Source organism: Saccostrea echinata, unplaced genomic scaffold (assembly GCF_033153115.1).
Source record: "Saccostrea echinata isolate AGI-Se365-2 ecotype Australia unplaced genomic scaffold, CSIRO_AGI_Sech_v1 ptg000041l, whole genome shotgun sequence".
Classification (NCBI taxonomy): domain Eukaryota; kingdom Metazoa; phylum Mollusca; class Bivalvia; order Ostreida; family Ostreidae; genus Saccostrea; species Saccostrea echinata.
In genome coordinates this window covers 3,039,289-3,158,462 of record NW_026889790.1, presented here as the reverse complement: position 1 = coordinate 3,158,462, position 119,174 = coordinate 3,039,289, and the positions used below count along the sequence as shown (strand labels likewise).

Sequence of the window (119,174 nt, the reverse complement as noted above, 5' to 3'; positions counted from 1 at the left end):
CGCCACGCGGGCGACGTCTATGGAATTGAGTGTGCTCTATATGCGGTATTTAAATTGGGAAAATAAAGGGTTAATAAGAGAATGCCGGGGATGCTTTTGAAATAAATTGGGGCCATCAACATCGTTTATCAACATTTCAGTTCGCCTGACCACTCCATCCTTTCAATAAGGATTATAATTTTTGAAAAAATATACCATCCAACTAATAGTCCCACTTTAAGTACTCCATTCCGTAGACAATGAGAAGAATAAAGGATTAGAAAACGGCACCGCATTTCTTTATGGTTGCAACGCTTACATATTTAGTAACTCTAAAGCCTAAAATGTGCCAGTATGAATGTGATGCCTTGACAAAGGCGTAGTCATGGACTTCGATCATACAACTGATGTCTCATATAATTCACTTTTACGTTACATTAATTAGCAATGAGTTCTTCATCACAATCACTCTAAATTACTCGGTTCCCTTGAAATTTTTCAATGAACTACTCGAAAAAGATACAGCATGTCAATATTTGGATTCTTCAACTGCAGAATACAAGCTAGCGTACATGATTAGGGATGTTGCCCAGCACAGGCTCTTTAAGCCATCACTTGTGTCGAAAGATGATAATTAAACCTGTCGGTTCCTTCAACTTAAATTTGCAAACGAAGGAATAGATGCTAGGAACATTAGTAACATTCTTAATTATAAAAAAAAAGTCCAGTCATGTATTCTGCCATATTTCAAGTTGAAGTATACACCCTGCATTTTCTACAGATATTCTTAAACTCGATTCCAAATTTTTCAGTTATAAACAAAGCTTACAGATATTGTACTTCTAAAACAAAGACCTGTTAAGTATTCTTGCTCTTCCTCTTTTTTCAACTATAGTCCCGCTGGACATGTCTTTACTGGTGATTTAAATATAGTTGAAAAATTGCTGCCCTAAAAGCAATCATTTTATAAGATCCTAAACACAAAGAGACCTAATCTTTCGAATGGCGAAAGAACCTCATTTCTATTATGAATTTGGTCGCGGATTATGTTAGACGATGGAAGAACTGAAAACTTTGTCAGAATGGATAAAGTTTTTTAGAAATATGTTAAAGAATCGTTTTAAAAAGTCAAAAGGCAATATGCAAGCCATCTATCCTTCTGTTTTCACTAAATAGGTAGAGACAAAAGTAGTAGAAAGACATGAAAAGTATTTTAGGGTTCCAGCAGACAAGGGTTGTAAAAATATCGTCTTTATTTGTAAGGCTCATTATTACAACGGTATTTGAGAAGAATTTGGTTTTAATTCTACGTCTGGAAATCCAACTTGATAGTATACTAACAGTTCACCATCTAAAGATGATATTCTTCAAAGTTGCATTTCAGTCTTTAAAAATTTTAAATTCCAGTCAACAAAAGTGGGTTTGATATATCTTACTTACGCTGGAATCCTAAACTTCATTAAAATCCCTACAAAGATACATTGCCGGATCCAGCAACTGCTCTATCAAACCCCTATCTTTACTCCTCACAAAACTATTTACTGCTGTAAAGAAGAAACTTCAGACTTACGGTGTGCCACAGCATATTCGAGAAGTGGTGTAAATCAAATGTGTGTTCTCAAAAAATCTGGAAAATTTAAAATCAAATTCTTTTTCAAAAGTCAGTAACATTAAAACGTACGGCTTTTCTACACTTTATACAATCATTCCTCACGATAAATTAAAAACTAGGATTTTTGATATCTTGGACAAATGACTGCTTCTTTGATAAAAATAGAACGGAAAGTTTCATATCTTGTAATTGCTCATCTACAAAATTACTTTGTTAAAAATTAATGATTATACACATAAGTACTCTAAGGTTGATATTAAAAGGATGCTGGAGTTCATTGAAATTCTTTGCATTAAGTCCATGGCGCTTTTTCAAATTTCACACAAAATCGGTCAGTTTCTTGAATGTATGGCAAGAATATGCTGATAGAAAAACATTCATCTTCATAACCTGTTCCCAATTTTTACGTACACCTTTCAATATACCCGTTTAAAGTGTAAATATAGGATCCCCCATGATTTGTGGTTGGATATGCTTTTTATCCAACGAGTTGTGTGTTTTATATCCCCTAGACGAGGCTCGGGATAAAAAAAAAACCCACACAACTCGTTGGATAAAAATCATATCGGACCACAGATCATGGGATATTCTTTTTATCACATGATTTATACATCACTATCAATGTTTTACACTGTTTTTATGTATGAATCCACATCATTTTACTTCATCACTTTCACGCAAAACCCATTGTGACGTCACAGCAGTGGGATATGATGAAAATATCCAGTGAATGATATCCACGGGAGAAAGGGGTAAACATGGGATAAATGTATTATATTCCACATTCAGCAATCAAGAAAGACTTGATATATATGCATGTAGGTCTTGTTTTTTTAACACGTCTATACGATGAACACAAGTGCGGTAGATCTGTGCATGTAAAGGATATCGATGAAAATCGGACGGCTAAGCAAACTTTTGTTTTAAAATTCTTTTGAAGCAGGTGACGTCTCTAAAGAGTGAAAAATTCTCGAATGGGACGTTCCTCCGATCAATCAATTTTTGAAATTCTTTGAATTTTTCCATGGTGCTTTTAATAAAGTTCACATTAAATAGATCATTATTGAAGTACTTTTGATTTTATATGTAATTACTCTTTATTATTTGGACGAATTTAAAAATGATGACCTGCAAATTGAAATTCTTTGAGAAAATTCAGCTTGCCATAACATTTTTTTTCAATTATAACATCATATTGTACATTCATTGTAGTTAAAATTACGGAAGTTACAATAAAATTGACAAATGCATAAAAAGTTTCAGAATTTTTATTTTAGAACTTCATTTTAAAAATGAAAATATGACTACATGCTTAAAGACTTTCAAATCTAAACCAAAACAGAATATGTTTTCTCATAAAAAAAAAAATACTAGATTTTAAAGTGATCCTATTTTACCTTATTTTGTTACACTCCTGACATCTGGTATGGGTTTTTTTTTAATCAAACATTATTTAAAAAATTTTAACACACAATATCTCATTCTAATTTTGTAAAGCAGTTCGTCGTTGATATTTTTTATCATTGACGGACATTTCTTATATCTTCTTGGCTTCAAGATAACATTTCCTTTATATATATATATATATATATATATATATATATATATATATATATATATATATATATATATATATATATATATATATCCTTTTTTTAAATATATGTTTGATGTTGAAAACTATTCTGTGAATCAACTTACCCGGTAAAATGTCTAAAAATGTCTGTGATTTGTTGATATACATGATGATTTCGACTACAAATTGTATCGAACATTTTCTATAATTTGGATTTTTTACTGACTGTAGACGACAAAGGCCAACTAACAACAAAATTGTATGACAAACGAGATGACCTCAGCTTTTTAATCGTCAACTTCCCTTATATATATATATATATATATATATATATATATATATATATATATATATATATATATATATATATATATATAGTAGTAATATTCCGCTATCACCTGCATATGGTGTTTATCTCCCAAATTATTCGTTACTTAAGAGCATGCTGTGAGTACGATCAGTTTTTAAACCGAAGCAGGCTACTAACACAAAAGTTGACGTTACAGGGATTTGAACAACCTCGTTTAAAGTCATAACCGGGTCATATTTTGGCTGAGTTGTTTCCTACCACTTGTTAGACCTTTGTTTTTATATAACTTTGACTACGGAATGTTCTGTCTACTTGATCAATACATAAGGCTCACGGCAGGTGTGGCCGGTCAACAGGGGATGCTTAGTTCTCCTAGACACCTGACCCCACCTTTGGAATCTCCAGGGATCTATGTGTGTGCCCTGTTCACAGATTTGTATTGTTTGAAGTATTTATGAGATCGATCACTGTTCGTTATATTCACAATTTTTCAAATGTGATCACTGATAATTTTAACATTTTTGTTGCACTCCTGACCAACAGCATGTGAGACTTTAAAGTAGAATTGTGAAGCATAAATTACATAAGAACATGGTTCCATTGTTTCAGTAAAGCCATGATGCAAATATCTGAATTTAATTTCAATTTTTTTAGTGTTTTTAAAATTTCTCAAAAATTGAAAGAAAAGATCAAAACACGTATGTATTGATGAATTGAAAAGGGGACATACAGGTAAACTTCGTAATCTCGACATCGACGGGACCATCGGAAAATGTCGAGATATCCGAGGTGTCGAGATATCAGAGTTGAGACTTGACGTCCAAGATTTCATTGCATAGCAAAACAGACAAGCTTATTATATGTACATGACTTTAATATAGACTGTAGCTCAACATATTTCAGAATTCCCTCTATTTTTATTAAAAATCTAGAAGTTATTTTAAAAATCTTGTTTATAAAACGTGTTCCTTATCGAAATATTTCTAAATTCACAAAGTTTCAGCACAAAGTTACAGCATTGAGCTGCATTCGAGTGTAACTTGCCTTTTCGTCAGAACAGGATACGAAATGCGCTCTATAAACTTCGAACCGTATAAAGTCGACATCCGATATATGGTAAAAAAAAAAAAAATAAATGCGGATTATTTTTTTCTTATTTCATTCAGAAAGAATATACAATAAAATTATTTTTTTTAGAGAGATTTGTGTATCTTAACTAACGTAGTGATGTTACGGATGCACGAATTACGACTGATTCTGTCAATCGTGTCGTTAATTGGATTGTTTCCTGTTGAATACATTTTAACTACAAAATATCATTAAAACTTTTTTTTTAATTCCTTAGTATGAATTTTTCAGTGTGTTTTTGTTATTCATTGTACTTTAGTTATCTTTTTCAAATTTAAAAGTTATGTTACGTTTCGATATACATTTACGCAGAATCGTGTAGATTTAGCAATGATATTACCCAAGCTCAATTAACTTCTCAAAGACGCCGAAGGGGCTTGGGATTCACCTACAAACACAGTCTATAAAATTAATTAAGCAGCTTGCAGTCAAAACATGGGTGTGAAAGGTGTGAAACTTTGACGAAGTCGAGATACCCTGAGTTGTCCGTGCGTGACGAGCGACCCTGTCTGACAAACAGTTAGGTTCAGTAGAGCAGAAAATTGCCGATGTCGACATATGCCAGGTAAATTTTGCTCTTGGGACTGTGAATATACGTCGAGATAACCCGGGTTGTCGACATTACCGAGGTCGACATATCAGAGTTTTTGCAAATCATTTATATAGTAAATACTGCCGGGACCGCGGAAGGATGTCGACATATCCCAGGTTGTCGACATATCCGATGTCGAGATACCGAAGTTTACCTGTATTTCTATAATAAAACTGTAATTATTTTAGTACTAAATTTTTCAAATAGATGTTTATTGATCAAATAATACTTAATAGTATGAATAGGAGTCTGTTCATCATTGAACTTGAATCTTTATAAAAATGTGTTGCACTACTGATCATGGAAATATGGATCTGAAACACAGACAGATCCTGTAAATGATAGATTTATCTGATAAAAATGTTCTTTGTGTCTTTATTTTCCAAAAAGGAAAGAAAAACATAATATACTGATTAAACAATTTCCAGGTTGGAGAGCAAAACATCAAATGTTGCATTCCTGACATAAATGGGTATCCACAAATATTTGACTCTTGTTTATGCTGCTTGTGATTTAGATAACATTTTAAGTCTTTAAATGGTCTATATGTTGTTGTTATACATTTTTAAAATTCATTTTTTTTACTTAATTGGCATACAGATTTTTAATTTCAATATATTTTGGTATCATTACATTTCAGGAAACTCTATCTCCAATAAATTTTAAACTATTATAATTTATTTAACAGATCTTCAAAAAATATGGAATTTTCAAAATGTAGCAAAAAGGTATTGCACACCTGACATTTTTAGCATAATTTTTGTGCATAACTTTTTTGTATCTTAAGATATCAATGAGATATTTGACAGGCATTTAGCCAGTATAAAAAGACACATGCAGAGCAATAGAAATTTATTCACATAGCCTGAAATTTTAGTGCAGGTTGATAATTATGTCTGGTCATTTTTTTAATTCACCCAATTGCGAACAAAAAAATTGGAAGCCATCGGGAAAAGATTTTTTTTTAAATATCTTGATCTCTCGGAAGATTTGCTTTTATTTGTCCTTTGAACATCGAGTTTTCTAGAGTCAACTTTATAATAATTAGTTACCGTTTAAGATCTTCCGTCGATATATGTACGTCTTGATAGAAGCATCGATCTTTACAAAACACGTTTTTTTAAAAAAAAATTCCGACATCTGCACCAAACACGTGATAACCGAGATTCCCTTGGTCATAAATTACATTAATGAACAGAGCCAAGACGTTATGCTTTATGGTCGTAAAAGCATCTTCCTGAAACAAAGACTCGCATTACGAATTTTTTTCCCTGGAGGAAAAAAATCATTACCGGTTTATTAATCAGGTCTGGATGATTTCTATATTTGGATGCCAAGGACAATATCCGTAAATTGCTATAAATACACAGAGTAAACAAGGTGCTATCCTTCTGACCAATCAGATAACGGGATTTAGATAAACCCATGAGAAAATATATAAAACACGTAGTTTTAATTTAACTTTTATACACTATTAGGAGTCGTAGACTATATATAACAATTCTACTGTGGACAAACAGAAAAGCTAAGACTGTTCACGGTAGCTCAGTCGGTAGAGCGCTCGCTCCGTGATCGGGAGGTCGTGAGTTCGAATCTCGGCCGCGACTGACCTAAGTCGATAAAAAAAAAGGGTAGCAACTGTTCCTTCGCCATGCGCTCGGCACTTTGAAGTGAAAGTTGCGGGTCCTTCGGATGAGACCTTAAAAACCGAGGCCCCGTGTCATGGCAGAAGATCCCTCACTACTCAATGGCCCTGAGTGCCGAGTAAAGGTCAAATTTCGAAGCCCTTCACCGGTATATGGTGACGTCTCTATATGAGTGAAAAATTCTCGAATGGGACGTAAAACAAGGCAGATTTTTAGTTTGTAGAACCTGGCATGGAGATGTATTAGTATTGGGGATATGGCAATAACAAAATTTTATTTTCTGTGTATAACAAAATTGTCCAGTTTCTTCTATGCGCGGTAAAAAACATTCACTTTCATTCCATGTTTCCCAATGTTTCGATATGCCCGTCTAAAGTATAAATTTATATATTATATGCCTTAGTCCGCACTCATAAAATCTGTTGATACAACGAACACGCGTGCAATAGATATGTACATAAAAACTTCACGATATCAATGAAATTTGGACCGCTAAGGGAAAAGCTTTATTAATAAACATAGAGCATTTTCTGGTATACATAATTGGCAATATTTTAACGGTGTGATGTTCCTCTATAGACGATAGCACTTTATTACATGCATTAATGTGTTTTATGTGTGTGTGTGTGTGTGTGTGTGTTTTCAGAGAAAAGAAGTCCAGATATATGGGGAATACCATATTCTTCCAAACGGTTCATATCTTACTTCTATAGACTGTCAAAATATCATTTTGAGGAAAAAGCAAGAGCACGTGTTCTCTTTTTGTTCCTTCGAAGGTCTGTTTGGGTATGTGTGAAAATGCTCTTTTCTGATAGGTCATGAAAATATTTTTGACTTCCATATATGGAAATCGTCCATACCTCTTTAAATGTTGAAAAAGTAGCTAACGATTATTTTTTATTATCATGAAATCTTGGAACTGTCAATAAAGGAAAATGAAATTTTATGATTATTTCTCTGATCTATTTAACTCTGAACAAATATCCTGGTCACTTCAGATTTTGATGAAGAGAACTGTGGAAAAAAGCATTTTATGATTGTAAAATAAACTCGTAACTTCAAAAGGAAGGGAACTCCTCGACTCCTTTTTTTAAAATCAGTTTTGATAGTTAGATGGCCTTGAAGCATTAATGTTTGTAAATAATTTGATTTTTGGATTGTATATACCGGTACATGTACTTTGACTGAGACTTAGCAGAGAGGGCGAAAGGCTATAACCTCCGTGAGTTCTAAATAATTCCCCCATCAGTTCAATAGTAGAAATAACTGAATTTTTTATAAATAAAAAGAATCAATTATAATTGAAAATCATTTAAGAATTAACATTATTCTAACTACAGACATATTTAAACTATCCCCCAGGGACAGTTAACATTTCTTTTATATAAACATACCTACGGTATGCAAATAACATTGGCTATCAATCAATTAATGAAACCTCCATGAGTTCTAAATATTTCCCCCTTCAGTTCGATAGTATGACTGATGTGTCATCTATGCCATTCCGTTTGAAGTTAAGTGTTTATTTTATCATCATAAAATGCTTTTCCACAGTTCTCTTCATTAAAACCTGAAGTGGCCAGGAGATAAATTCTTGTTAAAATGGCAACTGTGAAATTCAGGTGAGAAGGTATTAAACAGGGAACCCTTCAAATCTTTTTAGGGCACGATTTGATTGTTGAATGGATATGCTGCTACACTGTTTGTAAACAACTTGATGCTTCAATTGTATCTACTTTGACTGAGACTTAGCAGAGAGGGCGAAAGGCGGCAATGGAAATCAACCAATCAGGGAGCCGATAATTGATAAATAAAAGTGGTTAATCCAGTGACTGCAATTAATGGCACGTTAAGATGACCGAGATTGATAGTGTAGCAGACTCCCCGAACAACAGTTTAATAGAACTAGTGACCAAATCAAAGTGGAAAACTTCACCAAAATATAAGTTCTTCAGAAAGAGGAATCTAATGGGAAAACAAGTGTTTTCTGAGAATCATAAAAGGGAACAAAATGTTAAGGACAATGAAGTCAAAGGACATGTTACTGGGGATAACCCGGGAACGGAGCAAAGTAAAGTGTGTTTGATGAGCGAAAGCCCTTATAAAATCTGTAAGGTAAGGAATCACCTTAAATGATTCGTAAGGTAAGAATATCATAATTATTTTATAACACCTGGAAGGCAAGAAAAAACCACAATCACCTGAATAGAGAGTCTGCAAAGTAGGAAAATCAGAGAAACCTTAATGAACTTTAGGTAAGAAACCTACAAAATCATAGAATCTCTATAGTAAGAAAAACTAAGAATCTGTATTTTAAAAATAATACCAGAATTAATCTTTAGAATTTGTAAAATAAGAAAACTAGGCTCATTTTATAGAATTAGCATGTTCTATCTATGGGATAAGAGAAGCAGAACTACCTAGTAGAATTTGTAAGGTAAGAAACCAGAAACGTGCACCCTGAGGGATCTGTAAAGAAGACCAGATCAATGTAAAATAAGATAATCAGCTCTTGGAATCTGTAGGGGAAGAAGAAATTGTTAAATATAAAGCTAAATTCACTTTTAAAATATGGAAAGAAAATCGGGATAAACTTATAGAATCAATTAAAAAATCAGAATCACCTGAAAAGAGACCGTAATCTGAATTTGTATCATGAAATAAAAACAAACTTTTTTTAAATTAGTATTAGAAAATAATCAAGTAACTGAAATTATCTAGATATAATCAAATATATAGTGCAGATATGGAATTCATCAAGAAATTTAGTTAAATGAAAGCTTAAGATTGTAACTATATCATATGAAAACAGTTTCAATGTAAATTATCGGAGTGAGGACCCTTCAAGAAAGTACTGTTACATATTTTGAATGAATGTGACAGGCATTATTTATATCCTTTTCTGAGGAAAAAATCGGACGCTATCTTTTGAACAAAAATCCAATATCGGCATAGCTGTCAAAGTTTTATCAAGAAGTGTACATTAAGCCTTACTCTTAAAGGTGACAAGCTCTATGAAACAATGTAAAATATCCCAGTGATACGGAATAAGAACCAGAATTCTGAGCTTTCTTGTATAAACATAAGCAAAAGAATTCACTGTTAACAGGTTTGTGTTTTAACTCAAATTCAGAACAGATACAGCGAATCTACAGGTATCTTTCATACTCATTAGAAGCAGGTTCGGAAACTGCACAAAAGTAAGCAATTTTTACAAAGAACCCTTTGAATTAAATACAAGTATGTCTTTGTATAAGTTTACTTATCTGCATAAAAATGAGTATAGAATGTGTTCATAAATAATTTAAATATTTATAATTATGTTGGTGGAGAATAAAGAAAATTGCGATCACCTCTCTTTCATATCCTTAATACGGATCAATTTATAGTATGTAATTAATTATTTAATCATTATATATGATTTAAATTGTTTTAATATGACCTAATGAAATCAAGGTAGGGTCGATTAACTCTGTAAGTATGTTTGAAAACATAGTTTTCCTATCTGTACTTCATGCATATTTACACATTCCATCACTCATTCAATTACAGTTGCTTCGAGAGAAAGACTTTTTCTGTTAAAAAATTGTCCTAAATGTTGACAACCTGCCCACGAACGGAACCCTTTTAATTCCGAGTGCACAATTTTCAAAGATCTGATGCGTGTCATTTGATTTAAATGTAAATCCTGTTAGGATCATATTGAGTATGTCCCAGGTTAAGAGGCGGAGATATTCTCTACCCCGACTTCTCCGTCGTGGAAGAACGGAGGAAACCCGAGGGGAAGTGGGAATAAACTTATTAAATCCTGTGTACAATGGTGACGCAACAAACTCTGAACCAAATATCCAAAATAACGAAGATTTCGAACAGGTTAGAAAACTTTACATATATATACTGAGAATGAACACGTTTGATACGATGATATAGGTAAAGAAATGTGGTTGTTACTGAGTATATATAAGAAATAATTAACTCCGTGTAAACCAGCGAGTGACCTCCTTTTTGCATGAACGATTTGATAATCTTAAGCATACGTTTATATGTGTATATATTAGTGCTTTAGCAATTTAAAGGTAAGTAATTGTCAATAACCGATACAGGTATTCGGTCAGAACAATTCATAAATTGACGAATTCAATTAAACTCGTTACAGAATTATACATTCTTATTTAATATTGGTCATCTGAAATAAATCAATTACATAACTTTGAAATCTAATTTCGTTATAATTAGTTGCGTTTCCCATTACAGAACCCGTGTTAATAGATAGAATATTGTAGACTTCCGCCAGCTCCAAACAATGCATGTCCTGAATTTTATTCCTCGTTTTGAACACATTTTTACCACTATCATGTCCTACCCAGAATTGTTATCAGTGTCCCGAACCATTAAATAACAAGGACGAATCAGTTGCGGAGGTTTATGACCAAAACAAAGCAAGTCAGGTGCTTTGTAAACATCACAAACCGTCAGCGTCCATAGAACCGATAGAGGTGCATTATGTGTTCAAACATTGGTCCATTAATACACAATTAAATATAAAAAAGAAGAAAAATATCAGTAAGATTTCAAAGGAAACATTTTTAGTAAAAGAAACATTTTTCACGACCTCAATTATTTTAGACCATCAAGTTAGCCGTGGTTTGTTCCTGTGAGATAAAATTGTTTAAAAACGATTTTTTTGAAAAGACATTGTCTTTCTTATGCTGAATTCTAATCTATTGGAAGGATGTCACAATGGTAAATGAATTTTCTAAATTTCAAGATTTTCTTAAGTATTTTGAAACAACACAATATCCACTGACTTCAGTTTTTACTATATTAACTTTTAAATTGTACATGATTAAAATTAAAAGTTATGGATCTGAACATGTATAGTATATCTGATGAATTGATTAGCGTTGAAAGCTAAATTGAACATGAAAAGTCGCTGGCCCATCCATTTTCCACGTTAAAGGATATAATTTGGAAGGTAATATTATTTGAAGTGATTTTTAACACAGTTATACTTAAACTAGTTTTGAAAATAAAAATCACTGAGTGGATCTATATAACAATTAATAAACATGAATTGCTGAGAAAAATCGGCTTTTCTTTCTATCAGGATCTCGATAATATTGTTATAAATACATTTCATAAGGATAATGTCTCTTGTCTCCAAACTATGATTGACAATTTTCTACAAAATACCGTTGTGCAAAATTCTTGTCCCTGTGGAGATGTCAGTAATATTCAAATTATTTTTACAGATAGCACGTTCGGGAAACCTAACCGACCTACAAAAATTTCTTGATGACGATCTATCCCGAATCAATGTCCAGGACGTCCGTGGATGGTCGGCGGTCCACCATGCCGCCTCTCAGGGGTTCACAGACATTATCAGCTGCATTGCTTCTCGTGGGGGAGGTATGTAGACTCAGTGTAAAATTAATATTACCTGTAATTGTCCCATGCAAGAAATTAAAAAAAAATCAAATTTATCTTGATTTGTGAAATACTTCAGACATCAACCTGCAGGACGCTGAGGGCAACACACCGTTACATATCGCCGTTGAGAAGGAGCAAACAAAGGCAGTGGAGACTTTGATCAAGCTTGGAGCAAACACATCCTTACTAAACGACGCCAAAATGGCACCCGTCCATCTCGCTGTAGATCTGGGACTTTTAGAACCCCTGCAAGTAAGCTCAGATTTATCAAATTTACGTGGTATATTTCGACACCAACTGAAATGTTCTAAATTTTTGTATTATTATTCACCATTTTTCACATATTTAAATATTGATATTTATTTAGACAATTCTAATTTTGGACAAGAAGAGTGCTGTCATGCCGGGTGAAACTGGCGCTACACCGCTCCATTACTCTGCTTATAAAGACAGACACGAGTGTGCTAAACTTCTGGTATGGTATCACGCCATTGCCCTCTTACATCATAAATGTACATGCTCATGCAAATCTAACTGGAAAGTTTAACAATTTGTTTTTATAACAAAAAGCATTTCCATTAAAACACTTTTTTGAAAGATGTATAATTAACAATGGAAATTAAAAAAAATGAAGGGTGATCAGAAGGTTCTGAAACTGTCTATAAAACAATTAAATAATGCACAAGCCTTATCAATTAAACTTTTCATGTTTTATAATTTAACATAAATGCATTTGTTAGCATTTTTTCTGCAATTTGATGCTTTTATCACAATATCAAAGATTGATCAAAATTTGGTGAGCGAAACTGGCGCAATGTCAAAACTTGAAAAAAGATTTATTTGCTATGAAAAAATGCTGAAAAAAATGTTTTAATCCATATCCAGATAGAAAAAAAATTCTGGTGATCTTAGATCCACATGACAAAGCTTTCTTGCAAAGAAACGTAAAGAAAAATTAAACATCTGAAGAAAATTTCAAACGACTTGTTTAAAAATTCTATTTTCGTACAAAGCACTATACGTTGTTATAATCAATTTGAATTTTAAATCAGATTTAAAAGAAGCTAAAATGTATGGATGATTATGTAAGGCATCAGATGCTTTCAAAGTTCAAGAAGAATAAATAGAAGGAAGGAATATTGATAGGTTTTTCCTGACAAGTGGGTCAATTTTGCTAATAAATGCAGGATCTAAATCATCGTTGGGACTTTGTTCCAGCTAATTCGTCCATTGTACCTAATTTTTTTTCTGTCAAGTTTAAAAAAATAATTCATCTTACTAAATTTTTGAACAAATGTTGTTAATTTCTAAAACTTGCATGAGAAAAATATTTGAAAACATCACACATAGGAACTCAGTTTCAGACCTTTCTGATCACCCGTCATAAATCTGTGTTGGCCTTTTGTTTAGCAGTAACTCTTCAAGATCCACGGTTAATTTGATTCGTATCTATTGAGGTAGTCTTATTCTCATTGAACTCCTTTCTAAACAATTAAGAAAGATTATAATGATTTACCAGTTTTGTATCAATCACTGTATCAACCTTTCAGTAATATGTAAATACAATTAACATACGTACGTGTTATAGCTAGAGCACGGAGCCAAACCTTGTAAGAGTTGTGACGATGGGTTCTACCCTATACACGCCGCGGCGACAAGGGCAGCAGACAAAACCCTGGAAGTGCTCATCAAGCATGGTAAAACGGGAATTATATTAGGCTTCCCTCAAACAGTTTATATGCAGTTAATTTCCGTAGAGAAAAGCAAGAATGTCTCTCAATGGCCAGACATACAATGCTTGGTTGTCTGGATAAAAGTTTGAGGAAATAAAAACTATAATTGTTCACACACATTTTGATTATGCTTTGCAACTTAAAAAACTCAATCAAAACAAGTCATTGATGATTATATATATTTAAAATAGAAACAGTTAATTAAGTTTGAGAACGGTCTTCTTGATTTAATTCTGCATCACATTGTATATTTAGTTGAGAGACTTGGCTACTCCCGTGAAGTGGTTCTTTCCTTTACTGATAAATACAACAACACCCCGCTCCATTCCGCCGTCAGCAGTGGAGACCCAGAGGTATGACGTCATAGCAGGTTATTCTCCCATTATAAAGACAATGGTCATATACCTTTATTCTTTCTAATCCTTTGTTTTCATTAATAGGCTGTGACTGTTTGTCTCAATGCTGGAGCTGGTCTGGATGTACAACAGGTAAGGTACACTCATCATTAAATTGTACAAACTGTACAAACTGATACAGTTGGGTAATCATGTATGAAATCTGAACGACTTTTTTGTTTTCAGGAAGACAAGTCCACTGCTCTACACTTTGCCTGCGCTCAGGGCGGACTCAACATCATCCAGATCATGCGCAAGTTACAGCCTGAAAAATTCATGATTGCCAGCAAAATGACAGACATATTACAAATGACACCTCTTCACAGGGCGGCGCTGTTCAATCACGTGGCAGTCGTCAAGTTTCTAATTGAAGAAGTAGAGTCCATTTTATTTATCAAATATGGTCTGCTTTGATAATGAAGAAGACACCCATTGCTCGTTATAAAAATATTTGTGTTTATTTTTTAAATTGAAAGGGTGTTGAGGTTAATGCCCGAGATTGCCTGGATAGAACACCACTTTTGCTAGCGGCATCTAAGGGAGCATGGAAGACAGTGCAACTTTTGCTGGAAAATGGCGCCAATATCTCTCTCAAAGACAATAAAAATAGAAACTTCTTTCACCTTGCCATCAAATATGGCGGTAAACTTAACCAATTCGGTGTTGAGAGTATGAAAGTACGTCAAGTGAATACACACTTTCCTTTTTTCTTTGGCTTGACATCCTAGATGCTTTTCTTGTGAATTTTTATTCAGTCAAGAAATATCCTAATGGTATTTTTGATGAAATGTTTATTGTGAAATATAAGATTATGCATATCTTTGAATGTGTCTTTCCAGCATTTTAAAAACTTGTTGAATGAGAAGGATGATTACGGCTGTACACCATTACACTATGCTTCAAAAGAGGGATACCTTGTAGCCTTGGATGACCTGATTGAACTTGGAGCAATTGTCAACCCTAAGAATAAGGATAAGCAATCTCCTCTCCACTTTGCAGCAAGGTAGGACTACTCAAGTGAACTCATTTGAAAATATCCATGTAGAATCTTCCAAAAATGACAATTGATTTATATATGTGTAGGTATGGTCGTTACAACACTTGCAGACGATTACTGGACAGTAAGCTAGGACCAAACATCATAAATGAATCAGACTGTGACGGCTTTACGGCGCTTCATCTAGCGGCACTCAATGGCCATGTCAAAATTATCAATCTCCTGATGCAGAAAGGAGCATGTGTCACAAGGTATTTAACAAAGATTACGCATAAGTCACAATTTGAGCAGCAAATCACAAAATCTACAAAATTCCAAAGTACATTCTGAGTTATTTTGAAACTTGCTGATTTCTGTCTTCATAAAAAAAGCCGCACACCTGTACAAACTTTAATATATATTGGCACCTTCTCCTAAATGCCCGTAATACCGTAACGGGGTAAGAATTGAACGTTGGAGGATTTCATATCTTTTTGATGTATGACAAACGGATGACTTCAGCATTTCCATCTGTATATGGTGTTTATGTTTCCCAACTGACTCGACACGCAAGAGGATGCTCTGAATATAAACAATTTTGAAACGGGGACAAGCTACTGACAAATAAGTTGATGTTTAAAGGATTTCAACAACCCACTTTCAAGTCAGCGTTTTGCAAATTCTACGATCGTTATGATGACCTTATTTGTAAATACAACCTATCATTGGGTCGTATTTTTTTGTTGACATGTTTAATACTATTTAGTGGGTCATTGCTTTTATGTTAAATTTTACTACGGAGTACTCCGTATACTTCATAATTATTTAAGGCGGGTGTGACCGGTCAACAGGGGATGTTTACTCCTCCTAGGCATCTAATTACTACAGAGGACTCACGGTGGGTGTGACCGGTCAACAGGGGATGTTTACTCCTCCGTGACACCTGTTCCCACCTCTACAGTTCCCAGGGGCCCGTGTTTGCCCTGTTCTCGATTTGTTTTGTTCATTAGATTTATACGATAGTTCATTTGTTCGTTATCTTCGCATTTTTTCATTATTAACTTAATATTTTGATGAATTAATCAGCTAAGTTTTAAAACAGTAAGTCAGATTTACTGCGAATTAGCGAAAGATATGTAATTGCTGTATTATCACCCTTAAACTGTTCACATACACTATGCTAAAGTATTCCGATTTATTGCAGAAAATTTTGTTTTTACCATATTTGATATAGATTGTAAAATATATAGTCTCTTCAGTTTTCACCTTATTTCATTTCGGGGTGAGAAGATATTTACCTCGTACTTGAAAAGTAATTAAGATACAATCACTTTAAAATGGAATCGTATTCCAAACACTTGAGACTGTGCTAAATCCCAAGTTACAATATCAGTCGCAATAATTCATGTAGGGTTACCAATGATCAATGAAAGATCAGTGTTTGTTAAGAGTGAAAATCAAGTGTCCTTGCGTTTTATTGGGTTGTGAATTTTAATCTAGACAGCATAGAACAAGTGCTTAAAAGAAGTCATACATAACCATAAACGTGTTGATATCGTCATGAATTTCCGTTTGACATTTGTACAAATATTTGATTATTAGGTCAGATTATAACATAAGGATTGTGGGTCAAATTATATCAATAGCACAGTTTGAACGCGTGAGCACAATTTACAGTCCTGCAGCTGAAGGGAGAATAAGAAACCTTTTCCCCCCAAATAAGAACCTATTTTTAAAGACGTGTTATATCTCTGATAAGAACATGTCAAAGACAGTCTTAATTTCGGTTTCTGTATATGTCATAAATCACAAGCTAGAAACTGTATGATATTTAATCGATCATATGTTTCTGAAATTGGAACGGTTATGAGAGCAACTACTCAGTATTTAAAGCAAGTATATTTAGACATTATATTAAGTATTTTACCCTTAAATTGTTCTCAGTTTTAATAGGTCTTTTTAAGATAAGATTTACGCTTAACATATACTAAGTATTCATATCCATCATTATAAAACTTAATTTATTTACAGCAATTATTGAAAAGATAAATCCATTTAGTACAAGGACGTAAACAAAATTAAAATAATTAAAAACCTCCTACCAAGACTATTGGTATAATCGTATTTACATACTATAATTTTAAAACAGAAAAATAAATCTTCATTAAAAAGTCTTTAATGGTTTAACAGTACTCTCGTACCAATCCAGCATAGGCAAAAGGTTAGTTTATCCATATTACCCCCATTTGTTTATATGGGAAAATAGTACTACTGAAATATGAAGATAACGAACAGTAATCAAGCTCAAAAGTCCACTGGAATAATATATATTTGGAGCAGAGCAAACACGGACCCCCTAAAAATATCAGAGATGGGATCAGGTGCCATGGAGGAGTGAGCATCCCCTGTCGACCGTCATACCTGCCGTGTGCTCCTTGTCATGATCGGGCAGACGGAAAAATCCGTAGACAATTCAGTGTGAAAATAATGGCCTAACAAGTTGTATGAAAAACGTCAGTCAACATTTAAACGCTAGATTGTATTTGCTAACAGTGTCATTGTATCGACCATAGAATTTATGAAATGTTGAGTTTAAATGGGACCGTTGATATTCTTGTATCATCAACTTATTTGACAATAGCTTACTTTGTTTTAGAAATTGTTGTACGTAGGGTACGCTCTTGCTCATCGAATCAAGTGGAAGACATAAACTCCATAAGTAGTTATATTATGGTTTGTTGCTAAATAAATAAGGGCAGTTGACGATAGAAAAGTTGAAATCATTTCGTGTATCATTAAGTTTTGTTTTTAGTTTGCATTAATGTGTTCTAGTAAAATATCGAAACATGAAACAGATGTGTCAGACTCTGTGGTGTATTTTTCTTCGAGTTCAAAGGGATATATCGATTCAAAGTAGGGAGGAAGTATTTTGCTACCTATCTATCCTATTTTTATTCTTTCAGAGCACACGATGACAACTCTCCAATCCACATGGCAGCCATTAACGGGTATACCAAGTGCATCCGGGCTCTTCTTAGTGTCCATGCCAACATACTCGATGTCAAAAACAAAAATGGGGTACAAGAATTTGTTCTGTTTTGGAGGGTCTGTTTTATTTTTAAGAAAAGATAAACTGGTGACTCTTTCTAAACTGATCATCCTTCAATAAAACGTACAATAGCAAGAAATACGAAATATGTTATACAATCGCTGGACATTTTATGCAGATAATTTTGGTACTTAATTAAAAACAGCTGTTTTTCTTCTTGTAGGACACGGCTTTACATCTTGCCTCACGTTCTGGACAATCAAAGGTGGTCGATCTTCTTTTGACACTTGGCGCAAAAATTAGTTTGAATGGAGAGGAGAAGAGTTTTATGGACATTGCAATTGAGAATAGACATGCATTTGTGGCAAAGGCAGCGATTAAACACGCTAGGTCAGAATTTTCGGGGAATATATTTTATCATTTCGTTGCCTGTACAGTTTATACTCTTTAGAAAGATATTAAAAAAAAATAATTCTTGAAGTAAATAGATCAATACTACCAATTTGTTTCATTTCTCTTTGTATTGTTATAATTAGATGGAGCGAAGTACTACACACGTGTTCCAAAACCTTTGGTTGCCCAATGCACGGTCTGATTAAACACCTACCTGATGTGTGTATGGTAAGAGCGAAACGTTTTCTAAATATACCTTAAAAAGATAATTGATGTTATGAAAATAAAAATAATGTAAATTATTCGTTTTTTTAATTTCAATAGACGGTTCTGGATCGCTGCGTCACAAGTGGTGGTGGAGATTGTCATAAGAAAGATTATTACGTAAGCGTTAACGCATTGTGATGTCGTCACTTTTCTGTGAACGAAATCATTTCCCTTCTATGTCATTTTTGAAGGACTCTTTTTTTTAGATTGAGTACAACTTTGAATACCTACAGTGTCCGGTGCGATATGTCAGAGAAGTGACAAAGAATGGCGGCGATATACAGCCAATGTTTGCTCTAAATGTGAGTACCGAATCAAATGGCCGCTGCTGAGACTTTTTTCTTCATATTTTTAATGCAAAACATACGAAGAAGACATTTTCTTTTCCCGTTTCTGATTTCAGATGATGGTTCGCCACGGTAGAGTAGAATGCCTGTCTCACAAATTATGTCGAACATACCTCACCATGAAATGGCAAATACCCCATTCTTTTGCTCAAAATAAATGCTTCTTGATATGCCGATCATTTCATTTCATAAGTGAGACTGAAATAAAGTTAAAATTTTTGAAAGCTTAACATCTGATACTTAGTGTTTTTGTATACTTTCAGGCGAGCTTACGGTATGTGGGTACACTCGATCAACCTGATTCTATATGTAGCATACCTTGCTATGCTGACATTACTTGCCACAAAAGATTTCACGTCACACGCACCCATCGCCAATCTAAGCCACAATGTAACACAGCATACAGAAACCAAACCAAATGAAGTAAAATGCCATTTATTCAATATTTAATATTTTTCAATATCTACATTATATAAAGTAGGATAAAGACATACTTGACAGCTCTCTTGTTTCTTTTCCACAGATCAGCACCATGTATCGGCTTGTGACGGGAGTTTTGTTTATATTCACAATCCTCAACATTATAAAGGAAATAGTGCAGATGGCACAGCAGGTGATTAATACGATATGTATTATTTCTATTTGCTCCTGATTTGATAGACGGGGAGAAAAAATATTAACAGTTAGTTTTGTGTGTGATTGATTCGTAAATTCATTGTTTACAATAAGTATAGTTGTATGGGCCATGGAGAAAAATTGCAAGAAAAAAAATTCCTCAAATTTCAAATCCAACATGTACGAAACCCCTAAAGCCTCTTTGTCTCTCACAAACTTATGTGTGTCTGTTACAGCGTATTCGGTACTTCGTAGACGCCAACAATCTCCTTGAGTGGGTGTTGTATGTCTCCACAGCCGTTTTTATCGCCCCTGTTTTGTTCAATATTTCAAACTCTCTCAACATGGAGGCGGGAGCTATAGCTGTATTCCTGGCCTGGTTCAATTGTCTTCTCTTTCTTCGACGGTACGTTAGCAACAAGATGTCAGCTATCGGTGATATTGTTAAGTATTTGCCTTATTAATAGGAAAGTTTCTAAGATTACTAGTATGTTTTTTATGTATTCTTTATTCAAATATGTTTTGATAATTATAAGAATATTAACATTTCCAATGATGTATCAATAATTACAAATCAAATCCGTGGTTATAGCTTCAACTATATCTCATGTGACCTCTAAATGTCATTTAGTATTCATTACGTCAGAGTAGGCGGGAATAATATATGAATCAGAGGGAGTGATATATACCTCAGTGTGAGAATGAAATATATGGAGATAACGAACAGTATTCAAGCTCAAAAGTCCATTAAACAATACAAAATAGGAGCAGAGCAAACACGGACCTCCAAAACATCAGAGGTGGGATCAGATTGCCATGGAGGAGTGAGCATCCCCTGCCGACCGTCATACCCGCCGTGTGCTCCTTGTCATGATCGGGAAGTTACGGAAAAATCCGTCGACAATTCAGTGTGTAAATAATGGTCTAACAATTAGTATGAAAAACGTCAGTCAGCATAGAATGTGATAAAAAAAAAAAGAGTGTTTAATCATAGTTCCTGTGAAATGTGCCTACCTGTATATGTATGAGGCCTAAACTTCTTTCCTGCACTATTAATAATTGATGTAAATAACATTTGCCATTTGAATTTACATGTAGGTTTGATATATTTGGTATTTACGTGGTGATGTTCCTAGAGATTCTGGCTACCCTGTTGCAGGCTGTGTGCGTCTTCTCTATCCTTCTTGTCGCCTTTGGATTGGCATTCTCCATTCTTCTAAAGCATGAGGTAAGACCTCATGGAATACACACAGCAAAATTGAATTGTTCATGAATTTCAGTTATTTATCATGATTTTCTAACTTAAATATGGATGATGTATTGTATATTATAGTAGGTTCAACTTTGTACTGCAATGTTGTTTTCTCTATATAATCCGATTCATTCGCATCCAATGACGATGCATGGGTGCACGAAGATTTCATGGCTTTCAATGGTCTTGCTGCATCGTTTCTAAATCCTTCATACTTTTTTACACAGGAGAGCAGGGCCTACTCCACTCCTCTCATGTCGATTGTCCGGGCCTCAATGATGATGCTGGAGTTGGATTACATGTCATCGTTTAATGAGCCTTATTTTGATGATAATTCCTCCACCCTACCTTATTCCACTCTCACCATCATCTTCCTTCTTGTCTTTGTCCTTCTGATGCCAATCTTGCTCGTCAACCTTTTGGTAAGCTCACTGTTGTTATTGATTTTGCCCAGCCAATACCAAAGGCTGTTGACATTCGTTCGTCAGCACGTTGGTGGATCCATCTTGTAATCAGTAAAGCATGATCACTAGACAGGTTATGTTTCCATGTGAACTTTGTACATCATCTTATCCTCTATTGTAGATTGGTTTAGCTGTCGGTGACATTGAAGCCGTTCTGAGAACTGCAACTCTGAAACGACTGGCCATGCAGGTTAAACACGTTTATTTTTTAAGTTTGTACGATTTCCTGATAGTTCCTAATACATTTATTACTTGATTTCAGATATAATCCTTTATTTTGATTTATGAGGTTGCTTATTAATGTGTTGTATCTAAATATATGTAGGTTGAGCTTCACACAGAACTGGAGCGCCGTCTACCGGCCAGACTTCTAGAGAAGGTAGACAAAATGAAGTACAAAGAATATCCCAATAAGTGTGGGAAAATGGTCAAGGTAATATGCTTAATTCTGGTTTGATAATGTTATTATTTTTTCTCCGCCTGAAAGGAAATTTATCAGAGTTTTATCTGTAGGTTTTCAAAAACATGATGGAAGCAGAGGCAGCAAGTCCATCGATGTGTGGCGGCGAGGAACCTGGCTTTCTTAAAACAGAGCTCTTTAAGCAAAAAAATAGGTTGGAGATTCAAAATTATATTTTTAACTTTTTTTGAAATTTATTTCAACTCAGTTTTACATCCTCCTACCAATCAAAAACTTATCTATATTTGTATTATTTAAGCATTTGAACCGGTTTTATACTTAGGTTGAAAGAGATATCTATGAACATGGAGCGTAATTATGACATGCTGAAACTGATTGTTCAGAAAATGGAGATCGAGACAGAAGCAGATAACCATGATGAAGGGGTTCATACGTCACAAAGTCTTGACATCATCAATCCTGCGTCATCCAAATGGAACTCTGACGTCCTCAAAAAGAATCTCGTGCGTCAAAACGCCATCATCTCAAAGTGGAAAGGAAAATCAGAACATTCGGTCATTCAAGGCAGTTTTGATTGCTGATGACTAAAATTCCATTCCTTTTCAATCGTGTGAAAAAAAAACTCACGAGATGCGCTCGTAAAGTCCGCCAGGAGTAAATATAAGGCTAGCCCAAAAATACCTATTCTCTCCAAGTCTTTGTGATGTACAACAATGTGTTGCTGACTTTGGTGTTGTCATATTATTTTATTTTATGAACACGTGACTTGAAAGTTTAACAAAATATAGCAAGTTGAATTTCTGGATACTCTCCTAATCAGTCTCTGTGATTGCCAGATAAATAAAAGTATAAATCGCTAAATGATGCTTAGTTTGTAACAAAACATAGGCAGTGTGTAAAGCATAACCCATTAAGAATAAAGCAAAAAAAGACTTGCTGGAAGAAGACGATATCTTCGTGTCCTTCCTTTTAATACACATTGTAATTAAGTGTAGGAGTAAATGACGGTTGCGATGAAACATAGGTTGTCTAGTCTTAACATCTGCTGTCTGATAATGTTAACAATTACATTCGGCTTGAGCATCACTGAAGAGACATAATTTGTCAAAATGCGCATCTGGTGCATCAAAATTGGTACCGTATATGATATACATTATGTCCCCTGGGTCGAGGCCTCTGCTGATGGACTGTTAGTCCCCGAGGGTCTCTACAGCCCAGTAACCTAGTACTTCGGTACTAGCTTGAAAATACGGATATATATTCAATTTCGGTGGTAATATTTAGGAATTTTTTTTTTAAAATCAATGATTTTCTCCCTCAAGCATAACTCTGATCCTTCAACGTATTTGGCTCCAATCTTTGGCACCTTTTTCAGCTCTTCCAAGTCTTTTTTATTTAAATATTTTAGATTTCCAAAGTTTCGGCTCGAACATCACTGAAGAGACATAATTTGTCGAAATGCCTATCTGGTTCATCAAAAGTGGTACTGTATATGATTAACATTAATGGTAACCTAACAACCAAGCTTTATGATAAACGTGATGACTTCAGATTTTCAATCTTCAACTTCCCTTATTTATGTAGCAATATACCCTTATCACCTGCACATGGGGTTTATGTCTCTCAGTTGATTCGATACACAAGAGCATGCTCTACGTATGAACAATGTCTAAAACGAGGCAAGCTATTTACAAACAAGTTGACGGAACAAGGATATCAAAAGTCTCGTTTGAAGTCATCTTTTTGCAAGTTTTTCGGTCGATACAATGACCTTGTCAGCACATACAACCTATCATTGAGTCAAATGCTGACTGACGTTTTTCATACTAATTGTTAGGCCATTATTTATACACTGAACTGTCTACGGATTTTTCCGGTTTCTGTTTCCCGATCATGATAAGGAGCACACGGCGGGTGTGACCGGTCGGCAGGTGATGCTTACTCCTGCATGGCACCTGATTCCACCTCTAATTTTCGAGGTCCGTGTTTGCTCTGCTACAAATTTGTATCGTTTCATTGGACTTTTGAGATTAAATACTGTTCATTATCTTCATATTATATATACAGGTAAATCAAATTTAGATACAAAAAAATTCTGTTTCAAACTTTATTTTATATTAAAAAAAGAAATTGTTAAGAAGTTTGTCATCATACCTCATACAAATAAACACCTTATTCTTTCACGATCAGTCTATGTACTTTTTAAATGAACGTCGGTAGACCTCAGTATAATAAAGTTAATTTCATAATTTATTGGTGAAACCATAAGTAACTAGGTGCTGGAAAATAGAACTGTCATCATCATTTTATTTCGTCAGAAATGTTTGGATGGACGCAGATTCGGGTTAATCAAATTGTTATGCAATCATCAGGTGCTTGTGATAACCGGTATTAATCTAATCTAAATAAAACGATGAATGTTTAGTTTTATTTGTCCTCCAGTAAGTGATATTGGAAAACTTGAAACAAACCCTGATCCAGAATTCTGTTCAGAGACAGTCGCGCGGGAATCCTTCCATTAACATCGATGCTTGGTGAAATATTAGACGCCTTTGATTGGAATTATGAGAAAAATTTAGGATTATTAACTTTTCAATAGATGCAATCAAGGCACGCAACTGAATTTGAAAACAAATAATGATTTATTTGATGTAAATTTTATTAATCCCCCAAAAAACTGTTCCGCCATTAATTACGGTTTCCTGATCTTTTAGGAACTAGGAAATTGTATAAGCTGTTCGGTGGGGGATTTGGGTGAGCTATAAACAGTCTTTAAATGATGATTGACTGATCATAGCAGTTTTGATTAATTTCCCCTAAATGGCCGAGTTTTTGCAACGATTGACGATGTATAAAACAATAAATTTCATAAATTCTGCGTCTAATTTCAGTACAGTATAATTGTTTAATTATGAAGGTTACACAATTATTACAATTTAAACCTATTTAATTCCGTTGATAATGGAAAATGGTTGTTTGGCAGAAGAGCGAAATAAGACTGATATAATTTCCTTTATTAAACTCGAGTGTCCCAAAAATGCATGTGGCGCCTGCTATATAACATCATTAAAGATAAGAGTTGTCAGATACATGATTTTATTTACTAGAATTCAAAAGAGATTTCTGTCTTTTGAAATACAATCCATTTTGGTATACCGACCCGATAAATATTGTATTTTCATAGAACATGTATTTAAAGATTTCAGTTGATATGGTGACTATACATCATACAGTTTCAAAGTACAGCGTCTTTTATATATATACGCGGCTAGGATAAGGCTGTCCGAAGAATGTCACAGTGTACCAGCCGCAGTAACTTCTCTGAACCACCTAGATATGACGTCATAATGGCATATGACGTCAAGTCACTGCAAATTTGAGCAGACATGACGGGGAAAGTGTCATAACTTTTACATTCCTTTCACATCAAATGTAGAATTTTTTACGTTGATGTTTAATTCACTTGTCTGGATGGTTGTGTTGAGGCTGTTATGATGGTGAATATTTGCAGTATAATATCGTTATTCCTTTTTCTTGTCTAACATGTACGTATTCAAACAATTACAAAAAAGAATGTGAAATGCTCCCCCTTACACGACCGTAGACAGAGTTAGAATTTATAAATCTTATATATATTAGACTGGCACAAGTGAATAATTAAAGATATTCTGTGTGAATCTACTAGAGAAATATGTCCTCTAACTGAATTTTGCTGGGGGATTGTATGTAATTTATCCCATTTTGTATAAATTGCGATGAAGAGTGGAAAATGACCCCTTGTATGTGGGCAAGTTGAATTTCTCGTGAAATATTTTCTTAGAGAAATAAAATTCAGACTTGCCCCCAGCACTTTATATATACCCAAGAATACGTTTAATTGATTTATGTAACAAGCCGTTCACAATAAATTTGTTTTTCAGTTGTGCCGATGCGATTTTTGTGCAACATTTAAGAAATATTATAAGTCCGTCAACACAGTCATGTGACATCACAGAAATGCTTTTTTATAATACCTTATTCAACTCTCTTTACAACTTAATTGTGTATGTATACTTAGATTACAAATTGAAATCAAAACATAGCTCAAAATAAAATAGTATATATCTAATGCATATTAAGCCTTCAGACAGCCTTAACATAGCTGCGTATATATATATATATATAAATATATATATATATATATATATATATATATATATATATATATATATATATATATATATATATATATATATATATATATATATATATATATCTGCTAGTTTTTGAAACTACCCCTCAAAATTCGTTCGGAGTATTTTTTTTTAAAAGTAGGTCACTGATCAAGGTCAAGTGGACTATGACAGTTGTATTTTTCATAATATCTTATGCCAAATAGTGCACATGTTAAATAGCAGAATGTAATTTAAAAAGTAGGGTAGGTCAAAGGTCAAGTTCAAGGGACATAAGATAGGTAACCTTGGTATTTTACAAAACCATAGTACCAAGCGATATATGTGCCAAATATCAAATCCATAGCTTTTTACAATTCTCAAAGTATAAGGCGTAACAAACGGATAGACGGACGGAAAGCTAAACACACAGACAAACAAACGCCTGAGAAAGTGGCCCCTTGGTGTCGCTCTGAAGACGACACAAAAATTACTGAGTCCAACAAAGAAAGGTTAAATTATGGAATTGACTTTTAAGGATCTCTTAAAATGGAAATACAACAATATTCAGAAATGTATGAGAACATATTTTTTTCACCTATCGAAAATAAATCAAATATATTTTTAAAAAAAAACCCTTTTCTTTAGACAAATAAACATTAACTTAAAAATACAGGAAAAAGGGTAAACATGACGCCCAAGGTCGGCAGTAGTTGATCGGGGAGAAGTGCCACTGCTGAGCGAATAATTACCATTAAAAACAAGCCAAACATGTAATGTGTAATATTTGTTTGTATGTTGTTTAACGTCCCTCTCGAGAATTTTTCACTCATATGGAGAGGCCACCACTTGGCGGTGGAGAGCTGCAAATTTTATCCTATGCTCGGCACTTACGACCATTGAGCAGTGAGGGATCTTTATCGTGCCAGCACCTACTGCGACACGGGACCTCGTTTTATACGGTCTCATCCGAAGGACAGGTCTCCACGTCCCACAGTGGGATTTGAACCCGCAACGTAAGGATCAACTCCTTACTTCGCGACTCTAGAGCAGACGCTCTAACCACTGCGCCACGCAGGCGACTGTAATGTGTAATATATGTTTTAAAATGCATGTTTACCAGTAACATGTATGAGGTACATAAGTTTTTAAACAATTAAAAATATTTATTTACTCTCGAATTGAAACGTCGCACTTTGGTTTAACCGTGACACGTGACTGCCAGTTACATTTCTATGTCCAGTAGGTGAGAATTAAAATCTGGCAATGTGGCCGACGTCGTTTAATATACATTGTTGCATATTCATTTCATTATTAGAACTCATGTATTACTGAAGTTCAGTATTTATTTTTTTTTTAATTAGAGTAGTAGCCCTTTTGGAAATGAAATATGAATATAATGAATAACTATCATTCTAAAAAGTCCATTTAAACAATACAAATTGTGGACAGAGACAACACGGACCTCTGACAACAGAGATGGGATCATGTACCATGGAGAAGTAAGCATCCCCTCTCAACAGGTCACACCAGCCGTGTGCTCCGTGTCATGTTCGGATGAACGAAAAATCCGTAGACAATTCATTAAAAATAATGGCCTAAAAATTTGCAAAAAGACGTCAGTCAACACTCGCTTAACAAAACAAATATGTCAGACATTATGTGGTGTCTTTCATTCCGAGTTCGTTGGGATATATCGAATCAACGAAGGAATGAAACTAAATATTGTTAATTGATAAAACGTCATAAATATTCTAAATATCGAAGGCCAATCAAGAGACATCTTTTCATGTAGAAGTTTTGAATAAATTCTGCTTCATATGAATAAAAAACAGGTCAGCTAAGAACGGGGTACAATTAGACCCATGGGAATTCAAACAGATTGTCGGAAGACATGGTCTCATAAAACTACATGTATAGATATTGTCAATGAGAAACTCAAACATCTTTTTAACTCTTTGGAGTACTTGGGTGTAGAATCAGAATGTTCTGTAACAAAATACGTTTGTAGATGACCAGTGACATGGTGTGCATATTTACGAGTTCCATTTTCATTGAAGAAGCAGTTTTCTATCATGTCAAAAAAGTCTGGTCTTTAATTTATCTTTGGAGAATATTTGTAAAAATGACGAAAAGTTGTACATTTTGATGATATTTATTTTGGAAAAAAATTGTGATTTCAGATTTTCTTAAAGTTTCTTGGGGTTTATAAGTATCCACTCTGATGAACACCACTTCTTGAGTATGTTGTTGTACACTGTTCCTTAAGTATTTCCTTCATTAATGTTCATATTTTAGTGAGGAGTAAAGAAAGGGGCTTGATAGAAAGAATATTTTCTAAAACCAAGATGTATCTTTGCAAGGATTTTTATGAAGTTTTGGAATCCAGTATAGTAATTCAATTTGTTTGTTTGTGATATCAGAAATATTTAAAACTGACAAATGATTTAAAAGATATGACGTCAGATTTGTTGTGTCTGCATCACAAGTGATAGTGTCGTGATTCGCTCAAACGAGTGAGAAAAACATTTAAAATTAAACAGTAGCTAAGCATTAAAAGAAAACAAAGATGCCTCAAAGATTTTTCAAAATTACTTGACAGTAAAAAGTGAGATTGTTAATATTGAAGAGTTTGATTGTATAAATAGGACGAGACTCGATAATCAATATTAATGGACACTAAAATTAACATATTAAAATATGTTGAATTCAGTTATTTTGATCAACAGGGGGCCCGGCTTCCCCTTTCTTGAGAAAAGTATAGCTTTTGCTGAAGATTCTATATCATTTTTCTTGCAGTATGGTGGAGGTACACCACGTTATTGCATTAAAAATATTGCCATCCATTCAATTGTTTTGGTGGCTAACCCCCATAGCCGTTGCTACGGGTCTATCTTGTATTCATGTCTCTCACACTATGATTCTCGAGAAAATAAATCACTTACTATGTTTATTACTGGTGTCTACAAAAATATGTCGGGTTGATAACTCTCATAGACGGTTCGGCTTCGCCGTGTCATCTATGAGAATGATCAACCCGAAGTCTACTACCCCAACCTCCTCCCCCTTTGTGACCAAAAATATTCACAGGAATAAATTACTTTTTTGTTCTGGAAAATTGCATAAAATATAAATAAAGTTTAGCTAAAAATAAGTCGAGAGTCTGTTCCATTTAACTCCTAAAACATGACAACATTATTTGGGGTACATGAATTTTCTATGAAAATTACTATAGAAAATGGTCATAATTCTTGTTATCAAAACATACGTCGAATTTTTGTAATGATTTTTATGGCTGTATTTTCCTTATCATATTTAACATTTATGCACTAAATAAAATTATCAATACATACTAAATCTAAATGAGAAAAAAATTTAAATATTTTTGTTCTTTTCTAAACTCTGCATTCACAAATTAAATTAAAAATACTTACAATTCCAATTTTTTAAAAAAGAAAAAAAGTATGAAATTAAATTCAGAACATTCATTTCAAATTTATTTTATCTGTGAGAATTAATGAATAATTATTCTATTGAATTGTATAAAAAAAAATTAAATCAGATTACGTTTTCATGAAAAACAAAAAATTTCTTTTGATTACCTCAGCAAAAAATTTGATGGATTTACAGAGTTATGCCCCCTTTCTATAGTTATTCTCATTGGTAATTAAATCATGCGAAAAAATGTTTAGAATAAATTTTCTTAGATTTTTTTCCTGCATTTATTTTGTATATCTTAGATTTCATTTTTCTCAATTTGCTCCATTCGTAGAAAAGTATGTTGAACTTATGTCAGGTTGCATATGTTGAGCATATATTTCATAGGTAATAAAAACAAATGAAATTTTTTTTTTCAAAAGCTATTGACCCAAAGACATTACAAATATGTACAAGTGTTCACCAGCTCAAAAAGAAATGACAATGATTTTCGATATGGAGCTCTCCTCTCACCTCCAGACTTCTTTAAAAAAGAGAAAATCATTTAGATAAAGGAAGGAATTCATCTTTATTAAGAAAGAAGTAATCTGTATCTAATTAAAATAATTTTTGTTGCAATTAGTTTGACGTTGGGCCAATATTTTTGCGAAATCGAAATGTTAACTTCAAACGAGAATGTTGATATCCTTGTTTCATCAACTTATTTGTCTATAGCTTGCCTCGTTTTAGAAATTGTTCGTACGTAGAGCATGCTCTTGAATATCGAATCAACTGTGAGACATAAACTCCATGTGCAGGTGATAAGGGTATATTGCTATATAAATGAGGGAAGTTGACGATAGAAAAGTTGAAGTCATCATGTTTATTATAAAGTTTTGATGTTAGGCTACTATTAATGTCTTTTTCTATTAAAATATCCAAATATGAAACACATATGTCAAATAAATGTTTACTGTAAAATAAGGGGGGGGGGGGGGTAAACATATGTTAAACACTTGACGAATGTATGTTTGACGCATACATTAAGCATATTGATAAAAGATTTGTCTATAGCATAAATCGGGCACATTTACTCAATCATACATTCATACATGCAATGTTACCTGTTAATACTTCGTACCAATAAGTTTTAAAAAGATATAAATAAATTTTAAGACCTGACTAATTTGAACTAGACAAGTTGCCAATTTCAACTGTATTGAACTTTTGAATTTATTACTGTTATCGCTGTGATTAAAATGCATGTTTACTAGTTAGGTATATAATGAAGATATGTTCATAAATGTGTTAAAAATATATGTCTCATATGATAATATTTTCGCATATCTAACACAAGTGGACTTGTGATGAAATTTATTAAAAGATAAATTACGAAATAGAAATGTATAAGTTTGTATATCCAAAAAAAAAATCAAGTAAAGGCACATAAAACTAAGACGATTTGAAATGCTCACACACGGACACACACACAAAGGTTTTGCTAACTCGGAAAAGTCCAGAGTAAAACTGTATTTTTCCTGATGACGGAATTTCCAGTACATCTAATATTCACATCCGGGATTGTCCACGGCGATTCTAAAACTGGCTTTCTCTCACACAACATTCGGCATTTACTCAAACTTTAATTTACACATTTACGCAATTTACACATGCGAGTCGAGCGGACACTCTTTGAGGTAGAGGAATGACACTAATTCGTTGAATAAATATTGAGGGACAATTTTCTTTTTACTGTCTAAACATGATTCGGTAAATAAATAATTTGAAGCATATGTCAAAAAGTATGTAATTAAAATAATTCTTTTGTATAATCAAATTGTGTAACATTGTAAATTAATTTTGTAAAATTTACTATGTGACATATCTTCAACAAATGAAACCTGATAAATTGACTTTCAAAGGTCTGTCGAATGTATGAATCATACAGTGAGGAAATTGATAAAAGTATGTGATTAAATAGGGCATATGTTAACATATTTAGCTTATTTCATATGTAAACATAAATATGTTTTACAATGTTACTTGTGTAAACAAGTTCGCTTGAACTTTGTAATAAGATGTGCATTAATTCCCAATACTTGACCGATTTGTGTTAGACAGGTCGTCATTATCATCATCTGTACCGAACACGTGAATTAACTGCCAATATCATTGTGCTTATGAAACACATTATTATATACATTTAACCACCGGAAGTTATGCTTCAGGGTCAGCTTCTTAAAGTAATGTTTTAATTAGCAGAAGTGTGAATTAAGCTTAGATCTAATCAAAATGCGATTAGGATAGAGACTGTGAACTATGTGAAAGATATCTCTGTAGAATTCATGTCTTTCAGTGCATTTAGACAGGGGAGTTCGAGAATAATTGAAAATAAAATGTTTTATTTTATGTCATAGATTATTTTAAATAGATAATTTAAACACTTCAAGCTCTAAAATATTTTTTTTAAAAGCTGTTGACCCAAAGACATTACAAATATATAGAAGTGTTCATCAACTCAACAAGAAATGACAATCATTTTCTATTTTGAACTCTCCTCTCACCTCCAGACTTCTTAACAAAAGAAGAAATTATTTTTATAAAAGAAGGAAGCCATCTTTATTAAGAAAAAAGTAATCTGTATTTGGGAGTAGGTCATCATTGTCAATATAATTATATGTTTTAAATTTGAAGATATATAACATTAGGATGTACTGGAATACCCATTGATTTTTGAAAGCATTATGTTACTTCATCCATCGAAAATATTCAACATTACAATAAAAGCGGGCAAATTGTACATAATGTTTAACACGGGTTAAAATGTATTTTTACTAGTAAGGTATATGATGCACATATATGTTAATAAATAAATATGTGATAAATATATGTCTAGTATATGAATGTTTTGATATACATATGCGCTCAACACATGAAACCTTACATAAGTTCAACATACCTTTCGACGTATGGAGCAAACTGGAAAAAAGTTCATGTGATTAAGATAAATTGAACATATGTATAATGTATTTTACTACTTTTACATGCATTTTTGTATTGTTTAATGGACTTTTGAGCTTGAATACTGTTCGTTATCTCCATACATTTTATTCAAACAAATATTGCAAAAGTTATCTGTTCCATTAAGTACAAATGAGTTCTTTTTGTTAAAAATGGATATAAACAAATTCTAATTCTTCAACTATTAGTGCTAGAAAGGTCGTCAATATCAGCAACTGTAATAAACTCGTGAATTAAATGTTAATGAATGTGGTTATTAATTACATTAATTGATTTATCTTATCATAAGAAGCTATAATTTCGGTCATAAAACTCTCTGGATCCATCTTCCTAACGGTATGATGTATTTCTGTGCTACTTATTTTGTTCTCATGGGTAAAAAATGATTTTCGGTCAATGTTTTAATAACCAAAAAGGTAAACAGAGTTGTTATCATGGTATCTATACTAATCAATGTGCCATTAGGATGCGAGCGATAGGTTAAGTGAAGACTTTTAATATTTAAAATTATCGCTACTACAAATAATTAGTGACTCCAAAAAAAAACCCCAGCATATCTGTCAGTTGCCTTAATGTCTTAATTACTTTAGTGTTCCTTCTGAAGAAGGAAAATTTATTAATAAAATAGAAAATAATATCAAGCAGAATTTATTCAAAAACTTATTTATGAAAAGAAGAAAACATTTGCTGTGGCCTTCAACTCCACAATTAATAATGCGACATCGATATTTAGAAATATCGATGTCGCATTTTGTCCACAATTAATAACGCGACATCGATATTTAGAAATATCGATGTCGCATTATTAATTAACAATAGTTATTTCCATTCATATGTCAATTCGGTATATTCCAGTGAACTTGAAATAAAAGATACCATATTTGTTTCAGAGTCTAACACATCTGTTTCATATTTGGAAATTTTACTAGAAAAAGACGTTAATGGTAACTTAATAACAAAACTTTATGATAAATTAACGTGATGACTTCAACTTTTCCATCGTCAACTTCCCTTATCTATGTAGCAATATACCCTGATCACATGCATATGGAGTTTATGTCTCCTAGTTGATTCAATACGCAAGATCGTGCTCTACGTCCGAACAATTTCTAAAACGGGTCAAACTGTTGATTACTGTTCGTTATCTCCATATTTCATTTATAAAAGGAAAGAGGAAAAAGGGTATTTTCGCTAAGAAAGAGGACATTTTAGAAAGAAGGAGATAATCTTTATGAAGAAGGAAATTATTTTTAGTTTTTAGAAGAGTCATCTCTTTTAAGAGAAAGTAATCTTTGATAAAAAGGAGTCATTCTTATTTAAGATGAGATCAAATTACGAAAGGCAGAAGTCCTCATCATTAAGATGGCAGGCGTCTTTATTAAGAAGATATCTATCTTTATAATTGAAGAAGTAATTCTAATGAGAAGATCATCTTTATTTTAGAGAAAATCATCTTTAGTAAGAAACAGACCATCTTTATCTAGGAGGAGATCATCCACATAAGGCAGGGGTCATTATTATAATTTAAAAAGAGGTCATCTTTATTCAGAAAAAGGATATATTCTTATGAGGAAATCATCTGTGAACTTGAAATAAAAGACACCACAGAGGCTGACACAGCTTTTTCATACTTGGAAATTTTACTCAAAAAAGAAGTTAATGGTAACCTAACGTCTGACGGAAGATATTAATTCCGAGCCAACTCGTTGGTTGGTTCCTTAAACTTTATTTTGCCAGAAAAGGTATAGACGCTGTGTACATAAGACTAGTAACATTCTTAATCATAAAAAAAGTTCTGTCTTGCTTTCCACCGTATTTTAAATTCTTCACCCTGCATTTCCTACAGATATTCCCCAAACTGTTGCTTCCAAACTTTTCAATTATAAACAAACCTTACAGTGTCTAGATACTGAACATCTTAAACAACTGTAGTCCCGCTGGGCATATCATTACTGGTTATGTAAATATAGTTAAAAATGACGATCTGAAAGCAATCATTTTAAAAGTCCTAAATACAGATTCCGATCTTTCAAATGACAACAAAACTTCATTCCTATTATGAATTCCGTCGAGAATTATGCCAGACTATGGGCAAAATATGAAAGGGAAGACCTGAACACTTTGTCAGAATGGATTAATGAAATATTAAGATAATGGACAGTAATGAAGTTCAACTAGACTATGGGCAAAATATGAAAGGAAAGACCTGAACACTTTGTCAGAATGGATTAATGAAATATGGAGATAACGAACAGTAATCAAGTTCAAAAGTCCATAGAAACAATACAAATTTGGAACAGAGCAAACACGGACCTATCAAAAACATCAGAGGTGGGATCACGTACCATGCAGGAGTAAGCATCCCCTGTCGACCGGTCACATCCGCTTTGTGCTCCTTGTCATGATCGGGCAAACTGAAAAATCCGTAGACAATTCAGTGTGAAAATAAAGGCCTTACAATTTGTATGAAAAGCATTAGTCAAGATTCGAGTGAACGATAGATTGTATTTATTAATAAGGTCATATTATCAACCAAAGAATTTGCGAAATGTTGACTTTAAACGGGACTGTGGATATCCTGGCTGTCGCCCGCGGGGCACAGTGGTTAGAGTGTTTGCTCTTTGGCCAGGAGTAAGAAATTATGTCCTTACGTCGCGGGTTTTAAATTTACTGCGGGACATTGAGACCACTCCCTCGGATGAGACCGTATAAACAGAGGTTCCCGTGTCGCAGTAGGTGCTGGCAGGAAAAAGATCCCTCACTGCTCAAAGGCCGTAAGTGTCGAGTACAGATCTAGATTTGCAGCACTTCCCCTCCCCCAACTCAAGTGGTGGTGTCTCAATAGGAGTAAAACATATCAAAGTGAGAAACGATATCTTTATATCATCAACTTATTTGTAAAAAGCTTTCTCGTTTTAGAAGTGTTTTAGAAATATATTAGAGAATCAAGTTTGAAAGTTAAAAGGCAAAATGTGAACCTCCTATCCTTCCATTGTTAATAAAACTGAAGTTGTTAAAGAATGAGAAAGATTACATGAACAATACGTTATGGTTCTAGCTGACAAGGCTTGTAACAATATCGTCTTTGTTTGTAAGGCTCATTATAATAACTGTATTTTAGAAGATTATGATTTTAATTTTACATCTGGAAATTCACCTTCACTCACATTTCACTTTCTAAGGATGAAATTCTTTAAAAACCACATTTCAATCTCCATTACTTTAAACAACCTTACCTATATTGGATTCCTAAACTTCATAAAAATCCTTGCAAAAAAAGACACATTGCAGAGTGTGGCATATGCTCTACAATGCCTCTATCTTTGCTCATCACAAAAATATTAACTGCTGTGAAGGAGCAATTTCAGACTACAGTTCTACAGAACATTCAAGAAGTGGTGAAAATCAATTGTGGATTCTCAAAAACTCTGAAAAACTTTTAGAAAATCTAAAATCACAAAATTTTCAAAAGTCAGTACCATCAACACATGACTTTTCTTTGAACTTGAAAAAAAAAGACATCACAGAGTCTGCCACATCTGTTTCAAATATTTGGATGTTTTAGACGATAAGGGACAACTGACAATTAAATTGTTTGACAAACGAGATTTCAATTTTTCCATCGTCAGCTTTCCTTATTATGTAGTAGTTACTCGTATATAATTTTTTTGGCTATGTACACATACCCGATGGGCGTGATCTAATGATACGAGGATGCGTAGCTCCCGAGTTGTCATTATGAACACGCCCATCGGGTATCTGAACATGATCAACAATATTACTAGTATATGGGCTAAGTGACTTGTACCATAGTTTGATAAAATTGTTCATATCTAAATCTATTACATGTAGTACGAATTTTAACTGACGTGTGTTACTGAAAAATGTGCTTGTGTTGATTTAATTTTTTTTTTTTTTTGGTATCTTATAAAAAATGTCAAAATCAAATGACTCTAACTTTTTAAAACTGAATTGATTTCTTTATTTTCCTGTTACCTTTTACCTATCCTCTTCGTGCGAGGTAGCATATAGGGCCATCTTTTTCTTTATGATTTAAGACATTTAAAAATGTAAAGGAATTTGTATATTTAGAATAGATGCAATGAAACTCAATTATTCAAGTACGTTTTTAATTTTATGTACCAAATGTTCTTGGTTGGTCATAAATAGAACGATATTGGAATCATTCAAGAAAACCAAGGTTATTAATTCCAATACTAAGGTAATGGCCCAACGGCCATGAGAATACTTTTAGGGAAAAAAAATTAATCAAGCGATTCTGCACTTGTTTTCCATTTGTTAAGGAAAGTCAAAGTCTAAAATCCAAGTTTTTAATTGATAATGATCGTCTAATGCTTTTTATGATTTTTTTTTCATTTTGGTGTATCTAGTCCAGATGATTGTTCGATTTCAAAATTGTGCTTTGGTTCTTTGAAATGCTCTTTTGTCCTGGCTTGATGAGCGGAGTTTATAGAAAAGTATGAGACAACATAAGCTACACCTTTAGTAAACGAAAACACACCTAACTAAGGTACAAGAGAGACCAACCATGTCAATACCAAACAACATTAACTAAGTTAACGTTTCACTTTCTCAAAACAAATAAGTTGAATTAACAATGGTTATTTCCATTCTTATGTCGACACGATATATTCCGGTGAGTTTGAGATAAAAGATACCACAGAGTCTGACATATCTGTTTCATATTTGGATATTTTATTAGAAAAAGACGTCAATGGTAATCTAACAACGAAGCTTTATGATAAACGTGATAACTTTAACTTTTCAATCGTCAACTTCCCTTACTTATGCAGCAATATACCCTTATTACCTGCATACGGATTTATATCTCTCAGTTAATTCGATACGCCAGAGCATGCTCTACGTATGAACAATTTCTAAAACGAGGTAAGTTATTGACAAACAAGTTGATGAAACAAGAATATCAGCAGTCTCCTTTAAAGACATCATTTCGTAAGTTCTATGGTCGATACAATGACCTTGTCAGCAAATACAGTCTTTCATTAAGTCAAATGCTGACTGACTTTTTTCATACTAATTGTTAGGCCATTATTTACACACTGAATTGTCGACGGATTTTTCCGTTATTTCCCGATCATGACAAGGAGCACACGGCGGGTGTGACTGGTCGGCAGGGGATGCCCACTCCTCCATGGCACCTGATCCCACCTCTGATGTCTTAGAGGTCTCGTGTTTGCTCTGCTCCTATTTTGTAATGTTCAATGGACTTTTGAGTTCGAATACTGTTCGTTATCTCCACATATTTCATTGAAGTTACATTGATTTCAATAGTCTCATATTAAGTCAGCATTTCGCAAATTCTATGGCTGTGATATTGAACTTGTTTGAAAAATGCAACCTATCGTAGCTATGTTGAGGCTTCCCGAAGCTTTAAAATGTGTTCAAAACATGACATTGCAATGAGAGGTCCGTTTTGATTTTAATTTATAAGTTATGTACGAAAGTACGGCATGTACATATAGAAGGTTAACGCATGATTTTATTGATCATTGACGGTCATTTACATTTTTTTGGAGTGTTCCATATAAATCGTGTCGGAGCAGCCGATCATCACAATATTTACTAACTTTTTGTAATATAAATAAACTCATCGTATCCTATTCTTGTGTAACAGAAATGTGCTTGGGAAAAGTCATATTATTATATGGGTACAAAATATTTCATGAGAAGATCAACTTACCGACACATTTAAGGGTATTCTCCTCACAATATCTTAATCTGTATTAAAACAAAGCCATAACATATTTTTCCCAAGCAAGATTCAGTTAGAGAACAAATACGTCTAACAGATGCCCAAAAAATATCTAAAATTAATCCTCATTAATCGCCTGCGCCAGACTCTTATACACACATAATAAATTCTACATCTATCCACAGGTATAAAACAGTTTACATCTCAAAAGGATATTCTTTGTAAGCATTTTAACACACCAAATTTCAGTAAAGCGACGTATTTTTAAATATTTGGACATATAAAATTTAAAAATATAATTAAAACATTCTGACATATTTTACATGAAATTGTAATAAGGGGTAAAGTTTATGACACTCTCGCGGTCTTTATCTCAAGGGGAACCCTGGACTCTGAACCCAACCCCCCAACCGCACCCATCTGCCTTTCCTCAATAATGCGTTCTCCCCGAAAACACCGACCAAGGTTCTCCTTTGGCAAGGCATTGCACCGCATTCAAGGTAACGGGAGGAGAGACTAAAAACCTCGATCCCCGAACTCCAGATATGTGTTCTACACACCGAACTACCTAGTCATTGGCGAAGAATTTGCCTGAATCTACCACAGTATGAGAGATATATATTAACCTAACGATGAATGACAAAAGCTCAATTTCGAATTGATTAAGAACTAGTATCAAGATCTATAACTCTCAGATATGTATTTGGAAAAATATAACATCGTAGTGTTTGATTAAGTGAGGGAGAAACTGTGCGTTTTTAACTTTACACGCAATTTATTCTCACTTGAAAAATTGTAAGACTGCATAAACAAATATAATTTTTGTAAAGATTTTAGTACTAATAAATTAAAGGCCAGTGTGCCACTTACTGTCAGGAACACATCATGAAATCTTGACAATTTCCTCAAGTTATATCTAAATCTACTCTGGATAACACAACAGGAAGCATTATGTTTTAAAATAAATGTTTTATATTCATGTTTTATTTTAGGTCAATATTCTAGCTAGGATTTAAGGAAGACGTGAGAAATCAGTTCCTTACACATTCCAAATAAAAAATATCGATCGTCGAAATTAAAAAAAAATGATACACAGAATTATGTATCTTGGTTTACTCTACTATTGTAAGTGGACAAAAACGGTTGGAGAAACGTTTTGAAAGAGTTTTACAGAAATTTATATTTCATAGTTACATTTTAAATATATGTATTCTGAAAATCACATATTTTTGTGGGTCAAATTGTCGTGGATTGAGGGGAAAATATTGGTTCGTAGGGATTTGATTTCGTAGATAAAGAAGTACTAATTTGTCATTTATTTGAAATATTACATTTCGTGGTGGACATAAATTCGTGGTCTCTTCAAACCACGAAAACAACGAAAAATAAAAACCACGAAAATATTAGATTTCATAATTTTATATAGTTGATTCGTTTTCTGAGTTTTTTTTCGATCAGACTAAAACTGTAGGATGAGATATGATAAATGAAATATTTTAATTGGAAATATATATTTTAGCATTCATGTCGACAACGTTTTTGAATCAAAAACCAATACATGTAAACAGAGACATGTACTTAAGGTAATGCACTTATTAGTATGTAATAAGTTCTACTGAATTCGCACAAAAATGTAGGAGTAGCATTTTGAAGTATTTTACTTTATTCCATTCGTTGAAATCAAAAGCTAAGATAAGGAATTATGCATCTTAGTAAAGCTTAAATTTCCAGAAAGTCTTATTGATTGAAATATGAAGATAACGAACAGTATTCAAGCTTAAAAGTCCATTGAAACAATACAAATTTTGAGCAGAGCAAACACAGACCTCTAAAAACATCAGAGGTGGGATCAGTTGCCATAGAGGAGTAAGCATCCCCTATCGACCGGTCACATCATCTGTGTGTTCCTTGTCATGATAGGGCAAACGGAAAAATCTGTGGACAATTCGGTGAAAATAATGTCCTAACAATTTGCATGCAAAATGTCAGTCAACATTCGACTTAATGATAGATTTTATTTGCTGACAAGGTCATTGTATCGACCATAGATGGAGAATGTTGATTTTAAATGAGACGGTTGATATTCTTGTTTCATCAACTGATTTGTCAATAGCTTGTCTTGTTTTAGAATTGTTCGTACGTAGAGCATGCTTTTGCGTATCGAATCAACTGGGAGACATAAACTTCATATGTAGGTGATAAGGGTATATTGCTACATAAATAAGGAAAGTTGAAATAAAAGAGAAGACACCACAGAGTCTGTCATATCTGCTTTATATTTGGATATTTTACTGACTATAGACGATAAGGGTCAACTAATAACTAAATTGAATGACAAACGAGATGACTTCAGCTTTTCCATCGTCAATTTTCCTTTTTTATGTAGTAACGTTCCGCTATCACCTGCATATGGTGTTTACGTCTCCCAACCTATTCGATACTGAAGAGCATGCTCTTAGTACGACCAATTTTTAGGCAGGCTAATGACAGATAAGTTAATGTTACAGGGATTTCAAAAACATCGTCAGCATTTTGTAAGTTCTAAGGTCGTTATAATGACCTTGTTATCAAATATAACATATCACTGGGTCGTATTTTGCCTGACATGTTTCATACCCATTGTTAGGCCTTTGTTTTTGTTTTTTAACCCAAATTTGACTACAAAATGTTCCGTATACCTGATCAATACATACGGCTCACGGTAGCTTTGACCGGTAAACAAGGAATGCTTAATACTCCTAGGCATCTGATCCTATTTCTGAAATTTCCAGGGGTCCCTATTCTATGCCTTGTTCACAGATTTCCATTGTTTGTTATCTTCACCTTTTTTTCATTGAGCAATAAGATAGCAGGTTATAACTATGCTATCTGCGTGTCACGAAATCTTGTCCAGGACAGAGTCTAAATGGAATTTATCTGTATTTCTTTGTTTTCCATCATCAGTTCCACTACATGTAAAATGTGAACAATATATAAATAGTGCACGTTTTTGAGGGTAACAGTTGAAATTGACACCCCAAGGAAAACCATTGTCAACCGACGCGTCAGCGGAGGTTGACAATGGTTTTCCGAGGGGTGTCAATTTCAACTGTTACCCTCAAAAACGTGCACTATTTATTTTATTATACTGAATGTCTTATTGAATTCGGATGTTATTAAAAAATTCGGAGATCGTCGTTAACTTCACGCTTAGAAAGCTTTCAAACTCCCCACTTCTATTTTTCTCAATAGGAAAGCTTCGTAAAAGATTTACCAACCTCTTTATTATTTGTTTGCTACTCAAAAAGTCCTTTATCACCTAAAGTTTGCACTCGCAAGGATGTTTCGTCTGTCGTTTGTCTTTTTCAAGTAAGCCACATCGGACGCAAGCTTTTATTGACGTCGTTTATTCGGCTTCTTTCAAACGCACAACCGACGTTTTGAGAATTCTACGGTGAACCGTACGCGCATGATTTGAACGCATGTGATATTTTCGTAATGTTACCCGTTGTCAAGTGTGTTGCTAACGCTGAGGGTAATATTACGGATTGTTAAACGTGTCTAAACCAATCAGATTTTAGTATTTAACATGAAAGTATAATAATGAAAAATATATGCTTAAATTGATATGTAATGTACCCTTGCGTATATAATACCTACATTTAGGGAAAGATGTGATATTTAGATCCCTTTCTCACATTCCCAAATTTATTACATGTATTACAATGATCCTTAATACTGTGTATCTTAAATTGGGTTGATAAATAGGTCAAGCATCCTTTTACTTGTACTTATATGGAATTTATTTTAAAGACAATTTCTAGCTAATGGCACAACAGAGGTTACTTTTTATCATATGGAGGCAGATAACAAATTTAATATTCAAGATGTATAAAATATCCATATTTTACACAATGCATTTGGTCCCAGTCAGACTTCCAAAAAATATCGCTGGGATGAACAATTAGCTTTCCGTTGAGAACACAGGGATTTAGATTTCCTTGGCTATGCTGATGGATTGTAGATTGTTTTGTCGATAAATGTAGTACAGATTTCTAGGAATTGGTCGAGATATTGGCGTATTAGTGTTATATATTGGACAATATGATATGAAGAGTCTGCGATTAGAATTGTTATGATCGCTCAAATAATCTCATTACTTTTCCATCGAATTCGTGTGACACGAGATTTTCTCGGGATTTGCAGTGAAGTGGTCCTTTCCCTGAATTCTGTGTCATGCTCTTCGTTTGATATGTGATAGTCTATGGAAGATTCTGAGACGTCATCCAGAGACATATTACTTCCGTTGTAGCTGCTGACGTCAGACATGGAGCTCGCACCTTCATATACCCATCTTAGTTCCATCATGGCGGAGTGGAGCTCAAAAAATCGTCGCATTAGCCTAATGTCATCTTTTCTTAAAATTACCTGAAATGTATGTAAAGGAACTTAAAACACATTTGAACATATCCTAAAATTCTGGCCCATCTTACATCTCGGAGAATCACATTGATTTTCTGAAAAGATTGTACCCATACATTAATTAGTTTCCAAGATTTAATAAGAATTTTAAAGGGATTTACTGCCATTTACATCTACTTTATATGAAGTCTCAATTTGTATTGACCATATATATATATATATATATATATATATATATATATATATATATATATATATATATATATATATATATATATATATATATATATATATATATAATTTTGATAGCTATTCTATCCTTTGTATGAAATGATGGATTTTTATCAAATTATGACACTAAAATTTTAAACCATAATTTGTCACGAGAACAGAGAAAAAACATTTATTCTAAACTCTAACCTCTTTAAAGTTTACTTTAAATTTTGAAGTAATAATAACTTTTTAAACCTTTCCGTCTGAAAGCACTCGGCGGTCAAAGATTGCGAATCTGAAGGAAGAAGGAAGATCAAGTTTTATTTTACAAATTAGAAGGCTCGTTTATTCAGTTTTAAATGACAATTTTCCATTAGTTATTTAGGACGATTGTGTGATAATCTAAAGCCGTGACATATCCACTGTGTCGCCAGCAGGTATCTGCAGATAACATCTCCCGGGTGCGTTTGATTTCTCCATCTTGTGATACTCTTCTCTTCCTTTGTAAATAAGATTTTTATCAGCTTTCGTTTTAATTGAAGAAAGATTTTTGCAATGTTTTCCATTACAACACAAAATATTTACATGGAAAACAATATTATTCGCCAAGCTTTATTACATTTTTTTCCCTTCCGATCTTTTCTCGCGTCTTTTTTAATGGCAGACGAGGGATCCAGGGTACTTTGAATCTGTGCGATATTTGAATTCCTGGATTAAGGAATTGTCGATCGGTTTCCTGGACCTGTGTATTAGTCCCCATATAATATTTCACAACGATGAAATAACAGAACCAAATAGCTTATATTTTTTTTATCTGCCATATCAATTGATAAGAGTTTTGTATTAGAGAGCAATAATATCTAAATCAATTGATATAGCCTACAGGCAAATTTTGTATTCTTAAATGGGTGGACCTCGAAGAGTTTTCCGATAAAAAAAATTAAAAAAAAAAAAAAGTGTTACGCTGACAGAAGACGGAAATTGTTTCTGAACAATTTTAGTTTGTTGAAAACTAATAGTTCTTTCGGAAGCTGTAATCAAATAGGAACTATTTTTACTGGATGTAATTCAAGTGCAAGCAAAAGAATTTTCGTTTGACGCCATTTCAAGCATTTTGACAAACAGTTCTCAAAATATATACAGAATTAAATTTGGATTAATTGAAAATCAATTCATTTACAGATCTGTGTATTATTCTGCGGAGGAATCTGCTTATCACATAGTGTGCATCGTAATTTTTTAAAAAATATCTTAGATCAAAAGATTTTTTTGTAAAATAAATAAGGTAAACTGGTCACACAAAAAAAAAGTTTGTCGTTAGAATTCAGAATTCCTCTAGATCTACAAGTTCCTCCTATGTTTTTATTGACTATATATGATTTATTATTATAGTAGATCATGTATATTAGTTATCAAATATCTATAGAGAATCCAATATATATATATATATATATATATATATATATATATATATATATATATATATATATATATATATATATATATATATATATAGTTGAAGTTCTTACCATTTGCTGTTTCACCCACTGAAGTGCAGAAGCTATGTCCTTTTCCCTTGACTCCGGACATTTTTGACCGTCGTTGTCCTCTCCCTCTCTGTTGACCCTAACGAATCTTTGAGGAAGGGTCACAGGAGTCAAATCCTCAGTGACATCACAGTGGAGGAGACACGTTGGTATGGGGAGGTTGATGGGGTTTATTTCTACAACTGAGTGTTGGTGTTCCATGTACTTCTCTCCATTACATGCATTTTTGATTAATCATTGGTTATCTCTTTTTAACGATACGGATGCCTGATTAAGCGAGTCACGGCTTACAACCCCGAAGCAATTCTATCTGTAATAGTGTATGCTATCTAGATATAGTTCCCGAGAAGCTTTTTGAGCTGATGTGCGATCTGCAGTGATTAAAACGCTCTAGTGACATAATTTAGTACAGAAAATGTAACGATTCACATTAACCCAGGTATAGTGAACAACTGCCATCGGCCTTACCGAGTCGTTGTTTATCAGATTTCGACGATATCATGTACACAATGTCAAATAAAGTAAATATAAACAAGTTAAGGTTCATCATCTCTCTGCTCACTCCTATAGAATTTTGCTTTAACGCTTATGACTTTACAAAAGGAATCTAATTCATAATTAAAATGCACATATTTTCAGGATACCTTGCAGGGCAAAATTTTAGAGAAATTGCCTTTTTACCTGACTTTTTAAAAGATATAACAGTAATTTAAACCCATTGTGAGTTATCTCTCTTATCAGAGTATCAATCAATCTTAATTTTGTTTGTTTGTTTGTTGTTTAACGTCCCTCTCGAGAATTTTTCACTCATATGGAGACGCCATCACTTATCGGTGGAGAGCTGCAAATTTTGACCTATTCTCGGCATTTAGGGCCATTTAGCAATGAGGGATCTTTTTTGTGCCAGCACCTACTGCGACACGGGACCTCGGTTTATACGGTCTCATCCGGAGGACCGGTCTCCACGTCCCACAGTGGGATTCGAACCAGCGACGTTAGGATCAACTCCTTACTCCGCGACTCTAGAGCAGATGCTCTAACCACTGTGCCACGCGGGCTGCTCTAACCACTGTGCCACGCGGGCGACTCAGTCTTAATGTAAAGACCTATTGAGTATGTTTTCTCTCGAATAGGAAGTGTGTGTGTGTGAGGGGGGAGAGGGTAAAGAATGATTCTATACACTGTGAATATATTTAGTTTACTAGTATTCAATGTTTTGCAGTTTGATATGGAATTTATTTCACAAGTGGCAGGAGTCGCCCGCGTGGCGCAGTGGTTAGAGCGTTCGCTCTAGAGTCGCTGAGTAAGGAGTTGATCCTTACGTCGCGGGTTCGAATCCCAGTGTAGGACGTGGAGACCGGTCCTTCGGATGATATAAACCGAGGTCCCATGTCGCAGTAGGTGCTAGCACGAAAAAGATCCCTCACTGCTCAATGGCCCTGAGTGCTGAGTATAGGTCAAAATTCGTAGCCCTCCACCGGCAAGTGGTGGCGTCTCAATATGAGTGAAAAAATCTTGAGAGGGACGTTAAACAATAAACAAACAAACAAACAAACACAAGTGGCAGGATTTCTTTGCATTTTCACAAGAGAACACACTCTCTCTCTCTCTCTCACACACACACAAGAAATAAAATTCAATATCAAACATTAAATTATCAGTTTTTATGAAATTCTATTCGCTTTTCCTTTTGACCCTAATAGCTAAGTTTTTTCTGTTGTTATTTGCACAATGTGAAAATAACATATGTATTTTAAAATATCAATTTTATTCAATGGATACAAAGCAAGTTACAGAGCTTTAGCGTCGAATATAATATACATGTACATGTATATAACTGACGGTGAGACCGATGGGACGAGCGGCGTTGTATTTATTTCTGAATACTATCAAACACTTTCATATAGACTTTTAATTTAAGCCCGCCTCTTCAAACTTCATGATGCATTGGAAGGTTAAAGGTCAGACGCACTCAGTCTAGACTTTGACGTCGTATGTATCTTAGTTGTACTTCCATAACGGAGTCCAACTACTGTAGTGCGATTTTTAATGAAAGGCATTGATATACATGTACTCGGATTTCTTTTAAAAAGAAGATGCAATTATTCTTTCTTCTTTAATTTTCAGCAAGGGCTAAATCTTGGTCGCCCAAATTTTTGCATGTCCGTCATTATCGCATGAAATTGTGGTAGTGAAGGAGTTCTGGAATATTTGCACACAAAAATGTGCAGTTCCTCTATTCTTACACGTCAATCTAAAGAGCTTGCTTCTCGAGCACCGCTCGCTGTGCCCACTATATATATATATATATATATATATATATATATATATATATATATATATATATATATATATATATATATATATATATATGTATGTATGTATGTATGTATGTATGTATGTATGTAAAGGAGAAAGGCCGAAAACTGTCTATTCTGTGAGAGAAAGAACTAATCGAGGGCGAATGGACAGTTTGAGGCCTATCTCCTACTTAAAGCATGATTTCCCTTGTTCTGAAAATTTAATTAAAAATGTACAAAACTGGTATTAGATATGACAGGTAGCACACATACAATGACAAGTTCATTGTTTACGGAATGGACAGTCACAGGTAAGCTAGGGATGCAGAGCAATTTAAAAGGTGTCTTTGTCTAGAATGGACAGTTACAGGTAGATTTTGGGGGATACTAGTATTTATAAAAGTATGCCATGCTTCAAAATCAGTTTATAGTTTGCGTTGTAAAGGCATACATGTTTTCCTCCGATGGAAAGAGTATATAACAAAATGAACCTAAAGATGCACAAACTCAGTGATATTTGGATCTGGAAATAGAGAATAGTAAGAGTAAAAAAAATACTAGGTAATATTTTCTCTTACTATTCTCTATTTCCAGATCCAAATATCACTGATTTTGTGCATCTTTTGGTTCATTATTTTTTTTGGTTATAATATTAGGCGTACTTCGATCTTAAAATGGATTCTTCTCGAGGGAATTTTCCTGAAATTTAAATCAGATGTGAAATTGTGTCATTTAAATTCAAGTTTTGTGAAAATTGAGTTTTGAGTATTGAAATTATGTGCATTATTCATGGATTTAAAAGTGTAAAATCGAATGGATGTTGTGCAGACATTGTGTTCTGGATTAATTTAGATCTTCGCAATCTCTTTGTTATTTACATGTAAATTAAATCGTATTTAATGTTTTTGTTTTTGTTTCCCTCTTGAACACATTCAAAAAATTCCATTCTTTTTGTTTAAATTGTCCATTCTTTTTGAAAAAACTGTCCATTCTTAAAAAGAATGGACAGTTATCCAAAAAGAATGGACACTTACAGGTAACTTAATGGATTGTTTGGGGAGTTAGCTCAACATTAAGCTATAGAATGGACAACACAAACAAAAGGTTTACGTCACAATCATGTTATATATATATACATATATATATATATATATATATATATATATATATATATATATATATATATATATATATATATATATATATATATATATATATATATATATATATATGTATGTATGTATGTATGTATGTATGTATGTATGTATACCCTATAAGTGGAATTTTAGCGACACCCTCGCTGATAAAAGAAAGTTGGATCCTCGCTAAAAATTCTGCTTAATCGGTATAAATTTATATATTCCATTTTGGGTTCTTCCCAGTCCATCTGATAAATGATTTCAACTGAAGAGGCGTGGTCCAGTTAAGATATCTGTGACGTTATCTCAATAAAAAAAATTGTACAAAATTATGTACTCTCTCGATAAGTAAACCGATTGACTCGATTATTATATATATTATATACTCGAGTATAGAATATTAGAATATAAACTGAAACAGATGAACTCTTCTGGTCCTCGTGTTTTTGCACTATAAAACTGTTCTTGTCCATTAAATACTTTGATGATTATGCTAAGCCATAATTCTGTATAGATACACTTAGACAAGAGCTTGTGTGAGAGAAAACGCAACATTTGATCAGATTAAACGCCAATCCATGGCTATTTATCAATTCATCTCAATCGAGCACGCCAAAATGGCCAGTGAAAGTGTAAGAGGAGCAGATATCACGATTGGTAAATGAAGATATTGCGTCCTCGCCCTGTAGGTTGAGAAGAACGGCCAACAGAGTAGCAGGCCTCCAAGTTCCTGACTTATCCGACTTTAATTAAGGGAAAGCTGAAGAATCCGGGTTTTAATCAGTGACGTAGGACAAATTCTAGCTGCAAGTCATTTATGACGATTTATTAAGTGCACCAATCCGCGTGATTACGGGTGATGCTATTTACGTCGATCAAGATAATTCATATAATTGGATGGAAATCATCGGCTATCTACCTAAGATGAATTAGCCTGTTACTACTCAATGATAACGACTCATCATTATTTCCAAATATCTTATACCAGAACTAACAGTCCTTAAATCGATGTAAATGTGATTGGAAAATGATAAACATTATTGTCTCTGTGAAGTCTCCCGATCGATTTCCGTGGAAGAGCATTGTTGACAAAAACGAATGGACCGGTGAAATACTGAACTAACGCATGAAACACCTGAATTATTGATCTCAATCAAATGTAATGATTAAGCAATGTGGGACGTACCGCTTGATGTGGAGAAGACGGTGGGGAATTCTATTAAAACTGGGACACCACGGGACGTTGTAATATGAATAGGGAATTTAATTAAGGACGGAAGCAAGTGGACAGATTTGACAGCATGAGGGCTAATTGTTTTCTGCCATCTCTTGCTGGACCAGCGACATGTTTGTCGGGAGGCTAGTGGACGAAAATGTTGCTGGGGTGGTGGTGTATATGTGCTTGTCTCCACTGGCTTGCTGGTGGTGGAGCTTCTGAGGTAGGGATCTTATTGATCTGTGATCAAACTTTCCAGGAAATTTGCCGTAAAAAACAATATGACGCAAAAGGTGACGTAGGCGTGACGTTGGAATTGGTCAGTGATAGCAACTCTTATATCACCCACGTAGAGAACATTCACAGTTTGCTACAGAATGACAAGAGACGTGACGTCATTATGGTGTTCGGGGACAGCAGTTTGGTAAGCGCCGCTGGCACAGTGGTTCAAGGAACCCGGATATCAGTGATTGCTTACAACAAAGGCCCTGTGCCAACGGTAAGGTTTCGGTGGAGACATATTGTTGTCGTATATGGTGTTTATTTAAATTAATACTTTAAATTAACTGTTTAACAAAATACGAGATAATACAGAAAATAAAACTTTTAGTGTAGCACTCATTTTCATCTTTCAAAGCTTCACTCTAAATAATTACAGACCGATGCTATTGCATTGATCTTTATGAGTATTTGCATTATTTATTTCTATGCTTGGTATTTAAATCTTACAAAAGGGACAGATTAAATTCGTAAATGAGTTGGTTTTGCATTAGACATAATGTCTGAATCTTTTAATTAACAAGAGGAAATTAGCTGTTTAATAATTTGCCAAGATATTCGTATACTCGTATTCATTTGCCAATATTTAAAACTGATGAAGTAAATATTTGCTAGTTGTCGAATGTGATAAAGTTCCCAGATCTGATGTGAATTTTTACACATTATTAATCCTAGAAGTCTGGTTTGGTCAAGAAAAACACTTTTCTTTAGAGAATGGACATCTACGACAAAGGAAATTCCCTTCTTAGTCCTAAATAATAAATTGTCTGTAAACTACAAATATTAAGCTCTGTTGGAAAATATCAGCACACAACAGGTTCTTTTAAACAAACAACGTGCAGATATGCTGAGGTCAGTATTGTCTTCATTTTATGTAATAAGATCTACAATAATGGTCATTGCTAAAAAGATCTTTTTGTTCTATTGGAAATTTTATAATAAATATATAATGGCGATTATTATAGTAAAAATATTTCCCCCACTAGTGGTGGAGAAACACTAGGGCAGGTCTCTCCCTCTACCGAAGTTACAGTCTAAACATCGGATTTGGACCTTGAGATACGTGTTCAAGTGAAGGTCATGATGAAAAACATACTCACCTTCCAGAGTTCCAAAGCCAAACCGGATTTGGTTTCACTATCTCGTGTTGCCCGCTTGGCGCAGTGGTTAGAGCGTCTGCTCTAGAGTCGCGGAGTAAGGAGCTGATCCTTACGTCGCTGGTTCGAATCCACTGCGGGACGTGAAGACCGGTCCTTCGGATGAGACCGTATAAACCGAGGTCCCGTGTCGCAGTAGGTGCTGGCACGAAAAAGATCCCTCGATCGCTGCTCAGTGTCCCTAAGTGCCGAGTATAGGTCAAAATTTGCAGCCCTCCACCTGCAAGTGGTGGCGTCTCCATATGAGTGAAAAATTCTCGAGAGGGAGTTAAACAACAAATAAACAAGCAAACTCATTACCGAGTTATCTTGACGTATAACCTTGAGATTCTGCCCTGGCCAGGATGACCATTAATTTTTTTAATTAGTGGTAATATTTCTGACACTGCAAGCTCATAAGGTGCATTTGTCTCTCTGAGAAATTTATTTTAGATTTTGTTGAAATAAATGTTGTATGTTTTTGGTCAATTTTAATGATTTCACTAGATTTTGAGTGATCTTTTGTATTTTATGTAGGAAAGTGAATCTTTTAAAAGCAGCATTATTTTTTCTAGCAAAATAAAAGCAATTTAATGCAAAAATATTTCAGGTTAAATTCTCTTTTATGTCAGCTAATTTTCTTCAATTTACAGACCTTTTTAAAATATTTAACATTCTTTGATATATACCAGTAATATTTATTCTTTTTACACTTTATTTTTGTCAACGTAGTGAATTTATAAAATGTCTGTTTGAAAAAGTTTCCTTAAACGGTGTATTCTAAACATATGGTTAAGAAATTGTTAAGCGATTCTTTTTTTTATGAAAAGCAATCAAGAATTAACCAGGGATCTGTATTCTCTAAATTCGTTTATTTAGTATATCATACATAAGAAACTTTGTCCAAGCATAGGTAGACAAGTTCTTTAATGATCAAATCTCCACAGATCGTGCTTAAAACATTATTCAACAAGCCCCGTCACTTAAAATTTGGGTCTGTCTGTCCGTATGTCCATTGGCATTCTGTTTTGTGTTTAACACTTCTGTTTCCGGAAGATATCTCAAAAAGTCTTTGAGTTTTTACAATGAAATTTTATACCACAACTCCCTTTGGCCTAAAGAAGACCTCTATTGATTTTGAGAGCAAAGGTCAAGGTCAGAAATTCATACATGCTGTCTGTGTAGAACACATTCGTTTCCAGACAATATCTCAAAAAGCCTTTGAGCTTTTGCAATGAAATTTTATATCACAACCCCCTGTGGCCTAAAGAAGACCCTTGTAGATTTTGAGGACCAAAGATCAAGGTAAGAAATTCATACATTTAAAAAAAATGGTTTCCAGATGATACCTTTTCTTTTTTTTTTTTTAGCATTTTCAAGGAATTAAATATCATAACTCTCATTGTCTTAAAAAGACCTATATTGATTTTCAGGTCAAAAGGTCAAAGGTCTGGGCCAGAAATTCGTAAATTCTGTCTGTTTTGGACTCTTTCGTTTCCGAACGATATCTCAAAAAGCCTTTGGGGTTTTGCAATGAAATTTTAGATCACAACTCTCCGTGGTCTAAAGAAGACACCTATTGATTTTGAGCTAAATGGGTCTAATGTGAAGGTCAGAAATTCATTGCAAAAAAATGGTTTCCCTTGTAACAACTTTTGTTATCTTGGAGGTTTCCATTGAAGAAATTTTATACCTTTAGTCAATATATCTTATTAAAAAAAATCCCTATTGATTTTGAAGTCAAAAGGTCAAAGACCAATGTCAGAAATTCATATATTGCATACAAAGTTTTCATGTCATACATGAAGCAAAGTTTCTTTGCAAAGAAACTTAAGGTCATGAATTTTTTTAGCCTAAGAAAAACTCCTATTTACTAGTATCTTAAGGCCAATAATCTGAAAAGTTGACCTTTTTCTCTCTCCTTCTGCATTTCCATGAGGTCTCCCACCCTTTTTTTCACTTTTAAGCGGGGGACACAGATTCCCTGAATTAGGTTGTTCATGAAACTTTGGCATTTAAGCACAATATTGTAACTTACCAATCATGTAACAAAAACGAAATGCATGAAAAACCGTATTCCCCAGACTGTGTCCCAAGTATGTTACATCTTCCACCAAGTAAATCTGTATAAAATAAATCTCCTTAAGATAATTTTATTTCTTTAATGGCCAAGTCTGTATAAAATAAATTTTTAAAGATAATTCTGTTTCTTAAATGCTTTAAATTTAACTGCTTTTAGAATTTCTGACAACGACAAACGACATTCATTTAATTAAAATCTTATAGCTACAGAGACAGTTAACTAATACGTTTGTCCCCTAATTTGTCCTGAACACACTTATGTAGGGTATTGAATGATAAACTAATCATATTCCCTGTTCTGCTGAGTCAACTTTCGTATACAGTCATTGCACAAATGTCTTTCACCCAATTCAAATGAAGCTATTTTTATAAGAAACATCCACTATGATCCTAATGAGCCCCTAAGTGCCAGGCAATACTCTGCCGAGAATGAAAGACTGATATTTCCGGGTGATGTAAACCTTAAACCTCGGGGGTGCAGATATGGAAACTTATTTATTATTTCTTAAAATAAAAGTTTATATCAATTAATTTGCACGAAGGTCGAACCTAACTTTTTAAATGCGATTTTAGATTTTGAATAGGCTAAAGTACATTTAATACTGAAATAGCAACATGCTGTATTTATTTCAAAGATAACAAAGAACAGTGTATGTACTTATAAAATATCAAAAGGCAATGTTCGTAATTGATAAATGAAATCAATATCATGACAAGTTTGATTATTCAAAAAAGTCAAAAGAAGAAAGAGAAATTCTTTCTGTTATTTCCATTTGTGCATGCTTTCTACTGATTTGTATAAATAGCAGTACAAGTATAAGAGTCAATTTTAAAACATTTATTGACTCAAAAAATAATACTTTAAACTTATAACTGCTAAATAGCATAATTAAGTCAGTAGTAATAGAAGTAAAACGAAGAGACATACCGGCCAAGGCCCTTAGGGAAGAGGCTTAAATATTGAAGAGCAATTCAAAAATACGTAGATGAAGAAGAAAAAAAATTGTAAAATTGCGATACATAGTCTTGTTTTTCGTGGGTTCTAACCACGGATAATTTTTCGTAACTTTTTTCACACGATTCATATGATTTTATAGAAAGACAGTCAATACATTTTATTTTTAACTCACTGGTATCTAAACAGTTATAATAGCTTCTTAAACTATCCTCTTTTCACCATGTTTGTGAGGCGCTGCTTCTCTGAACCAAGCCATCAGATCTTAGTTGGAAACCTGGTGTTTGAAACATCCGTTTGAACTTGGTAATAAACAAGCAAATTAAGAGAATTGTGGTCCCCCGCCTTCACCGAATCTCGGAACAGTCCTTCAAAATTCACGTCTTGAAATTCATCCCCAATTTCGATTGCTTGTCGCGGTAATAATTGGGACATATCTGTGTCTCACCCCGCTTCATTTCGTCTCCTTAAACATCGTATTTTATTATTATTTAGCTGCTTGCTTCGATTCAAACCGCCATTTTTGGAACCTTTTTTTAAATAAAAGAATTCCAATACAATCTGCGCATCATCTTCAAGCTTTTCGAGGATGATCAGCGAAAATGGCAGTGGATTCAAAACAGATACATGAGCTTTAAAAATTGTGGGAGAAATACTAAGTCAATAAAAGATATAGAGATTTCATTTAAATAAATAGTTAGAAGGATGTTCAAGCTGTAAATCTGAAGCGGGCGAAACACAGATATATCCCGATTTTAACCGCCACAAGCGATCGAAGTTGGGGATGAATTTCCAGACGTCAATTGTGAAAGACTGTTCCGAGATTCGGTGAAGGCGTCAGTTCAAATATCTAGTCGAGCCGAATCTCTGCCGAGATTAGAAAAATAGAATAGTATTTGATTGCAATGATTCACTTGATCCCGATTATATTAATGAATATTGTTGATTTTAACAGCAGAATTTCCATTACAGAAAGTTCAACATTTGAAATGAGCAGATATCTTTAACAAACGAAATATTTGCAGTATGCATAACGTGTATATATGAAACGTATCTTGAACACTTGCCAAATTTCAAGAGTTACACATAGGCTGAAATATTCATAATTATATGAGACACGTATGATTGTTGTTGTTTTACGTCCCTTGCAAGATCATTTTCTTAGTATGTTACGTTACCAGATGCCGATTAAGGGCTTGAAATTTAGACCTCCACTTGGCACTGAGGGCTATTGAGCAGTGAGGGTTCTTTAGCGTGCCAGACCATGCTGTGACAAGGAACCTCGGTTTTTAAGGCCTCATCCGAAAGACTCGCAACTTTCACGTCTAATGCAGGGCGCTCGAAAAAGGAACAATTTATCCCTATTTTATTTTTTATCTATACTTAGGTTTGTCGCGGCAGGGACGCAAACCCACGATCTTCCGATTACGGAACGACCCCTAATATATATAATACTTTTATGAATACATGTTCAACAAGTATGTCGCTTGCTTTGATTTGTGATTTTTTTATGGTAAACATAAGATTTTAAAACATGTTGAACAGATGCTGTAATGCTGCTATTTTTGTATGATAAACACACGTTTGAGCCATATGTTAACATATCCTACATTTTACCTATTTACTCACTCGAGTTCCCTTCTACTAAATATTTTTATGTTTAATTAACATTAAAGCAAATTGAAATAACTTTTCAGCGTATAATTCAATTCAGTTGATTAGTCACAAATTAAGCCCCCTCAAAGGACAAAAGAAAATAATATTGCCAGTAAAATTCTTCACAGTTTAATTTCTGTTAAGAAAAAAGATCAAATTATTGTTAATGGATGGGGTTTAGTTAAATAGTACCTTTCTTTCTTTATTAAATTTGTTATATTATCTTTATTTGAAAATCATTGTTCTCTTTGGCAACAGAAGCAACAAATCAACTGAGAGAGGAGATAACAAGAATTTCTGACCCCCACCCCCATTTACGATCTCTATGTACCTTCAAATTAAACCCGGTAAATTCATATTTTTAACAAGGGACACAGCTTGCAAGGAGCAAAAATATAGGTTTAATTAAGAAATAAGATGTCAATTTTAGAGTTTCATTGGGATATGACATGAAGTTGGTCACGTGATCTTTAACACCCGAAGAGTATTATAGCACATTTGATCACGTACCAACTTCATCTCATATCCCAGTGAAACTCTATAAAATGATGTTTTATTTTTTTTTAATTTATATTTCTATTGTGATTTGTGTTACAAGTAGTGTTGTCAACGAGTACCCGGTTAACCGGTTAATCGCCGAAAGATGCGAGTATCGGTTACTAAAACAGACACTCGGTTACTCGGATAAATACACATTTTATATGGTAAATCAGTAGAAAAAAATTTTATTAATAAATGTCTCCCATTTTATTTACCGTTAGATCTATTTAAAGTAACGCCTATTACGTTTCACCAATACGATCCATTTGTTTTGATTAGTTTTTCACAGTTTATATAGTTGATGGCTTTGATTGTCAAGGGTACATGTTTGTATGCACGTTTTTGAAGACTTGAATTAATTATAATTACCTTAAATAAAACTGTGTGAGCTAGTCTGCGGTACAACATTAAAGACAATACCGCCACATGTATCAAAAGCATTGAAATATTTATAAAAAGAATGGCTAATTTTAAGTCCATGAGGTATTATTTATGTAAAATTGATATACATATGTATAGGTGGGACAACAAACATGCTGAAGTATCGCAGACTAAAATTTAACTTATCCCGCAAAGCAGTCAACTATTACGTGGTGTTTGAGAACAAATTTATGAAGAAGATATTGTGTGTTTGTAATTAAAAATAAAATTCACATGCAGTGCATTTCTGTTTTACAAATGATAAGATAAATATAGAAATTGTAATGACTGTGATGACGTTACATATAGTGTATATTACAGTTACTAATGAGTGTATACATCGCGAAAAAGGATGCTTAGAGATCTAAAGAAAAACATCCGAGTAACCGGTTACTCGATCGGAAAAGTAAGCGAGTAACCGGTTACTAAAATTCGTCCGATTTGACAACACTAGTTACAAGGAAAAAATGCACTTTTTAAACTCCATAATGGAAGTGCAACTTACATACATGTACGATATCAAGTGACGTCAAAGTCTATACCTACCAAATGTTTATTTTCCGTATTCCAGAAAGTCTGATCACGTGATCAACTTCATGTCATCAAAAATTGAATGTCATTTTCTTTGTATTGTCATTAATGGAAAGACATTGGCAAATGTAAATATATGTTAAATATGGGTCAGCACTTCATATTCTTTTCCTTCCATGATTAAATCGAGATGACATTTGAATTGACGCGAATTACAATACTCCATGAGAATCTAATTCTTGATAACTCTTTCATAATAAGCCATTTCTAATAATAAAGTAATCAGCTATTTAAGGATAGGCAGAGGACACTAAAAACCTTTTGATTCTTTAAAAAAAAGAACCGGTTTTTACTTTTTTCCCCCGATTCGGTGTAATTTTTGCATGATTATAAAAAAAAATCTTAAGAAGAAGTAAACGAAAGCTGCTTTTACACAAGAGAAATCATTTACGTAATACTCAACAAACCGAGTGTCTGAATTGTGATTTTTGTCAATCATTGTTCTTCACCTGAACCAATTAACCTGTGTCGGATTATCTTCTTCCATGCCGACATAATTAAATAGCATTATGCTACTATAATGACAGAGGTGTATAAATTTGTTCTTTCTTGAATGAAAAATATTTATTTTTGTGTGTAATGGTTTTGTGTCTTGGTGGTCTGTAACATTATTGATATTAAAATATTTAGATATTGCTTAAAAATACAAATCAAGCAAGGTATTTTTTTTTTGGGGGGGGGGGGTCCCTCTTATGCACAACAATACATCTTTTTACTATATATCCACATAAAGCAAATCAGTATATGTGCAATAGCCACAGTCCAGTTAGGTGAACAAGCAACCAATCAGATAAGGACCTGACTATTTGTAGTTAATGTCAGACAAATCCTTCCGTGACCAAACAGTTGCAATCATAAAAACATAAAAGACATGAGGAGAACTTAAGTCGCTAAATATGACGGATGGTCCATTAGTCCGTCGTTTCTCTGTAACTCAACCCCTTATAACTGTCTGTTTTATGCCGGGCTCTATTGACTTGCTACCAAATAGCTTCCGAGTGGATGTCGTGGAATCTAAGCTTCCGAGTGGATGGCGTGAAATCTAAGAGGTCAACAAAATATGTGTTCAATAGAAATTCAATTAAATGTTACAATGCATTATCGATATTAAGAAACCTTCACGAGATGAGCGATTAAGGAGAACCTGGGCCGATAGATTGGATAAAATACCAATTTCGATGGAATTCATCTGAAAGTTGTGTAAATTTATCTTAGCGTAATTTCCCCAAAACACGACTTTTTAAGAATTTATTTGGTCAAGGATTCAGCAACGTTTAATCCCCCCACACACTAGCTATTACTGGTTGTCAGTCATTTTGAATTAAATGCTTTTGCAAAGGTATAACTGAGCTGTATAAACAAGGAAACATTTCATTTTCCTCTTTTTCTCAGTGGATCTTGAAAATTCCAAGGAACTTTTGGAAAATTTGAAATCAGAAAATTTTACCAAAATCAATAAGTTAACATCAAAATGTACGATTTTTCAACACTTTATACAGCAATTCCACACGATTAATAAAAGTCCAGGCTTTTTGAAAGCACACAGTAGCTTTTTAAATAAAAACGGAACTAGTAAATTTACTTACCTTGTCATTGGTCATTTGCAAAATTGTTTTGTTAATAGACATTCTAAATGTACACACAAGTACTCCGAAGTTGATATTAAAAAGAATCTTGAGTTTCTGATTGACAATATCTATAGCTATGTAGTTTTTGGAGATCAAGTCTTCCAACAATCTTCCTATTTGTATTCATGTGAAGAAGAATTTATTCAAAAACTTCTACATGAAAAGAAGAAGTCTCTTGTTATTGCCTTCTATTCAACATTTAGATATTTCGACGACGTTTTATCAATTAAAAATATTCATTTTCATTCCTACGTTGATTCAGTATATCCCTTTGAACTTGAAATAAAAGATACCACAGAGTCTGACACATCTGTTTCATATTTGGATATTTTACTAGAAAAAGACACTAGTGGTAACCTAACAACCAAGCTTTGTGATAAAGGTGATAACTTCATCAACTCAATCGTCAACTTCATGCATATGGAGTTTGTCCCCCAGTTAATTCGATATAAGTTAATGAAACAAGATTATCAACAGTCTCGTTTAAAGTATTATTTCGCAAGTTCTATGGTCGATACAATGACCTTGTCAGCAAATACAATCTATCATTAAATCGAATGTTGACTGACGTTTTTCATACAAAACTTAGGCCAATATTTTCATTGAATTGTCCACAGATTTTTCTGTTTGCTCAATCATGACAAGGAGCAAACGGCGAGTGTGACCGGTGGACAGGGGGATGTTTACTCCTCTATGGCACCTGTTTCACCTCTGATGTTTTAGTGTTTGTTTTGCTCCCGATTTGTATTGTCTAAATGGACTTTTGAGCTTGCTTACTGTTATTATCTTCATATTTCTCTTACATTCAAATTTTCCTAAATATGCATGTTAGGTCTAAAATTAAGTATCTCGAATTTAGTGTTATTTTGAACACTTAATTTCTGTGGTTTCATCATTAGTTTTCATGACAGTCCTCGTAAAGAACATTTACCGGTAATATAATCACAAAATATTGTTCTTTGACAGATTTATCAAGATGACATCATTTCCGTCAACTCTAACATGCTCCATCTTGGACAAGCCATGATGCATCTCATTAACAGTCTAAGGGTGGTCAAACATACCCATGTTTTCACAGACATTAATTTGCTTTATGATGGTTTCCTTCAAGGGTTCTGGGATGGAAACCTGAATTTTTCTCACTCCACAGTATTGCACGAAGACATGGAAAATGAAATCTCTCTGTTTTTCTATTTGAGGGATTTACGGGAAAGTGGTATAAAACAATTTGTCGTGCACGCACGTCCAGATCTGGTCTATCTCTTGATGCGTGCAAACAGGCGTTTGGACAACACCGGAAGAGGATATCAGTGGTTTTTATCATATACTTCCGTGTCGAATTTCACCGATAACGACATTATACCAGAGGGTACACTTGTTGTAGAATCTGCCCAGAATGATCAAGCAGTTGTGGAATACGCCCTGGGGCGGATCTTTGAGGAATTAGAGAATATCGTGCACAATTGTTTCACCGGTGACATATTCGACTGCATCAGGTAATTCAAGCAATTTTGCTCTGTAATCCCGTATACGTCATCATTTTTATTTTGTAATCCCGATTATTTGGTCTTATTTGTGATCTTGTTCATGAAATTAAGCTCTAAATTTAATTGAGAAGTTGAGTCCTCTCTCTCTCTCTCTCTCTCTATATATATATATATAAAATATAATAAAAAAATTAATTTATTTAATTAATTAAAAAAATAATATATATATAAATTATCTATCTATCGTCTTGTCTAATTTCAGAGATGTTCGTGTAAACAAGTCCAGTAAGAAAAACCTCTTGTTATCAAGTGGAATTGGTCACTTTGAGATAAGCAATCGCTTTTGGAGAGTGATAAATGAGACATACAAGGAACTCGAGTGGATGTCGGCCGGCAACATCTTCTATAACAGCACCAAGCACAGCATTCAGTGGTACGGAAGCACAATACTGGGACCAATATTTCACAGTAAGAACTTCTATCGCGTCGTCACTACTCCATCGCCGCCGTTTGTCATGATTAAAGGTCCCATTGATCAGGGGGATTCTTGTTATGGAAACAAACTTTGTTTCAAGATTCTTAAAGGGAACCCCATGTACCTCGGACCAAACACTCGTCTGGAGGACTTTAAAAAGAACGTGGAAGTGGAGAGGTACTGCTGCAGTGGCTTTGTCATGGACATACTGGAGTATTTATCCACAGATCTGGTCTTTGATTACCTGGTATATTTCAGAGATGAGGTCGGCCATAATGCCACAGATCGACGTGAGTCCATGATTTATGATGTGGGGAATGGAACCGCGGATATCATAGCCGGTGCTCTAACTATAACGTCCAATGACAGCAAAATTCTACGATTCACGGAGCCATACTATTTCTCGGGATTTGTGATGGCAGTACCACTTGAAACGACGAAACCGTCTATGGACGCATTTACAGCCCCGTTTGATGGTTATGTGTGGTTGGCAATCTTTTTAAGTGCAACAACAGCAGCTTTAGCTACCTCTCTGTTTGAATGGAACAGTCCATTCGGACTGAATCCGTGGGGACGAAAACGTTTGAAGAATTACACCCTTGGTTCGGCTTTGGTCATGGTCTACTCTGTTTTGTTTGGCCACACTGTTAGCACAAAGTCACCTAAATCTTGGCCGGCGAAGGTTCTCCAGAACTTTTGGGCAGGACTCGCCATTTTTATTGTGGCTAGCTATACTGCAAACCTAGCTGCATATTTGGCAGGAATCAGCAGGGTGGATGAAATAATCAGCATCTTTGATCAAAGCGTGAGTTGCTTTAATTTATTTCAGATTATTGATACTCTCATTCCCCTCTTTCACTGAAAGTGAAGGGTATTAATTTGGGTCTATCTGTCTGTCAGTCATTCCGTCTCTTTTACGCTTTTGTTTCGGGTCGATACCACACAAAGCTTCTGAGCTTTTGCAATGAAATTTTATATCACAATCCCTATGGCATGAAGAAAATCCTACTGATTCCGAGGTCAAAAGGTCAAGTTAAGAAACTCATACATTCTGTGTGTAACACTTTCGTTCCCGGACGATATCTTAACATCTTTTAAAACTAAAAAAATTCGAGAATTCAGTGAATTTTTCATATCACAACACCCTATAGCCTAAAAAAAAAGAACTCTAATGATTTTAAGGTCAAATGTCATGGTAAGAAATTCATAAATAGCAAAAAGTGGTTTCCAGATGAATACTTTTTTTTTTAAACTTTTCAGTGAAAATTAATATCATAACGCCTTGTGACTTGAAAAAGACCCCAATTGATTTTTAGATCAAAAAGGTCGAAGGTCAAGGTCAGAATTTCACACAATGTGAAAATAATTGTTTCGAAATGAGAACTTTAGTTTTTCTTGAGCTTTTTCAATTATATTTTGTATCATAACTTCCACTGACTTAAACAAGACCCCCTTTGATTTTAGGTCGAAAGGTCAAGATCAAAAATTCACACCTTGCATAAAATGGTTTCCTAGTGATAACTGTAGTTCTCTTTTTTTGCAATGAGATTTTATACCTTTAATACATATGACCTAGGAAAAAGACGTCTATTTATTTTGAGGTCAAAGTCCAAGGTCCAAAATTTATATATTACACACAAAGTTTTTAGATAATTAGATCTCTGTAAGCTTTTATGATGAAACATAAGGTCATAAATTTCTTTAGCTTAAAAAAAGACCCATTGTAACCTGAAGGACAAAAACTGAAAGGTCTATGTTGACCTTTTTTTTCTGCATGTATTTTTTTCAGTTCTTCCACTCCTTTTTTTCCTTAAGTGGGGATATAAAGTCCCTTGATTTGCTTGTTTTTTAATGTTTCTGTGGAATAGTCATTTTATCCACTATTTTTTGACAGATGAGTTCCAAGCGTGTATATGTGACAAGGTCAAGTCCCGCTGCTAACTACCTCCAGGTCATCAAAGAAAAACTAAAGAGGAATATTGTTATAAATGAGATTTCACCAGAAGAGACGCCTCATAGCATTGTCAAGCACCTAAGGTAAATACTATGCATTCAGCACTGACTTTTACAATCGACGGCTTTTACGCTAAGACAATGTACGGAGGCTCTTTTGCGATATAAATATTGAGAAGTTGAACAATTACTTAAAAGGTAATAATGGACCGTTTTAAAGCATATATTACGTCGTCTAGGAAGGAAACTGCAACCACCCTATCCTCAACCCACTCCCTTTCCACCCTGACCAACTCTTGCCAAGTTTTCCATCCGGAACATTTTTTTCTTCCTTATTTGATTCTTTCAGCATATGAGATTAAAAGGAGATACTGCTCCCCACGAAAAACGTTTCTTGAATATTGTTATTCTACTTCCCATCATCACTCGTATAAATGTATACCGGTTAATCATGTTAGCACCTCATAAAACCATATCTATAACCCCTATTAATGTTTTGTTATCTTTAATCAATGTCGTTCCTCCGTACATAACACAGGTTTAAAAGTCAAAGTAAGCCTTCGAATGTAAAGACTGTAAAAATCAGCGCTTCTCGCAAAAGTCCTCTAGTGGATTTTTGTGAGAAGCGCTGACTTTTACAGTCGACGACTTACTTTGACATTTAAACCTGCAGTATGTACGAAGGTACGGTAATGATAATAGATAAGAAAACCTTAATAGTGGTTATAGGTATGGTATAAGGAGAGCTAACATGATTTAAATGTATACAATAAACACAGAGATGATGGGAGGCAGAATAATATAATTTAAGAGGGCTGGGCGGTTGTGGCCATTTTCAGACTATATTGATCTCCTTTAGAAGAAGAGCTCCATATAAAGATATATAAAAATGATCAAATTTTAAAACTAAAATGTATGAAATTTTTGTTTGCCAAATGATAGTTGACAGCTTAAGATATCATATCTAAAAAATTAAGTTATATCTGATGGTTAATTTGTTGACCCCCCAGCCTCCTTAAATACCTTATTCTTGAGGGGTAGTATCTCCGTTTAATCATTTCCTGAAGGAATCAAATATAGAAGAAAAACATTCTGGAAGGAAAACTAAGCAAGAGTTGGTCAAAGTGGGAAAGGAGGGGGTTGAGGGTAGGGTAGTTGCCGTTCTCTTCATAGACAACGTAATATGTGCTTTGAATGACCCATTACTATCTTTTAATTAACTGTGGATCTAAACATTTATATCGCAAAAGAGTTTCTGTATATTGTCCAAATATAAAAATAAGCTGTCGACTGTACAAGTCAGCGCTTCTTAAATGCAAAGGTCTATTATTACAGACACTGTCAACGACTCAAGGTTATATTTACTCAAAGGAAAAAGAAATGCATATTCACATAAAACAAGGAATTTTTTTTTCGAAAATTTAAATATGAATAAACAAAAAAATATATTTTTTGATATAATTTAACATATATATTTTGATATAAATTATATTTATATGACATTTTATACGTACGATCAATGTTAATCAATAATCAAGCATGTATTGGATAACAAGATACAGTCCACTAATGTTTTCCCATAGGAGACAACGTTAACGTTTTGTTCATATAACTTCGTTCAGCAATCAGTGACCCTCAAATCAAAGCACATCAGGTTGTCTTTCCTTGGTTAAAATCTCGAGGTGGCAGGTCAGGTTGAAAGTGAAAGTAGGGAAATTCCAGACTTTTCACTGGTGTTATAATACAGAATAGACTGGCTTGCCTGTCTGATATGCGCGATATACAGACTCTTTCGAACGATAGAGACAGGCAATACTAGTCTAAATACAGAAACAATTCTGCTAATCTTCTTGATAAATTACATTCGTCAGGCTATTCTGTAAGGGAACATACTCCTTATCAACAAGTATGAAGCTCAGTTTAGTACATTAACACATTTTTTATTCAAGTCTGCAAATTAAGGAATTTGTAATTTTTTTCTGCACTACTTTCTTCCCTACCGATTCTAAAAATAATTACAGGTATGCACCCAACTTGGCAACGGAAACAAAAATAGTATGTATTCAATAACTTGGCAACTGAAACAAAATTCGTCATATTCTTTAATGAAAGGCCCCATGTTAAAATTTATTCATTAATATCAAGTGTGTCTACCATGCACAGCAATTGCTGCGCTGATGGAAACCTCTGCGCATCGTGTTAATGAATTAGTAAACTGTGTCCTTAGTGGGGAAATGATTACATTTTTCTGTCACTCGCCAGCTTTTCTGTGTTCGGAAGGTTTTGCCAATGCCGAACTCGTCTATCTATTTCATCCCACAAGTTCAATGGGAGAGAGGTGGGTCCTTATAGAGGCCATTCATATGGTACAATGTTGTTTGTTGCCAGATAATCTCGACATACTCTTGCAACGTCCCAATAACTTATAGCCCTTGAAGAGCCATCAACAACAACTAAAGTCGTCTTTAGTCCAAGAGCTATTCCACCCCTTATCATTCTGTGGGTCCTCCCTTATTCGATCGCTCTCCATGATGCATGAGTCGGAAAAACGTTTACCCCTATACACCCGCCTCCTTCAATATGCGCGGCAAAAGGGCGAATCTAGACACGTGTGAGAGTAGAGCATATCACCAGCGTTGCAAGGGAAATCCAATGTAACCAGTCTGTTTGAATGTTTCTACGGTTGTGCTTCGACTGCAATTTTTTGTACGATCTGCGCGATCTAGGAATCGCCTCCTCCAGCATACTTCATAAGTTTTTTTTTTTTGTTTTATTCAAGTACGTACTATAACGTCCTTGAAAATAAACAGCACTTTTTACAGCCGTTTGGAAACGATTTCCGAGATGGAGAAGACATTTATCTGTCTTGGCGCCTAGTCGTTTTCTGCATACAGCCACTTCTAGGGCGGTCCTTCGAAAACAAAATACTGTTGACTTTGCAAAAGTAACGCTATTGCTTCAGCCGTCTGATATTTATTTAAGCATGGCATTGTAACAAGTTGATATCAACACAAATAAAGTGCAGAACTGGCACCTGATCCCACTTCTGTTTTAAAAAGTCCATGTTGGCTCATAATTTGTATTGTTTAAAATTGACTTTTGAGATTGATCACTTTTCATTATCTTCATATTTCGCATTGGATCATCAAAAAAAGATCAATAATGACTACAAATTTACCATATGTATCTCCACTCCAAAACCGTTCAATGGTTGCCAGAATCATTTGCTCTATTCATGGTTGAATAATGTTCTGTTCTTGAGCTTGCAGCCAACACTCAATTGAACAATAAAAAGAATTCGAACTTTGATCCTCTATTTCTGTATATATCCTACCAAGAAGTGTAATATGCGTTTCTTTTTTTTTTCCTTTGAGGATATTCATATTTCCATCACAATCAAAAGTCATGTATTCTAGGCTTTGTTCTGTTAAAAACCTAGTCAATTGCTTAAGATAACGTATTCTATCAAGAGACTGTGAAACAAGAGACATTGGAACAATTCATCATTGATAAAACTCTTCTGGGAGAGGTATATGAATGACGAGGAATTGCATATGTCAATAAATGTGAGCAAAAGTCTGAAGGATGCATTAATCTTTTTTTTTTTTTCGCTGATGAATTTTTAAAGTAACTTTCACGCTACCTCAATGGTTATTCACTAAATATTAGGCTAATAATGAATGCAATATTATTTTCAGAGACAAAACGTATGACGTTTTCATCAATGATCGTCTGCTTTTGGAGTATACACTTGCACAACACGACAACTGTTCAATCAAATTTAGTGGCCATGACTTTGGAGAAAATCTCTACGCATTTGGATTAAATAGAGATGCAATTCATCTGACGGTACAGCAGCATCTACATTACATTATCTGGGGGTATATTGTTCTTTGCTTTACCCAGGTACACCCGTTTGTACGTCAGAAGGAACTATACTTTAATGCCTCATACGACGGTTCGTTATGATGGGAGTTTTTTGCTTCAGAGGGAAAAGTATTGACATACAGACAAAATAAAGATACGACCTACGAATTGAAGTCTTAACTTCCATATCCTTTCCACGGCAGTAACGTTATAACCCGGATATAAAAAAAAACGGGTTCATATAGCCAAGGGACAGCCTCAACGTAATAAAAAGGATATGAAATTTCAGGTTTATGTAGCTAAGGTTGTTTAACGTAGAAGGGTCAGAGATTTTGTACACAATCGTTAATATTCAGTAACGTCTTGTAAATTTCAGAAACCATATTTGAAAAATCAAATGATTTTTCTTGCAAATTCATATATATGGACATCATGCTTACTAGAAAAAGTGCAGAAATAGTTTAATTTTCTTTAAATATAGATTAAAAATTGCATAATTGATTTTTCGCATATATTTAGAAAAACTGCATATTACGTAATCCACAAAAACTTCATGATTACATGTATTTTTATCTTTTTTTCCGCTTACGTGTGATGAATACGTTAGGGTACATGAGAGCTATTTTCATGGCTTCATATATGTACAACCTAGCGTACTTAAACATAATCATTCAGAAAAATTCTATCGACTCTAGAACAACTGTGACGTAATAATACGTAAAAGTATGAAAAATTTATAAGGAGTATTTAGTGAAAATGAAAATATATTACTATTTTTACGCTGTGGATATAAAAAGTTTTGTTTTTTTATGTCCGGTTTATTACGTTCCGGTTGTCCTCCAGAAAATCACCATTAGCTTTATGAACAAGGAATTTTATAAACGTTTTATAACGTTACGACCGTGCTGCTATAAGTGCGTAGACGTCGAAAGAATATGCCGTTTGCATTTTCATCATTTTTGCAAACACTTTAGAAAATTATATTTTATCTTTATCGATTTTTTGTATAAAGGAGTCATTTATAGACACACAATCGACGGAAAGAGGTTTTACCTTAAATAAACAGAAAGACATTTTTAACGTACAAAGGGTGATTGGGAAATGAATGGTCGCAAAGGGTACTGAAATTAAAATCACCGACAGACAGAAGACAAGGTGGCATGCATATTCTGAGCTTTAATAAGGTTAGGATTGAGGTTGGGTGATCATATGGCTTCAAAAAATGCAAACACCGGAGTACCATTCTTAAATACTGTGTAGTAATACCGAAACCTAAAGTGTTAAGCTACTTGATACCTCTTGTCTGTTCTGAATATTATTTTCCTAAGAAATAAGGTATCATTTTAAAACTTTTATTAAGATGTAAAGATGGGTTCGTCACGTGATCAGATACCATAAAGCCCGAATGTTAGATTCGTGCACGCACTAATCCGTATGTACATCCAGAAAAATGTTTAAAAATAATACTTTATTACTTATATTTACATTTGTGACTGTTTCATAACAAATATTTGGGTGCTATAATTTTAAGCCAATGAAATGCTTTATTTTTTTTCAAACCTCAACGGTAAAAATTGAATGTGTTGAACGTCGACCACTCATGACATCAGTGTGAAATTACTACAATCGTTTATGACTTAACAATGAATTTATGATCATATGACAATTAATCCGTTATACATATAGATTTAAATACTCCTCGTTCAAATAGTGTTACGTAAGGGAAAACAATTGCAAATGTAAATATACATAAGATTTATGAAACATATAAATTTTTTTACAGGAGAACATGTCTTCGTTAATTCTGAGTTACCTAGAGGGGGGCCAGGTCACAGAAGCTATGCAAAGATATATCAAAAACCGGAATTGTGCTGCTCAAGGTGAACGATTCACCCGGAAGTATGGTCTTGATCACACGGGAGGCTTGTTCATCATTCTCCTGTCGGCCATGTTTGTGGGGGCGCTCCTACTTATTGTGGAACTATATGTATTTAAGTATCTTGTACCATATCTGCGTAAAAAGCCCAATGACAGCTTGTGGAAAAACAGAAATATTGAATATGTTAATCAGGTAATAATTACGAATAACAAAAATTATATCATTGATATATTTTAATATCAGTTCTACAATATTGATATATTGACTAGTATGTTAATCAGGTCATAATTACAAGTTATACTAGTAATGATATTATATTTTTTCTTAAATAAAATTTTTATATTCAAAATCATTTTCCTCCATTTCTCCACAGAATAGAATATAAAATTATTACCATCATAAAATTGCTGTCATTAAACATTTGCTCTCATTATAAAATTGCTGTCTTCATAATTTTGCTGTCATTATAATTTTGCCGCCATTATAAGTTTGCCACCACTAAAAATTTGCTGTCGTTATAAGTTTGTCGCCATTATAAATTGCTGGCTTTATAGATTTATGCTGCCATTATACGTTCCCTGGAATTATTTGCTCTCATTATAAAATTGCTGGCGTTACAAAATTGCCGGCATTATAAAATTGCTGGCGTTATAGCAGAGGACCGTTCTTCCTTTAGGGTAATTCTGGTTATAACGCGGTATTGGATTACTTTATATCGTATAAATTGGGTTTTATAAATTTGACTTGCATCAAAAGCGTATCGATCCGCCTGACGTTACATATAAAATTTGAAATAATTTTTAAAGTCAGTCATCTTTTTTTCTTTCACAAAATAAATGAGAATTTAATTATAAGAAATGGATTTAATAGTTACCCAATTTATACGGTATAAACTGGGTTGTGGCAGTTTACGCTTTATAAACCACGAAGCGGTTTATGAAAAAAACGTAAACTGTTCCAACCCAGTTTATACTGTATAAATTGGGTAGCTATTGAATTCATCCCTTAATTTGAAAAAAAAAATTGTTTAATAAACATATCATTCCCCGTCAATGTAATGAGCCATAAATCGAGAAAACCTGTTCACTACGATGAAATTGTGAAAATTTCAAATAGTGACCATACTCAAAAGTCCATTTAAACAATAAAATTGTCAGCAGAGCCAACAAGGACCTCAAAAAACAGACGTGGGATCAGGTGCCATGAAGAATAAGCATCTACTTATCGTGTGCCCTTTGACATGATCGGTTAAACGGAAAATCTGTAGACACATCAGTGTGAAAATAATTGTTTAACAATTTGTATGAAAGAAGTCAGTTAACATTCGGCCTAACAACAGCTTGTATTTGCAAACAAGGTCATCGTATCGACAAAATGATAGAATTTGTCAAATATTGACTTTTAACAAGATTGTTGATATTCTGTACCATCAACTTTTTTGTCATTAGCCTGTGTCGTTTTAGAAATTGTTCGTACATAGAACATGCTCTTGCACATCGAATCCATTGGGAGACAAAAACTCCATATGCAAGTGATAATGGTATATGCCACATAAATAAGAGAATAAAAAAATAAACAATAGAAAGATTGAAGTCATCACGTTTATCGTAAAGTTTAGTTTTTAGTTTGCCTTCAGTCTTTCTTTCGTAAAATATCCAAATTTGAAACAGATGTGTCAGACTCTATGTTGTCTTTTATTATGTATTCAGTGGGATGTATCGAATCCATGCAGGAATGTAAATGATTTGAAACTGATTCGTCTCTTAATGTATAGTAAGGATCATGCCTTGTTTGAAAAAAAAAAAAAAAATTGATCTGGCGAGAAAACTATAGTGATGGTTTATATTTGATATTTGCAACTTGCCAAGGTTTTTTTTTACTAATAATTATACAAGAAATATCCAGAATTATGTTTGTATAACCGCATGTCATCTCGTATGATCCTGAACTATTTCTCAGTGTCCTTATTTGGTTGTTATTACCTTTGAAGGTGTGGCTATATTGTCGATTAAAAAGAGGAAAGATTTAAGTAGGTCAGAAGAAGTAAAGGTATGGGAAAAAAATAATCGTAAAATTATAGTCTCTGTGAAGAATTCAGTAGGGTGTTAGTAATTTGAGGTAAAAATATAAGTAATGTGTCCATTATTGGTATACATGTATATAAGGGCGATAATCGAGGTAGAGAACATGATAAATCTTTTGCGCTACCTCTGCGAATTATCACGTGCTCTCTCGATTGTCACTTTATACAGACCATAAGAAACTTATTCTTTAATCAAGTTGGGGTATTTTGATGGGGATATAATCAATCGGTTTCCATTTTTGGATAAAATTCTATTCTATAAACTATTGGAGTTTTCGTCCTTAAAGCATTTTATAGACTATATCATATTGGATAAACCCCTTCTAGATCTGAGAATACAAAGATTTTGCTTTAACTCTTCACTAACTTCCGAATGGGATGCTTAAGGGGAAAGCGATTATAGGATAATTGTGCAAGAATTAGATAATTTTGGGCAATTTAGAAAAAATACAAATTATATTTAATCGCAATTGTCTGAAATCGTATTCTTAGGTTTACAGAATATTAAAAGCTGGTAAATGTATCTATTTCTTTGTTTTGGCAGTGAAATGACCACATATAACAAATCATTTTTTTCCTTTGCTCTTGTTTCAAAAGCCCGACTTATCGAATTGTAAACAGTGTTTTCTCAACAGCATTTTAAAATGTTCATGTGCTATTAATAAAAAACCAGTTACAACTGACTTTCCTTTCTACAGAGACTGTACCGCACATTAATGAGTGAGCAGTTAGTATCTCCACAACAAACAGCACAGGAGATGATCAGAATCGTCAGAGAGAGACGATTCGACAGGCTCTTCCTCAAAAATGAACTCCGAGATCAGGTAGGTCTACTTAGATGGAAATACCTCCGGCATTTTTTACCTAGATATTTTTTACTACTCTTGTGGATTCATTTTATGACGGAAAATTTATTTGGATCTAGATTTCTTTCAAAATAATTATTTTCACTCCTTGAGATTGCTTAATTTTTAGCTTACATGTATGTAAGCCAGTATGAGTAAGCTTTCCTGTTTTGTTCAACATTTAGCCTATGTGAACTATTGTATTAGAGTTAGCTTTCTTAACGTAAGTGGCGACCGTCTAACATAAGACGTTATTCTCTGTGTCCTCTTGGAACTTTATTAAATTTTACTTGGTATGCACGATCCTTGTAAAAAAAAGGACATTTAGAAGAAATACAATGAGTCAAAGATGAAGATTTGAACGTCGTCCACCTTCACACTTCTTGTCAAACATGATGCTACTTTTGCATAAGCATTTTCAGTTTAATTAAACATAAGTAAGTATAGCTCACCTCAACGAATGTTACCTTAAAGCAAGGCAAAGTCTCTCACTGAACAAATATTTTGGTAGTGTGTAATATACAGCATTTAAATTATGCAAGTTTGTTCTGGGGAGGATTTTTGTTACTTTGGAATGGGACTCCATAAACTTTTTCTGTTTAATCGACTGGAAAATTTAAGTAGGATTCAGCATTCAAACCAAGTCTGGTAGTGTGCATCCTACGGAAGCCGGTTGGTGCCAGGTAGAAAAAATATTTTATCTGGCGGCCGCCAGATAACTTTCTGGCGGCCGCCAAATAATTATCTGGCGGCCGCCGCATAAATAACTGGCGGCCGCCAGAAACTTATCTGGCGGCCGCCAAATAATTTTCTGGCGGCCGCCAGATAACTTATCTGGCGGCCGCCAGAAAGTTATTTGGCGGCCGCCAGAAATTATCTGGCGGCCGCCAAATAATTATCTGGCGGCCGCCAGATAGCTTATCTGGCGGCCGCCAGAAAGTTATCTGGCGGCCGCCAAATATTTATCTGGCGGCCGCCAGAAAATTATTTGGCGGCCGCCAGATAGGTTTCTGGCGGCCGCCAGATAAAATATTTTTCTACCTGGCACCTACCGGCTTCCGTAGCATCCCTATAGAATATCATCCAGACTAATTTGGTCAGCGCAGAATTTATAGTAACCAGGGAATGAACTTCTTCAAAAACTTTATTCTTGTCATTCATCCAGAAAGTAGTTCAGATCCAGAATCCGAAGTTCGGTTGGCTGAAAATGTAGTATCTGAACTTGAATGTATATGTATTATCCATGCAGCTCTGATCAATAAAGGGGAATAGAAATACTTGGAGAGAACTGTAACCTGGGACGTAGATGCCGAAGGTATTACATAAGCTCATCCAATTTCGTTGAGATGAGCTTCAAACTTCAGAAGTCTATTTAGGACCTATTTTTTTAAATTCGATATAACGAATTGTCGAATTCGTTAACAGTAGGTTGTTGATGATATATTTTTGAATTCATTTTAATAAATCTGTTATGAATTTGTTTAATTCTTTGCTCTGCTCCTAACATTTCCTATATCAAATTAAATTTGAATTAACGAATTCATAATATTACATTGTTCAAATCATTTTTACAGAATAAAAGGTAATTTTTTTCCAAGAAACTTTATAAATCTTTTTTAGAAAACAAAATATAACGTATCATATTGAAATAGTGTACAAATGTAGTAGTTGCGCATTCAGCCACTACAATTAAAATGTTTATACTTTGCGTTGTGTTTTTTAAAGTTGTTTTACATAAAGTATTTAACTCTTTAGGTATTTTTCAGGTAAGTTTGAGTCCGCCTAGAGTGAGGCTAGTAATTAAATGATAAATAGATAAATAAAGTTTTAAATTTTAATAAAGTTGAAGTAACTTGAACAAATGTATGATATATACCAAATAACAAAATAATAATCAGGGGGAATAAATGTGGCTTCGGAGAAATATGACTAAATAAGAAAAATAAGAAATAATCATCAAAATTTTAAGGGAAAAGAGGGTGAGGTACCTCCTGATTTTACCTGTTTGCCTCAGCAGAAGTTGTGCTCGGGTTTAAAAACCGTTCTTTACAAAAGAATGAAAGTAAAAGTTAGCCTTTTGTGATTCGATATTAAATTTAGAAGAAATCAATGAAAAGTTTTGTAATGAAATACATTTGAAAACAGCTCTCTTCCAGTTTATAAAGTAAATCCGTAGACAATTAATTGTGTAAATATTGGGTTAACAATTAGTATGAAAGACGTCAGTCAGCCTTCGACTTAATGATAGATTGCTGACAAGGTCATTTTATCAACCAAAGAACTTGCGAAATGTTGACTTCAAACGAGACTATTGATACCCTTGTTTAATCAATTATTTGGCAATAGTTTGATATCCTCGTTTAATCAATTATTTGTCAGTAGAATGCCTCGTTTTAGAAAGTGTTCGTATGTAGAGCATGTTCTTAATATATACCAATACTACCACGCAAGATTTTGATTCATGTATTGTTTAATTCCTGAAGGTCAACGTTACGATTGGCAAATTTTATTTACTGTAGATTGATTGATCGTATTTTTGTTTTACGACCCATTCGAGAATTTTCCCCTCATATAGAAACGCCACCAGATACCGGTGAAGGGCTATAAATTTAGACCTATACTCAGCACTCAGGGCCATTGAGCAGTGAGGGTTCTTTATCGTGTCAATGCCTGCCGTGACACGGGAACCTCGGTTTTTAAATTCTCATCCGAAAGACCAATAGATTTTTTTTCTATTGCTGGGTGCTTGGAAAAGGAAGTGTAATTTCCCATATTTATGTTTTAGATTTGAAGCGGCGAACGAGAATCGAACTCAGGCCTTTTGATCACGAAGCGAACGCCCTACCACTAGGCTACCGTGACCGGTTGTTTACTGTAGATGAATAGTTCGAAGAGTAGTTCACTTTAAGGATTTCATTTCAAGTCACAACTATGTGTGTGTAACAGCTGTATGATTCATGTTAGCAATTGCCCACCGGCCGACTTTGATTTTTACCAACTTTGTAAACTGGAAGAAATTATTTAAGAATGGGAAAGATAAACTTTCATACCATCAAACATTTCTGTACTTTCTCAAATCAAACAGTGCTTGTGTGAAATTTATGAATATTCATGTAATACACATCTGTAAACTATAAACGTATTTTAAATTAACGTACAAAAACAGATATTACCTTTTTCAAAATAAATCCGTATCATATAATCAATATTTTTATTGCTCGTACAGTTTACTAACAAAATAGGCAACAGCTGACTATGATTATATTATTGTTGAGAGTTAGAAATGCAGATCGGTACTGCAATTTGCCGGCGAAACATCAGCTGATACAAAAACCAGTGTCACAAGTTTTCATAAAGCTAAAGATTCAGACGAGTTTTGTATTTGACCTTTAAAATACAGTCATCATCCTTAATGTGCGTGTTATCATTATTAAGGCATGAATTGGCGTATAGCAATGAATACATAAACGATGCATTGCGTGAATGACATTTTTCCTGTAATCATTATTTCTCTCACAGGGGAAAATACAAAAGAAGGGAATTCCAAAGGGTCTTAGACTTATAGATATCACAGACAACTTGATAAGGTGAGTTTAAGTCAAACTGTTCAATAAATTAGAAAAGTTCACAGAAATCTTTTTCGCTTCTTGAAATTTGAAGAAATTCCTAGAAATAAACGTATGTTTTATTTATTGCTTTTATGCAGATCGAAAAAAGCTGAATCAGAAATATTCGCTACATCTTCCTCCAGTAATTTGTATTCCATCAATGAACAGGAATACGATGACGACTCACTCAGTGACGTCAGTGATTACGTAACGGGGGACGAACAGGATATGCAGATTTCATTCGAGGATATGAAGGACACGGTAATAGACAGATCAGAAGTGCCAATTAACAATCAAAGACAAGCTCGGCAGTCTTGTTCAGAGGCAACTCGAATGCAGTCACTGAAGGTCACCCCAAGTCAGTATGTACGTTGTAAGCAGTCTCGAGTTCGTTACTGTTCTGATTCCAATTTGGGAGGATCACATTCGAGTTCATCATACAGACGAAATAAATCATGTCCTAATTTTCAAAAACATCCAACTAAAGACGAAAAGAAACAGAAGATGTATGAAATGGATGAGATTGAAATGTTAGAAATAGCAGCGCGACCTGATAAAACAAAACTTATTCGCAAATCGAAGAAGGCCAATATCGGCCGGGCATTCACATTCTACGGGAAATCTCTGAAAGACAATCGACTGAAATCGTCCATCCGGAGTCATGCCATGGCAACACGCCGACATTCAGAGTCCGCATTTGACGACTGCGCAGTAGATGCCCTCTCAAAAGAAGACCTGATGGTTTTGTGGAAAAAATCAGAGATTGAGTTACAAACCAGCCTAAACAGAGTTACACAGGAAAATACCCATTTAAAGCGGCTTCTCCGGGTCGTAGAAGTGTCGGAGAACGTACCTGGGGAAGAGGTATCGAAGGGAGAAGCTGTCCACATCACTGCAACTCCACTGTGAAATCTCAAATCATAGTCTGTAGTTACTTCATAATGAACAACTGTTATTATACCTACTTGAAACTCCACCAGTATCATGTTGTCGTATTAGCAATGACACGGATCCCAATCATGATGATACTATGGGAAGTTAAGATGTTTTCGAAGCATTTTATTCGTGCATTTCGAAACGTTTCATTCAAACCTGTGATTCGTTAGTTTTGTTATTAAATATGCACATCGTTTGTACATGTGATTCAGTAGTTCAGTTATTATATATGCATATCGTTTGTTCATATATTTCATCTCTCTCTTACCCAAAGATACAGGATTGATCTACATGATATATGCAAAATAGTTCTTTATCAGATAAAATGATCACCTAGGTATATAAATTTGGATCAACTGTAGTGTTGTTATTGTTAAATTAATTGCAATAAACATGCTGATATTTGTTTTTCTCCTTTACATTAAAATGTTTCTATAGAATTGTTATAACGTTGTTTTCACCATTGTGAGAGATTCTCTGACTAGTTGGATTCTAGTTTGTTAAAATTTATTTTTTGATTTCAGAAAAAATTTCTATGTCACGAGAGAAAAAATAATATTTGTTGCGATTTCAGGATAATTATATAGACTAAACCTAAAGCTCGATTTTCAATTTTGATATTGTACCAACAAGTATAAACATCCCCGACCAACTTTTCAAGTGAAGTCTTCGGCAGATTAAAGCATAATGACTCAGATGGGAGATATCTCGAAAAGAAACCGTTTGACTTTTTTTTTTTAAATTCTCATCTCAAATTTTTCCGTATGGGATTTTTAATTGTGATGAATAAATATTGATCACAAACATAATTTTATCAGTGGATTTATTTGTTGTTCACCTAAGTAATATTTAATTGACACAAATTAACAAAGTATAATGAGATTGAGCAACATTTTAGGGACGACGGTCGAATTATTGATCTCTCCTTGAACGCTTTCTCTCTTTTGCTTCTCTTTTGGATCGCCCTTGTAATTTTGCAAGAGTATTTTTGAGTTCAATATTTTCTCTAAGTGTATTCTTAAGTAAATAGTTCAGTTGTAATTCTGAAGATTTCCACAACTGCAGCAATTCCTTTTTGCTGAGGTGATTGACATTTGGAGATTGCGCAGTAGGTGTATTACATGCACGCGCAGCATGTTCCCTTATCTTATTGAGATCTGGTTGTGAACTTTGCATAGAATGTAAACGATAATTTTCAATATCATTATAAAGCTTCAAGTTTTCTTCACTTTCTTTCCAATGTAACAAACCTGTCTCTTCGTCAACATTGTCACCTCGTTGACCGTCATCTTCATAAAAACCATTTATTTCGTTTGCAGACGTAGCAACCTGTCTACCGAAATCTGATGTAGTTTGCCCCGAAAATGAAGAAGATACTTCACATAAAGTTTCCCCCTTTCCCCCACCATAACAAGCACCTAATGTTTCATGCTTGCACGTATCACAGCAACAGCTTGATTCACTTTGATGAAGAGAACTGAAAGTTCCGTCAAAGTGTCTTTCATAATATGATCCAGTATCGCTGTTTTCTGGCATTTCTATTGGTTGAGACTCGCCTGTCACATGTTTCCCGGGAACATACCACATATTATACTTGCTATCAGAAGTTCCAATATCACATGTGTTCCCAAGACCGCTCAGAGTTCTCGTATCCTCTGCCTCGCTCTCGCTGCACTCTTCGTTGCTGTCATCGTAATTTCTCACCGAGTCCACTTTTGGCAGGGAGCTCTGGCATTGAGATCTCAGGGCCTCGAGATTGACACAGTTGCTGAGATTGCGGAGTGAGAGACGTTTGATATCCACAGGTTCATTTGGCGAGTCATCGTTGAGCAGACTAGTGGATTTCATATCGCTTACCCTGCAACAGACATTCAAAATATGAAGACTCCATACCTTTCCTCTAAAGTTAGATAATATTGTTAAAATATCATTACCACTTTGCTTTTTCTACGATGTCCAGGAAGTTTCGGTTAATTCTCTTAGTTTTCGCCAAATCGGCCAGCTTGTTTTTCTGAGAAGGAAAGAACCACATTGATTAATAGAAGAAACACGACATTATGTTTCTGTTTGTTTGTATTGTTTTGTTTTGGGGTTTTTTTTTTTTTTTGCTTGTTTGTTTTGCTTTTTGAATACATGACCTATTAAAAAATTGTACAATCACTCAATAACATCATCTCTTAAATGTGCAGGATTTGCGTACTCTGATAGTGCTCTTCATGAATAGTTTGGAAAAGTCTCCCTTTTTCACGATTCCTAACATCTCCTTGGCGGACTCTTGGGCGGAAATTAAAACGGCACTGTTGATGCTTCGATGTAATCGCTGTAAAGTAAACATATACAAACCAAAATTTTTCATTTGTAATCATCGCTTTCTAACAATTACAAAGAAAATAATTCTAGTTCATTTATCAATTAGCTAAAGAGTGTGTGGCTTTTGGTCTTCTCCGTGTATTAATCATTTGTGAAAACTTCGGGCTTCAATTGCATGAATCACTTGGCATTTTTCCATTATATAAACTTGGAAATTGTGAAGTGTGGTCAAACCTGACTAAAGAACATGACACTGAGGCTTTTCCAGAAACTGTCGACTGGTCGTCTGCGACATATGGGCAGAAGGAATTTAAAGACAAGGTGCTCCACTAGAACAAGAAGTATGCAGCAGACGATAGCAATAGAGAGGAGCGCAAAAAGTCCACTGTGATGGTAAACGTTCAAACTGAACCTCTGCTCGTTAATTCCCTGGTTGAAACATTTCTCCTCGTCGAAATGAATATCGATTAAATTTTCCAAGTAGCCAGTATCATGGTAATGCTGGATTTTCTTGGACACTGGTTTCTTAAATATTAGCCAGAAATATAAATCACAGCAATTCAAAGCTATATAAGAATAAATTGACTTTTTAGATATCTGTAAAAATGAATTAAGAATGAGGAAGATATATGTGTATGACAAGGATGATAATAATGACTTTGAATGTTAATTACCTGAAGTGGAGAACCTTTGGGAAATCCTATCCCATACTCATCCTCACCGAACGATTGTGGGACAATATAAAGATTGCAATTCGGATCCAGCTTTACACGTGCATAGTCCAGTATCGGATAGTCACCCAGATAGGCGTCAATTTGACCATTTCTACAACAACAGTTTGATATGCTACAAGCACAAATATTTGATATTCAGTAAGTAGTTTGTCGATTTTACCTTTTCTATCTCTACAGAAAGAGAAGCATATGATACTAATAACATAGACCAATAGTGAATATTTATCTAGAAAGGTAAATTGTCGAAGAGATAGGCGTCATTTTCACCCAGTCAGCCGTCAATTCTACCATTTCTATCACAACAGAAAGAGAAGCATAGGATACTAGAAACATGGCTCAGTTTGGATAGTCATCCAAGTAGGCATCAATTTTTAGCATTTTTACAACATAAGAATAAAAAGCAGAGGTTACTTAAACAAAGTCCATGGAGTGTCACTCAGACGGTTGTCATTTTTACATTTCTACAACGTGAACAACAGAATGCAAAACACAGAGTACAAGTAGAATAGTCCATAAAAAATCACCCAGATAGGTGTCATTTTCCATTCCACAACAACAGGATGAGAAGTACAATGTACTAGCAGCAAAATCCATGGAAAATCACCCAGATGGGCATCAATTTAACGATTTGCACAACATCAGAAAGAAAACTACAATGTATCAGTAACAAAGTCGATGGAAAGTCAACAAGATAAACGTCAATTTTACCATTTCTACCACAGCAAAATTAAAAGCAAAAAGCTCCAGTTGGTCAGTATTTGATAGTCATATTTAAAACAAAGTCCATGAATAGTCACACAGACTTGTCAAGTTTATAATTTCTACAAGAACAGAATACAAAAACATAGGGTACTACTAACATAGTCCATGTAAAGTCACGCAGATAGGTGCCATTTTCCAGTTCTACAACAAACGGGATAAGAATCACGGAGTACTAGTAAGATACCGAATTTTTTCAATACGTGAGGGTCAATATTCGTGGGGCAAGCAAAATTTAACTGGTTTCCGGAAATGTAATTTCCTGGGTAACTCATGTATGAAAGAGATTCAATGAACGGATACTTTGATAATTCATCGTTCATTGGGGATGCAAATTCGTAGGTAAGGATGACCAACAAAATCCACGAATATTGGCCCTATATCAACAGTATTCAATGGATAGTCACCCAGATAGGCTTCAATTTAATGATTTTTACAACGGAGGAATAAGAAGCACAGGGTACAAGTAACATAGTCCAGTATTGGATAGTCTCCCAGATAGGCGTCAATTTTACCATTTTACTACAGCAAAATGAGAAGCACAAAGTTCGATTAACACAGTCCAGTACTGGTTAGTTTCCCAGAGAGGCATTTTATAAATTCTACTTCATCAGAAGAGAATCAACTAAAGAGTGTATTAATAAACATTGCTGATACCCACAAGGGTATCTCATCGGTATGCATACCTACATCAACATATTAATGGCATCGTTCGTTGTCGGGACGAGATGATTCTGGCTCCTGATGTACAGCGATTTACTGAGGTTACTAGTCAGAGACTCCACGGCGCTTCCCCCAAGAACTCCCACTCTAATTTCCATCAGCTATATTAATATTAGTATAACAAGATTATTGGTTCAATATGTTTGAAAGCATAATCTGAATTTCGATGGTCTGTATAAAGGATTTGTTTAGAGAATTTTGATATTCGTTTCTCCCTTAATTGTTTGGTAAATACATGTCATCTAAATCCATTACAATTACTAAAGGTCACGCCTCGTCCTCTACAAGGGATTGAGACAAATTGCCTTAAGCTGTATGTCTGCTTGTGACAAATTTTGTTTTGACCAAAAATTACCTACCCGTAAATAAATTGATTCAATCTAACCTACAAATATATGGGGGTTTTTTCTTAATAAGTATCATTATCCAAATCCTGGTGTGTAAGGTCCATGTCACGAAATGAGCATCAAATTCAAACCCAGTGTGTTGTTGCCCATGACATGAGCAATCTATTTTTCACAAAAGTTTTTTTTCTGAGGGCCAAAGTCAGAGGGGAATGAAAAGTTGAAAATAAAGAAAAAACTGTGGAGGCAAAAACCTTGTATTTATTGTTTAGAATACTTCATATTGATTATTGTTAACTATAACATTCTTTTTTAAATAGAATATCATTAATGTCAGAAAAACAGATTTTGTTCTGGAAGGCAGATTCAATTTTGACACGAGAAATGAAATATGAAGGTAATTAAGCTCTCAATGTCCGAAGTAACAATACAAATTGTGAGCCGAACAAACACGGACGTCTGAAAACATCAGGTGAGATCAGATGCCATGGAGGAGTAAGCATCCCCAGACGATTGATCACATCCGTTGTAACCCCTTTGTCAAGATCGGGTAAACGGAGAAATTTGTAGTCAATTCAGCATGAAAACATAATTTGTTTTAAACATGTTAGTCAAAATTCGATCTTACGATAGATTTCCAAAGAAGACCATTGTATATACGATAGGATTTGCAAAATATTGACTTTAAGCAAGAGCGTAGATACTCTACTAATTACTTGTAAGTAGTCTGCCTCATTTAAGAAATTGTTGTTCTTGCGCATCGAATCAACTGGAAGACTATAAACCCAATATTCGGATGATAATGGTATATCGTAAGATAAATACTATGAAATCACTTATTTTCTTTGGAGTTTAATTTTCGTTGTTTTCGTGGTATGAGAGATCCACAAATTCATGTCCCAAACAATCGTAAACTTACCTTGTCATTAGTCATTTACAAAATTATTTTGTTAAAAACATTCTGATTGTACACACTAGTACTCAGAAGTTGATATTAAACAGATGCTTGAGTTTCTGATTGAAAATATCTATGTAGTTTTTGGAGATCAAGTCTTCCAACAATCTGTCGGAATTCCAATGCTAATCGCGCCCCGTTATTAGCAGACCTATTTTGTATTCATATGGAGCAGAATTTTTTCAGAAACTTTTACATGAAAAGAAGTCTCTTGCTGTGGTCTTCATTCAACATTTAGATATATCGACGACGTTTTATCAATTAACAATATTCATTTCCATTTCTACGTTGATTCAATATATCCCTCTGAACTCGAAATAAAGATACCACATAGTCTGAAACACATTTGGATATTTTACAAGAAAAAGACTTTAATGGTAACCTAAGAACAAAACTTTATGATAGACGTTATGACTTCAACTTTTTTATTATGAACTTCCCTTATTTATGTAGCAATAAACCCTTATCACCTGCACATGGAGTTTTGTCTCCCAGTTGATTCGTTAAGCAAGAGCAATTTCGAAAACAAGGCAAGCTATAGACAAACAAGTTGATGAGACAAGGATATGAGCGGTCTCGTTTAGTCAACATTTCGCAAGTTTTATGCTCGATTCAATGACCTAGTCAGCAAATATAATCAATCATTAAGTCGAATGCTGACTGACGTTTTTCTTATGAATTGTTAGGTCATTATTCATACAATGAATTTCCTATTGTTTTAAATTCTAAATTTGAATTGTTTCAATGGACTTTTGAGCTTGTTTTCTGTTAGTTATCTCCATATTTCATTGGAAGTCATCACGTTCATCAAACGTTTAGTTGTCTGCTATCAATGTCTTTTTCTAGTCAAATATGAAGATATGCAGCAGATGTGTAAGACTCCGTGCGTGGTGACTTTTATTTAGTTCAATGTCGAATCAACGTGTGTAATTTTAGAAAAAATCAAAAAAAAAAAAAAGTCTTCGTTGCTTTTGTTTTATTTCTAAATTTACCACAGAGTGTCCTTGCAATAAACAACGTGCAAATAAATCAGCTATTCTCATCTGAATGACTAGTATATTGAAAGCCATGAATACCATCCAATCAAATCCAGTTTGTTACCTGTAAAATGGATGCCGAAGTTTTGAAATCTTTAAATAAGCAGAAATCTATATTGAGGATGACGTTTGGTATGAAAAACCACTTGTTGTTTATTGTAGACACATGATTGGGGTGCTGTTTTTCATTGGTCGATGAATTAATTTTCACGCTAGTAGCTGTTGAGTATTTTTGGAAAAAATCGGAAAAAAATCCCTAAAAAATTTGCACCAATTTTTTTTTCCTTCGCAAAATATAAAGTAATAAATGCGCCTGGTGGGCAAGGAGGGGCATTCGACGAAACGGTAGAGAAATGGGAAGAATATACATCTAGACTTATTCTTCCAACAATCTGATTAAAATCAGATCCTTTGATCCGCTCACATAGATCGCTACATAAGGATCTGAAGAAACTCCATTCAATGTCATCTCCTGGTGATCTTTCTAACAGAAATATTCATAAAAATTTTAACCAATCAGAGAGCTCGTACTTAATCGACATTCGGGAAAATGAATGTAGAAGTGAAAGTAGCTATGGAGAAGATCTTATCGTTTCGTACAAAACAAAGAGCTAAAAAACAAGGCAAAAGCAAATACTAAATATATTTCTGTACAGAAAAGACTGTGGTCGTTCTTTTGACAGGCTCCAGAAACCAAGTCACGATTTTCCGTTCGTGTATCATCAGGGCTTTCACTTCTGTAACTGAATTCCGAGATACTTCTAAATTCTTTGAAGCAAACGTTTGATTGGATAATTGTAAGGTCACCAGGAGATGATCCTGAATGGGATTTCTTCAGATCCTTGTGTAGTGATCTATGTGAGCGGATCAAAGGATCTGATTTTAATCAGATTGGCTAACGGAGTTGCCGAAGGACTACAAGTCGATTGTGTTTTTGGTGCAAAAACTTATGGCTTACTTAAGAATATTGTGTCGACAGCCAAGTCTGCTGAGCTTACATGGAGAAAAAGATACAGCGCAACTCAACAAGCATTGAAATCCGATGCCCTCTACTACTACCGAACGCATTGTTTCAACAAACGCGATCAGCGTGCAAATAAGAATGTAATGATTTATGTAGCTGAAATCCGGAAATAGTGAACGATACCCTGAGGGATGCTGTGAAAACACTCATTTTCGTGGGGGTTTAATTTTTGTTGATTTCAAGGTATGAAGAGACCACGAATATATGTCCACCATAAAATGTAATTTTTCACTTATATTACTACTCAGCAATTCTTCATCCACGAAATGAAATCCCCATGAACCCATTTTTTTCAAACCACGAATTTCTGACCCCATGAAAATATGTGATTTTACAGTAGACTGGCCCGTGAGATAAATAATGAAACCATACATAAGTTACTTGCAGAAGCTGCTCTTACCTAAGATAATGCGATTAAAACTGCACGTGCGATGGAAACGGCTGGAAGGGGTGCAGAGGAATTACGAGAACAGTGCAATACGTCTTCATCAGTGACCAAGTTATCTAAACATAGGGGACCTCTCAACAATACACGTTCAAAACAGAAACCAGCCCCAAAACTTGTAAAAAACAAACGTCATGGATGTTGCAGATGTGATGGAAATCACAGCAGATAAATATAAACATATTTCAACAGTGTAAGTTCTGTCATAAGAATTGAGAATCTCGAAAGCGTGTGTATAAAGAGATCCAAAGAGTCGACTAAGGTACATTACTTTGATAATTGTGATTCAGACTATGATAAACAAGAACATATAGTGAACAAGAACTGTATCACTTGTGGAGTATACTGTGTGTGTAAACGCTCTAATTCTAGCTCGGGCCAATTATAATGCAATCACATGTATCCAGAAAATGTATTCCGATGAAGTGGACTGGTTTAGCAGTTTCTCTGATATCAGTCAACCCTGAAAAGATACCATCTCATAGACTGTGAAGTACTGAAGTTCGATGCTTTAAGACATACTCTGGGGAACAGATACGTTCACTTGGAAAGGTAAATGTTGACGTAAGCTTGATCAACGGTCAGCAAACCTGGAACCCATCATTGTGCGTCAACAAAGACCGGCATTACTTGATCGTGACTAGCTGAAATTTCTTCGTTTGGACTGGCATGAAATCAAGTGAATTCGGAAAGTTGATTCTACCTTATGTGAATCTCAGGTACAGGAACTCGGCGTGTTTTTGAAGCCGGAATCGGTAAACTGAAAAATTTCACAGAAAGACTACAAGGGAATGTTGAACCACAGTTCAGAAAGGCACATGAAGTACTCTACTCAATTTGTCCCAGGATGGAGGAATAGATCGAACGACTGACTCGAGAAGAGATCATTACACCTGTAGAGTTGTGACTGGACGACGCCAACCGTGCCTGTTCTAAAATAAAACGATAAAGTGCAAATCCAGGGGGACTACAAAGTAACACTAAATCCTGTGATGAAGGTTGTACAGTACTCCTTACCCAATAATACTGACATTTTCAGAGCACTATCTGGAGGAAAGAAATTTACAAAGTAGATCTAACTTAGCCTTATCTACAATGTAGATGGTAGAGCAGTCGAAGGACTTGCTTGCAATCACTAAGCACAATGCGTTATTTCGCTTCAATAGATTACCCTTTTGTAAAGCTTCTGCCCCTTCAATATGGCAGAGTGCCATGGATCAGATCCTGATCGGCATTCCTAAAATAATTAGCATATTGGATGATATGGTCATCTTTGGAGAGAATGATGATGACACTTAAGGGATCTGAGTGCAGTATAACAGAGACTTGAACACTATGGACTCACGGCGAATTTACACAAATGTAAATTCTTTAAGGATAAGACTTCCTATTTCGGTCACTAGATTGAAAAGGATGGCCTGGACAAGTCCAGTATAAGGAAACAGATGAAGCTCGACGTCCAGAGAATGTGTCTCAGTTAAGATCCTTCATTGGACTTACGAATTAATACCATCGTTTTCTATCAAATCTGTCAGCGAGCATTGGGCCTTTAAATCAGCTAATTCAAAAGGACAAAAAAGTGGAAGTGGTCTACTGAATGTGAAAAGGCATTTGTGCATGTAAAAAAAAAAACTTGTGACCTTAGACGGTTTTGTGTCATTATGATCCAAATCTGCCTGTGCGTGTAGCAAGTGACACTTCTTAGGACATAGGAGGTGTGATTTCACATGTGTTCTGTGATGGTACCGAGCGTCCAGTAGCTTTTGCGTCACAATCTTTGTCAAAGAGTGAAAAAGGAGATTCACAGATAGACAAAGAAGCACTTGGAAGATTTTGTGTGCAGTATGTATGGTAGACGTTTTACGATCTTTAATGACCACAAACCTTTACTGTGAGGAAACAGAGTAATTGTACCTACCTCTCTAAGACAGGATGTACTTACTGAATTACATGAAATGAAAGATATGGACATAACGAACAGTATTCAAGCTCAAAAGTCCATTAAACATTTCAAAATAGGTGCAGAGCAAACACGGACCTCCAAACATAGAGGTGGGATCAGGTGCCATGGAGGAGTGAGCATCCCCTGCCGACCGGTCACACCCGCCGTGTGCTCCTTGTCATGATCGGGAAATAACGGAAAAATCCGTCGACAATTCAGTGTGTAAATAATGGCCTAACAATTTGTATGAAAAACGTCAGTCAGCATTTGACTCAATGATAAATTGTATTTGCTGACAAGGTCATTGTATCGAACACAGAACTTACGAAATGATGACTTTAAACGAGACTGCTGATATTCTTGTTTCATCAACTTGTTTGTCAATAATTTACCACGTTTTAGAAATTGTGCATACGTAGAGCATGCTCTTGCATATCGAATCAACTGAGAGATATGAACCCCGTATGCAGGTGATGAAGGTATATAGCTGCATAAGTAAGGGAAGTTGACGATTGAAAAGTTAAAGTCATCATGTTTATCATAAAGCTTGGTTGTTAGATTACCATTAACGTCTTTTACAAGTAAAATATCCAAATACGAAACAGATGTGTCAGACTCTGTAGTATCTTTTATCTCAAGCTCACCGGGATATATCGTATCGATATAAGAATGGAAAAAACAATTGTTAATTGACAATACGTCGTCGATATATCTAAATGTCGAGTTGAAGGCCACAGCAAGTGTTTTCTTCTTATCACGTATAAGATTTTGGACAAATTCTGCTTCATATGAATATTTAAAAAATGGTCTGCTAATAACGGGGCGCAATTGGTACCTATGGAAGTTCCAATAGATTGTTGGAAGACCTGGTCTCCAAAAACCACATAGATATTGTCAATCAGATACTCAAGCATCTTTTTAATGATAACTTCAGAGTACTTATGTGTACAATCAGAATGTTTTTTAACAAAATAATTTTGCAAATGACCAATGACAAGGTAAGTAAATTTATGAGTTCCATTTTTATTGAAAAAGCAGATGTCAATGATATCAAAAAGCCTGGGTTTTAATTTATCGTGGGGAATGGTTGTGTATAAAGTTGAAAAGTTGTAAGTTTTTAAGCTGTTGATTTGGTAAAATCTTGTGATTTCAAATTTTCCAAAAGTTCCTTGGAATTTTTTAGTATCCACATCTGATTTACACCACTTCTCGAATATATTGTTGCACAGTAATCTTGAAGTTTCCCCTTCACTACTATTAATATTATAGTGAAAAGTAAAGAAAGAGGCTTGGTTGAACATTTACTGGAACCCGCTATGTATCTTTGTTTGTAGGGATTTTTATGTAGTTTCGGAATCCAATATAGATATGGTAATTCAAACTCATTTTGGTTGTTTGGAATATTAAAAAATAAAAAACTGATTTTGAAGAATTTCTTCCTTAGAAAGATAACTATGAAACTCTTGTAGGCATTGTAAGAACCAAGACGTTATCACTTTCCTTTATTTGATGGTCAAATCTGGAAGTTGACATGGAACAAATGTTCCATTCATGCCCTGAACACCAAAGCCAGATAACCAAACCACGTGCAGTTGCAGTTCATCCGTGGGATTACAATAGTTCACCACAGAAGAGAATTCATATTGAGTATGCTGGGCCATTCCAGAAAAAATGTTTCCGGATGTAGTTGACAGTTATAGTAAATGGCCGGAATTTATGCTGATGACTTCGATAACAGCATCAAGCACAATGAACAGCAAGATTTGGTGTACCAAAGAACGTTGTGTCTGAAAATGTCCTCAATTAATTTCGGATGAATAGTTTTATCAAAATGAATTGGATCAAACACACAAAATAATCTCCCTAACTTCAAAGACCATCGAATTAGCGAACGATTCGTTCAAAGTTTCAAACACGTTTTGAAAAAAGATAGCAAAGCAGTTCTATTGAACATACATTTGAACCGATTTCTGTGTACTTATGGCAGAATTATACAAACACTGTTGGACCTTATTAAGCCAAGCATTCAGGATACTGTGTGCAACAGTAGAATAAACGCAGGGCACATAGTAAACAGACAGGAAGGGAAGTGAAGAAATTCTGTCCAGGATGTGATGATTCGTGATTACAGAGGAAAGGTTCCTTGGATACATTCTACAGTGGTTGGACCTTATTAAGCCAAGCGTTCAGGATACTGTGCAACAATAAAATCAACGCATAGCACGTAGTTAAGACACAGGAATTGAAGTGAAGAAATATTACGTATTAAGTTTGTTACTGGCTGTCCATAGAAATATGACTGGTTGTTCAAGTCCATGGAAGACGAGGCTTCGCCTCGTCTTTCTTGGACTTGAACAACCTGGTATATTTCTGTGGACAGTCAATAACAAACCTAACAAGTGTTTGTTAACAAGCGTTTTGTTTTGTCGTCGAAGTTCTTTGAATACAGTATACAGTTGTGGGAAAACTAGGACCACTCACATACCAAGTTAAGACCAGTGAAGGTGGAATTTGGCGGAGATATGTAGATCAAATGCGGAGAACACCACCTAACATCGAGCAGAATAAATCATCTTCGATAATCTTAGGGAAAATGTAGAGGGTGTAGAGGAGTTAAGTTCAGTTTAGTCATTCCAGCAGTGTTAGGTTGAAATCTACAGAATCAATTCCTAAGTCAGTTCCAAGGAAGCGAACTACTCCCTCCAGTGGCTCTCCGCAAGATAGCTCGCCCGATTCGCAAGAAGTGACAAGACGCTATCTTAAGCGAGAAATATGCACCTCGTAGGTTGATTAGTGAGTCATAGTGCCAAACTGTGTATTTGGGCATAATAATCCCCGTGTATCTACTAAGAATCTTTGGATTCTTATGATTGTATGTTACATGTATTGTTTGCTTTTACGTTCTTTAATTGATCAAAAACATTCTATGGACACGTTAATTCACAATTCTGCAAAATTGCAAATTTAGGGGGGAGAAAATATGTATTAGGAATAGGAAATCTGCCTATTTGGGATTTTGTTCATTAGAGTATGTTTATGCGCATGAAAATTAAAAGTAGTTCCAGTAATTGCGTTTATGTAGAAACACGTGTTGTTCTTCTTGTTTACGTGATAACAGTCAATGATCAAATTTTTAGAAGAGACTTCCTGGGATTGCTTTTATTCGTATTTGGTATTTTATCCATTGCATGTTTTCCAATTATTTGAAATAATATACGAGTTCTAACAAACATAACATTTGCAAAATGATAATGAAAAAAAAAATTGAGAAACTTAAATTTTAGGATAACATCGTTAGAAAAAAATGATTTTAAAAAATCAGTACACATTTTCTCTGCATTACCATTAATCTATATTTGACGTTGCATATTTTTAACAAATATATTAAAATATTAATTTTTGAATTTGTTACTTTATTATATTGTTATTTTGTCAATTTAGAGCAATTTTTGATTTAAGATATCGTACTTTATAGCAATCCGTTTCTGTCAACTAAAACTCTGAGTAAACGTCATACTTAAGGATACAGGTCCCTGAAATTAGTCCTTTTACACGATAGGTTCTATCAGGAAAATCAATTAAAGTACGACCGTTGAAGCAGTTAAGCCGGAGTGAAAAACGAAAACGTAATGATTAGGAAGATTTTTACAGATGAAGGAATTGTCACTTTCTGCGTTTTGGAAGATCTTATGTACCATACGTTATCATTTACACTTCTTTGATACTTTCTTTGATGAAAACAATAAAAGAATGGGAATCGAAAGTCGTCCGAATGCTGTTTGAAACAAGCATTCTGAGATTATTTCCTAAGCAATAATTAAGAGTTCGACAGTACGAGTACCGGCAAGTGTAATGTGGTTCCCTTAAAGGGTTTTTATCACGTCTCAAAATTTTTTGATATGACAAAGTTTACATGCTATTAAAATCATACATTTAAAATCTTTGCTAGAAAATTAATATTGTTGATGTTTCAGCGATTCAAAGTTTGAATTTCTCAATATGCATATTTTGATCGCCGATGTTACGCGCCATTGCTCTGACGTCATAGGTGTCAATCCTGGTCAAGCGAAGTACTTATTGTGTATACAAAGGGCTCATTTGTTGTGTCTATTAAACCTGTTAGAAAATAATTAAGAGGTAATTGGATAATTGACAGCTAGTAAGGTATAATTTTTGGCTTTAGGATGCACAAATGTGCACAAGAAAGGTTTTAGGAAGATTTTTTTCCACATTTCCTGGACTTGGTCGAGAGATGTTCTGCAAATGCGATGGCGTTTATCTCCATTCAGAACAATCGTTTATGCCCGTTCGATCACGATTTTTTTTCTGTCCTATAAAATATTTTAAGGAAAGATACCTTTTTAAAAAAATAATAAATGACAAACACGCATTTTTTTTAAAAGTCGCACAGAATCTAGTCGGAATGTTGTGAACTTCGTAATGGCGTACGGCGCCATTGAAGAAGTGTCATTTCTCGTACATGATATTCACTGCTGGAACAGATAGAAGATATACAGGATTTTTTTTTATATGATTAATTAAAATAATATTGAAGGAGAATTTAAAATTTCCATATTTATAAATATTTACGAAGTTAAACTTTAGTAATTCGTTCTATGTATTCGAAGTCCCGAATGGTCAACGGCTTCGTCTTCGGTGACCTCTCCAATTGTCAGCATATTTTCTGATTATTTCTCTCTACTACACGTTCATACATAAAAGATTGACCGTCCATAACCAAAGGAATATAGCCGATGTCAAAATTTCAATCGGCCATACTGTGTAGTCTATTTATTTAGCGTAAAAATCTATTCAATATATTTTTTTCTTACGATAAGCTTTACGAGTTCTATTGACCATTGACACCTATGACGTTTCAGTACCACGTGACCCCTATCTAATTAGTGGAGATTTTACTTAGAGGACCCTTTATTACGGGCGTTTAATCGTCTAATTACGGCCGTTTTCAACATTATTTCAGAATTAAACGATAATTATATGTTTCAAGAAAACTATAGTGTTTCATTTTTAAGAAATTTAGATACGTGATAAAAACCCTTTAAGATTAAAAAAAAAAGGTCCTAATTCCAATAAAAATCATTGAAGCTGAGCGAAATGCAAACTTGATCTGTAACTCATCAAGGTACACTCAAATACCAAATTTCAGTTCAGTATCCATAAGTTTTAAGGAAAATAGCGCGGGAATTTTGCACAAATGTCTGGTTATATACTTCAATTTTTCATGAGGAATTTTCTTTAAGTATCAATACATGTACTTCAATTGCAAATTCTTGGGGAAATTTTTGTTATTGAGGAACGTGTCGTCTGATCTTAAACCCCAGTAGACAAAACTCGTATTGAAAACTATTATAACCCTTCTTTGAAAACTTCTATAAATGCTAAAACTCACCCTTGAATCGAACACGCTACTGTAGTCAATACCGCTGTGTTTTCCGGCAAGGAAAGCTGCCAAGTTGGCCGTATAGCTAGCAATGATGAAAATACAGGCAGAAGCCCAAAAATTTTGGAGTACTTTGCTAGGCCACGATTTCGGGGACTTGGTACTGACTGTATGCCCAAACAACAAGGAGTAAACCATCGTCATTCCCGATCCTAATGTGTAGTTCTGTTTTCGCTTCCTTCCCCAAGGATTCAGACCAAAAGGACTATTCCATTCAAACACCGACATACCCACAGCCGATATAGTGGCACTGATAAAGATCGTACACCAAACTTCGACTGAGAATGGTTCGATGAATGCATACATGTATGTCTTTTGATTCTGTTGTATGTACAAGACCGTGAAACGTGAAAAATAGTATGGATAGGAGAAATCAATGGCGCTCATCCTATTTCCGGTTATACTAAATGCCGCTATGGCCATGTCGGCAATGCCATTAGTCAGGTCCCGCACCATTCCGTCCCAGGACCCATTGATCATCTTTTTTCCGTAAGTTGTATCATGTACAATATACAATACAAACTCAAATTCTAGGTCGGAGGAAAGTTTGTTTAACAGATCTATTGCAAATCCGCGGCAACACTGCAGTTCATAGCCAGTTGTGTCGTTGTTATTTTCGTAATTCTGGATAATATCCAAGGTCTGATTTTGATCAGCAACCAAAATTTTGATACAGCGCGTGCTTTGAATACATATATGTGTATCTTCAATTCCATCGTCCACCATTATAAAAGGTTTTACAGGATTTGTCACCACGCGATATCGAACACGGCCATTTTTTAGATCAATGGTATGTTGCAAAGGCCAAAGGATTCCTCGAGGACGGACATTCTCCCCCTGAACGTATCCAATTTCCTGCCACACGTAATTATTTTTGTAGTTTTTAAGTGTCTTTATTTTAAAGTCTTGATTCGAAAGGTAACCGTCGGGAGTGAAATCGAATAGAACAGAAAACCCTTGGTACGTATTGGTCTTGAAGTGCCTGCAAGTCAAATTGTGATTGATTTGAGAATGAATATGCCATTTTATAGTATCATAGCCAAATTCATGAATTTGCTTTTATTATTTTAAATTGATCTTTTCTTTTGACTTCATCAACTAATCTTCATGACAAAAATTAATTAAAAAAATTATAACTAAATAGTAAGTTAATGTTCTCTGCTTTGTTTTTTCGTGAAACTACAGCGCCTTGTGGTATTAATGTGCAATATAATTCACTGGTCTCCTAAGATCTCGGTTAGCCGTAGTCTTCCCCCTGGGATTTGATCCTATCGCTGATTTCTCAAATAATAAACGATTCATCGAGGTAAATGTTTATTTTGTTTGAACGCAGGATCATTTTAAACTCGATCATTTGACGCTTGAATGCGTCTCACATTACAATGGATATTACACCGAAAAATTACCTATAAAAACTCTCTCCAATCGTCAGGTCAAGAGGATATTCGTCAAAACATGTTTTCTGAAAACCATTGGGCAAAACACCATCACGAAGTGCGCTTTGAATGACAAAATTCAAATACGACACACTGTCTGATATTACGTCATCCAATGACACCATATAATCTGTTACTACAGCAAGAGTACCAGCAGGGTAAAACTTTAGCAAGGACGTATCCTGAGTATAAACTTTTTCTGTCAGAAACCATTTTATTATGTTTGATTGGTTTGAATTTTTACACGGAAGTGATGTAAAAATTAATATTGCCATCATGGGGTCCACGTGGAGAAGAACTATCATGTCTTCCGTCAGAAGTCTGCATATCTGCCTTCGTAGTTCCTCAGGAGTGACCTTTCTGCTAACGACAAGTGATGATACGTGCCACAGCTCTGTCTGGTTTTGTGATATTACTTTGCCGAAAAATCCGTCATTCAGTGATTGATCTTCTATAATTATCAGAAACCTATACCAAAAATTCTCCCGGAAGAAAGTTAGCACCGCTCTAGCTGTCTCCTGGTGCGAATTACCGAGAATCAATAAGAGATCGTCTAGTGTCTACAAAAAAATTACGATTATTAGAAAATTTGAACTAACTATAAACCATCAAAAAACGTTTAAAAGTTTGACATGGCAATTATGGCAAATGAATCATTTACACCTAATAAACATGAAAGTTAAGATAAATTCCTGAGAGAAAATCATAAAAAAAAATGAAAATTTTAATGCGAATTCTGAAAGATTGTTTTAGCAGCAGATTCTTGTGGTGTTGACACCTTGACTACACGATGGAGAAAACAATAATAATTGTGTTGGAATTTGTAAATTACCTCAGTAAGTTCTATTAAAATTTTATATTTAATGTGTTCGTTATGGACTTTTTCTTTTTACCGTCAATAGGTGATGGAGTCTGAATTAATCCATGATTTGATAATAATTGGATGAAAATCTCAGGGGTAGTTTATGTGCGTAGAAGTCCTTAGATTTTGTCTTTTATCAAGGATAAGCCGTGTGAATTTTTAATGAAAAAATCCTGTTTGAACCAACAACTTCCTCAAATCGATTTATGTAATATCAAAAAACAAGAGACTCTTGGTGGGCCACATCGCTCACCTGAGCACTCACCTGGCTAGAGAAAAACAGAAAGCAGTACAGTCTTGAAAAGCTGAAATGTATAAGTGGTGCCACTACCCACCCTACCCCCTCCTCCCGGCAGGGGAAGGGGCCATTGTTTGATTAAACTGGAATCTACATTAACTGAGGATGCTTCAATATTTATATGGCTATTCATGGCATTAAGCATTTTTACAGATTTTCACTTATATATTCCTATGTAAAACTTTGATCGCCCATTGTGGCCCGACCCTAGTCATGACGAGGGGTGAAAATTTTCAATGCTACCCTTAACTTCATGCAGTATTTATTACATTATACTGAATGTTTTATACAAAGAAAGGTGAAGCGCGTGCATAGATTCCGCGCAGTCACTTTTTTTTTTGGAATATCACCCGTTGTCAAGCAATGTTGACTATTGCTATGTTCTATCGCGCTGGAGGGCGTGGTTTCATCATTCAGAGGGTAATACTATTTTTTAACAACTGTTTCTCGACGAATCAAATTAAATAATTTACATTAAAGTATAATATAAAAATATGACTAATCATGGCTTTGCTGTTCTTGAGAAGATTTTTTAAAAAAAAATTCCTACACCTTCCTACGTATAACTTTGATCCCCTGTTGTGGCCCCACTCTACCCCCAGGGGTCATGATTCAAACAAAATTGAATCTACACTACCTGGTGCTTCTGTATTAATATGACTAACCATGGTTTTGCTGGTCTGCGTCATTTTTTAAAGATGATCCCCTGTTGTGGCCCCGCCCTACTCCTCGGGGTCATGATTTGAACAAAATTGAATCTACACTATTTAATGAAACTTTCACATAAGTTTCAATTTTTCCCGCCTAGCGTTTCTTGAGAAGAAGATTTTTAAAAGGTGCCATAACATTTACACTAATTCTTAATTATCTCTCCTTGAAAGAGGACGCGGCACTTCAGGTGAACAAACTTGAATTAATTTCACCAAAGGATGCTTTATGGAAAGTTTGGTTGAAATTTACCCTGTGGTTCTGGAGAAGAAAATGAAATTGTGAAAAGTTTACGACGACGCCGACGACCACACGGACGCCAACAACAGACAACGGACAAACTTTGATCAGAAAATCTTACTTGAGCCTTTGGCTCAGGTGCTCAGGTGAGCAAAAAAGAGTAATTGGATAGAGAACCAACGAAAAGTACACTTTCTATACCTTTAATCCCTCAGCAAAGCTAAAGTACTTGCTCATGAAATTATCTCTCATAGTGATTAATATTAAAACTGTAGCTTGAAAGTTAAAGCTTCATTTCATGCTTCGTAATATAATCTATTATCAATAATTGATATTTTTAACCGTGTTAAATAAGTTCTTATTTACTCCAAATAGAGAGAAAAAGGATTTTTGGGATAACTTTTCCTTTAAACTATTCAAATATATATTGGCATAAATCAATCTGCATATAAGTGACTTTTAATATACTACAGAAAAACTACATGCTAGTTTGAAAATTATTTGAGATTTTGTAAAGACCTGATTCAATTAAAATAATCTATGACAAAAATAGCATGGGTTTAAACAGTTTTCTAGGATGAATTTGGAGACATTTCCATGAGCAATTCGACGGATGACAACCTAATCACGTGATCAGACCAAGGGAGAGTTTATTTTGTTTTCACCATGGCTCTAAGTGGCCCAGTAGTCTTGGCGAGGATGGAGGTTTACTATAAGACTGCTAGAAGTATTGAAAGCATCGATCTTTTTGGACTTCGTCTATCAATTATACGGAGATTTCGTCGTCGTTAAGGGCAGCTACTGTTCTTTGAAATGGGAAAAAACGAGAATCCAAGTAGACAAAAAGATGCATAGCTATTTGGAACAAAATAAAGAGCAATTAAATCAGGAACGAGGAAAAACAATCTAGTTTAGACAGACTCTTATCATTAAATCCAGCCCAGAAACGATTCGTGGACCAAGATGAACAATGTTAACGATATAGAATGTTTAATTTCAGATTTGATTATTCCATTAAATACTAAAAACTACCATCAGAATTTCCTATTAGAACAAAATGTCTTAAGGTTCTGTTCTTACATGAGCAATATCTTTAGGATAACAATATTCCCAGAAACAAATCACATGTACTAAAAATAAGGGTAAGAATACTGCTTTAGAGCAAAGGCACCTGACGCATAGATCGGGGGGGAGGGGGGGGGGGTTACACGTCAGGTGCCTGTGCTTTAGAGTAGTCGTGTGTATATACAAGAATAAGAGAATTATCGGAACGTAAACTATTAATTGTAGGAATTTTATATCATAGATTAACTGTAGGTGCATTCATTTGCTATATCTTTAGATATATCTGATATATTTTTAAATAACTTATTGCTTTTATTTCTGGTTATATTTACTCATTATTTTTCGGCCATTTCATCAATAATATTAAGTTTATCAATAATTTTTAGATCTTTTTTTTATTTCTGGAGGTTAAAATTGTCAATTTACAGACATTGTCCTGGGGTCAGTTATTTCATATCTATTTAATATGTATTTTATGTAATAAGAAACATATGCCACACATTAAGTCATATCTTCACCATGTTGCAGTACTTTAGACAGTATTGACATGTTTTTGTTAATGAAAAGGCGGTCGACGATGAAAGTCAAAGATGTCTAGCAAAACATATGCAATAAATTCCGATTCAAGTAAGTCATGGATCAGTATCAAGTAAGTCATACGTCAGTATCAAGTAAGTCATATATCAGTATCAAGAAAGTCATACATCAGTATCAAATTAGTCATACATCAGTATCAAGTATGTCATACATCAGTATCAAGTAAGTCATACGTCAGCATCAAGAAAGTCATACATCAGTATCAAGTAAATAATACATGTATCAGGTAATTCATACATCAGTATCAAGTAAGTCATACGTCAGCATCAAGTTAATCATACATCAGTATCAAATAAGTCATACATCAGTATCAACTAAATCATACATCAGTATCAACTAAATCATACATCAGTATCAACTAAATCATGCATCAGTACTTAATCACAAAGGACACAAAAGATAAATTATTAGTACTTAATACTGTAAATCACAAAAGTGCCATCTTTCAAATATGGAGATAACGAACAGTATTCAAGCTCAAAGTCCTTTTAAACAATACAAATCGGGAGCAGAGCAAACACGGACCTCTAAAAACATCAGAGGTGGAATCAGGTGTCATGGAGGAGTGAGCATCCCCTGCCGACCGGTCACACCTGCCATGTGCTCCTTGTCATGATCGGGAAAACGGAAAAATCCGTCGACAATTCAGTGTGTACCTAATGGCCTAACAGTTAGTATGAAAAACAAAATGTCAGTCAACATTTGACTTAATGATAGGTTGTATTTGCTGACAAGATCATTGTATCGACCATAAAACTTGCAAAATGATGACTTCAAACGAGACTGTTGATATCCTTGTTTCGTCAACTTGTTTGCCAATAGCTTGTCTTGTTTTAGAAATTGTTCATACGAAAAGCATGCTCTTGCGTATCGAATCAACTGGGAGATAAAAATTCCATATGCAGGTGATAAGGGTATATTGCTACATAAGTAAGGGAAGTTGACGATTGAAAAACTGAAGTCATCACGTTTATTATAAAGCTTTTTTGTTAGGTTACCATTAAAGTTATTTTCTAGTAAAATATCCAAATATAAAACAGATGTGTCAGACTCTGTGGTATCTTTTATTTCAAGCTCACTGTAATACATGTATATCGAGTCGACATATGAATGGAAGTAACCATTGTTACTATACTTCTTAATACGTCGTCGATATATCTAAATGTCGAGTTGAAGGCCACAGCAAGTGTTTTCTTCTTCTCATGTAGAAGTTTTTGAATAAATTCTGCTTCATAGGAATACAAAAATAGGCCTGCTAACATATTAATTTTTTTAAATGGCAATTTTGACTTTGAAACAGATAAGTGAAAAGAAATGATCAAATTGTCAGTTATTTTCCTCTAAGGCATGAGTCAAAGATGAGTATTGTAAAGGAGGGGGCACCTTGTCTACGATGAAGTGTGCAGGCAATGACGTAAGGGTCCTTTCATAAAAAAAAATTCCTGAAATGGTGAGGAGGAAAGATTGACTATCGTAATATATAGTGCACAAAAAAATACACTAGCCCAGTGTCAAAGTGAATAATAACCTCCATAATAAACAAGTCTGTCGTGTACGATATATCTGATCTTCATCACCTCAGACGCCCGTTACACTCAATTTGTTGCGTGTTATCATTCCGCGAATCAGCTTCTTGTGAACGTTTTCCCTTGCCTTTGGACTCTTTATATGGCAATGACTAATGGAGACATTGATCAGGCTTAACGTATACATTTACGACTCATGATTGTACCTCTAATAGACATATTAATTATAATATAGTTCGAATGATCTGTGCTAATTTACCATCTTGGGAATTCTAACCTAGCTCAGCTGAAATATCTCTTGGTAATTATTGTAGTCTGACAATGACCTCATCTGCACGTACAAGTATGTAACACTCACAGTTCAGGAAGAGGTCGAATTCAATATTGTTGAATTTGGTAATGGTTACCGCAATTGGCAGATTACGAGTTGCCGAAAGCAGCAACCTGTTAATTATAAACTTTAAAGAGTTGGCATTAAACTGCAATTTCAGTATACATCGGCAAACTTCTAAAATTTATTGTATTCAATTGATTGAAATCGGTCCCTCCCTATTAAACAATTTATATTTTGGTTTAATAAAATTTCATCTTTAAAGCAAAAGACAGTTTAAATACCTCGTCAAATTACGGAATAATGTGAAATTTTGAGCTTCCAATGCTGAATTCTGTAAACTTGGCCGATGTTGCTCGATCAGCTTTACTTCCTCAGTGACGTCACGTGATAGAACGCAGGAGAGCTGTTGTGACTGTGGATTTAAGATTTTTTATGATTTTTATTTCGTTACTTTGACGTTTTCACATCCGACCTCCCTATGTTAATTTTCATGTGATTTTTAATTCAATATGTTTATATGTAATTTTCCGCACGATTTGATAAGACTATTTAGACAATTTTATTGTGGTCATCATTTATGGTACACTGTTTAAACTAGATACGTCTGCATGTTTTCAATTAGTAAGCTATTCATAACAAAAATATCAAAAAGACACGATAGTTCAAAGATTTATACTCCATTGTTTGTCTGTCAGTTTGCCATTATCTTAAAACATGTACATAATTTAAGCTTTACTAACATAATTTTTTAATGATCTTTCGTTCTTGTTTTTTTTTTATTATTTTCAACCAGTAACCCCCTCCCCTCCATTCAGAACGAAGCATATCATCAATCCATATAATGTCTTCAGTGACTTATAATACATGATTTACATTGATGGAGAAAGAGGATTTGTCTATGTGGTTATGTGAATCCAAAAAGGTTAATTATTCACTAATATTTTATTTTTTAAAAATAAAGGTCTAAGCAAGTATTTTATGACAAATAAAATCAGTTATTACATTATAATTGTGAAGATAAATTTAGAGAAGTGTCTGAGTTCTGTTCCCATGCGCAATGGCGATATCAGCTGATTATTACTTCTGCTTCCATGATTTTGTCGGTAAATTATCTGAAATCTAACAATATTGAATTAAAAAGTAGCTTCATTTTGAAATAAAGAATTGTATTCTTTTCGATTAAAAACAAAATGTGTCAAATTACAGATTAGATATCAATTGCAAATGATGGTGAATGCTAATGAGTAATTTTTCAGACCCTCAGTTTACACAAGACAGTTCCGGAGATTAAGAATAAAATGAAACATTTTGCATTTGAAGATAATCTTATATTTTGATTATTTCCACAAAATTACAACTTGTTTTCTAGATGTTATCCTGGAAAATTATAAAAAGTTGAAAATAAAAGAAAATACTTTATCTGTGCTCTCCTTAAATAAGCAGCTTTTTAAGAGGGGGATTCTAGTTCTCGGCGGAAACTAAATAATGAGAAATAAAATAAATTTGTTTCCGGAAAGACATGTTTTTCAATTGATCGATAAAAATCCTTGATTTAAGAGACCATGTTGATAATGTTTAATGGTTTCTTAAGGAAACGGTCTGGGAAATCGATACGTAACTAAACATTAACTGATGACTATACTGACATTTTACATGGAAACATGGTGGAAGCAGCTCTTATATACCGGGCAATCAGTGAATGAAACAAGTATATCACACTTAATATCTCAAAAATATCTCTGATGGATAAACATATGAGCTAACTATCAAGATCATATATTTTTTTCTACAGGCATTAATCAGCTAATAGGGCCTGTGCTGCGAGCCGAGTTCATCAACGTGGAAACAAATACCTCCATTAGATTACAACGATCTACACAGTGAACCAGTGAATTATCATTTGTTTATAACCTTGATAAATACATTTTTGTCTTATTTTGGCAGATATTTTGTACAAGAATATGTGGGTAATGGGCTAAAAAAAGCAACCCAAACAAAACTTTAGATTTAAAATTAAATTTCACTGGCTTACTGCTTATCTAGAGATTTTAGCGGCCTATGTAGAAAATTTCATTATCTGGATAATTTCATTGGGCTATCCTATCTAGACAATTTGACTGACCTGTCTAGATTTTAGTTGAAGACAAGTGTGTTGTAATCTGATTTGGTAGAAACAGTTACTTATGAGTCTATATTTGTCTATAAGAGTACTTCTGAACTTTGAATGATCTCACAACGCCACTCTGGATCCTCCCAGTCATTGTTTTGAATCACAAAAAAAGCCAGGCCTAGGAACCTGGGGAAGGGACAATAATTTTGCCATACCTTTCTATAGAAAAAGGAAGCTAGTTCATAGGTGTGCCCCCTTAATAATTTTGCCACTATACACTATACATAAGATTTAAGGTTGTGTCCCCCTAAAAATAACGTCTGAGACCTTTCTTCAATTCAATTCAATTCAATTTGTATTTAAATCACTAAAAAAATATTTTTGATGATTTTTGCTAAAGCTTCTTTCGAGATTTAAAATTGCACGGGATAAGACCCGGATCTAAGTTATCATTTATGACATGTGCATTATTCAAAGGAAATAAAACGTTTAATTTTTCATTTTAAGGGTGTAAATCCAGAATCTGCACGTTTCTATTATAACAATATGAAGACCTGAATGACTGGGTCAAAATTTCTTTAAAATCTCTAAAAATATCTTTGATAAAAAATAAACCTATGACCTTTCTTCGGAATTTTCTTCTGAAGGCAAAAAGTAGCTAAAAGGGCCACTCTCAAAAGAAGATGGTCCGCTTTCTCGATATGATTTTTTATACATATATTTCCCCCTTCGATATGAATTTGTTTGATTAATTGTATTATATTAGATAGATTTGGAGTGTATTCCAATTATGAGGGATCGGTGGATGCTTCTTTCATTCTGCGTATATCTTTTTTTTATTATTTCTTTTTTGTCTTCTTTTTTTTTTAAATTGAGGAAAAAATAATCTAATCACGCACAAATCAAAATGAAAAACCACCAAAATTATTTTTTGAAAGACAACGAATTTGAAAGCGCTTTTATGACTATCGACACGATAGCGATGACGTCATCTGATGTCAGAATCAGATTTCTCTGACCCAATAGTCTTCTTTTTTTTAAATTTGCATAAAATGTCACGACTGCGGTTATCTTGGTATACTGGGATATATTGACTAGCCCAATAAAGATCAGAATTACCATATAAACAGATGGTTAAAGCGCAGAATATTTACTCCCGACTGTCAGCAAGTTAGGATTTACCGAGCTCTGATTGAGATACAGAGAGGCACAAGATTATACTAAAAATAAGTAAATGTTTGCAGAGAAAATGATGAACTTGGATAAAAAAATATTAAAAATGATGCACAACAAAATTAAATTTTTTATCAGGTTCTTAAAAAAGAAAACAATGTACTAGGATTTCATACTATGATATAAATTCTTCTATATATTGCCAATGTCTAGAGAAGAAAGTCACCAAAAGAATCATTTGTTCTATGATTTTATGCACAAATCATTTTTATCATTCCGAAACATTGAATCGAAAACAGGGACGAAATGCGATATGCTACATATACTTTATACATCTACTTTAAACGCATACAAAATTATTAATTATAAAAACATTGCGTGTTTGGTTACTGTTAGAGTAGAAACTGACCAAGAGTCGACGGAGTGGCACTGAAATTTGTATATTGACCTTCGATAATGGCCAGTCTATTTTCAAGCATAATATTTTTAATATGATCCTCTTAATTAAATGAGATAACACTTCCCATCCTTTTTTAATATAATACATGTCTCAATAATAAATAGCTAAAATCACGTATATCTAAACATGTATAAAGATGCTACTCTATCATAGCTAAAATCACGTATATCTAAACATGTATAAAGATGCTACTCTATCATAGCTAAAATCACGTGTATCTAAACATGTATAAAGATGCTACTCTATCATAGCTAAAATCACGTGTATCTAAACATGTATAAAGATGCTACTCTATCATAGCTAAAATCACGTATATCTAAACATGTATAAAGATGCTACTCTATCATAGCTAAAATCACGTGTATCTAAACATGTATAAAGATGCTACTCTATCATAGCTAAAATCACGTATATCTAAACATGTATAAAGATGCTACTCTATCATAGCTAAAATCACGTGTATCTAAACATGTATAAAGATGCTACTCTATCATAGCTAAAATCACGTATATCTAAACATGTATAAAGATGCTACTCTATCATAGCTAAAATCACGTGTATCTAAACATGTATAAAGATGCTACTCTATCATAGCTAAAATCACGTATATCTAAACATGTATAAAGATGCTACTCTATCATAGCTAAAATCACGTGTATCTAAACATGTATAAAGATGCTACTCTCTCATAGCTAAAATCACATATATCTAAACATGTATAAAGATGCTACTCTATCATAGCTAGATTCACGTATATCTAAACGTGTATAAAGATGCTACTCTCTCATAGCTAAAATCACGTATATCTAAACATGTATAAAGATGCTACTCTATCATAGCTAGATTCACGTATATCTAAACGTGTATACAGAAGCTAAAATCGTGTATCTAAACATGTATAAAGATGCTACTCTATCATAGCTAAAATCAAGTATATCTAAACATGTATACAGATGCTACTCTATCATAGCTAAAATCACGTATATCTAAACATGTATAAAGATGCTACTCTATCATAGCTAATATCACGTATATCTAAACATGTATAAAGATGCTACTCTATCATAGCTAAAATCACATATATCTAAACATTTATAAAGATGCTACTCTATCATAGCTAAAATCACGTATATCTAAACATGTTTAAAGATGCTGCTCTGTCATAGCTAAAATCACGTATATCTAAGGCCATTCCAAGTTTTTTCAATGTTTAGCGTCCGCATGCGCCTTGGTTTTTGACACCCCATATGAGAAAAACAAACAAAATCAGGAGTCCTGAAATTGATTATTCTGGTCAAAGTCTTTCAATTCTGTCAATATCTCTAAGTATTTGTTTACAATATGCCATATTATGTATATTTTAAACATTTAATACCATGATTTTACTAAAGAGTAGATTTTTGTACGAGAAAAATAGATCAATAAAATGAAATGCTTTGTGTTACGTCATTTTAAAGACTATAAAGTCTGTGTTATATTTTTTGGCTTGTTTGTTTTTTGCGAATAGGTAGGTAGGTTTTTGAAAAGATGGATGGACGCTAAACAGAGAAAAAACTTGGAATGGCCTAAAAATGTATACAGATGCTACACTATCATAGCTAAAATCACGTATATCTAAACATATATAGAGATGCTACTCTATCATAGCTAAAATCACGTATATCTAAACATGTATAAAGATGCTACTCTATCATAGCTAAAATCACGTATATCTAAACATGTATAAAGATGCTACACTATCATAGCTAAAATCACGTGTATCTAAACATGTATAAAGATGCTACTCTATCATAGCTAGATTCACGTATATCTAAACGTGTATACAGAAGCTAAAATCGTGTATCTAAACATGTATAAAGATGCTACTCTATCATAGCTAAAATCACGTATATCTAAACATGTATACAGATGCTACTCTATCATAGCTAAAATCACGTATATCTAAAATATGGAGAAAACGAACAGTATTCAAGCTCGAAGGCCATTCATACAGATGTTACTCCACGTCATGCAGTTTGAGATATTTAACCGATGAAGATTTTGATAAAAGGCTTTATCTAGAAGGGACTTAGAAAACAATCCATAGCTCTCTGCATTAAGGATTGTTTACTCTACTTCAAAGTTCTAATCAATGAAATCAGTGTAACCCCCCCCCCCCCCCCGAAAAAAAAAGAAGACAAGTCAATTCAGAGAATTTGTGTCCTCCGCTTAAGGAAAAAAAGATGGTGGAAGAAGTGAAAAAAATATGCAGATGGACAAAGTAAAAAAGGTCAACCTTTAACTTTCACCTTTTGGCCTTAAAGTAATAAGGGTCTTTTTGGGTTAAAGAAATTCATTACCTTAAGTTTCATTGCAAAAGTTTACAGAGAACTGAAGTTATCATCTGAAAATTATGTATGCAATATTTAAATTTCTGACTTTGGTCTTTCCATTAGGAGTCTTTTTTATGTCATATTCACTAAAGGTATAAAATTTCATTGCAAACCCTCAAGGAGAACTAGAGTTATCACCAGGAAACGACTTTACGCAAGATATGAATTTTTCACCTTGACCTTTGACCTAACCTTAAAGGGGCTCCCTCAAGTCATTGGGAGTTATAATACAAGATTTCACTGAAAAAGCTTACGAAAAACTAGTTATCATCTGGAAACTGTTATTTCCAATGTATGAATGTCTGACCTTGACTTTGGACCTCAAAATCAATAAGGGTCTTTTTTAGGCCATAAGGAGTTGTGATATAAAATTTCATTGCAAAAACTCAAAAGATTTTTTAAGATATCGTCTGGAAACGAAAGTGTTACACACAGACAGAATGTACGAATTTATAACCTTTACATTTGACCCTTTGACCTCAAAATCAATAGGGGTCTTTGTTAGGCTTAGGGAGTTGTGATATATAATTTCATTGCAAAAACTCAAAGGTTTTTCAAGATATCGTCCGGACACGAAAGTGTTACACACAGAGTGACAGACAGACAGCTAGACGGAAGGACGGATGTACAGACAGACCAAAATTAATATCCCCCACTCTCAGTAAAAGCGGGAAAAAAACTCGCAATGCTCAATTTTTTACAACCTCGGAAAATAAGACCATGCTTTTCCAAATGGAAAGTCGTTAGATGTTGTAGAAGCAAAATCGGCGGGGTTCAACCCTGCAGCACGTAAGGTATTGACAGTTAAGGCCAGTATCACGAAACAGAAAATGTGAAACTAAAAAACAAAATCAGGGAATTAGTAGGTTGTTATTTGATTTATTGCTAATTGTATAGTAATTGGTAATTTTTAAATGTATTTTTGTTACCGTAAAAGTAGATTTCACAATATGCAGATTGTAATATCAATTTATCATTTGAATAAAAAAGTCCATATCCATAGTATGCCCGGTAAACAAGAGAACTCGTACGGGGTTAATGAAGTCATCTCACGTTATAGAACAAATTTCAAAGCTGCAAATTCAATTGTTTTTCATTTGTATAGTTGGAAATAAATGTCAAAACAGTCGTTAACCAGAATTGATTTGTTCTCTATAAATCGCCATAACTGTAAATTACTAATATAGAATATCGAAAGTTTTTAAAAGCTAGTTGGGATTGAAGCCAGTAGACCTTGAAATGACTTCAGAATTTGTCAAAATCATTCTCTCTAATTTACGAGTTTATTTTTTTTTTTCATTTCGTTGAGAGTGAGGCCTGGATTTAGATGGGTGTATTTAAGTTTAGAGTTTTCTTTTTTTTTTTTTTTTTTTTTTTTTTTTTTAAAGACAGAACCTCATATTATATAAAACCTCAAAGTTATACAGGGCAATTTTGATGATTTTTTTTTTCAAATATACAAACACAGCTGGGTATTCGAAAATGTTATCATTAATCATTAATTACAAACATACCCTACAAAAAATGCTTTGCTTTGAAAACTCCATGCATGCGTTTAGCTTTAATTACGTGTTCAGAATTTACTAGAAGTAAATTTTGGCGGAAACCTAATGAAAGCAATACCGTATATTGTTTTCCTAGCATGACATGAAGTATAGTTTTTTCTGGTTTAGACAATACCACGAAGTAAAAAAACTGATTGAATATTTCATTTTTTTCAAAGGGTTATCATATTGCAAAGAACATGGGTGGATACATCCTCAGTTCGTCAGGGGTCCTAAGCCCGTTCGTGGACATGGGACTACCAGGACTCAGAACGTGAACTCCTGACGTTGTGAAGTTGGGGTGGATAAGGCGTGAGAAATGCCTGTAGTTTCAAGATGCCTGTAGCTTCCAGTTCAATTTTAGAACTGAATATTCTCTTGGCAAAATTTTAATAGGATAAGAAAATGTTTTTGTGGTTTCTGTGGGGGCTTGAATTAAGCATCAAAAACAGCACTGTGCTGTAGTATGGGGAAATGGTCATTTTGCCCTCTTTTGTATGTGCATGCTATTTCTTAGATGAATAATTTTAACACGAACGAGATGAAGAAAATTATGGAGATTTTACATGAAGTATACATTAATGTTAACTGATATATCAAAGCAAATTTTGAACTAAATAAGATAGAATTTTTCACTTTCTTTCACTTGTGGAACTATGGGCATTTTTCTCCGCTTAATCGCCCATATCTTTTGTATCTGTAGTTACCTCCACCCAGTAAATTCAGTTCAACATAATATGGTTATCTGCATCAACTAAAAGACAGTGATGCTAGCAATTGTTTCATGACTGTTATTTCTTTCCTTTTTTGAAGGGGGGGGGGAGGGGGTGTAAAAATAAACTAAAAAAAATGTTTGGTTTTTAAATGAAACAGGGGAAATGATTTGCATTTAAATTGGATATCACTTTATCATTTTTGTCCTCATTTTTGCTCATTTTGAAGAATTTTATATATCAAAATCTAACTGACAAAATTACAACTTGAATAAATATCTTTGTGAAGAAAAACTAATTAAAGAGTCAAAGGTTTCCCCCCTGTTTATTGACCTACATTATAATTATTGGAGAGAAGTTTTTTTAAGTGCCGTTTTCATTCCTTGGGAATAGCTTCCTTTATATAATCAATATCAAAGACAGAATGCGGAAATATTTTTACAGTATGAAATTTTGATTAGCTGGTTAGTGTGATCAATCATATCAAATGATTGATAGGAGGAACTGCCGCATGCTGCGCCGATCTCCTCCTACAAACTTCCCTCATTCTCTAATATTAGAAATCCATGTTCCCCATATCTACATAAACTGCCGCTATATTGGCACTAAATCAGTCGGAAGAAATTAAGGGACACATAAAAATACAATTTTCAAGCAATCATGGTCCTCATTTTATTCCATCAATCAGAAACAAATTGTGGTTGAGTGATTTTTGTAACTTTATCTGTGTGTTTTGTAAAAATCTCATAACCAAGACGAAAGCTAAACACCGATCTCTGTAAACTAATCTCTCTCTCTCTCTCTCTCTCTCTCTCTCTTAGTTCTCTGTTCCGTTGTATAAAACACCTTTGCCTTACATTTCTATGCTTTCTTTGCCGTATAACACATAATGAATACATCCTAGTGAAACCTCTTCAGTTTACTTATAATGAATCCCCTTCTCTCTGCACCGAAAGGAAACCTCTTCCAATTATATTTCATTCAATTCCCTGTACCATACTCCCGTAAAAAACTCCAATTAAGGTCTGCAAAAACCTCATCTATAATTGCATGAGAACCTTTAAGTTTACGATTCCATGAAACTCGTTATAGAATTAAAAAAAATCAATGTGCATTCGGACTATAACCAAGAGAGAAAAGCAAGATATACTAGTCCTCTAAACTTTACATAACTAAACATCTCTGATCTTCAGGGGAAAACCCCTCTTTACAAACATGTATATCGTAGGTCTCTGTCGTAACCTTCACATCCGTCCTCTATACCTTTAGAGAAAACAACTTTACCATTACTTTGTAATCACTGTTTTAACCTCAGGGAAATTATTGTCTCTTCTCTTTACATGCTATTTCTGGGTTGCTTACACTTTCTGTACGGTTATAACAAAGAACCGATGGGTCTTTCTCTAAAGATTGTAGGGGGGGGGGGGGTTGTGGGGTTGTAGAACTACAAACGTTAAGTCTTTTACAATGTTCATCTGGTAAGAGGAGGTTGTCAAACATCAAGACATGTTGGGTAGCAGGATTAAAACATAAATATATAAATACACACTTTATATTTTAAATTGATTAAACCGAATTAAACTGAATTATGGAATCTCCTCCCTCCATGGAATAAAATTAGCAAAAACAGATTTACTGTTCAGTATGGACAATCTGTTTTCATGCCTAAATAATGCTTAAAATAAATATTTTTGTTAAAGTCAGTCGCTAAACCAACACCTAGCTTAGCTATTGTCCGGATTAAATTAAGTATTGTTCTAAGGCAAATATCATTTACAAATTGAATACTGTTATCATTAGAGACAATCAGCTAGGAGCTTTCGATCTAGCGCAATTGAACAAAATACAATAAATATATTTGTCATTAAATTTTTGGATTAAATTGACAGAACAGGAGAAATTTTCCATGTTCAGAATGGCAGAATGGAAGGGAATAAAATTAAAGAAAAAGGGTTCACAAAATGGACCCGGATAATTTTAAACAACAAAAAATCTTGACAGCTTTTGGGCCATCGGCAACAAACCCGAAACGACTTATTGCATAATTTCATATACAGTTTCGAATAAACATTGTCACATAAAGGAACCTCGGTAATAAGACGCTAAGTTTAGATTCATTTCAATTAAATAAACATATTCTGGCAAAAACAATGCTCTGTTTGTAAATTAATTATCAGTTCTTAGAGAAAAACCGTTTAGTCAGAGAACAATTAGAGAAATATCAGCGAACATTACCTTCTCGTAGACTGTCTTTGCGTCCTTCATGTAAGCCAGGGTCGGTATTCCGAGGACATTTGCTACCATAGACACAATGTTTATCGTGTCCTGATTGCCTACAACGAACACCGCCCGAGTCTGCTGCTGGGTGAGGTACGAACAAAGACCATGTAGCTGATCATCAAAACCCGTGTACGTCGGATAGACTATGCCTGTCAAATTAACTTCCGGTCTCTCCACCGATAAGTAAAAAGTCCGGAAATGCAGATTATAAATGTCTTGATCTATAATAGCAACAATATCGTTCCCAGAACAATACAAAAATGACAATAGTATTGAAATACACCTTATTAGTACGGACATGACGTCAACAAATAACGCTAAGTTATTTATCCACAGCGCTGCTCGTTATTCTTTTTAAGTGTTTGCTAAGTTTCCCTATTAAATCCATTAAATCGTCACCGAGATAAATTCCGTTTCTGATGGCTAGCAAGTTGTCCTCGCGCTGGGCACTATGGATTGGCCATCTTTCTGAGTAAGGCGCCGAGTTACGAACTAGCTGCCGTTACAGACACTGGTCTGCGTTAGACCGATTCATCACTAGTCGTTGCGCAAAATGACAGCAGATGATATCTATGGCAAATTTATAAGTATTTTCCAATCGGTATCCACAGATGTTGAAAATCGATGCGACATATATGTTGAGCACCTGATGGTCCTCCATTACACCGGAATTGCCACTCGACATCATACGTAAATTGCTTGGTGTTGGGGACGTGCGATACGTCCATCTTCATCACGGATAATGAAGAAAAATTACCATCTGCTGTTATTTATAATCAGCAAAATGCTTAGTCATACAATATGCAGAGGTTTCTTTATTTTGTTAATAAAAAAGAAAAACTTTTCCCCATTTCTAAAGACAACAGAAGCTGACAGTAACGAAGTGGACGACTTATTAACTAGGCTGGTGTTGACGAAAAAAAGGGACACTGCAACGCAGTATCGCGGCTACAGCGGAAAGGTTCTATGTCAACTTAAACCACAACTTCCCTGGAAAAAGACGTATCCATATATACATGGGTTTTTTTTTTCATTCATTAATAAATAAAATCCTTTTCCCCCTTAATTCAGTATTCATGTAAATCTTTTAAAAATTGCCAAAAGGGCTATTGATTTTACTTCTGTGCATACTAGTATTTAAATAGCGTGGACTTTTGAAAGTAACAGAGCACTCTTTCATAATTATAATGTACACGTCGATTAATATGTATAAATAATAAATCCTATATAATGGCACTTTATCCTTTATTAATATGCTGCATAGAGCCAAAAACTTAATCATAAGCTTAAAACACTTAAACACCGATATACAGTGTTTTGCACCGTATCATCCCTTTGGTATAGGTAGAGAGGGGTCATTTGATGTGGACACTGGATGATGCAGCGGGTTTGGGGACTGCCTCTATTCATCACCCAAGTCCCAGTGGTAAAGTGTAAGGCCCCTAGGCGGAGCGGGGAGGAGGGCTGGAATTGATAGCTTTATGATATTTACATGAATTCTTTAATCACTTTCAAACACGTCTTAGTTGTTGAATCTAATTATCGTTTGTCGTTTATCGACTTGTAACAAATCTTAACATGTGTCAATGTCAATCACTGAACTCTTCCGAAATCAAATCATATATTCAACCTTTACAGTCATTATAATGTGAATTTTGTTCTCTAGATGTAGAATAAAGTTTGGTTATAAATATTTTATGCCCTCTCTCTCTCTCTCTCTCTCTCTCTCTCTCTCTCTCTCTCTCTCTCTCTCTCTCTCTCTGAAAACGATGCCGTAACCCGAGCATACATGCAGGAGTATGGCTAACTATATTAAGTACTGCTTACTTCCTCTTATATTAGATATATTGTGGTTTTACATCATTGAGTTTAATTGATGCTGCCATGAACGTATCCAATAAGATCAGTTAAAAGGCTCTTTTTCCTAATTTGACCCATGAACCCAAATCATGACACTGTTAAGACTTGAAGACATTCAAATTTCGAGGAGATCTCAAGTTATTAATGTATAAGGTTGTTTTAACTATCAGTGAATGTCTGGTTTAATTATTAGTTTATAAGTCTGTATTAAACATCCGTTTTAAATATTAATGCATAAGTCTGTTTTAACCACTAGTGCACAAGACTGTTTAACTATTGATTAAGTCTGTTTTAACCATTAGTGTACAAGTCTGTTTAACTATTGTTTTTAAGTCTGTTTTAACCATAAGTGTACAAGTCTGTTTAACTATTGTTTAAGTCTGTTTTAACCATTAGTGTACAAGTCTGTTTAACTATTGTTTTTAAGTCTGTTTTAACCATTAGTGTACAAGTCTGTTTTAACTATTGTTTTTAAGTCTGTTGTAACCATTAGTGTACAAGTCTGTTTAACTATTGTTTAAGTCTGTTTTAACCATAAGTGTACAAGTCTGATTAACTATTGTTTAAGTCTGTTTTAACCATTAGTGTACAAGTCTGTTTAACTATTGTTTTTAAGTCTGTTTTAACCATAAGTGTACAAGTCTGTTTAACTATTGTTTTTAAGTCTGTTTTAACCATAAGTGTACAAGTCTGTTTTAACTATTGTTTTTAAGTCTGTTTTAACCATAAGTGTACAAGTCTGTTTTAATTATTGTTTTTAAGTCTGTTTTAACCATTAGTGTACAAGTCTGTTTAACTATTGATTAAGTCTGTTTTAACCATTAGTGTACAAGTCTGTTTAAACTATTGTTTTAAGTCTGTTTTAACCATAAGTGTACAAGTCTGTTTAACTATTGTTTAAGTCTGTTTTAACCATTAGTGTACAAGTCTGTTTAACTATTGATTAAGTCTGTTTTAACCATAAGTGTACAAGTCTGTTTAACTATTGTTTTTAAGTCTGTTTTAACCATAAGTGTACAAGTCTGTTTAACTATTGTTTAAGTCTGTTTTAACCATTAGTGTACAAGTCTGTTTAACTATTGTTTTTAAGTCTGTTTTAACCATTAGTGTACAAGTCTGTTTTAACTATTGTTTTTAAGTCCGTTTTAACCATTAGTGTACAAGTCTGTTTAACTATTGTTTAAGTCTGTTTTAACCATTAGTGCACAAGTCTGTTTAAACTATTGTTTTTAAGTCTGTTTTAACCATAAGTGTACAAGTCTGTTTAACTATTGTTTAAGTCTGTTTTAACCATTAGTGTACAAGTCTGTTTAACTATTGTTTCAAATCTGTTTTAACCATTAGTGTACAAGTCTGATTAACTATTGTTTTAAAGTCTGTTTTAACCATTAGTGTACAAGTCTGTTTAACTATTGTTTAAGTCTGTTTTAACCATTAGTGTACAAGTCTGTTTAACTATTGTTTAAGTCTTTTTTAACCATTAGTATACAAATCTGTTTTATAACTATTATCGTATGAATCTGGTTTAACCCTCCTATTGTTTGAAAAGCCACCTGAAAAGCATATTATCTGTTTGAAAAGAAAGGAAAGCCTGATGAGAGGATTTATCTGTTTATCTGTATCTATTAAATCTTAAATATCCTCGTTTTTATCAGTGTATGCGAGAAAGTTAGGTACTTCTAGAAACGGAAGATGGCGACAGACACAACGACATCCAATCAATAATCAATATAAATAATAGAATCCCCACTTTATCTTTAAGTAATATGTTACTGGTTGATGGGAGTGAAAGCAAAATTACTTTTGTGAAATGATAAATTGCTTTCTTCATCACAGTGAAATGTTCCATAGATCGTCACCAGAAGCGTCTATGTCAAACCAAGGCCAATAACTCGTGAAAACAAGAGATTAAATTATATATTGATTATTGCAAGAACCATCGTATATAACTTGAATCGGACCCTTTTTCAGATGTCCTAAAATATTAATTATCCTTTATATATTCTAGAGAACTTCAAGTGATATTTGCATAGAACTGTACACAGTTTATCACACCACGCGATTTATAAGCGACTGAATCCGGATAGGAATTCAAATAGCACTATAAGAAGTTTATTGTTTATAATCATGCTAAATCATTACATTAACGGAATGTCGATGCGTTACGTCACATTAATTCATTGTGGATTATCCCCTAGGATTTTCCTAATGTGTCAGTTTACCAATAAAACTTGTCCAAATGAAGTATAATGCTAGTATTGACTTCTTTTTTAATAGAGAAAGGCTTTTTCAGCAAAACTCTTTCTTTTAATCAAAATATGTCAGTGATGTAAGTCAATAAATAGATTTCATTATATGATTGAATAATTCCTATCACTCTGATTGGCTTAGATCCAACATTGTAGAAAAAATACATCATGTTCACCTGCACGTGACCTTCCAGATGGACTATATTGGACTAAAAATAGATTTAGAACTACTATTACTTCTGAAAAGTTATTTCATCTGCACCCGACTTCAACACAGATGAACATAACATTCAGGCAAATAGAATCGGGGGGAGGGGAGGCTTTCCACCTTTTTTTTTTTGGATACAGTATAGTCAAATCCCTCCTATGTTAATGGACTCTAACGCTCCCACCCACCCCCGGAGCATAGCATATTCCTCTTTTTAGGACTTGTCAAACTTTTTTTCGGGTTAGTTGTTTTTTTTTCCTTTCCCCCTTTTAACATCGATGCTATGTGTCTGACATTTATTTTTCCTACATCACACCAAACGTAGATTAAGAATTTCCAAATAAATACAACTGGTTATGTTTATTTTAACTCGCTTCTCTCAATGCACTTGGCAAGTACTTCAGCAAATGTAAACAAGAAAGATGCCTTGGTTTGCCTAAAGAGTTTGCATCATTTAATCATTGAAGGGGGGGGGGGTTAGGGATTCAGTCAAAACGATGATTTAGCCACCCTCGCAGTATATTTCACCTCGCCCTTCGGCATAGTGAATAGTGTACTCTTCAGGTGTCTAAATCATCTATTGACTGAAAAACATTAATAATTTTATTTCAACACACGGTAAAAATGACTCCATTGCCAGTGGGAAGTTGTTTACCTAGAAAGTCGCAGGTGGATCTTCCAAGTAAGTTGCAGGCAGGAACTGGTACATCTTGGCACTCTTTAAATGTACCACTCAATTTTTTTTTTTAATGAAATCTTGGTGGATATATTATTAAGTACAACTCCCAAACTTAGTGGCGACTGCATTTGGCATTCACTTGCGGCCTAGATCCGCCAATGAATTGAGGAAAGAGAAAAAAAATCAGCTCACATTTACAGATTGAAAACTTGTGATACGTACGTGAAGTCACGTACGTATCACATACGTTTAACGTACGTGGCACATTTTGCTGTGTACAAACCTTTTCCAAAGACCTTCATTGTCTGAAATTGTTGAATTGTAAATAGATTAAAAGCTCCTAGCAGTATTTCTTTGGAGATGGGAATAATTGGATTAAAATCTCATAACAATATTTCTTTTTAGAATGAACTCATTCTATTTCCTGGCTCCAATATTTCATAAAAATAATGGGCCTCCTGAATTTGCCACTGGGGAGGACTTCCAGATAGGAGATGTTATAAAAGTTAACAAGACAATCAGAATAAATAAAGGATTCTGGAGACAGAGTGCTACACTCAGATTCCTCAGAGTGATCCATTTAGCAGACATAATATTTGTCAATAATGGCCAGTCTTATGTGGCCGCTATATCTCCTTAATCTGTAAGAATCAAACTGTCGATCTGTGTTGGTAACGCTGATAGTCTCAATCCAGAGCTTTATCCCTTATCTAAATCAAAAACAAATCAGTTTTTCCCAGATACATGTACATGTAATTACGGTATACCTTGCCAATTTAGACTTCATGAAATTCAACCTCCATTACGAATCATGCAATGAAGAGGAAACAGAAAATTCTTTCCACAGTTTAATCAGTGTTCATGACAACATCTGTTTATATCATCTCTTATAAAAATTTGTTCACTATTAATTATACTAAATAAAACTAGTTCACAAGAGGCTCTTTTAACAAGTCCCTGTAAACATAAAAAGCATTCCAGAGATTTTGTAATATCCTAAAATGCACAACAGTACATTCATGTACTTTAAATAACAGGTCATACTGAGTATACACAAGTAATTAAATCCTTGGGAAAATATGATACTCTCCCTTACCTATGAATTATGTGGGTTTTAATCAGATTCATTGAATTGTCATGGAAATTTTTAAAGTGTGAACAGGTTGACCACATGATTACAATGACGAATTCTGAAAAAGTTTAAGGCATCATGACATGATTTAATATTGATTCTGTTTCATTTCTATAATCAAGTGTGGTGATGGTCCGATTGGCACAATTTCTAATGTAAGTATCGAGTGTGGCGATGGTCCCTGATGCTTTTAATGATCCAGTCTATTATGCATTCTCTGGACGAAGACCGAACAAAGTATCAATCACAGTGTCATCTGCGAGGGTTGTGATGTCACCAACGTTACGATCCCCGACGGCAATCTTACGAAGGATCCTCCTCATTATTTTACCAGACCTGGTTTTTGGCAGACTTGGAGCATTTTGAACAAAATCTGGCATTGCAAATGGACCAATTTTTGTTCTCACTGAAAAAGGATTTGTGAATAAAAATATGCACCAACTTTGCAGACATGAAATGACAATGATGAAATCTTGAGAACTCAATTCACTGTAAAAACAATTATTCCATTTATTTTATAATTACTCACCTTTCATCTTGAGTTCATTTCCCAATTCCTCAGTAAATTTTTCATCCTGGAATCAGTAATACATTTTTAATACTGGTTAAATACTGCAAACATCCTATCTACATATGTCAGTACTCAAAGGAAAGAGGTCCAAAAGCCACAATGCTCACTTGAGACATCTTGATCTTGCCGTTTTTAAAAGATTTCCTACCCTCTTTATTCCATAAAATTTATGACCCCATATTGTGGCCTCATCCTAGACCTAAGGAGTTATGATTAAACCTTACTTGAATCCACACATTAGGTAATATAGAGATGCTTTAATATCAATACATTGTATATCTAATGGCCTGGTCCCACTCTACAAAGGAGGTCATGATTTGAACAAACTTGAATCTGCACTACCAGAGTAATATTTATCTGATTAATCATGGCCAAATTGTTCCTGACAAGAATTCAAAAGATTTTTTTACTGTATATTCTTAGTGAAACCTTGACCCCCTATTGTGGCCCAAGCCTATCCTAGGGGACCATGATTTGGCAAACCTGAATCAACACTACCTGTGAATGCTTGCATATTTAAATGATGAATCATTGCCCAGCTATTCATTGCATCAACAATTTTAAAGATTTTTCTCTATATATTCCCATGTAAAACTTTGATCCTTTATTGTGGCCTCATCCTAACCCTGAGGCCAATGAATTGAATAAATTTGAATCTGCATTAACCAAGGACACTTTTGTTGAGAAGAAGATTTTTAAAGATTTTTCCCTAAATATTCTCATGTAAAACCCTGATCCCCTATTGTGGTCCACCTTATCCTTGGGGGCCATGATTTAAACAACTTTGAATCTGCACTACCTGAAAAAGCTTGTGTATTAATATGACTAACCATGGCACTGCTACTGTTTAGAAGATTTTAAAAGAATTTTTCCCCTATGATACTTTGATCCCCTATTACGGCCCAACCCCTGGGGGCAAGGATTCTAACAAAACTGAATCTGCACTTCCTGAGGATGCTTGCATATTAATATCTCATGGCCCTGCTGTTCTTGAAAAGAAGATTTTTAAACATAGTGTCCTACGTATTCTCCATGTAAAACTCTGATCTCCTACTGTGGCTCCACCCTTCCCCAGGGAGTCATGGTTTGAATGTACACATGTAAGGAAGTTTCATACAAGTTTCATCTTTTCTGCCCCATTTGTTCTTAAGAAGGGCTTTAGACACCCATCCTACTTTGGCTTTTCTTGATTATCTCCCCTTACAGAAGGGTTTGACTCTTGATTTAAACAAATTTAAATCCTCTTCACTAAAGCCATCAGATAAGGTGACCTAAAAACCTTTCCATTTTTGGATGCGTTTTCAAATAAAAATCTGATGTCTGCACTAAAGGTTTTGTTAAGTAGATCAATTCAGAACTGCTGTAAATACAGTGTAATGTACTCTTATAATGAATTTCAATGCTGTACATAATACATGTACATATAAAAAATATGTATTTCCACTGAAGTTGACTTTGGTCTTTAACATTAAAAATAGTAAATGAAACATGCATAATTTTGATTTCAGTAATATTTCCTGAATTATTTTTTTTTTATTCTACATATGGGTAAATCTGAATTTTCTCACTCAGAACTTCATAAGCAGTTATCTTTGACTGCTTAGTACATGTAATTTCTTTGTTTTGGGTTTTTTGGACAATGGAAAAGTAATATAACAGCAATCTGTATGTGATTGAAGACTGACCTCCTTGAGTGTCACAAAGCAGTAGGTACACTCGCCCTTAATTTTGTGGGGGTGTGATACAACAGCTGCCTCTGCAACTTTGGGGTGTTCCACCAGAGAAGACTCAATCTCGGCTGTACTCAGCAGGTGCCCCGAGACATTGACCATATCATCTATCCTCCCTGTCACCCAGATATATCCATCACTATCCTTCTTACCTCCTGTCAATTCAATTTTACAGGTTAATCAAAATGTTACATGTTTAAGGCTGTACAATCTTACATGACAGGGAAATATCTGTATTTTTTATATACTATATAAATAAATGGTTTATACACGTGTCTCAAAAATGGCACTAAGGGGAGATACATGGAATTTTAAACTAGTTCCATTTTAGAAATTAAAAGAAATGATTAAAGTCTGTTCAATAAAATCAATGTAAGAACTGATATCAAGATGAGTAACTGAAACTCACCATCTCCTGTGCAGTAGTAACCTGGAAACTTTTTAAAGTAAGTTGTCTCAAATCTCTCATGGTTACCATACACAGTTCTCATTATACCTGGCCAAGGCTGCTTAAACACCTGTTAACAACAAGTTACCTATGTAAAACATCAAGTCCACACCATTTCAGTTACAATCAATATCACTGAATTAATTTAAAAAACACTGAATTCCTTCATCTATTGATTCTACTTGTTTCTAAATCAGTAGGCAGGGGGCACAATACATGAATCACAACAATCTATGCATTTTTGTAGATATCAGAAGGTATCCAGTCAACTCGTACCCATTCCGACTCGTACCCAAACCGAGTCGTACCCAAAGAGTCAACTCGTACCCAAAACTGAAGTCATAAAATAAATAATAAAAATATTTCAATTTTTGATATATTTTCATAAAGATATCTGATTTATTATTTTAATTTAGTTACACTACTTTTATAAAATAATTAAAATTAAATTAAATTTGTTTGAAAAATTCTCAACTTGGCATAATATAGATATAGATAGGGCCTAGATAGATTCGTTATTTCCAAATCAGGGCCCTTTCAGGCATCACAAACAACAAGCATGATTTATGCAATTACAAACAGTACAGACAAATTATGTGTATACTAAATAATCTATAGCACATGCCTTTTCTATAATATGGTATAACACTGTATATGTAAGTAACAGTTTTGGGTACGAGTTGACTCTCTGGGTACGACTCGGTTTGGGTACGAGTCGGTTTGGGTATGAGTTGACTGTAAATCTATCAGAATACTGTATGAAGATAGTGTACTTTGTATTATTTATTTTGGATATCAAATGTTTATGATTTTGTTGTAAATATGAATGCACTTGATACAGATATAATATGAATAAGGTATCAACTGTTGTAGTTTTGTAGATATCAGTTGCTGAATATATGTTGTAGATATCAGCTACTGAATAAGCATGCTTTATTATACATACAAGTTGTTGTATTTATTTGTCATAAAAATCAACTGTTTTATATACATGTTGTATCCACTGTACACATTTGTTGTAGATATCAGTTGTATACATTTGTTCTTGATATCACCTATTTTACATGTATATATTGTCTGTAGATATCAGATATTGCTTTC

The 119,174-nt window shown here is 34.2% G+C and overlaps 5 protein-coding genes across 5 annotated transcripts in view; 2 read left to right on the top strand and 3 right to left on the bottom strand.

The window, feature by feature from the left end:
* The first annotated feature begins 8,697 nt into the window (after positions 1 to 8,697).
* Positions 8,698 to 23,082, top strand: LOC133200771 (transient receptor potential cation channel subfamily A member 1-like). Its single transcript, XM_061336560.1, has 26 exons — positions 8,698 to 8,958; positions 12,096 to 12,252; positions 12,350 to 12,525; positions 12,641 to 12,748; positions 13,862 to 13,970; positions 14,262 to 14,359; positions 14,447 to 14,494; positions 14,588 to 14,776; positions 14,878 to 15,078; positions 15,241 to 15,404; positions 15,485 to 15,649; positions 18,341 to 18,455; positions 18,650 to 18,816; positions 18,963 to 19,047; positions 19,144 to 19,203; positions 19,293 to 19,388; positions 19,490 to 19,560; positions 19,697 to 19,856; positions 19,957 to 20,046; positions 20,285 to 20,454; positions 21,147 to 21,276; positions 21,528 to 21,722; positions 21,886 to 21,954; positions 22,090 to 22,197; positions 22,278 to 22,378; positions 22,508 to 23,082. Exons 1-26 carry the CDS (start codon positions 8,698 to 8,700, stop codon positions 22,764 to 22,766), a joined length of 3,552 nt encoding a protein of 1,183 aa, XP_061192544.1. The 3' UTR covers positions 22,767 to 23,082.
* A 19,246-nt stretch (positions 23,083 to 42,328) lies between these two features.
* On the bottom strand, positions 42,329 to 44,881 carry LOC133200936 (uncharacterized). The gene is made up of 2 exons (XM_061336751.1): positions 44,652 to 44,881; positions 42,329 to 42,915 (listed from the first exon to the last, which is right to left on the bottom strand). Exons 1-2 carry the CDS (start codon positions 44,868 to 44,870, stop codon positions 42,631 to 42,633), a joined length of 504 nt encoding a protein of 167 aa, XP_061192735.1. The 5' UTR covers positions 44,871 to 44,881; the 3' UTR covers positions 42,329 to 42,630.
* A 4,240-nt stretch (positions 44,882 to 49,121) lies between these two features.
* On the top strand, positions 49,122 to 76,137 carry LOC133200770 (glutamate receptor ionotropic, NMDA 1-like). Its single transcript, XM_061336559.1, has 9 exons — positions 49,122 to 49,823; positions 59,578 to 60,107; positions 60,361 to 61,378; positions 62,468 to 62,610; positions 66,225 to 66,375; positions 68,177 to 68,464; positions 71,054 to 71,179; positions 74,720 to 74,787; positions 74,907 to 76,137. Exons 1-9 carry the CDS (start codon positions 49,482 to 49,484, stop codon positions 75,715 to 75,717), a joined length of 3,477 nt encoding a protein of 1,158 aa, XP_061192543.1. The 5' UTR covers positions 49,122 to 49,481; the 3' UTR covers positions 75,718 to 76,137.
* Positions 76,138 to 76,550: 413 nt separating this feature from the next.
* Positions 76,551 to 109,870, bottom strand: LOC133200769 (glutamate receptor ionotropic, NMDA 3A-like). Its single transcript, XM_061336558.1, has 9 exons — positions 109,152 to 109,870; positions 92,885 to 93,474; positions 91,428 to 92,460; positions 80,238 to 80,371; positions 78,729 to 78,879; positions 78,289 to 78,579; positions 77,945 to 78,064; positions 77,679 to 77,755; positions 76,551 to 77,602 (listed from the first exon to the last, which is right to left on the bottom strand). The coding sequence occupies exons 1-9, from the start codon at positions 109,494 to 109,496 to the stop codon at positions 76,657 to 76,659; spliced, it is 3,687 nt and encodes a 1,228-aa protein (XP_061192542.1). The 5' UTR covers positions 109,497 to 109,870; the 3' UTR covers positions 76,551 to 76,656.
* A 5,157-nt stretch (positions 109,871 to 115,027) lies between these two features.
* Positions 115,028 to 119,174, bottom strand: part of LOC133200768 (acetyl-coenzyme A synthetase, cytoplasmic-like) — a 21,549-nt gene continuing 17,402 nt past the window's right edge. The window contains exons 13-16 of the mRNA XM_061336557.1: positions 118,035 to 118,143; positions 117,581 to 117,780; positions 115,854 to 115,899; positions 115,028 to 115,730 (exon numbers count right to left, since the gene is read on the bottom strand). Coding sequence (XP_061192541.1) covers positions 115,531 to 115,730; positions 115,854 to 115,899; positions 117,581 to 117,780; positions 118,035 to 118,143 — 555 coding nt within the window. The 3' untranslated portion in view covers positions 115,028 to 115,530. The remainder of the gene's footprint in view (positions 115,731 to 115,853; positions 115,900 to 117,580; positions 117,781 to 118,034; positions 118,144 to 119,174) is intronic.

Coding starts and splice junctions, on each gene's coding strand:
- LOC133200771 (XM_061336560.1), top strand. CDS start 8,698: ATGACCGAGATTGATAGTGTAGCAGACTCCCCGAACAACAGTTTAATA. Junction 14,777..14,877: donor TCAAGTTTCTAATTGAAGAA/GTAGAGTCCATT, acceptor TTAAATTGAAAG/GGTGTTGAGGTTAATGCCCG. Junction 18,456..18,649: donor ATGTCAAAAACAAAAATGGG/GTACAAGAATTT, acceptor TTCTTCTTGTAG/GACACGGCTTTACATCTTGC.
- LOC133200936 (XM_061336751.1), bottom strand. CDS start 44,870: ATGGAACACCAACACTCAGTTGTAGAAATAAACCCCATCAACCTCCCC. Junction 42,916..44,651: donor AGTGGGTGAAACAGCAAATG/GTAAGAACTTCA, acceptor CATACATTTCAG/GTAATTTTAAGAAAAGATGA.
- LOC133200770 (XM_061336559.1), top strand. CDS start 49,482: ATGTTGCTGGGGTGGTGGTGTATATGTGCTTGTCTCCACTGGCTTGCT. Junction 62,611..66,224: donor AGCATTGTCAAGCACCTAAG/GTAAATACTATG, acceptor TATTATTTTCAG/AGACAAAACGTATGACGTTT. Junction 71,180..74,719: donor AAAATGAACTCCGAGATCAG/GTAGGTCTACTT, acceptor TTTCTCTCACAG/GGGAAAATACAAAAGAAGGG.
- LOC133200769 (XM_061336558.1), bottom strand. CDS start 109,496: ATGTCCGTACTAATAAGGTGTATTTCAATACTATTGTCATTTTTGTAT. Junction 80,372..91,427: donor GTAGCGTGTTCGATTCAAGG/GTGAGTTTTAGC, acceptor ATATTAATATAG/CTGATGGAAATTAGAGTGGG. Junction 78,065..78,288: donor GTGTCATGTTCTTTAGTCAG/GTTTGACCACAC, acceptor TTTACTTTACAG/CGATTACATCGAAGCATCAA.